The sequence below is a fragment of the Betta splendens genome, chromosome 5 (assembly GCF_900634795.4).
Source record: "Betta splendens chromosome 5, fBetSpl5.4, whole genome shotgun sequence".
Taxonomy (NCBI): domain Eukaryota; kingdom Metazoa; phylum Chordata; class Actinopteri; order Anabantiformes; family Osphronemidae; genus Betta; species Betta splendens.
This window is the reverse complement of record NC_040885.2, coordinates 2,166,068-2,310,246: the sequence shown is the minus strand read 5'-3', so window position 1 is coordinate 2,310,246 and position 144,179 is coordinate 2,166,068. Positions and strand designations below refer to the sequence as shown.

General features: G+C 42.4%; 6 protein-coding genes across 21 annotated transcripts in view; all 6 read left to right on the top strand.

Moving 5' to 3' along the window:
* lrrn1 (leucine rich repeat neuronal 1) overlaps nt 1-8,533 on the top strand; it is an 8,672-nt gene extending 139 nt beyond the window's left edge. Inside the window, exons 1-2 of the mRNA XM_029151564.3 lie at nt 1-366; nt 5,450-8,533. The exon at nt 1-366 is cut by the window's left edge and continues 139 nt beyond it. Coding sequence (XP_029007397.1) covers nt 5,544-7,739 — 2,196 coding nt within the window. The 5' untranslated portion in view covers nt 1-366; nt 5,450-5,543 and the 3' untranslated portion in view covers nt 7,740-8,533. The remainder of the gene's footprint in view (nt 367-5,449) is intronic.
* An 8,538-nt stretch (nt 8,534-17,071) lies between these two features.
* setmar (SET domain and mariner transposase fusion gene) lies at nt 17,072-21,192 on the top strand. The gene is made up of 2 exons (XM_029151740.3): nt 17,072-17,277; nt 18,302-21,192. The coding sequence occupies exons 1-2, from the start codon at nt 17,179-17,181 to the stop codon at nt 19,097-19,099; spliced, it is 897 nt and encodes a 298-aa protein (XP_029007573.1). The 5' UTR covers nt 17,072-17,178; the 3' UTR covers nt 19,100-21,192.
* A 4,646-nt stretch (nt 21,193-25,838) lies between these two features.
* itpr1b (inositol 1,4,5-trisphosphate receptor, type 1b) lies at nt 25,839-81,233 on the top strand. 15 transcript variants are annotated; one of them, XM_055509270.1, is made up of 64 exons: nt 25,839-26,065; nt 26,955-27,071; nt 30,010-30,080; nt 32,881-32,996; nt 33,124-33,210; nt 33,730-33,888; nt 34,954-35,052; nt 35,339-35,422; nt 35,563-35,709; nt 36,323-36,427; nt 36,563-36,607; nt 36,705-36,734; nt 36,962-37,116; nt 38,554-38,653; nt 38,728-38,888; nt 39,024-39,165; nt 39,251-39,409; nt 39,498-39,670; nt 39,904-40,023; nt 40,120-40,311; nt 40,395-40,646; nt 40,739-40,880; nt 40,977-41,130; nt 41,506-41,699; nt 41,790-41,928; nt 42,041-42,095; nt 42,183-42,348; nt 42,458-42,622; nt 42,718-42,786; nt 42,870-43,007; nt 43,117-43,242; nt 43,361-43,561; nt 43,743-43,994; nt 44,194-44,319; nt 44,481-44,609; nt 44,777-44,794; nt 45,285-45,311; nt 45,623-45,743; nt 45,841-46,025; nt 47,256-47,404; nt 47,717-47,828; nt 48,797-48,832; nt 53,809-53,844; nt 54,728-54,775; nt 55,908-56,037; nt 56,963-57,147; nt 61,937-62,120; nt 62,248-62,510; nt 63,080-63,280; nt 64,261-64,371; nt 64,777-64,872; nt 64,945-65,079; nt 65,350-65,457; nt 65,976-66,168; nt 67,323-67,445; nt 70,364-70,539; nt 70,777-70,941; nt 71,209-71,398; nt 71,602-71,694; nt 72,521-72,669; nt 73,445-73,610; nt 74,295-74,455; nt 78,791-78,952; nt 80,065-81,233. In XM_055509270.1, exons 2-64 carry the CDS (start codon nt 26,980-26,982, stop codon nt 80,149-80,151), a joined length of 8,355 nt encoding a protein of 2,784 aa, XP_055365245.1. In that variant the 5' UTR covers nt 25,839-26,065; nt 26,955-26,979; the 3' UTR covers nt 80,152-81,233. The 15 variants fall into 15 exon arrangements, with proteins under 15 accessions (XP_055365245.1, XP_055365248.1, XP_055365250.1 ...); XM_029149851.3 differs by having other exon boundaries at nt 25,840-26,065; nt 26,958-27,071; nt 65,976-66,207; XM_029149850.3 differs by having other exon boundaries at nt 25,840-26,065; nt 65,976-66,207.
* Nucleotides 81,234-83,231: 1,998 nt separating this feature from the next.
* Nucleotides 83,232-86,440, top strand: bhlhe40 (basic helix-loop-helix family, member e40). The gene is made up of 5 exons (XM_029150847.3): nt 83,232-83,650; nt 83,770-83,833; nt 83,929-84,036; nt 84,331-84,454; nt 84,533-86,440. The coding sequence occupies exons 2-5, from the start codon at nt 83,771-83,773 to the stop codon at nt 85,390-85,392; spliced, it is 1,155 nt and encodes a 384-aa protein (XP_029006680.1). The 5' UTR covers nt 83,232-83,650; nt 83,770; the 3' UTR covers nt 85,393-86,440.
* Nucleotides 86,441-88,477: 2,037 nt separating this feature from the next.
* LOC114855579 (N-acylethanolamine-hydrolyzing acid amidase-like) lies at nt 88,478-91,387 on the top strand. Of its 2 annotated transcripts, none has more exons than XM_055509276.1 (11): nt 88,478-88,730; nt 89,378-89,560; nt 89,647-89,770; nt 89,852-89,942; nt 90,017-90,102; nt 90,199-90,371; nt 90,463-90,525; nt 90,615-90,681; nt 90,774-90,802; nt 91,059-91,128; nt 91,258-91,387. In XM_055509276.1, the coding sequence occupies exons 1-11, from the start codon at nt 88,561-88,563 to the stop codon at nt 91,276-91,278; spliced, it is 1,077 nt and encodes a 358-aa protein (XP_055365251.1). In that variant the 5' UTR covers nt 88,478-88,560; the 3' UTR covers nt 91,279-91,387. The 2 variants fall into 2 exon arrangements, with proteins under 2 accessions (XP_055365251.1, XP_029006681.1); XM_029150848.3 differs by having other exon boundaries at nt 88,481-88,730; nt 89,396-89,560.
* A 1,433-nt stretch (nt 91,388-92,820) lies between these two features.
* Nucleotides 92,821-97,534, top strand: arl8bb (ADP-ribosylation factor-like 8Bb). The gene is made up of 7 exons (XM_029150849.3): nt 92,821-93,030; nt 94,146-94,226; nt 94,433-94,506; nt 94,610-94,703; nt 94,988-95,055; nt 95,171-95,241; nt 95,899-97,534. The coding sequence occupies exons 1-7, from the start codon at nt 92,908-92,910 to the stop codon at nt 95,946-95,948; spliced, it is 561 nt and encodes a 186-aa protein (XP_029006682.1). The 5' UTR covers nt 92,821-92,907; the 3' UTR covers nt 95,949-97,534.
* The last annotated feature ends 46,645 nt before the right edge of the window (nt 97,535-144,179 follow it).

Sequence of the window (144,179 nt, the reverse complement as noted above, 5' to 3'; positions counted from 1 at the left end):
GGCGGCAGCGGCAGCGGCAGCGGCAGCGGCAGCGGCAGCGGCAGCGGCGGCGGCGCCCGAGCGGAAGACGAACGCGGCGACACAGCGGTCGGCGGAGGCTCGGAGAAGGTCGGAGAGCGAGCTACAGGCAGCGCCATGCGTCTCTCTGAGACGCCCTGGGACTGATCGGACGCGCAGGCGACAGATCGCCGTAAACAGGAGTCAGGCGAAGTCAGTAGGATACAAAAACTAGCTGTTCCGTTATTTGAAGGGAGCCTGATCACTTTGCACGACAAGATTCCTCCCAACCTCCCGCTGCGTCTTTTGATGCGTTTACTGGATAGAGGACGCGTGCGCGTGGGACCGTTGGACTGGAATGCCAACAAGGTGAGACCCTGAGGAAAAAGACACCGGGTTCCCTCCGCTGTAGCGCTTCCTTCACGGAAACAGCGTGTTTGGATGCTGTGGCTGGCTGCTACAGCATCCAAACCCGCAATTAAGCTTCACGCATCAGCGCTGATTTAGGTACAAAATCGTGGATACACTTTGTCAACATGTTTCCACTCGTAGCACATTTGCATTCGAGGGAGGTGGAGGCGAGTTGAGGTATATTTGGGATGCAGACACACTCAAGGGCATCATCGTTTTTTTAAAGCAAATGTGTTCTGGTTTGAGGCTCAGGATGTGTTTTAAACTGCCGCCGTGATAGTTCGCAGTTTAGCGTATTTGTCGTTAATAGCCACCAACCTTCCACTGCGTCAAACGCTTTTCCACGGAAAACAAACTTTGATCTCGTTGCGGTACTTGCTGTGCCAGCAGGAGATGCAATAAAGGCCGTGCGCAGCGTTTGCCTAAATGTGATTTGCATGTTAATGTTAAAGTATGTCGGCAGATGTCTGGATGTCTCCGCTCCAAGCAAAAAAAAAATCCTCGGGGATAAAGACGAGGCCGCGTGTGAGGGATGCTGTGGGGAGGATGGGGATGCGTCGGCAGGGGGTCCATTGTGGTTCACCAACGCTGCTTCTGTCGCTGCAGCTGTTGCGCTTTTGTCATGGAGCTGCTGACTTGCATCACTTTAACTTTAAGCATGGGGACTGAGCACAGGTCGAGGTGTGTGACTTTAATGTTATAGTGCTTCTAAATGAATCCCCGCCAGTCTGGTTTAAAGACATAAAGCTTTTTGATTTAACTTGGACGTCTCACGCTGGGACACGAGGTTGACTTTTTTACAAACTTTATTGTCACTGCTCTGTTACGGCACAGTTGTCGTATCATTTTTCAAAACGCAATGAACAGGATAGGTCAGAGCCACAAGGAGATGGGGGGTGGGGGTCGTCCTGCCGCTCATGGTCACACACACGTACTGTATAGACAGCTCATGAAAGCAGGATTTGATGAATGTGTGTTTGTGCGTTGGGGGTGGAGGGGGTTATTGAGCTTGTGGGAGGGGATCAAACACCCACCACCACCACCTACAACGGCATCCCAAGGGTATAAGGCAGATGAGGGGGTTGTTCTGGGGGGGGGGGGGGGGGGTTGAGCTGAGTCCTTTATGAGAACGACTAAGGCATCATCAGCTCTTTGTCCTAGATTCTCAGAGACAACACACACAATTAAAGTTCAGTGCTCAGTGATCTCCTTGGACACCATGTTCCCTGGCGAGGCGACCGGCCCGCTTTGATGCCCAGGTGGGGTGGGGGGTGGGGGGTGAGCAAGGAGAGAGCGATGGACCCCAGCTGGGTGATAACTTGCCCAGAATGGGCGTTTGCTGCTAATATGCAGTATGATTATGTCATTGGGGCGCTGCAACATGCACTTTATGATCATGACTCTACAGACACAGTGAGCAGTCTAGTTAAAAGCAGTGCGAGAACAGGCATATTTATACTAAAACGTAGTTGTGATGTTGTGCGTTACTTTATTTGGATCCTCTGTTTATCAAAGCTCAGAACAGTCGGTCTGTGAAACAGCTGAGTGTCTGTGGAGGCTTTGTCCTTCCTGCTCTATGAGGAGCCAGTCAGTGGGCGTCAAGCTGTAAAGTCTCTACTGTACCACCACTATTCCTGTTGACACAGTGATCCGACCGTCTCCAGGTGGCGACCAGTCATCGATCGCAAAACGTCTGTTGCAAGCCAAGCGTGTCCTACTGTACAGGCGTGTGGGCACCAGAACGTGTGCGAGCTCACGCTTTGAAACCGGTGTTCTGTTGTAACGCGACCCACTTTACCTCCTGTAATTACACTAATCGAACCACTGTCGCTTCTCTGTGCAGCAAATTTGCAGCAACAAATAAAATGGCTTGGAAATTATTTAAAAAGTTATGGGCCCGCTCCTCAACTGCTGCTTATCTGACACTTCTGTGAGTGAGGAGTGGGGGGAGATTAAAGGAGCTCGTCAGGGGGAGGCGATGGGGGATCAGGTTTGTAGGAATAAAGACACATAGTGAACACAGTGGAGGTGCTGCCTGTCTCATCAGCTGAGGAAGCTGGCGTGACGTGATGCTCTCTAAGGATGACACGCCTGCATGTTCAAAGTTAACAAAAAATGTAATATATCATATGATTTTATATGAGAATTAGATAATAATTTGGGGATGTTACTTCCCATTTCATATGTTCTTTTCATTTACCTAAATAATCTGTCTGTCTCTTGTTCTGGCACTTAATTCACCTCAACTCTGTTTATAATCACATAATTTTTTATTTATTGTTGTGTGCACAGCAACTTAAAGCTTAGAAAGGGGTTATACTGTACTGTATGTTCATTTTCCAAGAGAGTTCTGGGGCGAGACTGGTTTTATCCCGTTGAAATTGTTTTCATTTTCTCATGTCACTCACAATTCTTATCGTATCCAAGGAAAGATTTTCTTTTCTTTTCTTTCTGTTTAACAGAGATTTCCAGGTCATAATTCCTCTTCTCTGGGTTTGGTTTGAATTGCTATTGGGGCTCAACCAGTGCTGCATGTTTGTACTGTAGGACATTTTAGATGGTGACTTTCACATGTCCCATCTTTGAGCTTGATGCAAACGCTCCATGTCAAGATGCCAATTAAGTTGATTTTTGGTATGACTCTGCAGATGACAGCTGCTCCCATGGAAATGACAGGGGTCTACTTTCATGGCGTGACATGAAACTGAGCCTTTTTCATGGTTGTCAAATACAGTCACAGCTGAAATAGCAGCTAAGAGTACTGTACATATGCATGTGTGACCTGTAGCCGTCCATGAAGTGAGTAAGGTTTTCACAGCTATGCATATGTGGTTAGCTGGCTTCTTTACTTGGTATCAGTGTAGTAGAATTCTGTAGTATATCTTTGTTATTATATATTATATATATTATAAATATTATATTGATTTCCAGCTGTTGGTTTATAGGGTTTGTTTCTGTGGTAGACTCCAGGAAACAGACTGTTCCTACTCAGTAAACATGTAAACTTTTCTTTTACTTTCTGGACTTTGGACTTCTTTAACGCATGCGGATAGCTGTGGTGAAGGTTTAAAACAGAGGCCCACAGACGCTGAGAGTCAGAGTCTATGCTGCTGTCTGCTTTTAGGCTGCATCTGCTTGAATTCTATTAAAAGCAGTAGTTGATATTCTGAAACATCTACATCAGTAAATTCACCAACGATGGTGTCCCTTTAGGTTTATTGTGATTTCAGGAGGGAATAAAGACCTGGTAGGAAACTAGATTGGATGAATATTTTTCTTTTAGAGGTTTTGGTTTATTTATATCATTTTTAATATTGTGCATTAAAACAAAAGACAGAAGACACTTTAAAGCACACGTAAAACGCAAGAAATGTCACAGATAAAATATGAAATGATTCTGTTTGTGAGGGCCAATGCATTAGCAGTCCTGTACATTGGGTCTGCGCTGCCTGTGTGGTCAATTCCACTGATATGCGGCTTTTAATTAAAGCACTAAGTGACCCGTTTCTCTCCTGTGGGTACACGTCCAGTCGTCTACCCCCAGTTAATCTCCACTGGAGCACCCCCATCCACTAATCCTGGCTGGTGCAGCACTCATCGTAATATACTGTACAGTGCTTTAGCTTAAAGGCAAGATGGAGCGGTGGCCGCGTTGTGCCCACGCTCCACCCCGTCCCACAGGGAAGCCCCGGCGTGGCGAGAGCAGAGGTGTGTTTGTGTGTCCCTGGTGCTGTTGCCAGGCAGTTTGCAATAGATGAATTAGTCAGCTCTCTTGTTTGAAAGCCTCTTAAGTGCTATCTCCTTAAGCGCGTGTTGACGAGGAAGCTGTATGGTGAGCGGGTAGAGGGCTGTGATACCTTATGGCAATGTTGGGTGGGATGCCCCCTTTAGTAAACAGATCTAATAGAGTGTCGTTGTAGGACACCTGTTAACAAAGTTCATACAACCTAATTCAGCTGTAATAAGTAAGTCAGTCAAGTTATAATAAGTTGTGTCAGGAAGGGCATCTGGTTGAAAAACTTGCCAAACAACTATGGACATCATTTGCTTTGGCAAACCCTGGTATGCTCTTAAACAAAATGTCTGTCATAAACTGTAAACGCAAATGTTTATTGTTTTTAAGAAGTGGCATAGACTCTGTCATTTGGCCAGTATTAGATTAAAATGACTGAACCATAAATATAAGCTGGCGGATGCCCACTGTATGATCCTCCCTCTCATGTCTTCTCGCTGTTCATTCTGAAAACCTCATTTCTCGTCGCGATTGTTCTCAGAATCCTGCTCGAAGTTTTGAAGTCTTTCCCCTGTTCCAATCACTGAGGCACAAAATTCAAAGCCTGCTGAAAACTTTTTTTCATGTTTGCCCTCAATTCAAGATGCTGAAGCATGAAAAAATACGCAGTGCATGTTTTTTTGGGGGGGGGCTTTTTTTGAGGAATGGCACATACTAGTGTCTCATACTGTTTAATGATGTTCAGGAGAAACTAATGATCAAGTCCTTAAAGGCCTGTTGGATAGATGAAAGCCCTCAGCGGAATTTGGTCTGTTTCCAAGTAGTTCAGAGCAGTGGTTTGTACGTGCGTTGTAATGAGCTGAACTTGCATTTTCACAAAACTGTTTATGCTGCACATCACTTGCTGTCTCACAAGGAGAACAGAGAAACAGTTGTTGTTCTTAGTCACTCTCTTGTCTTAAGTAATTGCTTCATATATTACAAACATGAGCATGAAATATTGAGCACTAACGCAGAAACTGTTAGCTGCTTCACAATTCAGAATCGAGTCTCTGAGCATCACCATCATGTCGAGCTCCACTCCTCAAGGGCCACTGTCTCCGCTGGTTTTCTCTCTGCTGATCACCTTGATCAGGTCATTACACAAGTAAATAGGTGAATTTAACCAGCTGATGATGCAGATTTCATCATCCCAGTCAAAAAGTGCCTTTAATCTTCATAGCGATTCAATTCCTCTAAGTATTTTTTATTGTAAACATGACGTAAACATATCTTGTGTATTGAAATATATTTGTTTTTTTCCCCTAGATTGTCCTGTGGCTTTAAAGACCTGACTTGTCCTGACTATTTGACTGGACTGAAAGACCGAATCAGCGGAAAGTCTGGTTGATGACCATAGCACATGTCCCAAAATCACTGGACTCTTCTCCTGTCCTTTCCCAACATGGCTAGACGGACGTTAGAATGCTTTCCTCTGGGTCAGGCGTTCGCTGGCCTAATCCTGGTATTGACAGGACTTTCCTTTGTCCAGACCAACGAGTGCCCCCAGCTTTGTGTTTGTGAGATTCGACCCTGGTTCACCCCACAGTCCACCTACAGAGAAGCCATCACTGTGGACTGCAATGACCTTCGCTTAACACGCATTCCAGGGAACCTCTCCAGTGACACTCAGGTGCTCCTTCTACAGAGCAACTACATTGCTAGGACCAGTGAAGAGCTGGAGCAGCTCTTCAATCTCACTGAACTGGACTTATCCCAAAACAACTTCAGCAGCATTCGGGATGTTGGCCTTACTAACATGTCCCAGCTCACCACGCTTCATCTGGAGGAAAATCAGATCACAGAAATGCCTGATTACTGTCTGCAGGATCTCAGCAACCTGCAGGAGCTCTATATAAACCACAATCAGATCAACACCATCTCTGCATATGCCTTTTCTGGGCTCCACAATTTGCTCAGGCTTCACCTCAACTCCAACAAGCTCAAGACCATCAAGAGCCAATGGTTTGAATCTACTCCAAATCTGGAAATTCTCATGATAGGAGAGAATCCTATTGTTGGAATAATGGACTTTAATTTTAAGCCTCTGGGCAATTTAAGAAGTCTGGTTTTGGCTGGAATGGTTTTGTCAGACGTCCCTGGAAATGCCTTTGTGGGACTTGACAACCTTGAAAGTCTTTCCTTCTATGATAATAAGCTGGGCAGGGTTCCCCAAAAAGCCCTTCAAAAGCTACCAAATCTAAAGTTTTTGGATTTGAACAAAAACCCAGTTCACAAAATTGAGGAGGGAGACTTCAAGAACATGCTGAGGCTAAAGGAGCTTGGCATAAACAACATGGCCGAGCTAGTTTCTATTGATCGTTTTGCTTTGGATAACCTTCCTGAGCTCACAAAGCTGGAGGCTACAAACAATCCGAAATTCTCCTACATCAACCGTCAAGCCTTTCGTGACGTGCCAGCTTTGGAGAGTCTCATGCTCAACAGCAATGCCTTGAATGCTCTGTATCAGTCCACTGTGGATTCCCTCCCCAATCTGCGTGAGATCAGCATCCACAGCAACCCCCTTCGCTGTGACTGCGTCATTCAGTGGATGAATTCAAACAAAACCACAGTTCGCTTTATGGAACCTTTGTCCATGTTTTGCGCCACGCCAGCAGAACTCAGGGGTCTGCAGGTGCAAGAGGTGCTGCAGAAGAATTTAGCAAAGCAGTGCTTGCCCATGATTTCTCACGATACTTTCCCCAGCCACCTCAATTTGGACATTGGCATGAGTGTAGACTTGGACTGCAGAGCGGTTTCCCAACCTGAGCCTGAGATATACTGGGTCACACCAATGGGAAACAAGATAATGATGGATTCCCTATCCGATAAGTACAGCCTCAACAGCGAAGGGACGTTGAGGATTTCACATGTCCAAGTAGGCGACTCTGGTAGATATACCTGCGTGGCTCAGAACTCCGAGGGCGCTGACACGAGAGTGACGGCCCTGCAAGTGAACGGCACCTTGTTAGACAGCGCACAGCTTATGAAAATCTACGTCAAACAGACGGAGTCTCACTCAATCCTGGTATCGTGGAAGATAAACTCAAATGTAATGACGTCCAACCTCAAGTGGTCCTCTGCCACAATGAAAATAGACAACCCACATATTACTTACACTGCCAGAGTCCCTGTGGACGTCCACGAGTACAACCTCACCCATTTACAACCAGCAACCGAGTACGAGGTGTGCCTCACCGTCTCCAACATCCACCAACAGACACAGAAGTCGTGTGTGAACGTGACGACAAAGCAGACCACCTTCACTGTGGAAATATCCGACCAAGGAACCAACACTGCTCTCGCAGCAGTCATGGGAACGATGTTTGCAATCATCAGCCTCACCTCCTTGGGTGTATACATTGCTAAAAGGTGGAAGAGGAAAAACTATCACCACTCTCTGAAGAAGTACATGCAGAAAACGTCGTCTATCCCGCTAAATGAGCTGTACCCTCCCCTTATCAACTTGTGGGAAGCAGACAGTGACAAGGAGAAGGAGGGTTCCTCCGAGGCCAAACCCAGTCAGGTGGATACCACACGCAGTTACTACATGTGGTGAAAGCTACTAACAATCCAGTGGGAGACAGAGAGACTTGTTTCTTTTAGGAGCACAAACACACCTATTTGCTTCTTTACTTTTTTTCGTCACCCCTTTGTTTAATTCTGTTCGTTCAGACTTCGCTCTCAGGAGCAAACAAACATTTTCAGCATATTTCCTTCTCACGTCTCGCCTGTTCTGACACACTATGGCAGCTTTGTTTGGCTTCCTGGACTTTCGTAGTCACTGTGCTTTATTTTTAGTACTTGTTTTGATGAACACAGCATGAGCATTGTCACGGATTCAGTGTGCAGAAAAGCTGAAATCCAACCAGTTTTTGACATGTTTACTCTGGCAGAACTATCACAGACTGCAATCCTTCTTTTCTATGTAAAACAGTTTCACTGTTGACTGTTGTGCACTGAAATATATATATAAATATATATATATATCAATTAGTCTACCATCTCAAATATAAGCTGACAAAGTACATTGAGACTTGATATACTGTCTACTGAGTAATGTTAACAATTCTTCTGTAATGTTGTATCAGCTATGACTTAATTTCCTTTTTTGTACATGAATAAACTGTATGATTGATTTAGATGTTAAGTTTGCAGAACTACTGTAAACCAGCAATAGAAATATGAATGTTATAACCTAGGTAAATAGATGTAAGGCTTTCTAAATTTCTTAAATATTTTTTCTTTATTTTGCTAGATAATGTCTACAATCACTGGTTTTGTTGTGGCTTCCACACACAAACACGTTTATTGAGGGGACAATTCAATAAAATCTTTCTTTCTTTCGTCCTATTTTTAAAGCATGATTTTAAATGTGGGGTTTTTTTTATATAGTAAATTTGTTACATATTGTATGCTTTTGAGAAGACACATGCTTTTCTATAAGGGGAAGAAAAAGGTCATCTAACATAAATTAGAATTTCATTGCATGTAATAACGCAGTTATGCAGGCCTCATCAAGGAATACTTTCAATCTGGGGTCCAACAGAATACGATTGCAGCTCAAAATGTCACAAAGTAAATACAGTAACTTCAAAAACACATAGTCACCCATAAGGGGACAGTCAATATATTTGTATTTGTTTGTTCCCTGTTCCCTGTACAATTATCTGCATGTATTTAAGGCAATGCAGGGAGTGAGAGGCTGCTGAGACTAGATCAAAGAAAACGGTGGATATGGAAATGGACAGTTACAAATACAGACAATGACGCATAATCCACCTGCAACATCCGACTTTTTGTGCTGTATTAAATTTCGTATTAAAATTCCCAGACACGTTTACAGGTCCACAACTCCGGTACAAAGCGGAAATCTAGAATAGAACAGAGTAGTGCATCTCCAGTGGGAGACCAGAAGCTCTGTTTATTTCCAGTGTTGACTGACAGCTTTGAGCTTTGTGGTGCAATCAAACCATTTCCAGTCTAGTCTCCCTGACAACATGGCCGGTCCCCGGCGTGCTCCTTGGGCCCCTCGTCCAACAATTATTGCTAGAATGAAAACACGCATGGGCAGTTCATCAAACATTTTAAACTTCTGCCCTGTTTGTGTGTGAAGAACATGTTTTAATAGCATGCCTCATTATTGTCAGTGAGTTTTGAATTTTGAATTATTGGATCTAGGCTAAAGTACAGTAGGTGGGCCTACAAGTATAAAAATATTAGTTTACCAATAGCAAAATAACAATTTATGCAAATTGGCTCATTTAACACAAAACAGTGTGATATTGCTAGAAAATTACTAATGGAAGTATGTACTGGAATTTATTTTAATGTCTTAATCTGCTTTAATGATTATAAGTTATAATATAATAGTAATACCAGATATACATGTTGAGTATTCCAAAATTGAATAAGAGGATCTTGTGATTATTTAGTATAATTAATCAGATTCTATAAAGTAAGTATTACATACCGCTAAACAATGCAATGTAGGGAAATAATATAAAAAAAGTTTACACACCAACTATAAAAGTGACTTTTATATGTGCTTATTGCACGAAGAAGAAAGCAAAGGATGAAATGGATAAAACATTCTCCTCTCTGCTACTGTGTAGCTTTTCCTCATGTATACAGATGTTAGAAGACACGGCAAGATAAATGTCAGTGAATGTCACTGACCCTTTAGGGAGACCAGTGTCCTGCACAGAAAATGATTGACAGAGGGCAAAGCAGCAGAGGCGCGGCCTTTGTGAAACCTACACATCGAAACTGCCACTTTGAAAACTCTGCTAGCGTCTTTTCATCTGCACAGAGGCGCCGAGCCTTTATACCGAATCAGCGGGCAGCCTAGTAACCGACCGGAAATCAGCTTACTGGGACGGCTATCAATGAAAGCTTTTCAAAGCCTTGCACTGGAGCCTGCGCCGTGTCCCATGGCAGTGGCCTGTTTCCATGGCAACCCCTCCCTCCATCCACCTGCGGATGCTGGCAGCCAAGTGAGAGAAGTCCCCAGAGCCTGAAATACCACTGACAAGGTCAACACCCTGCAGGTGGGAAACCACTAAAACATCATGTACACCTTCAAAGCTGAGGAGCGAGAAGAGCTCCATCACTGCACTAAAGGTGAAGTATAATAACGTGGAGCGCTGGTCTGCTGAGCTTCACACTTCCTCTGTCATTTAAGATGAAACTATATAAAACTTCATCTGGACATGATCACCTGATTACTAATGTGGAAACCTAAGTGTTATTTATAATAAGAATAGTACTGAAAATATATATATAAATATGTTTTATTATATTGAATTATAACTGTATGAGTCTTCATCACACTGTAATATGACACATATTGGTTTTATCAGATCATTGCCAATACTTAGCCCTAAAGGCTATAATGATGTCTTATGTCTTTTCTCCCAGGACATCAACTGCAGTCTCAATATTTGAGTCTGTCGCTCCAAGTTCTAGTATTTACTTTGGGTACATCAGCAAAAGTATGAAATTATTTTGCATTAGGTTACTAAAACAGGTAGCGATTGGTAACAATCAGATTGAAGGAAAACTCTGAACTGTGAATCAGTTTAAGTTAAATTTATTTAGCGAATAGGTCCTTGAAGTTAAAATAGCTCCAGTTACTGTAAGTTGTTCTAGGTTGTTGACAATAGAGATGAGTATAAAGTCAGATTTAACAGTATGTTATATTGTACATTGGTCCTGCTCTTACACAAAATATACATAAAACAACATTCCATGGTCTCAATCGTTACAAAATGAGGCGTTCACAAAATGGTGGACCAATGTTTTGGTTCCTTGGCTCTTGAGCAAAAACAAGACTGCAGTCACTGAGAGAAATAATCAAACTTTAATCTCTGTTCAGTGAAGAAGCTGAAACTCAAGCTCCACAACAATCTAACACCATTAATAATTCCTGTTGGAGATAGGAACGAGGACAAAGGTTCTTCCATTTAGATTATTTTAGATGTATAGCAGATGTTGATGATTATATTTTTGACAATTTAATATTCGAAGCTTAGATTTAAATAAAAGACCTAAAAAATTATTAGTAGAAGACTAATTAGTATGAATTACTAAAGATACTAAAGAATCAGTATGGAATTCTATCTTTAAGATTAATTTTAGTGAATTAATGAAGTATAGACACTGTGAAAATTAGAACGGATCAAATATTTTCAGACTGATTTCTTGCAACTAAAGTGAAATAGTTTCAGGTACAGCAGCTCATTGTGTGTCTTGTTTCCAGTTTCTTCCTAAACATAGTTAGTTAGATGGCAGCATTGTACGGTACAGTACCTGCAACTGCAGTGAGAAGAGCAGAGAACCTTTTCTGCCGTTTGATGGCCATGAGCACCACTCGAAGCAAAAAGACCGTGACCCTGTGTAATCACAATTATCATTGTTCTGTATTAGATTCAGCTAACACTCTTTCCCCTTCATGTTCTGGTGAGAGTGCTGGTGACTTCACACCCCTTGCTCAGAAGGAACAGATGATAGATTCAACAACTCACAAAGTACTTAAAACCCAGAGAGCCGTTGATGAAAGGTTCACTACAGAATGTGGTGAAGCTGAAGATCTTTGAAAAGTTTTTACCAGTCACATCGAATTTAGATAAAATTGTTTCAGATCCAAATTAACTTTTGGAAAATGGCGTATTGCAGCTATCTGAATAACGTACTGTAGGCCTGTGTGTGTGTGTGTGTGTGTGTGTGTGTGTGTGTGTGTGTGTGTGTGTGTGTGTGTGTGTGTGTGTGTGTGTGTGTGTGTGTGTGTGTGTGAAGAGAAGTGTGAAATTACAGTGCATTTCAGTAATGTTACTCATCTGTTAAAGGCATAATGAATTGTTGGATGGATTGTTCTGGTGTTTTCTCTCAGGGCCCAATTAAAGAGCTTTGCTTATTGTCTGCAGTGTACTGTGAGTGTGAATGTGTGTCAAGTCTCACTTGCTGACACAAAGGCTTAAAGCTCATTTCTGACTAGTTGTGTCTTTATTCAGACAGAAATAATAATGATCTGCAGTAGTGAAAGCAGAGGTCCATGTAAACAAGTGTATATTTAGACTATTTTTGTGAGGCCATAATGTCATGAAGGGGCAACAATAAGGGACAATTGACTTTTTGATCATAAAAACCACTATGTCAATTCAATCCAATTGATGTCCTTTAATTGTGTGATGCGAGTGGACACACATGCCAAGTGCTCATTTGAAAGCTGGTACACTACAGTCTTGGATTACAAAATGTTTTGGCTGACATTTTACTGCTCCTAACTTCTCATCTGACACGTGGTTGACATTAGAAAGCAGGTTAGAAAAGGTCGACCATCTGTTGATGGCTAACATCCATTTGGGGCTTTTGTATGATGATGTTTTTCCAAATTCTTAACTTTGGAAGAGCTGATTAAAAGGATATTGGCTGAATTGATGTTTATACTAGATTCAATGACAGAGTGACATTGGTTTTATAACATCTATTTTTGACCAATTCCATTTGTGCTCAAAGAATCAAATTAAATACTCTGCATTGCTGGAGGAGCAAACATTACTTGTGTCCCATTGCTGAAAAGCTTTTTCTATCTTCCAGTAGATGACACAACATTAAGAATTGTCCATTGCCATGTGTTGCAGTCATTCTCCGCTGGGATTGGTGCAAATTGACTTCTTACAGACAGCTAATTTCACGGCTGTGTGCGTCCCCAAAACACAATGTAGAGACAGCTATGAACGCAACTCGACTGGTTGCGTGATCGTTACTGATGGGCAAAAAAGAGCAGTGCCACTATTTCCTGTTAGCGCTGTTCTCTAGTTAGAGACAGTATAAGGTGGGAAGTGAAGACTCTGTCCTACTGTACAGTACATCTGTTTTGGCAAATGACTTCCCTATTTTTGTGCCACTTTTTATCCAGTACAAAACTAACAACAGATGCAATTAACAAAAACTGATGGTTACTAGTGTTCAGTGTCCAGTGGACTTACAGTATGTGTAACTAAATAATTACCATTGGTGTAATAATAAAATGTCAAACAATGCAAATATTTGAGTCTGTCGCTCCAAGTTCTAGTATTTACTTTGGGTACATCAGCAAAAGTATGAAATTATTTTGCATTAGGTTACTAAAACAGGTAGCGATTGGTAACAATCAGATTGAAGGAAAACTCTGAACTGTGAATCAGTTTAAGTTAAATTTATTTAGCGAATAGGTCCTTGAAGTTAAAATAGCTCCAGTTACTGTAAGTTGTTCTAGGTTGTTGACAATAGAGATGAGTATAAAGTCAGATTTAACAGTATGTTATATTGTACATTGGTCCTGCTCTCAAAATATGACACGGAACGACAGGGAGAGGACTCAAATGCACAGAGCCAGGACACGATGAGGATGATAAAAAGGGATTTATTCCGGAATCGAAGTCATCATCCACCTTATTAGTTTTGGTTCTGCTGCCTGAACACAACACCATCTGCATTAAATACAAATATTGTTCAGCACTGGCCTAATGTGAGCTGAACAAGACACAAACGAGTCTGTTTTGTCTCGCCGCAGCACCAGAGGCCCTGCTGAGCTGGTTCCCACTGGTTATTACAGCCCATTTAAAAGACAGACAGTGAACCATAGTCAGCTAAGTGGCAACAGACGTGGGCTATCGACCGGATCGGACACCGAAGCCTCTGGGGAGACGCGACATCTTTACACAGCCTGTACCTGGGTGACTCCATTTGTAAAAGCTGTGTATTGATTGTGGTTATTCTCCATTACTCTTAACCCAACGTGTGTTTAATGTTATGTAAAACATTATAAATCTTGCATTGCTGCATGTAACACTGGGAAAACATAACATACAGTAGGTGGGAATCTGGAGATTGTGAAGCTTGACATAAACAATCATCCCTGAATAATATCCCGAAATTCTGAAAATGATACATGCAGTATTTCTGATATTCCACAGGTGCAGTAAGTGCTTCATAGGTGATAAAGAACACATCTACAGGCAAACATGGGACAAAACACCTCAACCCCAACAGAGTTCATCTCCGCCAACTTTTACTGGAAAATCAGACTGTTCCGATGAAGTTCTTGTGTTATTTTTTTATTTGTTTATGCGCAGACTTGGCTAAACTTGTGGTTGGAGCTTCAATCATTCAAGCTCCAAGTGAAGAGCTAAATATATTGCCTGCCCGGGGAGGCGGATGAACCGCCTTGACTCCACACTTAATTGCTTTGCAAAATCTTGTCATGTGAGCGAATCACGCTGTCACTGCAGTTGCCTGGCAGCAGAGGAAGGCACCCAGGGATCCCATGGGACCACTGCTGCAGGGTGCATCAACGCAAGAATGAGAAGTGCTATCGCCCCAAAAAGTTTGAATAGAAATGTTCTTTCTTTCTTTCTTTCTTTCTTTCTTTCTTTCTTTCTTTCTTTCTTTCTTTCTTTCTTTCTTTCTTTCTTTCTTTCTTTCTTTCTTTCTTTCTTTCTTTCTTTTTTTCTTTCTTTCTTTCTTTCTTTCTTTCTTTCTTTCTTTCTTTCTTTCTTTCTTTCTCTTCTCTTCTCTTCTCTTCTCTTCTCTTCTCTTCTCTTCTCTTCTCTTCTCTTCTCTTCTCTTCTCTTCTCTTCTCTTCTCTTCTCTTCTCGTCTTTCTTAATAATGAAACTTTCTCTAGTCCTTATTGTGACTAATTTGTTTCATTGCATTTGATGGCCTTTGATGAAATCAGCTGTGTACTTTATTAAAGGGCCCTTTGAAACCACTGGGGTCAACTTATTGAAATCAGCCTACTTGAGCTGACAAAGCCAGATGAGGAGAACCCTTTGAAAGTTCCTTTGTTCTTCCCTGGCAGACAAGCGAGCATCCAGTAGGCCACAGTGCAGCTTTTCTCACAAGCTGTGAGAAGCATCACAGCCAATTTGGGGCTAAGTCAATCAGCACAGTAGCTGAGGGAGCACTGGACTGTTGTTGGTAATCTCTCTGCAGAACGTGCTCCACCAGGCCTTTGGTTCATTAACTTTTCAGCCGGATGGAGTCTTGGAGCCGTGTGTGTGTGTGTGTGTGTGTGTGTGTGTGTGTGTGCAAAGGATCCCACCTGCCCCTTAACGACTCTCAACAGCAAAAACAACAGTGTCAAGCGATACAGTGATACAGTAATATAGTCAGTATGTTTATCATATTATACATATTCAAATTTTTGTGGATGTATCCTCTGAAATATATAATTTAGGAGAAATACAGTAGTATTCTACATACTGTAAATATATACTGTACAGTTTATTCCACATATATGTGAGGGCATTAGCTGCTTCAGACAGTTTAGATGTGTTTAAAACTTTTAAACTGATCATAGATGCATCCATGGAACGTGGTTCTGAATAATTCATGCAGAGATATACATGATGTACATGTGAATCACACTGTCCGATGCCTTTTTATCTTCATCTTGACAGGTACCCCTTGTAGTTTGCGTTATTTTCAGCATGCTAGCAGCCTGGCTGTGGGGATGTTAGTCTGTCAGTCTCTCCTACTTTTTTCCCCAGAGAATGAATCCTGATGCCTTTGTTGTTTACCTGAAATGAGTGACATCGGCAGGTCTAAGAGGACGAACTGGAGTTTGTGGTTCCCAGACAGGGTTCCCTGCTGATTCTGAAACCCTTAACACCACCAGGAAATTTATGTTTTGTGTTTGAGTGAAATCACTGGAGGGAATGCAAACCAACTAGGCTCATGTCCCCTTGGGATAAAAACCAAGAATCAAGAGACTCCCTTCTCAGCAAAAATATATCACATCGCATCCTACCATGAGGTCAGAATGTTTGTGCAATACTTGAATCGTAACCAGACATCTGCAAAACTAGTCAAGTTACTAATAAGCAGAAGTATGTATGCAAATGCATACAACTACCACACTAACAAATCAAACAAAAACAACCAAACATCATTACTTACGGTATGGTAAACATTGTTGCCTGGTGACAGCAATGCAGAGCTTTTTGTTGAAACCTCAGTTTATTTACACGGATCTTCTCCAACAGATTCTACTTACAGTATTTTTTCCATCAAACTGTCAACAACTTGACATAATAATTGTATCACCTTTTCTTGCAGCTTGTGATTGAGAACTCAAAATGAAAACAATCTGCAGGAATGACAACTGAAACAAAGGTCACTTTTCAAAAGGATAAGTCTTGGTCACTTGAGTGCAACTCGGAAATGTCAGATAATGTGACCATGCGCTCGTCTGTTGCAGACGGCCACTAGAGAATCCACCACTGCATGTCAATTCCACACGGCAACATGAGACAATCAGAAACCTCACACAACCTCAGGGAGAAATTGACTCCATTCTGACCTTGACTGTTACCACAGGTTCACGTGGTAACGCTGAATTTAGTCTGTGGAGTGTAAATGCATCCCACTGGCTGCATTGTATATTCAGATGTACTGTAACAAGCAATCAAAATATTTAAGCAATCATAGAACTAGCATCCAGTATGTGGTGCTTTTACTGACTTTCCAGGTTTTAGTTTTTCTTTGTTTGTGTCCCTCACTCCCTAGCTTGTCCTGCCATCTGCAGGCAATTTCATAATACTGCAGTTGCCTCAACCTACAGTTACTGCTCAGAGCTGAGAATGATCAAAAGGGAGAGGAGTCTAGGCACAAAAGCAAAAATGCTTAAAACGTTAAATTATTGGGGAGTCTGTAAATAAACACAAGAAATAAATAAATAAAATAATATGTTTGTCTGTGATGTATATGTTTATTAAAGTTTTTACTTCTCTGTATAGTTTAGGTAAAAATTTCGTTCTATGCTGTGCTACGCTTGTTCCCGAATAAAGCCAGGTCGTGTAACGCTCCAATAGGATTTGATGACAGTGGTGTAGTATAGCACGTGCGTCGCCAGGGGGAGCTAGTTTTCACCCACACCACCGGAAGCTGTAGATCGAAGTTTGTTTATGCCTTAGCTTTTCTGCTTCCCGTCAGAAAGTTATAGAAATAAATATGCTCAACAATGAAAAGCACTATGAGGATTTAAGTAAAGGGTTAGAGAGTGTTCCCGTTATTATCGAGAGGAGCTCCGCCGAGTTTCATACATTTCAGGTAACTCCACGCAGCGGAAAGCGCTATAATGTAACGTTAAATTAGCCACACGTTTCATATAAGCACAAAATGTATCTGCATGTAGCATACATAGTTTTTTTATATAATTTGTATGCTGTCCTAATGATACGTGGCAGCGTACGCACATTAACTTGCTAAATACGTTCGATCAGCGCGTTATCGTTCATACTGTGCAGTAGCTTTTCCTCCTGTAATGTGTCACATTGTCTCGCCGAGTTGTGAAAAATCAGCGCAGCATCTGTTCTAGTTGACGGTTCATCCATTCAGAGCTGAATGTGTTCTGAGAAATGATGGACTGTACATTAGAGGCGTCCACAATGGTTTTAATACTGGTCCTTTGCATCATGAGTTTATATCACAAAACTGTAATCATGAAAACAAGTTTAAAAATGAATGACCACCATGAGTAAAACGTACCCTGATTCTTTAAGGGTTTAATTTGTCTTTTAGCTACACACATATTACGTATGCACTAGCCTAATATTGTTGTAAATAGGTAATAGAATTGATTTGCGACATGATCGAACAGCAACACATACAAACACATGGCGAATACTGTTGGTAATAGTATGTGCTTTCATACATTTTTAGCACTCCTCTTAAATGTATTTCATATCATGTTGAAAACACGTATGCAAACATATGATGCACAATTCTCCTATTAATGTGTGTCGAAGAAAGTTGGTGCTACATTACCATCAATACCGTTATCCTGAATCAGATTGATGGAGTCATTTCCCCAGCAGTTGGCATCAAATAACTGAAGGGCACAGACATCATCAGACCCAGCAGAAACCACAAAAATAAATCTAGACCCAAAATAGGTTGTCCTACTTCACATTCTTTGCTCTAGATGCCCTAAAAGACCAACTTCATAGAATTGTAATGTAACTGTTAAAATAATTAACAGAAGTAAAGTATATTTTCAATACTAGATAATAAAGGTTCTGTAATGTCTTAATTTACAAATTCTTCATTTTTACGTTTCTTTGATTTCCTCCAGTATACTCCAGATAATATTCAGGGACCAGGATGCATCGTTGACCCCAGTGAAGTCACACTTCCTGGGTGCCCCTGTCTTGCCCACTCCTGCTTGACGCAGAGCTGCTGCTGCCTGCAAGCTCATGGGCAGGTGTACGACTGCACCGGCACCCTGCAAGACATCAACAGAGCAGACACCGGGTACAGCTCGCCCGTGTTTGAGTGCAATGCCCTTTGCACCTGCAGTGACAATTGCGCTAACCGTGTCGTCCAGATGGGGTTACGGCTCAGACTGGAGGTTTACAGAACCAGAAACAGAGGCTGGGCAGTACGGGCCCTGGACACCATCACAAGAGGGACATTCGTGTGCGAGTATGCAGGAGAAGTTGTCAGCTTCGAAGAGGCCCGACGCAGACAGCTTGCTCAGAGATCAGAGGAAAATAATTATATCATTGCCATAAGGGAGCATTCAGGTGTGGACTCCATCACTGAGACTTTTGTGGACCCAACCATGGTGGGAAACGTGGGCCGCTTTCTCAACCACTCTTGTCTGCCAAACCTGTTGATGCTGCCGGTCCGCGTGCATTCTGTGATTCCCAGACTGGCGCTGTTTGCTGCAAGGGACATCAATGCACTGGAGGAGCTGACGTTTGACTACTCAGGAGGATACAGTAATCAGCCTCCAGTGGAGCTGCTGTCCTCACAAAGTGACGCCGCCATTCAGGCCAGTAGGACAGATGGACTCCAGAGGAAACTGTGCCATTGTGGTGCAAAAACCTGCACCCAGTTCCTTCCATTGGATTTATCTGTTCTCAACTAAACAATGACTGAATGACAAGAGAGGTTTTTGATTGTCAGTGATATGGGTCCTTAACAAATATGTTATTTCCTTCTGGCTCTATTATCAGCTTTGAGAGAGTTTTATTCAATTTCTCATCAGAATAAGACAACATATGGTGGATCCATAAACAGTCAGCTGGATGAGTAATGTCTCTGCCTGTTATTGTTTCCTGTTTAGTCTCCTGATATGTCACGGTCTTAATGCTCTCTCCCACTCAGACAAGCTTTGCTTTTCTGCAAGAGTAGACTTGTGTTTTCATCTCTTTTTTCCACTTTTCTTCAAAATTTGTTTCATCAGTCAGGGGAGACTGTTCGTCCTGTATAGGATGTGTCCCACTGGGACCGGATAGTTTTGAAGCTGTCATCTTGCCCTACAGCATATACAGTGAATCCAGTTTGTCAAATAATGCATGAATTCTGAAGTGGCAAGAGATTACATGAAGGAAATACATATAGGTTATAGACTTACATCTTTGCATATGCCAGAGCTACTGTATATGTGTAGGAGTATATCATGTTGAATCAACTTCATATTTAAGGGAAAAAAACATCACGTCTCCATCAACTTGACATTTCTTTTGTGTTCATGTGACGCAGTCTCCATCGTAGATATTCTCAGTTTCTCATCACATTCAAACCTTGAGAGAGAAGGGACCAATTAAAAAGAGCCAGAGGGTATTTTTATATAGAAACCGGCTTTATTCCCCCGTCAAAGGAGGGGGGCAAAGGTGTCCCACTTTAGTGTGACCATTCTGAAATCAGGGCCGTCTCTCAGTGTGATCCATTTCTAGTCTAGACCTGCTTTCATCTTATTAATATCCACATCTGGGTTAATTAGGATGGAGATTGTAATTCACCCGGAATTGGGACATGGAAGCCCTCTGCTGATCGGAGGCTGCCTTCGAGTTGATTGGTTTTTGTATGGTGTTGCAAGTGGCACAGGATGTTGTTGTGTCAACCTATATTTCTCCTCTGTATGGGCTACATACTGTGTGAGTCTTACCTGTCATATTGGTCAACGCAGCCTGGTTCTGTTTAAAGAGAACATTCTCCACCCGCTGTCAAGGGGCACAGGCATATTTTCAAATTGTCAAAGCCTTTAAGCTCCTCCAAGTGATGATCTGACACAGTAGTAGTCATAGTAGAATGACATCTGAGGGCATATAGTGTCCAGTAGATTTTATAAAATATGTTAAGCCACAGCTTATGACAAGGAAGGCTTTAAAGCCATGTGGGGGAATGTGGATGGATGCTGCAGTGGATGTATTCATGGCCATGAAGAAAACTAGGACAGGCATTATAGGAAAACCTATACTCAGGCATTTCTTAAACCGAAGAACAGAACTCTATAGAATGTTCTAGGTCAAGGTTTTTCCCCCACTATCAGCTGAAGAAGGTGCCATTCTCTGGATTTCTCCTCATTCTGCTACAGTACAGTAGAATTTTGCATTTTATTTGAAGATGAGAAACCTCCCATGTAACCTGTGGCCCTGTTTGGTGCGTCTGTTCAGTACTTAAGACGCTATTTTAAAAAACAATAAAAAGCACTCTCTCTTCAGATGCGTGACTCATGTCATTCTCAAGTCCCCGTGTTCTTGGAGTCGCCATGGCGACCGGCTGTGTGTACAGGAGGTGATTTGGTTGGTTCGGAGGTGCACGAAAGCTGTTCTCAAATCCTGACTGTTATAGAGCCGGGCTGCGAATCCTTTCCACGACGGTCACCTAGCAACAACTAGTTAATCATAGGAGGTGAACCTCCCCACCGAACCCTGTCCACAGAAAACCAAACATGCCAAGGATGGATTACAATACAGAAGCCTGTTAGTGTGAGAGTGGCAGAAGACGCTTTTCCCCATTGTGTGGTGGTAATTACTTACTGGTTTTGCACTGTGGCAGAGCAAAGAAGCTATTGTGTCATGTTTCAGATTCAACTGTTCGCCTAATATATTAGTCAAGTTGGCCTTGCTTTTTTTAGTGAGTTGCCTAATATGATGTGTTTATAGTCATACATGTACTTTGACATTTTGGAAAATTAATTTGCAGCTCGTCATTAAAAATATGAATGTCACCAATTATCTTTTACCACCATTTGTTGATTTTTAGAGAAGATGAGGGGTTGACCTGGATTAACATGGATTCTGCTGTGAAGCAAAGCATGTAAATCTTGAAAGTGACATAGTCAGCTTTGACTTTGGATATTTAGTCTTTTATGTGCAGGTCTTGCCTATTGCAGTTTGAAAGCACAAAGAAGACGTGACTTTTAACATAAGACGGATGCACTTCAATACGGGGTTGAGAAACTATTTCAGTCTGAATGACCAGTGGAGAAATCACAACTGGCAGTCCATTTGTTGCAAAAATGGAGCACCCCTCTGATGAGGGAGCAGATGTCCTTGCCTTGAATCCTGCAGCCAAATGGAAACACACACACACACACCAACACACTCAGTGGCATCATGGCTCAGGGTCTCAGCTGGCAAAGACACTTGAAAGTTCAATTTCTAACATTTTTCTCAGCCTTTGACAGACATTTAAACAAACTGAAATTAATTACACTACATGTCGGTGTCCTAATATGAAAGGAATTGTCAAACCGCAAATAGAAAACGTATGTCTTAACGCCACATGTTGTGTTGCCAGGTTTGAAGCTTTAGATCAATTAGTTGCCAGAACATACTTTGACTGTGTCATCATGAAGTAACAGAACCTGTGACTCTGTAATATGACTCTTTTTCATCATCTTCCTCTATTTGCTTCACTTCACAGTTAGAAGGAAGCCAATGTCTGTTGGGATTTTCACATCGACTCGTCACAGATGTTAAGTTAAATTTGGCCAAGGACACCTGCAGTGGGTCGAGGAGGAACTTATGGCGCCCAGAAAGCACCAGCCTTCACATCTGCTCTCACCACTGATCAAACCAACTGAATCTCTATTTACTGTATATCTAAAGAGCAGCATATTTACTGACCTTATTATTGGGTTGAAAATTTAGAAACAATCGTTTTAGGATGCAATTAAAGAGGAAACCCTTCTCTAAGCTGTATATTACAAAGGCTTCGATAATAATGGACTTCAGCGTGACCAGAGACATTCCCACGATTTGCCTGATTTAATCACTGCCATTACTTCCCACTTCAATGGGTGCGTAACACAATGCCTGCCAGTGAAAAACTCCTGATACGGCCCTTCCAACGGAGTAAGGGCATCTCAGCCTGACACTAATCACTTGTGAACTATTGCGCCTCATAATTTTTAACCTTGTGCAACAAATAGTGACAAGTAGTGAACCCTCTGCGTTTTTGATGCAGGCTAAGCTGTGACAATCCCATTACTGTTCCTGTGTCACCTTTGCAGCATCCAGCACAGGCTTTACTGTGTGTTCATTCTGCAAATACTGCACACAGAAATCTACTGAAACTATGACATGATGTGCACCATCTACGTCCTGTCCGCATATTGTTGAAATGGGACACAGAAGCTGACGCATGACCTTTTAGTGAAAGTGAGAGCCACAGTCTTCCCACACTACTGATGGCTACATAAAGGATTATCTGCAGCGAAAGCAGCTTACAGAGCATGTTCTGCGGGCTTATTAGACGCCTCCTTGAAGACCTGTTTGAACAGCAGCGCTAGGGGTGTGCAGAACTCTTCTCGTATCACGGCCACAAATCAAAAGGCCTAGCAGAACGTTTCCACTGCCAAATCAGTATGAGCTGGCAAATCGATGATGGCGTAACCGAGCGTGATGCGATCCTTGCTGACAGCAAAGTCATGAATAAATACAGGATATAATATTAAAGCTATTTTCCCTACATTGATGACAAGTATACCACAAAATTCACAAGGCCTAATTAGACTACCTCTGCAGCTGGTCTAATCAGACTATTCCCACTGGGCGTATTCAAGTCATTATACCACCATAATTGTCTTTTATTTTTAGTGAGGTAGCTCTTTACCATATATACTAGGGTACCACCCCAATACCAAGGAATCAAAGTGATTATCAACATTAGTATGAGCAAAACAGTCACCTGCATGTTGGTGAAAATTCTCAGTCATCACGTGAGTTTGTCTGGAAGTTGAGTCATGACAACTGGACTAGAGACAGTGATGTCATTCACAGTCTGCTCATGTCAACTTAAGCTTTGATTGCTTGGGTTGAATCATTTATCCCAGGTCTTTAGCACATTGATTGTAGAGAAAGACATTGCTCATGTGAACAAGACTAGACTTAAGAACTTAATCTCTGATATGAAATCAAGATGGAGTATGGCCTCCAACAGGAATAACAGGAAACAGTTGCTCTTTGTTTTCAATATATTTAGCTTGACTCTGACATTTCTGATGAGTGTGGGGGATTTAGTTTGTAGTAATGGTCCCCACAGTGCAGGATCTGAAATCACAAGAAACCTACCGACCACTGTGCTCACAGATCACTGTTAAGGGAAGGCCTGGATGCAGTGGCATGCGGTTTTTAAAACTTTAAATTCTGATTTAATCAGTTTTCAGGTTTGCTATTTATTAGTAATAGAATACTTCACTCAAGCTTCACATTGACTTCTCAAGCACTTGAATTGTTTTACTTTGTGTCATTCAGTAAGTTTTTTTTTAGAAAAGTGAAACCCATTTGTGGGTATACCCTGCGTTAAAGGGTGGTAGCAGCGCCCCCTTCTGGATGAGGCACAGACCTGTCCAGCCTCACTTCCATTTTTTACGATTTTTACTCAGGAAAATGTTAAGATAATTAAAATTATAGACGTATAACACAGAACAATGGACATAAATTAATTATTTTACGTTTTTTTTAGTCACCTTATGGTATTGTCAGGCGAGGTGACGCCCTGCCTACCCTGACCACACGTCACTGCCTGGATGAGAATACTGAGACTCACACACAATGATCAATCCCACAACCTTTGTTTGTTCACAGATGGTCGCTGTCCTTCGTCATCTGTGTAATGGTAATGCATCTCAAGCATGCAGATGCTGTATCCATTAATTGTTAGTCATTCTGTGTTTGGTGGCTTCACAGCTGTTAAATCAGCTTATAAGTCAGGCTCCCAATCGGCATGAATCACCTCAAGATAGCAATCTGTCTTCACATCCATCCCGTCTTAGCTACTGTGCTGTATATACAGTAATAGTGGTTAAACTGCTGCCTTGTACCTAGGAAAGTGTTGTGGTTATCAGGCTATTTCTGAAGTACAACCACATCAGTACCTGTGTTCAGTTTGATACCTACAGTACATATTGAATGAAACCATCCTTGCTCTGTGGCAGAATTATAGCCACTTGTCTGTACACTGTATCCATGACAACTGCATAGTCAGTGATCTGTATTCAATTTCACTTAATATTGCTTTGAAATGCTTTAGTGAAAAGGCAGATTTCAGATATTGCAATGTCATAGATTTCCTCATGCTTGCATCCAGCAGTTACGGATGCTGAGACAAAAAAAAGTTTTGTGTCCGTTGTAATGCAGACCCTTATAATGATGCCTTTGAATGTGACTTTTATACCATTTGCATTTCATAACAATGAAAGAAAATGACCAAGAACCTCAGTTTCGTATTTGCAGGTCCCATGCTACAACACTCATTTACATGTTTGAGTCCTTACTGTGTTTATGCGTGATAAATAAATGTGGAATGTATTGTACAGTAGAAAGAGAAGGAGCACTCTCATGGTAATAGACCCTCTTAACATGTGTACCCCCACTTGGTATGTTTATTATTTTACTAGATTCTGTAGCTAAGTAGGAAACCAAATAAAGCAAAGGGGGTTGGTTAGGGCCACTGGGCCCGTGTTAGAAATAATAGTGCTCTTCTGTTTTCTTCTTGTGTCTCTCTGCCTTTCATTCATATTGAAATAAGTAGTAAACATGAACAATATGCATATTTAGAAATACAGTATAATGCAGCTTTTAAAGGGACTGGAAATTGGACCTTTTTATGTTTTCGAACAATCACTGTAATAATTGCAACAATGATCTGGTTCATTCATATGCTTAGTTAATTTATTTGTGACATGGTTGTGCAATTCCTCTGAATGTTTTCTGAGTCCCTGTTCCAGGTGCAGTCTAATACGTCATGCAAACAAACCAAATAACTGATGTATTTCAAAGTTAGAATCCACAAGGTGCGATCTGCCTGTAGGTGCACTGAATTTGTTAAATAAAAATAAAAAAAAATAAAACACACAGACTGGGAGCCAAACAGACTGCAAATGTATGACCTCGATGCCAACCTGAGAGTCTTAGTGCCCAAGGCTGAATCGATGTTTCTGACAGCAGACTGCAGGCACAACTGAAGTCTTTATCTAGTGCCTTTTCACACGTTGACGTGCTCAGCATGGCACCGCCTTTGTAAGGCGTTATGTGTGCTGCTGTTTTTGACATTATATATGTGAAATAATGTAAATAGATGTACAGCCAACACATACATAAAACACCTCCTTAACATAAAAGACTTAAAATAAGATGTCAATTAATAGCAACTCAAGTTGAAATGCTTATTTATTTATTTATTTATGTATGTATGTATGTATGTATGTATGTATGTATGTATGTATGTATGTATGTACGTACGTACGTACGTACGTACGTACGTACGTACTTACTTACTTACTTACTTACTTTCAGTTCATTTGGACCTGAAAAGCAGGGGACGACCCAAAGAAACTCCACTACCCAGAGTGCTGTGCTGCGGTATAAATAGCAACTCAAGGGGCGTTCCCTCGGTGACATGTGGAGGAGGTAAGAAGAGGATTGTTAGCGAGGACGCGTTCAGCTGTCAGAGATAACGCCGCTCAGGCTGCTCTTACCTGGAGTTTCGCTGCCATGGACTTAACCCGCGGATAGCGCTGTGGAAATTATCCTGTGTTGACCCACTTCTTCGCGCACTGGTTGCTTTCCCCGCCTTTGACGCCTTCCTCCCCCTGTGTCAGGTGAAGTGTGTGTCCGTCCGTAGTTTAGCAGCCGGAGCGTTGCTCATTTTGTCACTGAGCATCCTTGTCTAGGAAGTAGCCCACGCGCTCATTTGTTGCTGATTTTTTTTTTTTTTGCCGCAGCTCGTGAGTTGAATCGTCCACAAGTCAACATTCCGCCTAGCACTAATGTTTGTTTCCTAGCCGGCACATATGTGGAATATTTGTCGAGACGGATAAATAACGTAATATATTTTGACTCGGAGTCGCACGGAGCGAGATGTAAACTTTATTACGTTATGTCACGGCAGCACGGAGTAGTGTTGGACTTCTGAATCTGGATAATTATGACCTATTTAAATTACAACCGTAGAAAAGATTTAACGGATGTTTAATATGTGTGTACTACTTCAGTAACCCTTTTCTTTGGTGCAAATATAAGCACACAATTATAGCGAAGGTGAGTTTAAGTAGCTTTAAAAATGCTAATAGTAAACATGTATAATACTAGCCAAGTTAACCAGTAGTTAACCATCAGTTAATGAACTTTCAATCACCTGGCGTAACTTGTTCTGAACCGTAATTCAACCTTACATTTTTTTATATATAGGCAAATTGCAGAAATTGTTAGAAGAATTGTATTATATTCCTCCACAATTGTCACTTATGGTTTAACAGTAGGTTGTGCTCTGAGAGGAAGGGACCAAAAATAATCTAATGCTAAAAACCCATCTAACCACAAACATCAGCACATTGCAAAGTTGACATCACAACTGTAATGATGAAGCCGTTTACTGTGTGCATCTGCACACAACAAAGCACTGACCGCTCATGTGTGCAGGACAATGAAGCTGTAGCAAACTAGTGGGTTTATTGTAACTTCTAAAATAACTACACTTCTCTTCTACAGTAGCTGTTGTCAAGCCCGAGGAACCATGTCGGACAAGATGTCTAGTTTCCTCCATATTGGGGACATTTGTTCCCTGTATGCAGAAGGAACCACCTGTGGGTTTATCAGCACCTTAGGGTAAGTCTGTTTATATACATATATATGGGAGTTTTAACGCTTTTCATCCTGTTTATGTGCCCAAATTCATCTCATGTGGCTGTTTTCTCAGCGAGAATGTGCGACAGAATCAGTTTGCTACTTCAGAATACATAACTAACACAGTACATGTAATAGAATATAATCATAATACCTCACAAAGTACTGTAGGCATTTACATGAATGCTGGTGGGGCTTTGGAATGGATGGATTCTTAATAGCTGGCTGCACTCACAGTGTAAGCATATCCATGACCCACATTTTAAGGTGGGAAATAAATTATCTGTATATTTCCCTGGGACAGAAAAAACTGGGTTTCAGAAAATAGAAAAAAAAAACTTCCGTCCTCAAAGTTCTCGTTCACCAATTCACACACAAAATTACCTACTGCTGTCGGCACTGCACTGAATACAACTGTATACTTGAAATACCATGTCCATTGCAGCAAACACGTCATCATGCATATATATGTGGGAAGCACTGTGATAAGATATTTTATCCACTACATAAATGTAAAGCAGCTATGATAATCTGCCCTCAGGCCTCAGTTTTCCTCTATGGTTCCTTCTTCTGCTGAGTACCATTGTTTGGGTGCTTGACATCTCCCCTCCTCACTAATTGTATGCTAGACACCAAGTTAAGAAGAAGACTAAAAAAAGAAAAGAGTGCGATCATTGTACGTCCCCTCTCAGCATATCTGTCGTGTACAGTAGACTCTGGTACTGCAGACTTCTGCTTCTATTCTATTTTCTATTTATATTTTCTATTCTATTTTTTTACTGCACAACATTTGGTTTTCTTCTTCCAAGGTGAAAATGAACACAGCACCCGTTTTGGCTTTTAAGTGCTGCAGTCCTCCTATTTCCATGTTGTTTTTTTTGTCATTCCCCAGAGATTTTGGTCTCTTGTAGTTTTATTGTGTGTTTTACCCCAGACCTGTCATTAAACTGTCTGGGGTGGAATAGCTTAAAACGTTATTCATGTTTGCTTCGTCGCGTGTGTGTTAATTTATTGGGAGCTTTTGACACTTATTAGGTTCCAGACGACCCAAATAACTGTAATAATAACTGATGAAGACTGAAATGCCTTAACAGACAAGTAACAGCACATACACATGCTGTTTACCACCTACTGTATTAACACAAATATAAAGCAATGCTGTGTCACTGCTCTGCAACACTTTATAGCTATCATACATCACCATCAGCCTCAATAGTAGGTGGGGTCCAAGTATGGGCCAAATTGAAACTAATTTAAAGTTTTTAAAAAGCCAGTGGCAGCCAGTTCAGTCAAGGCTCAAGTTCTGATACTTGTGGTTAGTCTATGCTTGCCAGTTACATTAGCTGCGGTAAGTAGAACACTGAAGGCAGGCAGGCCTCCATTGGCTCGTTTCAGAAAACTGCACGTGACTCAGTTACTGTACACACACTTGCAAAAAGCCTGTTTTAATGTCACTGTACGTGTTCTTGTTTGTGTTTCTTCATGCTAGCCCAGCTCAGGTTAATGACCCATTGACCAGGACATATCAGTTGCTTTGCTCACTAATTGTCACTAATATCTACAGTACAGTACTGTACTGTAGGTAGGGAACATACTGCCATGACATTGTTGTCTTTGCCACTTGCCAGGGTCTGTGCCATGTCCTTCTTCCTGCCAGCTCTCCAATACCATGCTCTTTCACAGTTTAGCAATATGCGTCACCCACCATGGCAACAAATGTGTGCACAGCTTTGAAGGCTGCAACCGTGGCAGAGCTCATTTGTCAAATTTTCCATCTCATGTTTTTATGCCTTCAGTAGTAATACTTCCCCCATACTGTTGTAGCGAATGCTTTGTTAACTCAGAGGATGTCACTATTAATATCATTATTGGGTTAGTAGTTACTTTGCTGTGTGCATATTGAAAGTGACCCCTGAGACACGGCTGCAGCCGCTGGCACGCGCAGGACGGCAGCCGCCATATTGATGCCGGGAGACGACGATGTAGCATTGATGCAGTGTCCCAGCATCCAAGAGCAAGTTAATTTGCGACCTTGGATAAAAATGCCCTTCACGTTATTGGATGCTGGCCATTTTCACACCACAAGATGACTGTGCTCCTGCGTTGCAGTGTATACTGCATAAGCTATAAAAAGATACTGCCTGGATGAACCAGAGCCTACTGAAGTGTTGTATTTGTGCTGATCTATTATCTCATAGAATTCCCAGGGGTTTCCCCAGAATCGTTGATGTGTGTGTGATGGTGCTGTCAAGTGTTTTACCAGCACTGTGGTTCAAAACCTGTGAAGCCTTTAGAAATTACAAAAGCCCTGAAACCAGATGAAACACACAAGCAACATCTTTTCCTTAACAATAAACGTTTATTTATTTGTCACGAAAAATTGTCCTGTGTTTAAAAAAAAAAAAAAAGACTGGAGAATATACAGTACAGTATGTGAATTAGTGTTAGCTGCTTTAGCCAAACATTTGAATGCACCACCAGTATGTAGTCACTAAACACAGTAGTGGTGTCCTCCCTCTAACTCCATTGTTGTTTATTATCCTACGGGTGAGAAACAAGAGCCCTTGGTGTACCCTGGGGTGGTGTGACCTGCAAACACCCTTGTTTTTATCATTGTTGGATAACTGTTTCTATCATAGTGGTGTTAATTGTCTGTTTGTACACACCTCCTCTTCTTACATACTGTAGTGCATGTCCTACAGATCTGTCGGGTCATGATCTGAAATCAGATTTTCACCTGATTTCCATCCCTTTTAATTAAAATGCCTGAGTCAATTTTTATTTTCTTTACAAGGGGGCTTCCCCATAAATACGTACTAATATTTGAGATATTGTCTTTTCTTCATAAATTACTATTCAAGCCATGGGCCTTGTATTGAGGTAACTGAATGACTCATCATACTGATGGTTGTGTCCCCAGGCTTGTGGATGATCGCTGTGTGGTACAGCCAGACACAGGTGACCTCAACAACCCACCCAAGAAATTCAGAGGTGAGGCTACAAATTTTATTAAAATATAATTATATCTTCAAACTATTGGTTGAATAATGTCAATGTTAGCAGTGTTTGTCTTAATGTTTTTGTTTGATGTTTGTTTGATGAGGTTATTATTAACAATACTTAATCAGTCTGTGATAATACAGATTTAGTGAGTGGCAGCTGTCCTGTAACCTGCTGTAAGACAAACCTGTTGTACAACAGGATTTAATGGAATTAAAACCATCCAATCATTCGTAATAGGCACTGGCTGGTACCAGTCTTCAGTATGCCATACTACTGTTAGATATTTAATGAAGTCATTTTGAAAGACGAATGACTATATTTCACTGATTGTGTGCCACAGTATTGGTTTAATATTTCTTGCAGGTTGTCGAGCATGTATTCTTTACAGGCGAGTTGAAATGTCCAATTATGACACAAAGGCCACAAACGTAAAACTGTGTTGACTAAATGATGATGATGATAATAATGTTTGCCCGTATTTCTTGCTCTTTGAGTCTTTGATGTAGAATGCCATTAAGAGTTAAAAATCAGGCCCTTGACAGCTGCCTGCCACTACGGCTTAACATCTAACCAGACTCTTCATCGTCAACATGTGCACAGATTGGCTCCCAGGTTCCTGGCTAAAATTATAATGGATTTGTTATTTTTGTTAGTTTTTTTTTTTGAAGACAAGATTGCAGTTCTGCTTCAGCTTCATTTTGTATTCCATGTACAAAAGTACTATTTTATGGAAGCTTGTTTAAAAATTCCTGTTGGAAGTTATGGTGTAGGGTTAGCTGGTTATAACTGAAAACTCAGGACCTGACATCCTTGTTTGGAGTAAATGTGTCCCGTCGTAGACTTGTGACACTGATAAAGTTGGGGTTAAGGCAAAGCCCTTGTTGTTTTTCATCAACATCATCTTTTTTTTTTCTTCTTCTTCTTCTTCTTCTTCCCTCCCATAAGTTTTTTTTTGTACTTTGGATGGACAGCTGCACCATGTACACACTACCTATTAAACGGTTTCTTATTTCATTAAGTTTTTTTTATTCAATCTAATACTGAATCTTTTGTTCCATATACTCAATGACCAAAATAAAATACCCCCTTACTGCATGACACAAAACAAAGTCAATACTGAAAAAACGTATGCATGAACAATATCTGAGCACTGATGCAGTGTTTTGTTTTTCACAGGTCAGTTGTTTAGAAATGGTAATGTGCCATTTGCTTCATGGGTTGCTCTGAATCTGAACACTGCCGTTACTGGAGCATATGCGCTGTGCAGACCCAGTCATTATGTATTCCCAGGTCTTTGACAACAGGTGCATCACCCGGGTGAATGTTAATCACAAATGGATTTTTAAAAGAACTGAAACCACATTGATACACATGCAACACCAAAACACAACTTCAACATTAGATGCAATAGATTTATATGCTGCCTTTGCATTTAAAGGCCTGTGTGTAACTGTTGTGTCTAAATTAATTGAGTGAACAACTAATATAGTTGGTACAGTAAGACTTGAACGAGGCACAGCCTTTTTAGTTAAAGATGCAAAACGCAACTTTGTATGTCGCTTTCTAACTGATGTATTCAAATTCTATTCAAAGTTGTGGTCGAACACCACAGACGTGCAGCAAAAGCAGAGTGGTGAGGTTTGAACAAAATGTTTTAGTGGCTAGGATCCAGCTGTGGTCCAACTTTTAGTCATCGCATACAAAACCGTTAAAAGCAGAGGCCAAACGATACACACAAAGCTAAATAGTGTCACACTTGCATGACAATGTACTGTAAAGGCGGCATGAACACATTTGCTGTAAAAGGAATAATCTACCCTACTGTACATGTATAGGAATATACTGTAAGAAAGAATCTACAGTAAGCTTGGTTTGGCTTAGGACGCACTTTACAAAATTTAGCAAGTTTGTATAGAAGTTTACAATTTATCATTGTCGGAGACCAGCTGTTTACACAAAAATCACAGCCACGCTGCGTGGCCGCTCAGGTGCATATGCTGTTTGTGAGTGGTGTCGCACCCAGCTCCACCTGCAGTTCTCCCCCTGCTGTTCTCTTCTCTGAAACCCCATTAGCTCAATTCTCAGACAGATGTTCTCCCAGTGCCCCACTTTCATCTTCGCTCCTTGGCCTCCTCTCTTCCTGTCCCTGTTTTTCCATCCCATGCTCCGTGATGGATAATCCCTAAACACTTTTGTGTTGGCCGCATTTCCAACGGTTATTTTTAAACTGGTTACAGGTTATCAGATCATTGCGTGCATGTACTTGTACTTGCATCAAAAGAAGACTCGCACATTTTCCTACCAAAGTGAGGACAATTTGGCCGGTCTTCACTTCTTTAAAAGCCTGTTTTGAAGGTTACGATGTGATTTTAGGGCTGATGTTAGAATTGAGTTTTGGTTCAGATGAGAGCAAAGGTTAGACGTCTGCCTTTAGTTGTGATGGTTAGAGTAAGGGGCTAGGGAAGACATTATGTCAATGGAGGTCCTCACTTAGATGGAAGTACGGGTACCAATTCCAATTATTAAACTTTTGTTCACATGATAAATTCTTCCCTTGATTTTTTTTTAAGCAACGTTCTCCATGTTTCATAAATAATTTGTTTTATGATCAACATTTGCTTAAACATGCATGTTTTGAATGTGTGTCAATTTGGTTTTAGACTAAAAGCATTAACTGTACACATTAGCTTTAACATGTCTTAAATGTCTTTGTTTTTTTTCTTGTTATATTTGTTCTTGCTTTATACCTGCATTGACTAGATTATAACCTCACCTTTTCTTTCCCCAGACTGCCTTTTCAAACTGTGTCCTATGAACAGATATTCAGCACAGAAACAGTTCTGGAAGGCAGCAAAGCCTGGGGGCAACAGCACCACTGACACAGTCCTCCTCAACAAACTCCATGTGAGACTGCTTTTGCTTAGCTTTATTCTGCAGATGAATGTATTGAGCACTTTCGTGTTGTTTATACAGATTACGCTGTGGAAAGACTCTTTCGCTTGTTGACTTTTGGCCTCTCCCTCTCTCTTAGCATGCCGCTGACCTGGAGAAGAAGCAGAATGAGTCTGAAAACCGCAAACTGCTGGGAACAGTCATCCAGTATGGAAATGTCATTCAGGTGTGCTAAGGAAGCCATGAGATAAAGCTCCTTAGTTAACTGTGTGTTTGATAATATTGCCAGTTTTATCAGAGAGGAGCTTTAAATAATTCCTACAGCATGAAGGGATGCTGTGAGGTTGGTCTGTTTATTCATGGCTCAGGATGGTTTTTGCACTCAGGTACAGTATGAGCTCATCAGAAAGTTAAAAAAATAAAAAACTGCACAGATGCCAAATAATGTGGCATCTGTAAAAAGGGACAGTACATGCAGTGTATGAAGCTCTTATTGCAATGAACTGACACTGGAGTAAGACTTTTAATACATATTGGCTCTTGTTGTAAGTGTGAAAATGTGAAAAGCTTGAAAAGCATTTTTGATAGTGTGTTCCAGTGTTTCAATTTTAGTCAAACCGGTTTGAGTTTTTGTGCCAAAGACATATTTAGTTTCTGTGTTATTGTTTCCATTGTCAACATGATGTCATTAATGGTAATCATGTAGTGTCTAAACATTCATCTACCTTCTTTGTTTTGCTGATAGTTGCTTCACTTAAAAAGCAATAAATACCTGACTGTGAACAAGCGCCTACCTGCACTTTTGGAGAAGAACGCCATGAGAGTGACTCTGGACTCAGCGGGAAACGAGGGATCCTGGTTCTATATCCAGCCTTTCTACAAGCTACGATCCCTGGGAGACAGTGTGGGTAGAGCAGGGTGTGGGATTCAACTTGATTATGCCCAGTAGGAGAGATTATGGTGGTATTTTTAGACTTTTCTCAGGATTAAAATTGAAGTTACATGTGCTGGAATGTCTGTTTCTAATTGTAAAGGTGAATTAACTAATTTAAACTGCAGTTAACCTGCATTTATGCCCGACTAAATATAAGACTTGTTTTCAAGATTTAAGATTAACTACTAATGCATTTAAGTCAATGCTTCTATACTGCAGTATTTATGGAAAGCTTGCCAGAAGCTTAAAATTATCACCAGAATTGGTGAAATATGTAATTCAGGTTAAATAATGTCAGATTACAAGAAAAAAACTATTGCCAGATGTGGAAATGGAGAAGATGCCATTCCACTACTATCCTCCCCTCATTTACTATAGACAAACACCTCCTACAATAACGCAGACAAATATTTGACACAGTTGTTGACCATAAAGTTGCATTGCGGCTCATAGAAGTTGATAGGGAAACCATTGTGTTGTTTCTGTGGTGGGACTAAGCAGAGATAGCAAGTTACTCAGGTAACTTCTGAAATGGCCTGATATTTAATAGTTGAAAACGGCAATTGAATAATAAACATCCCAAATATTTTAATATTTTTTGTCAGTTGACAAGTCATCTTCCTAGAAGAGACCTAAATGTCCCCTATTTTTGTTTACCAAGCTAAGGCAAATTGTAATATAACTACTACCTTGGATAGAGTGAATACATGTAGTATTGCTACTCAACTCTGGTCAGGATACCCTTCACTGCTCTTTCTGACTCATGCGGGTCCAGTACTCCCCCTGGTGTTGATGTGGTTGTCAACGTAATACAGACACCTTGTGTTAACTTTGTAGGCAGGAAATCACAATTGTGACATATTTAAGGTTCCCACAGAGTGACTCACTCTCGCCAGTTGCCTTTTCTTGAATAAGTCTGTGTAAAATATTTCAGTAGTAGAAAGTCCTATTAAAAGGGACCCTTGAAATCTAGTTAATTATTGGATTACAGAGTAATATTTTAATGCAGTGTTTGTATTGTACATGTACCTGCAGGTGGTGATTGGTGATAAAGTGGTCCTTAATCCTGTGAATGCTGGACAGCCTCTACATGCCAGCAGCCACCAGCTGGTTGACAACCCAGGATGCAATGAGGTAAATGAATATGCACAAGCCACAACGTGTGTGTGTGTGTGTGTGTGTGTGTGTGTGTGTGTGTGTGTGTGTGTGTGTGTGTGTGTGTGTGTGTGTGTGTGTGTGTGTGTGTGTGTGTGTGTGTGTGTGTGTGTGTGTGTGTGTGTGTGTGTGTGTGTGTGTGTGTGTGTGTGTGTGTGAGATAGAAGTAGAATATGAAACTTTATTGAGATCTTGGTGGTTAGAACAGTAGATACAATTACTTGCCCTGAACCTAACAATTCTTTTTCTGTTATTTTTGCTTCAGGTTAATTCTGTAAACTGCAACACAAGCTGGAAAGTTGTTCTTTTCATGAAGTGGAGTGACAATAAGGAAACGATTCTCAAAGGGGTAGGTTCTCATGTTCATCAATTACATCTGTTTATAGTAGCTTGTAACTTGTGCCACTGCTAACTACTTTATCAACATTTTAAAAGATATGAAAAACATTGAATGTCTTTTATTTTGTTGTTCCATCGGTTTAATTGCAGGGTGATGTGGTGCGGTTGTTCCATGCAGAGCAGGAAAAGTTTCTCACGTGTGACGACTACAGGAAGAAGCAGTATGTTTTTCTTCGAACCACTGGCCGACAGTCTGCCACTTCTGCCACCAGCAGCAAAGCACTGTGGGAAGTAGAGGTACAACACGAGCAATACCAAGTAATACCTTGTAACTTTTAGGGGTTCTGACAGATACAGTTTTTTTAAGCTGGTCAAGTTTCAGGATTATAAAGGTGCTGTCGGACGTTGACAGATTGGTTGTTACCAAAACAACAGTGATAATAAAAATTAATCTGTCATGCTCTCAATTGTTGTTCTTCAGCATGCATCAATCATATGAGAAAGTGCCCTAGACAGAAATAAAGGTCCCCAACCTGTTACTACTCAGATTACCAATTGTTGATTTGGCCAACTGTTCAACAGCTCCAGCTCTCATGTGTACAGGGGGCCTTTATATACAGGTTGGATGTTTCTGCTCTTGTTTTTTTCAGGTTAGTGCCATGTTTAGCTTTTACAGTAGCTTTTCTTGGTGCCTTAGTGATTATTCTAGATTATTCTAGTGATCAGGCCTTGTTACCTGCGAGTTACTGTTACACAGAGCTGTACAGTTTGTCTCACTTCATATTAGCACCCAGTGCTCTTTCCTTTAACGTCCTTGTCTGTTTTTTCTTTCCCTGTGACAAACTGATGACAGTCAACAGAACGAACCTCTGAACTATGGCTTTGGTCTCCTTGTATTTTGCATTACTAGGTGGTCCATCATGACCCATGTAGGGGAGGTGCAGGATATTGGAACAGCTTGTTCCGATTTAAACACTTGGCCACTGGATGTTATTTGGCTGCTGAAGTTGGTGAGGTAAGCATCTCCTTCACCTCTACCATCTGTCTATAACCCTGTAGTAAATTGTTTACTACTTTAATCTCACATCACCTATATAAATGAAATGAGTGACACTGAGGAGAATGTTTGACATGTGGGTGTGTTTCCTAGGTGAACCCAGACTTTGAGGAAGAGAGTGTTGAGCAGCGGTCCTCTGTAAGTCTACTTTTTTCAGTGCTTGGCAACATCGTGCTCGCTATCCAACTGCATTAACCTGCTCAATTGTGTGCTGGGCCTTCGCTTTCTGCTGTAGGTGGCGGACTTTGCGCCCTTTAATTTTCAGGTACTCTTTGTTATTAGTGTCTGTCTGGCCGTCTTTCTTGTTGTGCATTTTTTTCTACGTGTTTCTTTAGCATCAATAGCTCTTGTGCGTCTTGGTAACACTACATTACCACTGGGTGTCAGTGTGTCTCATTGTAAATTACCATTAGGTGGCACTCTTGTACAAACCTATACATACTTTTCAAAAGCCCAGTTGTGTTCACTTCACTGCAGTTTGTTCTCTTCCAGCTTGATGCAGATAATGATGCTTTGCGAGGTCGTCTAAGAGCTCCACAAGAAAAAATCATGTACACACTGGTGCCAGTTCCTGACGGCATGGACATCTCCTCCATCTTTGAGCTGGACCCTACAACTCTGAGAGGAGGGGACTCCATGGTGCCCAGGTACTGTATAATATATTATATGTGAACAGAAGCACACATACACATTAATTTAGGATAATAATCAGTCCTTTACATACAAGTTTATCTGCGTAAACGGCAATAAGATAAGCAATAAAATGTTAAATAAAATGTTTCCTTATGTGGAAACATGATTCATTTTGCTATGAAATGACAAATAGCTCAACACATTTTCTACACAACCACAATGATATCAAGATTAAAAAAAATTATACGGTAGCAATAGTAAACGTTTGACTCAGAAGTAGAGAAGGAGGGGAATTTGGCACATCAACAGGTCAGAAGTGATGAAAGTGCGTTTGCTGTAGCAACAAAACATATGCCTTGGTTAGAGCTGACTGCTTTGTTAGCATATTTATGTCACTTATGCTGTTATCAAGTTTTGTTAAAGCCATCTATTCATTTTATTGATTGTGAAGGAGAGTTCCTGCGTAGCTGGAAATAAACCAACATAGGCAGTATGAATCCAGTAGATAGTGTCACAGTTTGTTTGACATCATGGCTGTTTAAACAAAATCATCATGAACCGTCATAACTTTAGTTTGAGTTACAATTAACAAGCACTAATATTACATTGGTACTGTAATGCACTCGTATCCATTAGGAACAGAGCTGCTCCAGCTTGAATCAAAGGTGTTGTAGTGTCACATCGTCCGATACGTGTCTGCATGCTGCAGCTTACTACTGCTAGCACCTCCCTCCCTACCTGAAATAACCCAGTCACTCAAACCTTAGCCAAGGGATTCATTATCGGGAGCAGTGCACAAAGGTGAGTCTGTGAGTGGAGTGGGCAGTTACATAACGCCTGCCAAGAATACGAGCACTGTCTGCACAGACGCACCTATGCCTTCTCGTACACGTGGAGCCCTCTGTAGCAGTCTGAGGATAGATTTATTTTCTCATTGGAGACATGATACTGCACCAGTCCCTGCAGGTTAATCTACTGTATAATCATACCACACACTGGGATAAGTCATTGTAAGCAGCCTCTTCCCTTCACAGGCAGGTTGCTTCTATAGAGTACAGTACCTTTGTTACTTCTGAGGAACCAACTAATATAGTAATATACACTGATTTATCTGTATTGGTACAACATGCAATAAAGTCTAATTCTGTATTACAGGCACTGTATCGTAGATATCTTTGAAGGCCTAAGATGTTGGTGCATTGTGTTACGACATTTCTTCCCCTTGTGTAACCAGATACAGTGCCAGTACAGTAGATGTTATGATAACATTTGTAACTGTAATGACCTTTGTGACAGATACTGTATTTGCAAACAAACGGTAATCTCGATATTACTTATTGATTGAAGCATGAATTCTTATTTTCTTGGCGTACTGTCTTAATGTTTCTCGACAAGTGGATCGTCCTGTGCTGTAATGTTTTTCCTAATCTTAGACAATTTCTGTTTTTTAGGAGCTCCTATGTGAGGCTAAGACACTTGTGCACCAACACATGGGTCCATAGTACCAACAACCCCATCGACAAAGAAGAGGAGAAGCCTGTTATGTTACAGGTGAGTAGTACTGGTGGATGGTGGTGGATCATGGTGGATGTTTTGAGTTTTATTATTACAACACTGTTTTCCAGATTGGAACATCAGCAGTAAAAGAAGATAAAGAAGCTTTTGCAATTGTACCAGTGCCTCCAGCAGAAGTGCGTGATTTAGACTTCGCTAATGATGCAAGTAAAGTGTTAGCATCCATTGCTGGCAAGCTGGAAAAGGGAACTATTACACAAAATGAAAGGAGGTATGTAGAAGCATACACACTAGGTCATACTGTACCTTAGTATATAATACGTTAATTATAAAATAAATCATGAAATCTGTCTGTAATGGCTTTCGGCCTATGCTTGCCTGATGGTCTTGTGTTTTAACTTTCCAGGTTTGTGACCAAGCTTCTTGAAGATCTGATCTTCTTTGTGGTAGATATTCCCAACAGCGGACAGGATGTGTTGGAGATCATGGTTAACAAACCCAGCAGGGAAAGACAGAAGCTCATGAGAGAGCAGAACATACTGAAACAGGTTGACCTTCACCCTTAACAGCTGTCACTGTGCTGCATGTTCCTCTACATTTTGGGTTTTGCCAAATTGTCTGTTTTCATTGCAGATTTTCAAACTTCTCCAAGCCCCTTTCACAGACAGTGGTGATGGTCCCATGCTGCGGCTGGAGGAGCTTGGAGACCAGCGTCATGCTCCATTCAGACATATTTGCAGGCTTTGTTACAGAGTGCTTCGTCATTCCCAGCAGGATTACAGAAAGAACCAGGTGAGCACATGCTGTAGTACACTTTCCCTTTGACCCCATATATGATGATGATTGACAAAAAGCCTATTCTTTCTTCATCTCTCTACAGGAATACATAGCCAAACAATTCCGCTTCATGCAAAAACAGATAGGATATGATGTGCTGGCAGAAGACACAATTACAGCGCTGCTTCACAACAACCGCAAGCTGCTGGAGAAACACATCACTGCTGCTGAGATAGACACATTTGTCACACTGGTGAGGAAGAATCGAGAGCCAAGGTGAGCCTCACAGTGAGACAGCAGGTGACATATTTAAGCCAGTGTGGCTTGATCCCAAGGAATGTAAACATACGTAAACAGATTTTGGATGTAATTTGCAAATGCTGATAATTTGGTAGGATCCAGTTCTAATTGAGTTACAGTATATGGTACAGTATAATTGCTGTAGTTTTCTTATTACAGTACATGTTCAGTGGGGGTGAAGCATTTCTTGTCTTGTCTTCTCTATCCAGGTTTCTGGACTACCTCTCAGATCTCTGCGTTTCCATGAACAAGTCCATCCCTGTGACACAGGAGCTCATCTGTAATGCAGTGCTGGATCCCACCAATGCGGACATCCTCATTGAAACCAAGTTCGATGCTAATCTGACTCCTTTTTTAAAGATAGTTAATGGACTGAAACAAGCACAGATTTGAACTTATAATTATGTTTGGTGCTTTTTATACAGATTAGTCCTTTCCAGGTTTGAGATTGAGACCACAGCAAATGGTGAGAATCCAGTGGAGGCTGAGGATGAAGAGGAGGTCTGGTTGTTCTGGAAAGACAACTGTAAGGACATCCGAAGTAAGAGCATCAGGGAGTTGGCCCTGGATGCAAAAGAGGGCCAGAAGGAGGACCTGGAGGTGGTCAGCTACTACAGGTGACATGTCTTTGAATATAGAAACATCAAGATAATGATGATTCCTATAAAATAAATCCTTTTAATGATTCAATTTTTTTCAGATGCCAGCTAAACCTCTTTGCACGGATGTGTCTGGACCGTCAGTATCTGGCAATCAACAAAATCTCTGGGCAGCTGGATGTGGATTTGATCCTGCGCTGCATGTCTGATGAGGAACTTCCCTATGACCTGCGAGCGTCTTTCTGCCGCCTCATGTTGCACATGCATGTGGACCGTGACCCACAAGAGCCAGTCACACCTGTCAAATATGCTCGACTTTGGTCTGAAATCCCATCAAAGATTGCTATTGATGAGTGAGTTCTTGAATCCTTTTAAGTGATTGTATGTCCTCGGAGATGTACTGTAGCTGTATATCTCAGGTGTCTTGTCTTCTCAAATTATCCAGCTACGATAATGATGGAACCACCAGAGATGAGATTAAAGAGCGTTTCTGCCTCACAATGGATTTTGTGGAGAATTACCTGAGAGAGGTGGTATCGCAGAACATTCCCTTCTCTGACAAGGAGAAAAACAAGCTTACCTTTGAGGTACCATCAGTTTATTGATGGGTATGAGATGCTAAATTGACAGGATATAAGTGTTATGAAGCTATAAATGATCATTTTTAATGTTCCTGTCTTTAGGTAGTGAACCTTGCGAGGAACCTCATATACTTTGGTTTCTACAACTTTAGTGACCTGCTTCGACTGACAAAGATTTTACTGAACATTTTAGACTGTGTACATGTCAGTACCATTTATCCCATTAACAAGATGGAGAAGGGAGACGAAAACAAAAGTAAGTTGTTTACTCTTAACACGCTTTACTGTACATTAGGAAGTACATTATGTTTCTTAATTACCAATTTACAGTATGTTAGTCAAGTCTGTGATGCTATAATATGTACCCCTTGGTGTTGGACATTTCTTGCTGAAACACTTTTGACATTTATAATATCTAATTGAGTTAACTATGTGACAAATGTGCATGTAATTTAAGAAAGCAACAAATTCAAAAGTAAAAAAAAAAAACAAGAAAACAAAATTTGTCACTGAAATACCCACAATGACCTATTTTTTTTTGTATATCCATAACAAACAGTTTTCACTAGCAATTCTGTAGATTTCAGCACCCGAATTTGATTTGAATGTTTCTACTGTATTTGTACTGCAGCTGGTAGTAATGTGATGAAGTCCATCCATGGAGTCGGGGAGCTAATGACCCAAGTTGTGCTGCGAGGAGGTGGCCTGTTGCCCACCACACCAGCTAATCAGCCAGAGGGAGATGTGGCCAAGACACAGACTGAGCCAGAGAGAGAAGATATAATGGTCATGGACACAAAGCTTAAAATCATTGAGATTCTGCAGGTAGAGTAGGGGAACAGAAAATAGTTTTTTAATCTTAATCTTTTATTATTTTTTTAATTTATTTTTTAACTTGTTTTCTTTTTGCTTCAGTTTATTCTAAATGTCCGACTGGACTACAGGATCTCATGTCTTCTCTGTATTTTCAAACGTGAGTTTGATGAGAACAACCCTCAAGGAGACAACAGTGCCAATCAGAATGGATCCAATAATGTCACAGGTGCAATACCAGGTACAAAACGTTGCTTAATGATAACAATTCACAGTTGCTTCGTATATTTTCATTATTTAAATTGGAATTAAGCCGCTAAAGCATTTTCTCCGGAATATCTTTACCTAACTAGGTAATCTTGATTTTGAGAACATTGAAGAACAGGCAGAGGGGATCTTCGGAGGAAGGTAAATGTTTTAACAGAAGTGGGAGCAACTTCCTGTAAGGCAAAGAAACAACATGTTGTTGTTGTTTCTGTTTGGCTGTGTTTTCAGTGAGGAAAATACTCCACTGGACCTAGATGACCACGGTGGTCGCACCTTCCTAAGGGTTCTACTACACCTGACCATGCATGACTACCCTCCTCTTGTGTCTGGAGCACTACACCTGCTCTTTAGACACTTCAGTCAGAGGCAGGAGGTCCTCATGGCCTTCAAACAAGTAAGTTCTGCGTCACCACTCGCTATGCACGCATCTGGACTTGTGTTTTGATTTCAGCCAAATGACATTTGTTTGGAGTTTATGCATATTTCTCATCACTCTTATTTAGGTCCAGCTGCTGGTCACAAGTCAGGATGTTGATAACTACAAACAGATCAAGGCCGACCTGGACCAGCTGCGTTCTATTGTGGAAAAGTCTGAACTGTGGGTTTATAAGAGGCAAGGAGAAGATGGGATGGATGGAGATGGTATGGAGACTGATAGCAAGAAGAAGGTACAATGAATAAGAGGGGAATGGTTCATGTCTGCAGCATGACCCGATTAGAGTTTAAAGGGCTTTTCTTCCTTCCATTGTTTGTTGTTTTTCAGGGGGATTCCCTCGGTTCGGACAAAACGTCAGAAAGCACCAGTTGTTATAACTACAGGGTTGTAAAAGAGGTATTATAATCTTAATGCTATCCATATCCACAGTATGGCCAGTTGATTGTAATTAAATTACTCTGCCATGTGCATGTGTTTAGATTCTACTGCGCCTCAGTAAGCTGTGTGTCCAGGAAGGAAGCTCAGGGAAGAAGAATAAGAAACAGCAGCAGAGGCTGCTGAGGAACATGGGAGCTCACAGTGTGGTGCTGGAGCTCCTACAGATCCCCTATGAGAAGGTGCAACATGGAGACTTAGTATTATGTCACACACTGTACCATTAAAATTATGACATACAGTAAAGGATTTGCACTGTAGTTCCCAGCAAATGAATTTTATCTGCACCAGGGTGAAGATATACTGATGCAAGAGATCATGAAACTGGCTCATGAGTTTCTGCAGAATTTCTGTGCAGGGAACCAGCAGAACCAGGCTCTTCTCCACAAACATATCAACTTGTTTCTTAACCCAGGGGTGAGTTCCAAAGACATCTCCAGGGGATGCTTCCAGGAACCTCGACAACTAGCTAAAGTAGTGAAATGTCCTTCTCCTGCAGCGGTCACACTTTTGACATTTTCTACTTCTCTCTCAGATCCTAGAGGCTGTCACCATGCAGCACATCTTCATGAATAACTTCCAGCTGTGCAGTGAGATCAACGAGCGTGTTGTTCAGCACTTTGTCCACTGCACCGAGTCCCACGGTCGACATGTCCAGTACCTCAAGTTCCTGCAGACCATTGTGAAAGCCGAGAACAAGTTCATCAAGAAGTGTCAAGACATTGTGATGGCTGAGGTCTGTTTTATTGAAATAACATTCTTTACAGTTGGAGCAAAAACTTATGCCATCAAGTAATACAAGGCAGGAAGAAGGCATCATTTATTTACAGTAAAGCTGGAGGATGTAGAAGGGAAAAAAAATGAAGTTACATGAAGTTGTGTTCTAATGCATCACTGTCCCATTTTCCTCCATTCAGCTGGTGAACTCAGGGGAGGATGTTCTGGTTTTCTACAATGATCGCGCCTCCTTCCAGACCTTGGTCCAGATGATGCGTTCAGAACGGGACCGCATGGATGAGAACAGCCCACTAATGTACCACATTCACCTGGTTGAACTGCTGGCTGTCTGCACGGAGGGCAAGAATGTCTATACTGAAATCAAGTGTAACTCACTGCTGCCTCTGGATGATATTGTGCGTGTTGTCACCCATGAAGACTGTATCCCTGAGGTATGAGTGTTGAGTTCTACTGTAGATACTCTTCTTTCCTCAGCTGGTAGATCACATTTCTGAACTAAACAAGAAAATTACATGTTAATTAAAAACTAAAATCACGTTTTCTTTCCTAGGGATCTTTGCAGGATATATATATGTAATCTGTATTGGCCCGGAGTTGATTATAATCTACTGTATCTTTGCATCCTAACAGGTTAAGATTGCCTATATCAACTTCCTTAACCACTGCTACGTTGACACAGAGGTAGAAATGAAGGAGATCTATACATCCAACCATATGTGGAAGCTGTTTGAGAACTTCCTGGTAGACATTTGTAGGGTAAGCCAAAATGTATTCGACCCTGTGATCACTAAATGGAGAATACAGGCCTATGTACAGATGTGGACACTGTGCAATGAAAATGTGTTGTTGCCCACATGGAGGAAGTGCAATCCAGTGCTTGTGGATCACGGCAAGTCTTTTTTTTTATGCCTGCATAGGTGTGCAACAACACCAGCGACAGGAAGCATGCAGATACCGTACTGGAGCGTTATGTAACCGAGACGGTCATGAGCATTGTCACGTGTTTCTTCAGCTCTCCTTTCTCTGACCAGAGCACTAGCCTGCAGGTAATTGGGACTTTGGATGTACTGTAGCTTAATTTTCACAAACAGCCTCATACTTGCATTGTTTCAAATGCCATAACTCATGTCCTTTATACTGTGTGCTTGAGACTCTACAGATGCATTGTCTCTCTCATTTTGTGCTGCACATACATTTTTTTTCCTCCGCACAGCTTGCTCATCGCGTGTATGTAAGTAACAGTGACCCTCCTCCAGGTTTAGTTTCCCAACTTTTAGGGTGTGTAACCTATCGACAGACACTGACTCCTCACTGTGTGGGTTTCCTACTGCAGCTTAGTCAGCACCCAGACTCTGTTGTTCCCAGATCTGTGGGTGTGTTTCACAAGGTTTTTGTTGGGACATGGTGCAGACAATGTTATGTTTGAGCGTGGTCACACTGTTCCTTAGACGTTTGGTGTCCAGTCACCCACAACTGTGCTAATAAATTTTTCTCTACCCTGAATTGATTGCGAAATCCCTTGTGCAGAAGCTTTGTGGTGTATCTTTTATAGACATCTCTTCCATTCACCCACATTTTCTATCATAGACTGGTTTTGATTAATGCTGACTCCAGTAGATATGGTAAAGTAATTTTAATGTGCATCTCTCAGTCTGAGAACTGTGCCTGCTGAGCTTTTACCCATGCATGATGACATCGTGATCATCTTTCTCTTGCAACAGGCTGCCATTCTTGGAAAGATAACTGAGGTATTTATTGTACTATAGAGCTATGGTCAGCTGATACATGACTGCTTTATCATGTTGGTAGAAATTCCCTGTACTCTGTATAGGTATGAGAGTGCACATGGTTATAAATGGGTCATCTACAGGACATGAAGCTGTACAGTAGCTCATTTTACCATACTGTAGGTGCTGTAGTATCCTCACACTAACATATTGTATCAGGTGCAAATGGATCAGCAGAGTAATTCTTGCTGGTAAAGTTGTCCTCTGTCAATTTAAACTAGGTGTTGTCCCTTTTGTTCTCTCTTTTAAACTTTTATTTCCTTGACTTACAGACTCGTCAGCCAGTATTTGTACAACTGCTTCAGGGAGTGTTCAGGGTTTACCACTGTAACTGGCTTAACCCTGTTCAGAAGGCCTCAGTGGAGGCTTGCATTAAAGTACTGTCAGACGTTGGTAAGATATTAAGCCGACAGACATCCAGTCAGTTTTTTTATTAGTATTAGAAAGGCACATATTAAATGTTTAATATCTTAATTTTACCTTCACACAGCTAAAAGCAGAGCTATTGCTATACCAGTGGACTTGGACAGTCAGGTAAACAACCTGTTTGTTAAGTCCAATAATGTTGTGCAGAAGAGCATCCTCAACTGGAGACTATCAGCCAAGAACACTTCCAGACGAGACTCTGGCCTGACTACGTCAAAAGATTACAGAAACATCATTGAGAGACTACAGGTCAGTAGAAAGTATAAAAACTAAGTAAAGCATTTTTATTGCTAGGTAAAACAGGTAGGTTTTGATATTGATTAATTAGATAAATGTACCAATTTAGCATTTTTGACCATAATAATAAAAAAAGGATTTAAAACCTATAGTATAATTTTAATACTGAGAAGTTGCACCATATTTTCGTGTAAGACATGAGTCAGTATTTACTAGATCTGCTTTTTCTGGTTCAGTTTAACTGTTGTCTCAGCCTATGTGGAAAATCCAGTAGCAGGGGGAAATGTTAATACTAATTTGTAATTAAATAAACATAATAGTCATAATACTGTCACACAATCTCCTGTTGTTGCTTTGGGTTATCCCCTAAACCATTCCCAGACAGAGGGTGTTGTGATTTCCTCTTTTTTTTTTCACTCCTGTCTCCGTCTCCCTATTCTCCTGCTACTAGCTGAACATCCCACACAGTACAGTACCTTTAATCACGACCAGACCTGCATGCCTCATGATGCACTTACGACAGTTGCATGCATATTTTCACACTAATCATCACCAGGCGTGACGGGAACGGGAACAGACAAATGGGATGTGGTAGTGCGTCACACTGGAAACACTGTATATTTTATTTGTACAGTGAATACGTACCTGTTTTTTTCCTTTTCAACTATAAAACATCTGTGTGACTGTTGAGTGAACTGAAAAGGGGAAAATGCAATGGATAAAATACGTTTAATACATGTGCAATACATATTAGGACCCAGGCAAAAGTGATGTGTTGTGTGTACGTAGAAGCAAATCTATTTATTTTAAAGAAATTATTATAGTATAATAATAATAATAATACAGACTCTAATAAGCTTAATGTCACATCGTCGTTTGTTTTGACACCTTATTTTCGCTTAGGTTTAGTCTTTAATGTATATTGATCAAAGATTGTACATGTACATAATGCATTATATTTGGTCAAGGTGCCAAAATGTGTTCTAATCTAGTTTTTATATTGGTTACAGCGGTTGTTACAGTGGATACAGGGTTAATTTTACATTATCATAATAACGATAATATAATTTAGTATATACATACATTCTAACATAAATATGATTTAACCAAAGCAAAGTATTATTACCTTAGTTGATATTCCTATTTTAAAATAAGAGAGGGAGATTATCCCAGAACAGGAGTGTCTGTTTTGGGGTAAAGCTCCAGTTTCTTGTCTTTCCTCGTCTAAACTTGGCCGTATAGGATATAGTGTCGGCGTTGGAGGACCGCCTTAGGCCGCTGGTCCAGGCTGAACTCTCAGTCCTGGTGGACGTCCTGCACCGTCCAGAGCTGCTCTTCCCCGAGAACACAGAAGCTCGAAAGAAATGTGAGAGCGGAGGATTCATATCAAAGTAAGTCTGAGCCTTAGTGTGGGGCCAAAGGAGCGTTTGAGCAGATGATGCAAAGTACAGTCACAATTCACGCCACTGCCATTAAAGGTCTGAGGGTTCACGGGCGCTTGCATTTGTTTGTTGAATGTTATTTAGCGACATTATAGAAATCTGCCAAAAGGTGAGATCATTGAGATCATTATACTGCATGCACAGTACAGTATGTGGAGGTGTGAAGGTGTGGATCTACACTAGCTTGCAAAACCAGGGTCTTGATTATTTTAGATCTACATGCATGTATATGCCCACTTTTCTTTTACTTCTCTTAATCAGACTAATAAAACACACCAAACAGTTGCTGGAGGAGAATGAAGAGCGTCTGTGCATCAAAGTACTTCAGACCCTTAGAGAAATGATGACTAAGGATCGCGGATATGGGGAGAAGGTATGTACAGTCTGTGCTCCTGTCGCTGTCACGTGGTGTACGGTGCCTGTTGTTGGGTAAAAACTGAAAAAATATGTTGACTCTGGAGTTTGAAAAGCAAGGTGTTCCATATCGCCTCTTTTTGATTCACTGTACTGTAGCAAGGACACTTTGTGAATATTAATAAATTCAATACGTACTCTCGGTACAAACTGTGGGAAACAAGGGAAACAATAGCATTTGTCATTGGTTTTCTCAAATGTTTCCACACAAAAAACCCAAAATGACCAGAATAATTGATGTCAACATTATTAATACTATTAACGGCATGTCTGAACATTCACTGTACCATTTTTACGCAGTCGCTGCCTACTAACGACTTTTGCTAATTGGTTGGCTCTGTGTCAGCTTGGTCTCCAGTATAAAATGTAATATGCACGTATGATTTCACAGCAATATAATACTACATCACTACATCAGCATCTTTGGGAACTACCCAAAGTTTTTCTTAAACATATGTACAATTATACAAATTTTGAAACACTAAGCCTATTTGATGCAGTTCCTCTATTCTTTGAGTTAGTTATGTTTATCTAGGTCCTGTCCCCAATGTCTTAATGTAGATTAAGTCCAAAAAATGTTATAAATGTTTCTTAGCTTTTTTTATGCTTTAACTAAACTGTTTGAAGATTATTCATTTCTATAATAGATACAGTATGTAACCGCCGTTTTATGGCAAACCGAGACTAAAAACTGTCAGAATTTTTCAGTTAGAAGGAGGGGGTGGAATTTTTCCAAAGATTTTACATTGTTATACTGTTGCATTAATGTTTAACATCATGGCATTTCAGTCTGTTAACTAAAAAGGGAGCTTGTTTTCACTTTTACTTAACAAACTATCCTCTCACCATCTTCACTAACCATGCCCTGCTTCACTACACTAATCTAGCTTCACTAACTCTCTGCTCCTTATACTTTTTCTCTTGCAGCTTATTGCCTTTGATGATGAAATGGATGTTGCTGAGGTTGATCACTTTACTTACTACTGTGACGTGCATTCGCTTTGTGTCCCACTAACAACATAGACGCGCTTGTGCTGCGAGCAGACGTTCTAGCATTGCCATCTGTGACACCCATTCGTAGCAACCCATCCCTCCCTGTTGCGTGCTTGTTAGAGGTATCTGTACGAAACGTTTTAGTGCTCGCATGTCACGCTCTTGCGCTTCTTTGTCTTGCTTTATAGGTAATCATGCACGGTAGTTACGAGAACTTCTAGTTTGTGGAAATACAAGTGTTCAGCATTACTATATAGTCAAATCTTTTGAAAAATCTTGGTGTTTAAACACTGCTTATACAGCTTATATCAGGGTGCATAGCAACTGCACACGTGTAGCTCAGAGTCCTGTCGAAAGGTACCTCCACCATCCATCTTTCCACACGAGGAAAGATTCTTCTTCTAACTTTGGTGAACACGACCTCCTTTCTTGCTTTCAGTACCTCTGCTTGAAGCTGCAGCTTTCTGAACTTTTCAGTTTAGGTGGTAAACCAACTAACGTCTCAGTATTCATATGAAATTCCATATAAATATTATGAATGTAGTATTTATTATCATGGTATACCCGATTATGTAGGGGCTGTTTTTATATATATATATATATATATATAGATATATATATATATATATATATATATAGATATATATATATATATATATATATATATATAATATATATATATAATATATATATATATATATATATATATAATTTTTGCCACACCATCTATAACCGCTTATGATGAATGTTGGTGAGAGCCTATTATTCTTCTGAGCCGTTGTCGTTGTGACAACAGGTGTGCATTGTGTGTGTTTAAAAAAAAAAAAAAAAAAAAAAAAAAACTGGGATAGTCCGTCTCATCTTTATAACTCGGGGTCAGTGTCTCTGCAATGGCATCCATGTCATACGCACATTCCAAACATACTGTATGTGCACGATCATGACCTTTTATAGGAAGTCTAGTGAAAAACAGTTTCCCATTTGAGTGACAGTGATGGCTTGGTGGAGATTAGAGGATGGGTGTGACAGATCCCACACCCCACATGGCACGCCTGACTAATATCCTTGAATGAGATCTGTTCTAATCTGCTTTTACTGTTGTTGGTAGTGTAGTGGGAAGATATTTGACATAGAGTTGTAACTGTAAATAAAAATGAACGAAGATTAGTTGTTAAAGTTTTTCGCAATCGCAGGCCCTCTGCATGTCTGGTCTGCTGTGCTGTAGCTGTGTTTTTTTAGACCAGAACCCAGTTCATCCATTTTAGGCTGACTCAAGTTCACTCATTTTCTCAATTCAGTCATTGGCTGCTTCGACACCTTTGAGTCAAATTGAAACTGATACATTTGAGGGCTTGCACATATGTACAGTAGTCCCTCATTTTTCAGACAGCATGAGATCATTTTCAGAGGGTTTTTATTGTTGTACTTTTTTTATTATTTACTTTTATTGTGTCGTTTTTAATTATTTGGCATGTTTCATGACTTGATCAGTTTATTTAGATGTGTACTAATCAATCCGTTTCAACTTAAGGTGAATTTCCTTTTTACTTACTTACTGCTGTACATGTGTCACATTACAGGATGTATTTCTTTTGCACTTAAGGACCTTCTACCCTTAAAATTCCATGTTCAATTTTCTTTAAATGACCTAAATTAAAGCCTGTGCTATGAACGTTAACATAACTTCCCCTAAGATAACAGCGGGGAGGCGTGGTTGAAAGATCTTAGCTAGTAAGTGACTTTGTATGGTACAACATACCTTGATATTTACTGTACAGCTCATGGACCTGTACAGCCTGTGTACAGTAGTTGTCTTGAAATCAATACATTTGTCAAAACTGAGAGCACACATTGTCAAAGCAGGAGAATCAGTGCCAGCAGAACGGTAATACTGAAGAATCAGAAACAGGCTGTGTCGACTAGTCATTCAATAAAAGTGTGGTGAGCACAAGGGAAGTGAACAATGATGTTATTTGGAAAATGGAGAAATTGTCAGAAAGGGTCTTTCCAGAGTTACTGGGAAGCGGCATAGTCTACGTTTGTCTGAGAGCAGTGAAGTCTGCCTCATTTCGCTGCCTCCTTGTCTTCTTTTACTTTCCTCTCGCTACTGTAGGAATGGAAATCCCCCAGCTTCCATTAAACAGCGCTGTTCTTCACAGAGCAGCGGGTTGTGTTGTGAGCTCCTTCACAAGAATGTGCACACTTTCCCTAACCCCAGCACCCGCCGTATGTCGCTCATGCACGCGTTCCTCTTAACAACAGGGCACTGTGCCCCTGTGGACGGCTGGCAGCGCGTGTGTGGATTCCATTCAGATGAAAGACGGGCAGGGCCTAAACCCCAACTTCCCTCTAGCAGCAGCAGCAGAACTAACTGCCTGGATGGCCGTTACGTAACCCGTGTCAAGCGCCCACCGCGTGAGGAGTAGAGCGGCGCTCAGTCTGCTGCTGTTTGACATGTAGCTGCATTGCAGCCTGCCCAGTGGCTTTGCATACGGGGTGAGAGGTGAGCAGGGTAATGCAGAGCAACTAGACACTCATTTACATGTACAGAGGTTTATCACTCACCAAGGAATTGAAAAGTTGGTGAAATGCGACGCGCTCATAAACAAGCAGTGATGCGCATGACGCCCTCGTTAGGCCGAAGCAGAGATGGCCCTGACTTTTGAGGATAGAGCTGCACGTGCAATGCGTGCATGAAACCAGGTTTACAGGCTGTTTTTATGCAGGCGGAATGTGGTGGTCTATACTGTATGTGCGGGTGTATAAACCTGTTTGTCAAGTCCTGCGTTTGTTCCAGTTGGTTGCAGTTTCCTGGTAAGACAATTGCAGTAATTATGTCCCCATCTATTGTTTGTTCTGGTTAGGATCTTTGCATTGCTGATTGATGTTTTGTTCTTCATGCGTATCATCATGTCCCTGTTGCTCATGCTACAAATATTGGTTTTGTCAACCTCACTCACGCTTTCTCAGCCGTGCTCATGCTGTCGTGCACTGTCTGCTCGGCCAGCGTGCTACCGCCACTGCACTCGCTCCGTCTGCCAGCCTGCCTCCCACAGACTGGTCTTGTCCTCATTTATCCCGCTCTGCTGCTGCTGCGGGTGAAGTCAGGCGAGGCCGTCCTGCCGTTTGTTTTTCCAGTCAACAGGGGGCGCTGCAGGCGTTCACCAACAACACAGCCATGTCCCAGTTTCCCTTCGTTAAAGTTGCATGATTGTTGGGCCCCTGACAGCTCTAAGCGGTTATATAAGAGTCAACAGTCTTCTTTTTTTTTTCTTTCACTTTTTCCTGGAATTTTAAACTTTCCTTTGATGTGTGACACTGTGCGATAATTAACAATAAAGGTGCAGCATACTGTACGGATCCTCTATTAGGCAGAGGTAGTTCAACCTAAGGAGAGCTGGAGAGGCTCAATAAGGGTCTGGGAAAGTTAGGGTTGTTCTTTAGGTGGTGAGGGTGCATTTCCCACAATTACACCTGCAGCAGTAATAGTCAGGGATCTTCCTCCATTCCAAAGTTCAGTTTTAGAGGGTAAAACCTTCCTTCTAGCTGTTTCCCAGAAGACTTGCTGTGGTTTGACAACTATAATCCGTCAGTTTACTCAACCTTAATTTAGAGTTGTGCTCGCTGTGTCTAGAGGTTTAGGATAGAGATATCAGTCAGTAAGGCATTCTAAGAAAATGTTAAGCGTTTTCACAGTCAGTGACATCATTATCATCATCATTATCATCAGATGCTATCGCAGGCCCAACAACACGGAGTTGTTAGCCAAGTAGGTAGGTTTGTGCATATGGCAGTTGTTAATGTTCCACCACCTGAAGCGACGTTTAGGTTCCAAATCAGCCTCAGTCGTTAGAGCTGGATGTTGTGCTGTGTACAGCTTCAGTGGCATGTGATGTATCACCATGCTTCTGTGGAAATCAATGTGGTGACATAAAAGGAGGCTTCATGTAGGGAAATTCCTGTCCAGTTGCACAATTAATCAGCGTGACTGAGTTGCATTTGGCCATGTTATAATAGAGTGTTTGTGTTTGTCGTTGCACAGACTGTATGTCACTGTTGCTGCGGTGACAGTTTTATGAGATCGTGTGCACATGTGGTGTTTGAGTTGAGCTTTGTGAGTTTGCCTTTTTCAGGGTTTGTTTCTTAATATTTTTTTTAAATTGTTTTAGGTTGTCGTCACATTTTACCTTTGTTGTTGTTTTTAAAATATTTATCTACTTATCACTATAATAGATGATCAGGTGTTGGTTGTTGCTTGTAGTTTAGTCAACAAGTTGCCTTGACAATCCATTGCATTTATGGTTTCAAAATTAGTTGAGCCTCTTGGTGGAAATAGTACAAACTGTACAAACGATATTTTTATTATAATGTAAACACCTTGTCTTTTAGGGGACTTGTACAAACACTTTGCAGTTGGAGGTTAAAAAGCAACCACAGAATATTAAGGTGGCTGCAGAGTAACAGTGTAGCCAGTGATCTATGTGGTGAAGATTTCTGTGCAAAGACATTTTGCTTTGTTGCTTTCTATAGATTAATGCTGCTTATCATCCATGCTGCATCACTGGGCCAACTCCATTAACACTACACACACACACACACACACACACACACACACACACACATACATACATACATACATACATACTGTACTGTGCATAACTATCCAACTTACTGCATCAGGGAGCAACGTGTTTTTGGTTTGCTTCCTCTCTGGCCCTGCTTCTTTAACAATCAGGTGTAGATAGGTTCACTTGTGACTGGCTGTTGTAGCGAATGGAATAGAATAGCATTAGAAAGCTGGGTATGTATGTGTAGTAAAGAGCAAGCAAGAGGATAAGTTAACTAGATAGAGCTTTATTTATGCTCTTTGGGTGCAGAAGCGGCATACAGTAACTAACTCTACATCTTCTAACCTGGACTAACATCATCCTTTTACTTCCAATCAGCTGGCACCTCCAGTCGAGCCTGACGTCCCCGCTGAGGTGTGTTTCAGACCCATATTAGCCCACATCCCACTAATATGGGTTAGGGTTATATCTGCTGATCAGAGATCACATTTATATACTAATATCATCCATCATTTGTCTCATTAGAAAAATTTTAGGTATCCATTTGAAGAGTTGTAAAATAAATTTACAACACTTTTCAACCATTACTCCCATTTGTCAGGTCTGTTCAGACATTGTGCTTTTTACTTTATCTGAGATACGTTGACCCCTATTCATACTGCACCTCACTTCACACACTCACTCACTCCTTCTGCCCTTCATTATTTTCCTTTCACTTCCTGTTTTGTAAAGTCCAATTTTCTGACCTTTTTATTAAGGGGTTGGGGATTTGGGTTATGTCATGTGTGAGGTGTTTTTTTTGCGTGTGTGTGTTTTGGTGGCTCTATCATTATGTAACCTGCACAGTATTTTTTCCCGTCGTTGTTTCCCTTCGTTTGGCAAAGTCATTTTTAAATAATTGAAACACTTTTGCCATGTAAACTGTAAATGAATTCACTATATAAAAAAAAGTGTCCGCTTGAGTCTGAGTTTTTATAAGTGTGAGAAAAATTGTGATGTGTGTGACATTTTTCGATGTTTCAGTTGTTTGTGTAGGTATGTGGTGTCTTAGAATGAATCGGTCTCTTCTGCGTGAAGTCTTGCATGACTCTGACTCGACCTCACATCTTCCTGACATTACCACTTCCCCCCGAGCCGCATGATTTAACTTGACACCAGTTTTTTAGCATGCTCTTAAAGTAACTAATTTGCACTATATTAACACCCCATTTCTCTTTCATTTGATTTTTTCCGACCTTTTGTTGTGTATTTGTTTTCCTATTTTGTTGCTTTCTGCTAACTCACCTCACCTTTTAAGGAGCTTGATCCAAACCAGCCACAGAAGCAACTGGAGGATCAAAGGAGGGTAGGTACAGAGTTTGATTTGCTGTGCTCTGGTCATGGCCTCCATCTTATTGATGGAGACAACTGGCTGACTGTTGTGATGCCCCCACAGTCACACTGCTTCCCCAGCATGGCACTCCTTCACCTCCCTGTCAATTATATGATTTCTAACATGTGTGACCCATTGACGGATGGAAATATAACTATTTTTTTAAAGTCCTGTGAAGTGTTTGACCCACAGGGGAGATGTAGCTGACAGCATCTGATTTACTATACGCTGAATATCTGTATGTTGAGATGGGTTAAAGCTCAGTGCGGCCTTTGAACATCAGTGATTGGTGGTCAGAGGACAAAAGGTTAAAGAGTAGATGCTGGTTTAAGGGTACTTTCACACCTACAGAATTTAGTTTGATTAAATCAAACTAAATCATTTTCCCTCTTGGTGAAGTTGGTTTTATCTGGTGTGAAAAGTGCGCACCAAAACAGACGAGGTGGTCTCGATGCGTATCAACTAGCAAACTCTGGTGCAGTCCTCTTGGTGAGTAACCATACAGTACAAAACCAAAACGGGACCAAAGGCCTTGAATCGCATGATTTGATGGCTTGAATATATTGTTTTCCAGCTGCACCCTCTTCATTTTCAAACTGTAGGATTTGCTTGATGTGCCAAATGCAAGCAAAGGAATATTAAATCAGCAGGGTGAGGATCGACCTGCGTACAGTACTGTAGGTCGACCTCCATCGTGAAACTGTCTTTCTCTGCGTGCAGCATTCCACAACACAGGACCACCTTCCTATACTTACTGTTCTGTTCCCGCGGCAGACACGACTGACCAATAAGTGGAGGGAACGTTCTAGTGTAATTAAAAAGTGACGTGTTTCGGTACCGCAGCTTGGAGTGAAACGGAACAAACCAAGGAGAAATTGCTACAACTTTACAAACTCATCAACTGATTCGCACCAAACCAAACGAATTAAGGTGTGAAAGCACCCTTAGGTTCAGCATTCTTGAACAGTGTTTTTCTTTTCACTTTTATCTGTACACTTTCAGTCATTTTAAAATCTTTTTGATACACTTTGGTCATAACCGTTTTTTTAGAACGGAGGAACACAGCTCTTGTATGTTATTTCCTAATGTTTTGTTCCACTGACAGGGAGAGGTTCTGCGGCAGATCCTTGTCAATCGGTACTATGGCAATGTCAAACCCGGTCAGAGGAGAGAGAGCCTCACAACCTTCAGCAACGGTCCGCTCACTGCTGGAGCACAGGGAAAAGCACCTACAGGTGACTTTACACGGCCTTTATTAAGATACTTTTGTGTTTTATAGTGACAAACCTCTTCTCCAGATTCATTGAACCTGGTTGCTGGTTAAATATTTGATCAAAAGTGATTCATGTTTAATACCCTCAAATCTTGGTAGATGTCTCACATGAAGCTGTATTAATATACTGTAGGAAGCACTTCTTTTATTGGTTAGTTCTTCTTATGCTGAGTTTGTTTTATTTACAGACATTACAATGTCTGTAATGAGTTTCCCCTAAGATGATGCTTCAGTATAGCATTTTGAGCCAGTGTTTACTGTGTTCACAATATACAGAACGCCACACTAAAACTAAAACAATCCCTCCATCCATCTGCTAATCAACCTCTGTTTAATCAAGGCTGCTCTTCACAAATTCAAAAAATTGTTCCAAATAGACATTTATTCATTCCAGTCAGTCGCTCCATGCTTCTAACCACAGAAATGACTTCGTTCCTCCTCAAGTCATTAGACTAGAGGAGAAAAATGAATGAAAGATGTACTGGTTTAAGTCCACAAATCTCAGACTGCCACCGAGAAAACAGGTTTTCTCCTCAACAATAACGCGAGCCGTGTTGTTGCCAGGCGACTACAGAGCCAAGTTCCGTCTAGAATGGGATGTGTTGTTAATTCAGAGGCTCACCCTGCTAGAGACGGCTCTGATGGGTGCTGTTATCTCACTGCTGCTTCCCTGGCTGGCTATAGTCCACAGCAGCAGCAATAACACAGCTAACGTCATGCTGTGAGCCATGGCTGAACGGACACCCAGACTTCACTCTTCCTTGAGTCTTTGCATTCAAATATAATTTAACCTCTTGTTCATGTTTCAGTCTGTGCTTTGGTGTAATGGTTCATAACCTCTCTACATAAATAATTATTATAAAAGTATTACATTTCTGTTACCCTAGTTGTCAGCTCCGGGGTCGGGGGTCGAGGTGAGCTGAGTTTGGCCGAGGTCCAGTGCCACCTGGACAAAGAAGGCGCCTCAGACCTGGTCATTGACCTCATCATGAACGCTACCAGCGACCGGATTTTCCAGGAGAGTATATTGTTGGCCATTGCGCTGCTGGAAGGCGGAAACACAGTCATCCAGGTAAGGAGGGGTCACTGGGTCCAAGACACACCGTACACAGCATGATTAATTCAGAGGGGAATCACTGTTATGTGTTAACAAGGTCCAACTTTCACAAGCCTTGCCTGCAATTAAACCGGATGACTAAAAGCTTTCTGCATGAGCAGGAATATCAACAAGTAGATGTTATTTGAGGAATTCAAAGCTGGGGTGTCAAGAATTTAAGCTACTACCCTGCGGCGTCACTGCTGTCAACAGAAGATAATAAAGACACCAAAAGTAGAATTAGGTCAGAATGCGTTCTGGCCTGTCTAAATTTCCACACGTTTTGACTCCGTTGGAAGGGCGCGTTTGTTGCGGCACCGGATACAGAGGAAGAGGCGAAAGGGGGTCGGAAACGGAGCAGTGGTTTGCTGGGAGAGGTTCAAGCTGCGCAGGCAAACGTCACCATGTGCTAAGGGTTGCTATGGCAGTGCGAACCTTTGTGGAGAGGTTGAGATAGCACACGTCTGCAGACCGTGCGCTCGTGTATGTGTGGACCTCCGTGTGAAGTGTGTCTGTGCATGTCGCAGGCTGCCTATTGCCGTCGTCTTGTTTAGTGGTTTGCGAACATGTTGTTTTGCACAAACGGCCCTGTTGTATAATCGCCCCCTTATTTGCATATTGTCATTACCTGACGAGGCCTGACTTCCCAGCGTGTACACAAAAGCGCTCACATGCTTCCTGTTATGTAAGCTCCTGCGTGGCTCCCTGCCAGGGCGAATGACACCCTGAGCCTGAGGGCTTCTCACATTCCAACCAGGCTTTTAATTGGGTCATGCTTTTGGTGGTGGAAAAAGGGGCAATAAAGAAAAGCACAATCCCAAGAGGAGAGTTTGCAAAGATTTGAGTAGCTCCAATGTTGTATCCAAGCAAAGCTGCTGCAGTATGTCATGTGCTGATTGCCCTTACAGAGGTCGGCGCATGATGAAGTGTGTGTCCTCTGCTGATCTTTTTGTGTTTGTCTGTTGTTTTACATATTCTATCAGAAATTCAGATGGGTGCTTAGGTTGTGCACTACAACCATTAGTCATGGATACTGTACTGTACGTTTCAGTCTTTCAAACGGCCTTTGATGAGTGAAAAGAACACATACACAAGAATGCGGAGACTATTAACAAGGATGCTTTTGGTTTTAGTGCTTTGGCAGTGAACAGGAACAAGTGAGCTTTTTTTTTTTTTCTTTCTTGAAGTCTCATGAATGACCCAGAGTGTCTTTACAACATATCAGCAGATGCATCACATTTCCTTGTCTTACATAAGTATGGGTTGACTGTCCTGTTTTAGGACAAAAGGGTTTGTGTTGTTTAAATGAAAAGCAAGACAAAAACATGCCCACAGATTTCTCCGCACAGTCTGCTTGTTTTGAGTTCATCCCGGGCCGTTGTCTAGTCAACGCAACGTCTATGAATATGAGAGCTGGAGTGGTGGGCTGCTACACAGTGGCTTAGAACTGGACTGGAAAAATGTCAGGTCACAGCTTTTTTTCCTGACTTTCCACCATCTGCCAATTATCTATTGACAAAACATTTAGATGCTTCATCATGGATGCACATGTAATTAAATGCACCAGCCAGTAAAATAGACTGCTACTTACTGCATTTCTTTTTACAATTGCTCTATGTTGGCGCAGCTGAAAATATGCATGATCTTCAAAAGATGAGACATCATAATTAGAACAGTAGTAACAAAGTAGCCAACATGAATAAAGCTAGTGGCCGTTAAAGATGATACGCTGACCTTTTTGATAAAACACTAGTAAGAACATTCATTTGTTTCTTATATAATGTACATGCCACGCCCATCTTTACTTTTTGACCTACATGCAGTAACTTACCAGAATTCTGCAGCACGTACTGTGTGCTCCACCCTGCAGGTTGTTGTTGATAAGCAGCGATACTGTGACAACTCAAGCAGACACGTAGCACGATTATTGTATGATGGCATGAAACCACACTCACCCTCACATGCCATCACCGCACACACACACACACACACACACACACACACACACACACACACACACACACACACACACAAGCACGCACATACCCATCCTATGATATAATTAGAGACTAGAAAGCGTGTGTGTGTGTGTGTGTGTGTGTGTGTGTGTGTGTGTGTGTGTGTGTGTGTGTGTGTGTGTGTGTGTGTGTGTGTGTGTGTGTGTGTGTGTGTGTGTGTGTGTGTGTGTGATTATGTAACCTGCACAGTATTTTTTCCTGTCATTTCCTGGCAAAGTCATTTTTAAATAATTGAAACACTTTTCACTACCTAAAAAAAAATAGTGTCCCTCTGAGTCGTCTGACTTGTTTTTTTTTATTTGTTTTTATTATTAGAGTAGTAAGAATAGCAGCTCCGCTCCCTGAGCCCACCATCCATCTACTCATCACCGTCTTCACATCCTCTGATCCCCAACTGTCACACGAGCAAACAGGTGCCGCCACTCTTAAGACTTGTTGTGGCACGCCGCTCCCCTCAGCCCCTTCCAAGCGTGATTTACCCCCCCCCCCCCCCCCCCCCCCCCCCCCCCCCCCCTCCTCCACCTCCGCTTGGTTCATGTTCACTTTATTGCTACCTCTTGGAAAGCTTTAAAAAGACTCTGCTAAGTGAGTTTCCAGGTATTAAGGCCATAAATATATCAGCTCGCTTTAAACCTAGAAACAACTATTTTATAGTTTAATATTTCACTCCTGCTTTTCTGCAGCCTTTCAGTCAGACTATCCTCATTGTTGTCGTTAAAGTCCCTGAATATATTTAGACGTTGCTGGACTTGCTGTCATGTTTATTTCAACGTCATTTTGGCCCAAAGTGACCGTTTTGTCTTAAATTCAAAGGACAGATTGCTGCGGTCACCAGCTGGGCAGTGGCAGAGTGTGCCGCCGAAGCCCTCCAATGAGCACAGAGACGGCTTTGTCGCTCGCTAAGGTGTCAGGCTGGAGAGGCGGAGACGGATAAAGAGAAAGAGAGCGAGCTGGTGGTATAAACAGGACTTACATAACCGGCCCGTGTTGATGCCAGGAGCCAGGGTGGCAGCTGACGGGGAAGGAAGAGAAAAGTAGCAGCACGAAATAAGAAGAGAAGAAAAGAGGCCCTGCTGTGCAACCTTGTTAAATCTGTAGAAAAGAGAGAATTATGAGTCAGCCTCCACCTTCTGTGCTGAACATGACGAGCAGCAGCAGGATAAGCAGAGCTCCCACGAGATTTAATAGCACGGTAGTGAGTGTCTTGCACAGAAGGCAAAGCCACCTCAGGCCACAACATTGCAGCTGATTCCCTATATTATGTTGCTTGATTCAGGTCTGGTTTCCAATCACATTGCGTAAACTACCTATAAACCATGTTTTATAGGTAGTTTAAGTCATTACCAGTTTTTTGGGGGTTTTCCCTGTTCCAATCAAACCGTTATTTTGTTAAAATGAGAAATACACACGAGGAATACCTCTGCTCACGTGATGCAAAAGTAATCTAGTAGTAGAAGCAAAAGGTCTTGATGTTTGCACTTGAACCTGATGAAAGCTGGGTACCAAAGCACAGTGCAGCCACTGTTGCATGCAGCTTCCAGCATGTTTAGGGATTTTTAATGAAGTAAAGTTTTTAATGGCCATAGTCATGAGGGCTGTTTAATTTACTAATGTTGCTAAGCTGTTCTGAGAGCGTAGCCTGTGTGGGGAAGTCGGCCCGCTTGCATAAGTCTCCTAATCTGATTGCTATCAGTGAATGACCTTATCCCGTCAACATGATGTTACCGGCTGAAAACAAGCAAGAAGAAATTGTTGCATAAAGAAAAAAGGGAAAAAACTCAGGTTTCATTAATGTGATAAGTCATGTGAGTCTCCAGACATTCTGGCTGAGCAAACTTTTACTGAGCAACGCGCCCGCATTTTATTTCACTCTTGAAAACTTTACCAAACCTGGAAAGAATCTTATGTAACAGACTTTCAAAACTGCCCCACAATCTACTGTATGTACACGATAACCACCGCTTGCTGGCTTCAAAGCGGCTTCGCCCACACCTTTTTTCCCACTTTCGGAGCCTCCCTCCTGCTTCTCGCACTGCGTGTCGGTCTGGCAATGAGAAGTAGGGCAGGGTTTTCCTCTCTCACCCCACCCCCCCAACCCCCCCCCGTCATTGCTCACCCTTTATGGGCTGATGTAACAGTGTTAGTTGAGGCGCCGTGTGCCCTCACTGTAACCACTCAGCTGATTACAGGTCTTATGTAAGGAGGGATTGTCGACGGGGAAATGGGACAAAACATATAAGCTTGTTGCAGGAAAAACAAGCAGCATCCTAACTGCGCTTGTCCTGTACAGTGCTGTATGTGCTTGTCTTCAGGAGCAGGTCGCTGTAATCGCGCACCTTTTTGCATGCATGCTGTATTGCATGTAAATTCTAAAATGCTGCGTGTAGCCCTCAGGGTGCTAGCGCCACGTTATGCCCGGTGGGCAGAGAGCAGATGGTGAGGCCTAACAGCATGTTTTCCTGCCACTGTATAATGAGGCTTATGTAACGGCTTCTGTCCGAACCTGTGGCTCCGAACGCTGTGTAAACAGTAAAAAACTGCAAGTCAATGATTATAAGTGACTGAGCGGTTACTAAATAACAGTGGTCTTCTGACTTCAATCTGTGATTAAGGTCAGTCCTGAAAAGAAAGTCGGGCACCTTCACTCAGCGTTCAGCACCAGGATATGGGTTCATTAAAAACATATAGAGCTATAATTACTGTTACCTGATTATAGTTGAAACGTGAATGAATGTGTTTCTCTCCAGAGATCATTCTACCATCGCTTGACGGGAGACAACAAGTCTGAGAAATTCTTCAAGGTATTTTATGAACGCATGAAGCTGGCCCAGCAGGAGATTAAAGCGACTGTGACTGTAAACACTAGCGACCTGGGCAGCAAGAAGAAGGACGAGGAGCCCCCAGACAAAGAAACACCGGCGCGCAAAAAAGGTTAGAGGACATACAGAAAACATCTCTGTGCAGACGTAGGAATAATTACATGAATATTAGAAGTTGTGAAATGAGCATTCTTGATGGGACCGTGTTGTCTGTATTTGACTCCTGCTCCTGTGGTTAGTCAAAGACTTGCCGGTGGTGGCCGTGGTGACGGAGGAGGTGAAGGAGCAGCTAATGGAGGCCTCCGCCGTCACCAAGAAGGCGTTCACAACCTACCGCCGCGAGGTCGACGCCGAGGAGCACCAAGCGGCCGCCGATGGCTCTCCGGCGCCGACGAGCGATAAGGGTCAGGAGGAAGGCGAGATGAGCGTCATCATCACCATCATGCAGCCCATCCTACGCCTCATGCAGCTCCTCTGTGAGAACCACAACAGGGACCTGCAGGTCAGCCCTTAGAGGATCGCTTTCGCCTGAGCCCCCTACTTCTCTGACCTGTGTCCTGACTGGGTTATACAGAACCGAAACTACAGTGTGTTGAAAATAGGCACCATTTGCAGAACTTCCTGATGCAGCTGTTTCCATATCTGGTTTGTCTTGTTCTAGTTTCACTATGAGGAGCGTGATGGTGTTTAGTAATGGCTGGGCTTTGGCAGCCCAGACAGAAAACATCCTTCCTGCACTGATTCTGTTTACACCCCAAACCAGGGCCCACCATTGGGTTTTAGTCGGCCTGGTGTTGAATCACTCTCCTGAACCTTAGTGGGTGGAAGATTCTGGTTCATACATATTGTATTCTATCCTCTTGGTTAATTTTGAGAGAAACAAAGAACATGTTGTACTTTATATTGAGGTTACGTGTTCTCCCTAACCTGAGGCTTTAATTATTGAGCTTGTATTATTGCTGTTGGACATGGCTCCTCAAACTTCTTGCTCACTTGTTGAAAGTAATGTTTAACGATGCCCAAAAACAAGCATATGTGCATAACATGTATTTTATCTCCATCCTTTCACAGAATTTTCTGCGCAACCAGAATAACAAGAACAACTACAATCTGGTTTGCGAGACTCTCCAGTTCCTGGACTGCATTTGTGGCAGTACGACAGGAGGTCTGGGCCTTCTGGGACTTTATATCAATGAGAAAAATGTAGGGCTCATTAACCAGACTGTGGAGAGCCTGACCGAGTACTGCCAGGGTCCCTGTCATGAGAACCAGGTGATACATGCACGCGCAGACCGTGACTGTTCTAGCTTTGCATGGAGTTTGTCTTTCATCTTGATGATTAAATCAACTTGACTTCTGTTCCATCGAAGTCACGTGTTTATTTTAGTAGTCATACGGTTTGTTTTGTCAGGGTGGTGCCCAAGCGCAGCCAGTCTTGTGTGGGCAGTGTTTGGCCTGGTTTAGCCCTGCTTGCTCTTTCCACATGATGGTGGCATCCTCTGCTCAGTGCTGCTGTGAGCTCGTTCCGTGACCCCGCAGTGCGAGAATATTACCAGCAAACCGGCAACTGGCCAAAAGCGGCTGCTATTTGAACTGATTCCTGTTCCTTCAAGCAGGAACTAAACAAGGTCTTTGTTCTTATCCACCGGGAGAAAAAAGACAGGAACATGCACAGACATTTTTGTTGTTGTGTGGTTTTAACTTCTATCTCTTATGTGTATCTTCAAGAGACTTGCTTCAAAGCATTCGAAGAATTTTGAGGTGTTCAGTAGCAAATACTGTTTGGTAAAATAAACCGTATTTGGTGAGAACAAAGACAGTATTCATGGCCACAACTTGCCAGTCATTAATCAATCACTAAACACTCAATAGTTCTTGCTAGGAATTTCTATGTGTTGTGTTTTAAAATGGAGTTTTGGCAGCAAACAGCAGAACATCCTAATCTGTAATCAATCAGTTTTGACTTTGGTTTGTTTAACCTGATTACATACAGTGGTAAAATGTGTCTCTGTTGCATACTGTATAAATCACAGGTGAATGTGACTCGTGTAGTAGCTACTGTATAATGGTTTGCTGTTTGGTTTGGTCTTATCTGAAAACAGCTGTGTTTATAGAGGTGATCAACAAAACTCCAGCAGCATCAGAAAACAGTACAGTTTGAATTCAATTACTGTCTGGAGTCAGTTTGTTCTTAGCTGTGGCTGAAGTGAATCTCCTGCCCACTTGTGACTTCCATTAAATTTGTTATTCAGAACTGCATCGCCACTCATGAGTGCAACGGCATTGATATAATCATCGCACTCATCCTCAATGACATCAACCCCCTTGGCAGGAAGAGAATGGATCTGGTGCTAGAACTCAAAGTGAGTGATTATTGTTTGTTTACTAACGCTGACAAAAACCTTTTGTTACCCAGCCTTGTTTTGCCTTTTCATATTAATACAACACTGTTGTACTGGTAAATGCTGGAGATTTAGCTGGGAACGAGCAGGAGCTCTACGACTCCTCTATACAAGGTAAAGGGAATCATGGGTTTAATCAGGTACTTTACACAGTATATCACTAAGAGTAGCACAAACCATGTGGCAGAGCAGGTAATGTTTGAGTCACCTGTCTGTTGGAGTGAAGGAATTCTGACTCTTGGCAGCGAACATACTGTATGTGTACAGTATTTAAACGAAAGACTTCTTCCTTAATGACTTGTTATTTATTGCTTTGTTCAGTCTGGAATGTAGTACATCAGGTCAACCATTCTTTTCTTTTCATAGAACAATGCTTCCAAGCTGCTTCTTGCAATTATGGAGAGTCGGCATGACAGCGAGAATGCTGAGAGAATACTGTACAACATGAGGCCTAAGGAGCTGGTGCGTGAGGCGTTGTATTGATCGTCCAATGGCTGCAAAGGGCACGATGTGTGACGCCTCACATTCTTGCAGGTGGAAGTGATCAAAAAGGCCTATATGCAGGGGGAGATAGAGGTGGAGGAGCCGCATGAAGGGGAGGACGGGGAGGAGGAGCACTCGGCATCACCACGCAACGTTGGTCATAACATTTACATCCTGGCACATCAAGTAAGCCGCCAACTAGTCGAGCTACTGTAGGACTGACACGCCTGTGAGACATTCTACATACAATGAATGACACCTGTAATTGTTTTTTCAGTTGTCGGTCTGTACTTGTCATCATGTTTTGCAGCCCTTACACTGATACATACCTTTAACCACAACCATGCTTTCAATCAAATGCCAGTTCACGCCCTTCTGTATGTGGTTGCATTGAAAGGAATTTGGCAAAGTATAACAGCATCTACTGTAATTTAACGGTGTTTGTTGCCATTTCAGTTGGCCCGTCACAACAAGGAGCTCCAGGCTATGTTGAAGCCAGGGGGGGTGTATGGAGAGGGCGACGAGGCGCTGGAGTTTTATGCCAAACACACGGCTCAGATCGAGGTGAGTCGTTAGATTTGTGACTCCATCCTCTGTCATTCTGTATCTACTTTAGATTTCGCTTTTGATAAGTTGCTGTAATTTGCCTCTTGTTTACCCACCTGACATCTGTGTTTGCCGACGGCACCACGTTTTGGCACAGCAGATGACATGAGGCATGTAATGGCGTCTTTGCTGGTTCATTGCACATCTTAAGAGAATGACAAGAGCCTTTGGCATGTGTGCACGTGTTTTCCTGGTGCGTGCGGGAAGAATGTTGGTTGGCTTCTGAGCGACAGGTGTTGGTCCAGTTTATCAGTCACCTAACATCCAGACTAATAAATAAAAAAAGACGGAGCTTTTGATGGTCTTTGCCACAGTGACAGAATGTGACTGGTGGCCGCTGGTGTGTGTGTGTGTGTGTGTGTGTGTGTGTGTGTGTGTGTGTGTGTGTGTGTGTGTGTGTGTGTGTGTGTGTGTGTGTGTGTGTGTGTGTGTGTGTGTGTGTGTGTGTGTGTGTGTGTGTGTGTGTGTGTGTCTAGATCATACGACTCGATCGCACCATGGAGCAGATAGTCTTTCCTGTGCCCAACATCTGCGAGTTCCTCACCCAAGAATCCAAGTTGCGGGTCTATTACACCACAGAGCGCGACGAGCAGGGCAGCAAGATCAATGACTTTTTCCTTCGCTCTGAAGACCTCTTCAATGAGATGAACTGGCAGAAGAAGCTGCGAGGTACTCAAGAGGCTACTGGTACCACAAACACCGTTCCCTGTGCGTCCTTCTCCTTCTTATTTCTTACTGCCTGCTTTACTTTGTCACTCCAGGGTTCCCTCCCAAAGTGATGCACATGCTAAAACCCCTCTCACACACAGTACCTGGATTATAGTACGTGTGAGCTGGAGATAAAACATAGACACATACTCCCATCAGCGCTCTCGCTGTCTAGTACAAAGAAATACATGTATGTGTTAAAATGACTAAAGCCCGAAAGTGCTGCAGGTTTTGACTGTGAAGGGGGCTGCACACTGCTTTTAACCCTGGAGGGATGCAAGTGCATGTAAATCTTTATAAGCAACATATCAACCTAGTTCATTGACTATGTTATGTGACATTGTGTTAATATTAAGGTTGTTGTGAAACTAATAATGTATTTCAGCAGCTTTATGAGTATGATAATGATTTATACGAATGCGAGCAAATGATGTAGAACTGTGAAACTCCTGGAGTGAATAATTGATGAGCTAAGTGTGGACACTCGTCACGATTAAAAAATATATATATATACTTTTTGTTATGATGCAAAAACCAGAGAGTGAACAGGAAATGTGATGAAGGTCCTTGCCTGGCTTCACATTTTGGATCTAGATTAGGCTTGTGTTTTGCCAGCGACGTCAACTGGATCCTCCAAGCCTGTCCCATCTTAATAAGCTTAATGGGTTGACCCGATTCACCAACCTGCCAGTTTGAGGTCATGTCCGGTCACATGTTTTCTGCTTTTGATGTGACATAGCTTTACATCAAAGACGGGCAGTGGCCACACAGAGAAAGAAATGCACTAATTATGAACACCATCCTCACTGAGGCCAGGTCTGTGGCTGGCGCTGTCCAGCTGCAGTAGTAAAGTGACCAGTCTCGTTTGCCTTAGTGTGTTGAGGAAAAGGATTTTCCTTAACGTGCATTTATAGTATAGCACAGCAACTACAGCTGCCTATGCACAGTTCTTCTGTATTGCGTTACACTTGAATTGAGGAAAAAAAATATTTGAAAAAAGAAACACTGGTTCTTTTTTGTTTTGCACTGTGAAATTCTTTTGTTTGGTGTATATACAGTCAATGTAGCTCCTGCTGCAGCTCTCTGTACTAACATGCCTCAACGCTGTCCTCCAGCCCAGCCCATCCTGTACTGGTGCTCGAGGAACATGTCCTTCTGGAGCAGCATCTCTTTCAACCTGGCTGTGCTCATGAACCTGCTCGTGGCCTTCTTCTACCCTCTGGAAGGCGTCCGCGGAGGTCAGTCACCGTCAGTCTGTCAACTGAAGCCTTGTTACCTGGAAGTTGAATGCCATTGTGCATGTCAGGTGTGCTGTGGTTAACATGATGAATTAAAAAATGTTTGCAATGTCAAAACACATTTGTGACTATTCAGACTATGCCTGAGGGAGAATGACAGCCCTTTGAAATGTTGATGAAGGTGCTGCAATTAAGTTGGATTTGTTTTTAACACAATTGATATTCACTAAGTTTTGGAGCGCTGTGCTAATGGAAAACCAGTTTCATAAAGAGAAGAAGCATCACTGAGGTGTAAAGTCCATATTTAAATTTAAGAGTTCATAACATTTGAAGTTTGGAGTTTCTCAAACAATTGTAATCTACTTTTCATATTAAAGTAGCTTCAGGCCATAACCGCCAAAAACATAAGCGAGCGTTTGTTTTCCCAGCAGACACATGAACAGCTCCTGATGTGCCTCGCGATTTGCAGTCACACACGTGCAGTATTCACAGCATCTGCCATGTGATCACATTACCTACAGTAACATTAATAATAGAGCATGCACAGGACAACAGAGCAATGTGTGTGTGACCGTGCCTGTGGTTTTGGGTGCAGCTTCACACCTCCCTAACTAAAGTGGATGTGAATCCAATCCTACTGTAGCTGAAAACCTACAAGTAGAACTGCAGTGTGTGGAGTCTTGGTTATTACTGTGGGTACTAAACAGATTTTACTTTTGTAATAGTTATATATTTGTTGTCCTTTTGTTCTTATATTTGTAATATTCCTACAATGGTTTTGGTTTGAATAGTCTTCCTCTCTAAATCAATCTCTTCCTATAATAGGGTGTAATTGGTCTGTTTTTTTATCCGTGGGCTTAAGTACGTACTGTCAGGCCTCTGCTGAACAGTATAACACTGAAAGTTATACCTACTTGAAAAGAGTTTGAAAAGAGTTGAAGCTTTTACATCAATAAATCTAATAAAACTTGTATTATATTATAACCTAAACAACAAAAACTATAAACGTTCAATGGATTAATTTACAAGATTAATAAAAACCTTTGCTTCTTTCAGTGCGACTTTGGTTTGTGCATATTCTAACTGGCTAAAGCTAGAGCTAATGACCCAGAAGATAGTGTTATTTTTGCAGCTCCCACACACGAACCCCCGATCGCCCTAATACCACCTTCCTAAATAGTCTCTTTGATTCATTTCATTACTGCAACTTTAGATACTTTCATTGCTTCAGCATCCAGGATCTCATTCTCCTCTCAGATTCCTACATGTGCAGGCCTGCTAGTGTTCACCACTGTTGGTCACTGCAAGTACGTACTGTACAAAAAACTTGAATTCATTTAATATACACCAATAAAACCAAATAAGTGCTAACTGTAGTAAATTCCCCCCTTTTATTGAGAATTATCCCTCTTTTCTATTTGAACCTGCTTTTAAATTTGACTCCCTGGAAATAAACAGGAACAGGAAGTTGATGTCTGTTATGATATTAATTTGGACATGCACCTCATGCTATGACAGTGGTTCTGAATCCCTGACCGTCAGTTTATGGTCCAGTACATGTCTGGAAGCCGATTTGGTGGCCTTTGGTGATTCAGTTCCTCTATCCACTGTTTCTTTTTAACTTATGAAAATCACTTTTACTTCTCTGTGCACATTTTGATTTAAGATCTAAATAATGTAAATCATAAAACCTTTTTTGTATTACTGTAAAGGTTCAGTTTAAAAGCAGTTAGAAAATATCATTTATATTCCCTTTTGAGGGCAGTATTTGAGGAGATGTGAGCAGCCGCCGCCATTAAGGCTTCTATTGTTCTAGTGCAGAGTAGCACGGGGGAGACGCACATTGTGATCCACATAAACTTTCAATTGTTCTGCGTGGGGGCAAATGGTGCGCTCCCTTTTGTTTGAACTTCCTCACAGTGGTATTGAAGAAACAAAAAAGAGGCTGTGGGCTTAGTTTTAGAAACTCCATGTGGTTTTCTGTGTCAGAGGTCTCCCAAAAGCTGGGCAGTTCATCCCGGGACAAAACAATCAGAGGACAATGGCTAAAGGGATGCTGGCTTCAAACCAAGTGTGGGATCTTGACCGTTATTATTTTTATTGGATACACAAATGCACACAAACGCTCACATAGAACCTTTCGAATACTTTAACCTTCTTGTAAAATAATTTTTTTGTTAGTTTTTACTGACTGTCTAAACACCATGAAGTCCCCTTAAACATTATATGAGCAACTCGCATCACTTGCTTGTCTGTCAATGGATGTTTCCACTCTGTGGTTTGCTGAGAAACTGTGGTTGGAAACCTTTCCCAGCAGCTTGCAGATGTGGAGAAGTCCCAGAAAAAGCACCTTGACTAACTAGGTTAATGCTGCAGTTTAATTTCACTTCATAGACAAGTGTTTGCATAAGCATTTTTATCAAGCCGTTCGCAGAATGTGAAAAGTGGTTTTAGAGTAAAGCGGTGTGTCTCTCTCTCTTCATAGTGAAAGTTAGATAATGATCATAGCAAAGTACAAGCACCTGCGTGGCCTGTTGCATCGCAGACTCCTGGATTATCAGTGATGAATTTACAGTAGAGTAGCTTGAGCTTGAGGCTCAAGGAGGACCCACAAGGGAGACGTTCACGGTTGTGTCTTTGTTGCCTTGGAGAAAAGAAAACCCTACTGGCTTGATAGATGCACGCGTGTTACAGCAATTAGCATAACAGAGCCTTTCTTAAGCTTCTGAACTAGTGCATAGTGAGTTCTTGTTATACATATTATTCACACACACACAAACAGCTATATAAATATACTGTATACTGTGTGTAATGTACTGTTAGAATATGCTAGTCAAGATGACTGCAAAGGTAGGGGAACAAGGGAACATAATGAACTCCTTGTGTCTTTTCTTTGGAATGCGTTCTCCTCCATCCAGGTACCCTGGAGCCACATCTGTCTGCCCTGCTGTGGGTGGCCATGCTCGTGTCTCTGGCTATTGTCATCGTCTTGCCTCAGCCCCACGGCATCCGGGCACTCATTGCCTCCACCATCCTACGCCTGATCTTCTCTGTGGGACTGGAGCCCACCTTGCTGCTGCTGGGGGGTTTCAATGTGAGTGTGCCTCGGGCGCGTAAAGACCACGTACTGTGTCAGAGGTCGATGAGATGAGAGCGACTGCAATTGCTTGCAATAACCGGCTAAATGTAAAGCATTCAACCATGATTAAGCCTTAAAGGGGACAGATACACTTGTTTGGTATAACAGTCTATCTGTATGTTGATGTGTGCACCACTGTGGCAGCCAGACACCTCTAATTTAAAACACCAAGTTTTCTCTGTTGCTCCTCAGTTATGTAATAAGGTCATCTTTCTGATGAGCTTCGTTGGGAATCGAGGAACCTTCACTCGAGGCTACAAGGCCATGATCATGGATGTGGAGTTTCTGTACCACTTGCTCTACCTGATCATCTGCAGCCTGGGGGTTTTTGTACACGTCTTCTTCTACAGCTTACTGGTATGTAAATACATGCGCTAAATATGGAATAGGAAAGAAGATACTATTTTGTTTTATCAAACACACATGACAAACACAGGATTTTTAGGACATTTTATGGCCTATTATCAATCAATACAGTTAACCTTAGCCTGAAAATTTAAATAATGAAGATTTAAACCAACAATAGAAACCATTGTCCACTGTGGCCTTTATTATCCCACATACTCACATTTACACACTTCTCTTCTGTTCATGTTTAATACTCTGAATCTGTTCTCTTTCCAGCTCTTTGATCTGGTTTATCGAGAGGAGACCCTGCTGAACGTAATAAAGAGTGTGACCCGCAATGGCCGCTCCATTGTCCTCACAGCCGTGCTGGCCCTCATCCTTGTCTACCTCTTCTCCATTGTGGGCTATATCTTTTTCAAAGACGATTTCATTTTGACTGTTGACAGGATCCCCAACAAAACACTAGGTATGTTAAAGTGTATTGTTTTGCCCCCTTTACTCATATAGAGACACTATAAAATTTATTTGCTCTCAAAACCCCAGGCCATCAAGAATTCTTTTTACTTTTAATTACCTTCTAGCATTACCTGAAATTAATAATATTATATTATATTAATAATAATATGTATGAAAACACATAAAACATCTTTTGTGTTCAAAATTGAAAAGAGCATGGAGCCAGTATGGTGGGAGAGTTCTTCTCTGGGGGAGTTTGTCAGAAAGAAAATGGAGAGAACTGTTCAGCAGAGGCCATGATCGATGGTAGGTAGTGCTAAAGTAAAGGATGACTGTGTGCGTGTCGGACTGGGAGTCTGTGAGAAATGTGATCGGAAGATTAGTGCGTTTGTATGACTGCATGTCTGTCTGCATGGGTGCATGCTCCGGAGTGTGATCATGTGTGTTAAGGTCTTTATGTCCTCACAGACGTCTGACTCAGCCAGAGGAGTTTCATCCCACTGAGCTGTAAATCTCTGTAGTCATGGGGTTGAACAGTCTAGTCCAGCTGGACTTTTAGAGAGCTGGGTGTCAAAGGAAATATCCCTTGTGCATTTTAGATGACTAAGCTGGTCTCAAGGTTTAAAGGTCGTGGATAAATCACCCTCTGTTCCAACCAGGTCAATGGGTCTACTCAGTGATGGTGCAGCGAGATCAGACCTTGATGGGAAAATTGTTCGACACAGATGGCTGACGTTAAAGCACGTGCTCACCATTGAATTCCCAAACTGCCCGGGGCCTGACCTCGTCCAGGCTTCTCTATTCATCACCACTAGGCTGGCAAATTATTGTAGTCTGGTGACTTGTTTTAGTGTGGATGCTTTAAGAAGATTCCCTGTTTGCCATTCCCTCACAGTCCCTCGATGGGGCCGATTTAATAAACCTGTAATCGAAAATTATAAGCATATCAAATGAGAGCTGAGGTGCTGATGACCTTGGTAGTATAGTTCTTCTATTTTTATTCTCAGCTGCCTTTTTAATTCATTCATGGCGTCTTGAACTAGCAAAAGCCATGCAGGCTGTAGAGTTTCACATTCAGCCTACAGGAACATTCAGGAACTGACTATGTAAACGTATCTCTATTTTTCCATAGCGTCCCTCGCCATCCAGCCATCAGCAGTGGTGATCGAGGACAAAGAGCGAACGTGTGACTCCCTGCTCATGTGCATTGTCACAGTACTGAGTCATGGCCTCAGGAGTGGAGGAGGTGTTGGAGACGTCCTGCGGAAGCCATCCAAAGAGGTAAAAACAACAAGAACATACCAACAAGGAGGAAATCACACCCACAGTAAATCAAGTTCAGTGGGAAGACTGTGAAAAGTAATATTCTAAGTAAATCATGGTAGTGAATACTACAATAGTTATATAATAACTTAATAATTCTTATGCAACAAAGAACAAGCAAGTCCCTTTCCTATTCAAACACACATACAGACTGAAATGAAAGTAAACACATGCGATCTAATAAGTGCTCATTTTACAACGAAGCCATGACAGGAATAATGTCATATATATTATTTTTTTAAAACATATACAGCATAGCTTGACCTGTAGTAGAGGAGCACGGCTCATCCAGACGCAGGTTCCTCCGTTACGTGAACTCGTGTGTGAGCGCTCTGCTACTCGGTCGGGCTGTGTCATACACCTGGCCTTTGAGCAAAGAGGGCATCGTGAGTCATTCCAACGTGTTGCCACGATGACTTACAACCTAAAAATAAAATCTGTGTATGTGCTTTTGGCCTTTAGGAAAAAAAGACACATCGTTTTAAACAATAAAATAAAATTTCATATTTAAATGTGCTCAGTAAAAAATCTGTCTGCATATATTAATTGTTACTGACTTTAGTAATTGGCAAACAGGTTTTGGAAAATTACATTTTGCAAGTGATTCTAAGGAAAACCAGTAACTTGTGAGCAACTTACTCGTGTTTTTTTACGGCTGGAGATTATGACACCAGATCATTATAGTTTCATATAATTTTTAACAGGTTTTCTCTCATTTGATCCATTTCAACAGGAGCCCCTTTTCGCAGCCAGGGTGATCTACGACCTGCTGTTCTTCTTCATGGTTATCATCATTGTCCTCAACCTCATCTTTGGTGTCATCATCGATACGTTCGCTGACCTGAGGAGCGAGAAACAGAAGAAGGAGGAGATCCTGAAGACGACATGTTTTATTTGTGGTGAGAGATTGAAGCTGCTGCACGGCCTTAGAAACATGGAAACATTTAAAAGCTGCTGTAGCTGCTCCTCTTTTTTCCACCATAAGAGACATTGTTCCTCCTCTGCTGTTCAACTCAGACAGTATGGTTTGTCAGCATTATGGGATAATGAGTCAAAACCTCATTGTCGTACTGTCGCTTTACTCCTTTTTAAAAAAAAAAAAAAAAAAAAAGCGGAAACATCTGCAATCGATACTCGATGCGCTGCTGTTGATCATTACTGGTAAAGCATCAGCAGGTGTGAATGCCTAAGTGAAATCAAACCAGTGGTCTGCCGCTGTTCCTGCGCTTATTCGAACCCGCGACTGCGATGATGCAGCTTCACATCAGGGCGACATGGGGGCTGTTTTTCTGGGTAGTGTAAACAACGAAACGCCTCCTCTTCCCAGAATGAATGCTTAGTCATGGCAGGTGCTGCTGTGGAGGAGGAGTGTTTCTTCCTGTTGCCATACGGGTCTTGACCATATTAGAGAGTACACTCACGCATCAGTCTAGCAGTCATCAACTGACCAGCTGAGCTATTTCCTAAAAACTTGTGTTGGGCAACACTGTTAAAAGTTCTTTATTTGACAGTAAAATGAAATGTCTGTACACCCATTTTTTTCACTTAATCCATGTAAAACCTATACATTTACTCACTCTTAGGTTTGGAGAGAGATAAGTTTGACAATAAGACGGTTACCTTTGAAGAGCACATCAAAGTGGAGCACAACATGTGGCACTACCTGTTCTTCATCGTCCTGGTGAAGGTCAAGGACTCGACGGAGTACACGGGTCCGGAGAGCTACGTGGCGGAAATGATCAGAGTAAGGATGGGGTCGTGCATTTTACATTTTAATTTTCTTAAAATGTTACAATTAAACATATGGACATTTTCTTTCTTCAAACCGTCATTGTACAATCTATCTACATTTTTAAAAATGAAGCTTTTCCTCTCTTTATATGTAGCTGTGTGCAAACACAGCTAAAGTGCACATGCAGAAAAAACGTGCTAATTAGTATGAGCCTCCACTGTGGTGTTTAGTGAGGTTAACCGTCGCTCGTGAACAGAACCGTAGACGCGATCTCTAGACTGTGTGGGACAGAATTGATTACGACAGCTTTTTTGTTTCTGCATCAGTAATTAGTTTTGCCCCTACACAAAGAAATGTTCTTTAAAGCTTTTATTAAAGGTTCATTTTGAAACCCTAGCGAACAAGGCAAGTGACTTTACGGCTATGAAACAAGAGCAAAGCGTCCGAAATGTCCCTACGCGCCGCTAACGGCGCCTTTTACAGCGTGATGCAATCAACTCAAAGCGACCACCTCTGAGGAAGTTTGTCGTTAACAATGTAAACCTGAAAGTAAGTTGATTATTTTGATTGTTGCATCATACTCGGAGCCTGTGAGCAATTAGGAAGCATTTGTAACTGTCAAAGGAAAGCCCCTTCCTCTGAAGTGGCTGCTTCTTTGACGCACTTGCGCGGCTGCCGGCTTCTGAAATCATTCCTCATTAGGCACCATTTAGCCCACTCCACTGCACTTCTGCCTCCATGTGCTGCGCGGAGTCTTGTGAGGAACCACCTGATGTGAGATTAACCCCTTCGCGCTCTCTCTTATTAACCTTTCACCCAGTCTGGCCTCGTCGAGGATGAGTTCTGACCGGTGGGTTTCGGGGGCCGTCCGAGGAGACCTTACACATGGTGCAGAATCTCCCCAACCAGCTGACATTAGCATTAACTGTCACATTTTACACGGCACTTCCTCCTTTGTCGTCTATGACTTTAGAATTCTTCGAGTTTGAGAGAGAAGAGAAAATACTGAGGAAAGGCAACATGGAACAGAATTAGTAAAGCACCATCAGGGAAAAGGATTACATTGAAAACGACACGTGGCTGCACAAGCACATTAATAAACATTAACATGCAAATGATTTCATTTTTAAATGTTATTTCACTATTTGTCAGCAGAATTATATTAAAATCATCAGACCTATTTGCTTGTAAAAAGGTTTTTCACCTTAACCAGTCATAGTAATTAGAAAAATAGCTTAATAATTGCGTAGTAGACTTAATTAATTCATTATTCAACGTTTTGTATGCTTCGATTTGTTTCCCCACAGTATTTTTAGTAATGATTTGCATTCGAGCTGTGATGTCACAGTCCGGTGTGTTCGATCTGCACCTGCCTGCCACTGCGTTTCGATTTATTTGATACTGCTATAATGTGGAAGAAGGAACAGAAGGGGGTGTAGACGCCAGACTACTCTGACAATGACTGGGATTGACGTCAATGGTGGAGGGCTCTGTGTGAAGTGTCACGTCTGAGATGTGTACAGAGGAGGCTTTGCTCAGAGCAGAGCGCTGAGATGCGCATTGTTGCTCTTCTTTATCTGGAGCAAGACGTGCTCCAGATGCTCCAGCCATACGTGCCTTTTGGGGTGTGCTGAGCTTTTTTGGCGTTTATTTGCATATCTGAGGACTGAGTGGGCCGTCAGTCGTCAGGTGGCTTGTGGTGTGACTGTGACGTTTTCTGTTGCTGTTTTAACCACACAGCATCCTGTTTCTCTGTCACGGCCCGTGCGGTTTTAATAATGAAAAATGTTACTTCCGTCATTTCCAATGAACCAGCATGATGTGGAGCCTTAAATCGTGCCCGTACTTCTCGGTTTACTGGAAGGGCTTTCGTTTGTAAACAGTGGGGATGGAAAGAGGGCTGGGCCACTGGTGTCGTCCGACCAACTCACACACACGCGGTTTGGGACAAATTTAGAAAGGGGAAATTACCTCCGCCGTGTTTAGATCGTGTTTTTTGACAACATGTGCAGAACTGGGCATGAGAAACTAACAACAGAAAAAAGGAAAATATTAATGGTGAAGTTAATAGTATTGTTTAATAAACTGTCACTCAAACTTAGTGAAGATTAAATCAGCCCAGTTAAAGTAACATTTATGGTAACAAAACACAGATACATTTATTAAAATGAGCAGTTTATTGAATAAAGCCGTGTTTTATAGAGCTACGTGCGCAGTAGCTGGGGGAGGGGCGGGTGAACTAGGTAAACACAGCGTCTGTCTCTTTCAGGAAGTGGAACTTGCTCAACAGACTTCTCCTCCTTTCGGAATGAGTTTGCGCTGCTCATTATCTTAGTGTCGTGTGATTCCCCTCGGGCTGTCGTCTGACCCGGGCCTGGTTTGCGGTTTGGACGGCCACCTCACTCACCCCTGCGTCTCCAAATCAACCACTGAAACCCGGGGACTTTTCCAGCTCGGTTCTTCGGCGGTGTTTTTTCAACCCAGTGACCTCAGCAGCTACGCAGCATCCTGCCTTTTCATTCATGCTACATGGGGACTAACATGGTCTCTGCATGCGTTCGTGTGCGTTTGACGTCTTTGAGAGTAGCTTGCGACAGGTACTTTGTGGTGGGAAAGTGCCACAGGAGGTGTGAAAAGATTTGGCTGATTGAGCTCTGAGCCATGAACTGATCAGGAGGTCTTTAACAAATTCATACGTCTAAAGTTTCAAAATGTTACTTTCAGCTCAAAGTCCAGATTTATGAATAAATAACCTTTGTGGCAACAGTAATAGTGCACAAAATGCTCCCCTGACGGATCTTGACAGATGTGAAGCGTTGAGGTTAAAAACAGCTAAAAGCTCATTTTCAATGTGATTCTCTCAAGGGAGAAAAGGGGAAATGTAGCAGATGTTAAATCAGGCATGATGGACCAAAACCACACGAACAAAAAATGACCAAAGTTAGATTTAGCCTTTTGCAAAGGACAAAGAAGGACACGAAGTGACACTAAACTCTTTAATGATGCCTGTAATCCTTTAGTTTTCACTAGATTTGCTGACTCCACATGACCGACAGATCACAAGCTTAATGTGTTTAATCTGTTGTGACTGTGACGACACAAATAGAGTTCATGTTAAGTTTCACCAGTTTGATATAAGTTTGAATCCACAATTTGACACAATAGAAAATCAATGGCAGAAATATGTCCATTAAAAAATATCCATTATATAATATGTTAGTTTAGTTTCTCATGATGGCTTTTGCATGAATCTAATAACAAAGTGTGTCCTGTTTATTCCGTTTTTTAAAGATATTTATTGACAGTCTGACAGTCAGTCAGTTTTATGTAGTTTGGTTAATGAAGGTGCACAGCTGTGGATAAAATGTTTCACAGTTTCAGGTCAAAAACCGAAACACAAATGAAATCTGAACATGTTTTGCTTTCTCTAGATGAGTTGAGTGTAGTTTGGCAAATGTGCAGCGTGAGGTTGACTCAATCCCAAACAACTGTCTTGCTTAAACTGCCAGACTGCAGGTTTACACCATCAGCTGCATTTTAAACACCCTTTTCCCACAGTCTCCCAGAAATCCATTGATTTGAACCTCAACGCTTTTTGCGTGTGAACGTGATGTGTTCAAGGTTTCATTTGCAATTTGCATAGTAATGTCTCAGGTCAATATTTCAAACACCTCGATCCAGCTACTGAGGCTCAATCACATGATTTTAGCTTGTTGTTAATTACCTTGTTTATTCTCTTTTCTGTCAGATGTGTAGATAAAAGTGCGAGAGTTTTTGTCAAGTTTTTCTTGTGTGCATGACAAAACACATCAGCAATACATTACAAGGGACTGTAGAGAATCCATTGATATCTCATAGCACTGTTGCCTCACAGCAGGAAAGACCTGAGTTTGATTCCTAAGTTTTCATGTTCTCCTCCTTCTGTGTGGGTCTTCTCTGGGTTCTCCAATTTCCTTTCACAGTCCCGACATGCCATCATTTAAGTGGAGCAGTTGCAGTTGTTAGTCTGTGTATGTGGTCCTGTGATGCACATCAACCCTTTCAGCATAAACTCTGCGTTTCGCTTGATTGACAGCCAGCATGGGCTCCAGCTACCTTCGTGACCCTTGAATGGATAAAGCCGTTAAGAACATGAGTAAAAAATCTCGTGATTGTAATAAGGAAAGTCCCCTGAGCTGAGCTCGATTCCGCCTTTTAGACAAATCACTGCACATGACCATAGGAACAGAATGTGTTGGACTTGGTGGTTGTATAAGTTTTAATGATTAATCTGCAATGAAAGTAAATCGCTAACTGACAGAAACCATGAACCTGCCGCCTCTAACCGTCCAGGCCTCTGTTTGCCAGGAACACAACCTGGATTGGTTCCCACGCATGCGGGCCATGTCGCTGGTCAGCAGCGACGCGGACGGGGAGCAGAACGAGATCCGGAGCCTGCAGGAGAAGCTGGAGTCCACCATGAAGCTGGTGTCCAATCTGTCGGGCCAGTTGACCGAGCTCAAAGAACAGGTCGGTTCCATTTCCGGCAAACGCTGAGACGCAAAGCCTTTGACGCGTCTTCATCGTGGGGAAAACATTCCTTTGTACTGTAGCTTTGTTTGATCGCTGCTTTCTGCTCTTCACATGCAGCGCTTACTAAAAGCAGAAGGTGATGAGTCATAGTCCACAACACGCCGCGATGCTTTCACTGAGCCATGAGCATATTACAGTATTTTAGCTTTTCATTAACCTGGTTATGGTGCTAAAGCGTCTGATTTAAGTGCTACTTGAATGGTGGTGAAGGGGGAAGATCTCTGCAGCACTTTCTGCTGATACTGCAAATAATGTCAATTTTAGGCAATGGAGAAATTGCGCAATTACTGCAATCGAGTGTTTCTACTGAAGCGAATTGTAAAACACTCTTTACCGCTGAAATGAGAACTACGTGTGAGGAAGCGAGCGTTATCGAGACATTTTGACCCAGACAGGGGAAATGATTGTTGTGTTGCTGAACGCTGTAAAAGGCAACAGACACATGTCGCCCGCTATTTACGACCTGCAAACTTGTGGCTGCTTTCTTTTTCAGATTATGGCAGCAGCAGAGACTTAAAGGTTATTAAAGCTTTTAGTGCAAGAAGTGTTGTGTTGCTAATTGTTCAAATACGCTCCTACACAAAATAATTTTTTCTGTAACACTCATTACAGGACCACTCTGTCTTCTTAGTTTTTATATTGCTGTGTTTGAGTGTGCGAGGTGCACATGATTGTTATGTTCGGTTTCTAATTAGCAAAAAAAAGTGGTTTTGTTTCTGACGGCTTAAAGGTGAACATCTGTGTTCTTACTCACCCGCTTTGCTTGATCTTTGAAATTTCTTTTGATTGGGTTTCAGTATTAGTGGATTGTGTTGTGCTGCTTTCGTCAGGCAGTGGGGATGACAGGGCTGGAAGGATTTCAGAGGAAGCCGGTTCATTTGAGCAGTGGGCAGAGTTTGTGGAGCATTTGCTCGTTTTTCAAAGTGACGTGAGCGACTGAGGCGACGCGGATCGGCGGCGGCGACAGCAGTCGCAGCGGCAGATGAGGACCGCGTTTCAGTGGAGGTACAGGAGGTTTTAGTGAAGGCTTTCTTCTTTGTGACCTTCAGATGACGGAGCAGAGGAAGCAGAAGCAGCGGATTGGCCTCCTGGGACACCCTCAGCACATGAATGTCAACCCCCAGCAGCCTGCATAAGGTCAACTGACTCAGCCCTGTGTGTAGGGAGCACGCACCTCGCTCCGAGGCTGCACTTACTGCATATGTACTGCACTTAGAGTAAGTGTGACTTCCACGGTAGGGGACCTGTAACATAGGTAGTCATAAGACGATGTGTAGCTCTACCCCACACACACACACGTTACTCCAAACCGTAACACTCACCCACCTCGTCCCGGCTCGGTTCCACTCTGTCCAGTTAGAATTTGTGCCAAAATGTTTTATACGCAGGAAAAATGGGATTTCTCAACACATGGCCTTGAAAAGTGGTGAAGCTGCCTGGACAGGAGGAACTGGCCCCATTTAGATTTTCATTTTTTATTTATTTATTTATTTGTTTTCTATTTATACTTCTTGCATAATGGGCAGTATTAAATGTCTTATTTTTGTATGTTGTGCAATATATTATCTTAAATATGCAACCCCATCGTTGTGTGGATTTAAGTTTCATGAATCATGACTAATTTAAAAGTGTGGGCCAATATTTTTGTTTGTAACTTATCGTCACTGGTTTAAAATAGGATGTATTTACTTATGCAGATATATAGAGGTACTGTTACATTTAAGAAGCTGGCCCCCTGCATTTGACTTTTTTTGTCATGGAAATGTGTGACCTTTTTAAGTGTCCGCTGCCCTCAGTAGAAATAGTATATTGTGACAGCAATATATACAGATCATTTTCTTTCCCTTATGTAAATCAAACGGTGTCATATCTCATTTTATAATAATTCTGCTTTCCTATTTATTTTGGTTCTAAATAAACATTTAGACATTTTAACTTGTCAGATATACTGTATTATTTCACCTGTGCTGTTACAATTTCCACACCAATTAACTTCATTAAGCATTAGCCCAATGTCTCCTGTTTTGCAGTAGACCTGTTCCATTTGTGCCTGGTACATCCCCATTTAAAGTCTAATAATGCTGCTTGTGCAGAGTCAATACCTTTTACAATCTTGCTCACTAAAATGTATTAGTTCGTTTATGAATTCAAAAATTTAAGCTGTCAATTTGTATATTAAAGTAGAATTATTTATTAAAATTGATGTAATCATCCTTTACTTCATGTGCGTGTGTTTGTTTATTGCGTAGTTGATCAAATTATCCATATAAGTTAGAGTATTATGTATTTCAAAAAAAAGGTTCGCTTCAGTATATTTATTCACTGACTATTTACTCACTCATTGTTCTGGACACTGTTTTAGGTAAAACGTTACAACATATAAATATTCAGCATGCAACTATTAAATCTAAAATAGAAATATTCCCCAGATTGTGGCACAAATTGATGGTTAGAGCTAAAATCAATACAACATTAATTATTTTTCACTTTAATCTATAAATGCTACTTTTAGAAGGTATTCCATGATACAAATACATGAATATGTGTGTTTTCATTTCATAACTGAAACTGGGCCACATGCTAAATAAATTTTGTCTCTTTCAGAGAAACCAGCTAACGTATATGGTATGAATGGAATATGTGCACAATTCTTCCACTTAAAATTGCACATTTGACTGAATGATTCTTTACCTGTTAAGTGGCCACATAATCCTTTAGATAGGGTGATGAGCTGCCTGGTGTATTTACACATCAGTACTAACATTTGTACACCACTACCCGTCTCTGTCAAATGCAACTCATCGTTTTGCACATGATACAGGTTATTATGCAATCAATTATGCAGCATTATTATAGAACAGGTTATAGAATAGGTATAAACTAAAAAAACAGCAATATATTTATTCCAGAAACCTATTTTTGGTGGTGGGGCTTAAATATAAGTAAATATAGTTATTTGTCTACACGCAGCGTCTTTAAAAGTGACACCAACATCGGGTCATCACGTTGCACTCACGTTCACAAAGACAACAATGAACCAGTATCCTGAGGACTGAAGTGATAAAAGCGTGGGAACGGGCGCCATTGCTATTGTTTTACTTCGTGACCTTTTCCAGAGCAAAATCAAAGCTGAAGTTTGTTTCGCTTTCCACCGGTTCTTAGCGGTACCTTCGCCGAGGTGACGACTGAGACCCCTTTTCTGCTCTGTAGTTGCGAACCTGTTTCTATCTTTAGTCTCGGCTGGATCCGACAGAGCACTCGGGAAGTCTCGGCTGCGGCGTGCGTGACGTCAGCGGCTGGGACGTGTTCCCGGTATTTCGCCCAGCCATGAGGACCTCAACGTGACAGGCAGGTTTAATAGTATCAGTGCGGCAGCCGCTATTAGAAACGCAACGCAACACACCGCTACTGCGACTGTGTCATACCGCCGCAGCTGCACGTGCCACACAACGAAGGGTACAGTATGAAATTACACCGTGTCCATACAACGCGCGTGACACGTGCACGAGGCTATATAACATGGGACGTAGAATATGGGACTTAAATTAATCTTCATTATAAAGCTCCCCATTGTATATATATAAAATATATATGTATATATATTATATGTATATAATTTTAAGTCCTGTCAAATAATGCACATAATAACAAGTCGTAAACAAAGTGATTAGCCTATTTATACTATTAAAAATATTTGTAAATAAATTGCCCACTTAGCTCGACAACAAAAGATCTGACGTAATATCTTCATTTTATTAGTACACAAATAAAGAAGTCCTTACTCGTGGTGTCATTAGTCTTATCACTCTTTTTCAATAATCGAACAGATTTGTTGTTACAAGGAAAGGGTCGTTTGTGTGCATGTTTCATTGTAGCACATCAGACCAGATGTTTTTATGTATCGTATTTTGTCAAATACTGTCTGACACAATAAAAGCAGCATGTTTCATGGCTTCATGATCGACCACGGAGCCGCTGCTCTACTTTGTCTGAGTAAACACGCTCGGCTGTGGCGCGGGAGCCGGAGCATGGTGGTACACGGGACCGCGGTGGAGGCGTACGACACATATGGGTTGTACTCGAGCGGCGGGGGGAAGAGGGAGGGCGGCCGCGCGTGTCCCGTGTGTGTGTGTGCGGGGTGCGTGCGTGCGTGCGCGCGCGCGCGGGGGAGGGGTGAGGAGTTGAAAGCGCCGTCCAACACGTGAGGCTCATGTGAGTCGACTCCGTCTCTCCGGCCGAGAGACGTGCCTGCAGTCACAGGGTTTATTTAACACGTAGTCGAAACCCACCCAGCTCTCACACACTGCGCGTGGAGCCTCCCCAGACACACAAGCGAACGCGGATCTCAGGGTGACAACAGCGCGCCGTGCCCAACTTCAGTTCACAGCGGGAAATAATACGCGGTGGATAAGAGGAGATACTATTTTCTTTTTATCTCCAATTGTATTTATTTTTGTGTGCTTTTTTTTCCTCTTTTCATTTTTGCGGCTGAAGAGACTCATCGTGAACGAAGCTTTTAAAGTCATTTTCTTTTATCGGTTTCGCATTTAAACAGCATGGAGAGGATTACCCGTGCGTAAACAGCTGTCCTTACGCAAAAATACCAATCACTGGATATTCATTGAAGCCAGCAGGGTAAATAAAGATTTCTAAAATGTTTTTTTTAAATTGTGTTTTTTTTTCTCTACTCTGTAAAACCTTTTCTGAACTTTCATCTAACTAAACACTTAACTAATTTCATCTTCTCTCCAAAGGATGGATTATCCTATTTACATGTACAAACAAAGAAGGGGCTTAAAGAACAGGGACGACAGCAAGGTATAATGAAACAACAACAACAACAACATAATAATCATTGATTAGTTTGAGCCGAGCAGCCTGGATTTCACTGACAACGATTCAATGCTCCACAGGAGACGTACAAGCTGCCTCACCGCCTCATCGAGAAGAAGCGACGGGACAGAATCAACGAGTGCATCGCCCAGCTGAAGGAGCTGCTGCCAGAACACCTTAAGCTCACAGTGAGTATGATAACGTGATACGCTGCATGCTTCCGCTGGGTCGTGCTATAAAATAAAAGTAGAGGAAAAGTATATGTGAATAAGACTTTATACTGCAGTTCTGTTTATTTGTTTGTGTATTCTTTAAATTAGCTCTATAATTTAGGCTTTTTCATTGTGATTTGGTACAAAGGCTTCCTTTTGTGTGCGTGGATTGCATGACTTCCCGGCTGCTCGTGGCTTGTCCTCCATTCAGCTGCAGAATGTGTTACATAAGAAAGATCAACATGCTTATCGAAGGCCTTCCTGTTTTAGACGCTGGGTCATTTGGAGAAGGCTGTGGTGCTGGAGCTCACTCTCAAGCATGTCAAAGCCCTGAGTGGGATCCTGGAGCAGCAGCAGCAGAAGATTATCGCGCTGCAGAAGGACCTGCAAATAGGTATGATCCCATTCACGCCGAGCGGCCTGAGATCCTTGACCCACGTGCATTCCTGACCCTTTGTTCCCACGCGACCAGGTGATCACGCAGGCGGCAACGAGAACGGCGAGGAGATGTTCCGCTCCGGCTTTCACCTGTGCGCAAAAGAGGTCCTCCACTATCTGGCCAGCCAGGAAAGCAGCAGCGGCAGCAGGGACTTGAACCCTTCCCACATGATCAGCCACATCCAAAAAGTAGCCGCTAAAGTCCTGCAGCACCAGAGCAGCACGCACCCGGACGAGTCCGTCCCCGTGCAGTTCGAGAGGCCCAAGAAAGCTGCCGCTCAGCCCCCCAGGTCCTCCGAGGGCTCCGCCAAGAACTGCGTTCCCGTCATTCAGAGGACTTACACCCATGGCACGGGCGAGCAGAGCGGCAGCGACACGGACACAGACAGCGGCTACGGCGGCGAGCACGACAAGCGCGACCCCAAAACCCAGTGGTCGGAGCGGCACGCCAAGGAGGGCGGCCTCAAGCGCGCCGTGCCGGCCGAGCGCTTCGCCGGCGCCATCAAGGAGGAGGGCGACGGGCCGCGAGCCAAGCGGTCCAGGCCCGACTGCGAGGAGGACGAGGCCGCGTCCGGCCCCGCCACCGAAGACCTCGGCGGCTACATGAGCTTCTCCCCCAACCAGCCTCCCTTTTGCCTCCCCTTCTACCTCATCCCCCCCGCGGCGGCGGCAGCGGCAGCCTACCTGCCCATGCTGGAGAAGTACTGGTACCCCGGGGGCATGCCGGTCATGTACCCCGGCATGGGCGGCATGCCCCCAGAGACACTTCCCTCATCCATGGTGATGTCCCCGAGGGCAGGCTCTCCCGTTCCCCACCAGGACCCCCGGGACTCTCCTGCTCTTCACAAAGCTTTAAAGCATGGCCCCCCTTTGAACTTGGAAACCAAAGACTAAATAGAGGTGTTGCTGTTGAAGTGGACCCCTCTGGTTGTTAAACGGGGTTCAACTGCTCACTAGCTCACCCTAAACTGCAGCGGCACACTGAAGCGGGACTTCATGGAGGGCGCCCTGGGCGGTGCCCACGTGAAGGCTGGTGGTTGCCCCGAGACACCGTCCGCGGTAGAGAGGAGGAGTGCGAAAGGGATCGCGATAGCATCTGGTTTAACTTTAAGATCGCCCTCCTAAGAAAAAAGTGATTTGGACCTACTTTTGCACAAACACCAGTTTCCAATGAATGTACAAATTGGACAGAAACTCCCCTGTAGATGCTGCTTGAAGTACGACCTGCTGTAGATCTGCGACTGGAGGATCTACCTTCAATGTTTGTCGCTCATGTAACTGCAACAAACCTTTTAATTTTGTATTAGAATGTTACCAAAAAATAAACGTCTGCAGGCTTTCACCCAATCGTTAACGAACATCGGCGTTCACAGAAGTCAGGGCGTCGTCGGCGTACGAGGTGTGTCATTCACGTCTCCGGAAGAGTGATGTGGCCATATGTGCTTTTACGATTTAACTGTCCGTGCATCTAGATAGAGTTCCTGTGAAGTAACGTCTTGTAATTATTTTTGTTTATACTGCCCGCACATCTCTATTTTTGATACGTGACCTGGCTTTATGTGTGACAGGAAGGCTGAGCTCATCTTTTTGAGGTCTGCCAACAGGACGTGTACAGTCTATAGCACCGCGCTCAAACCAGATTTGCATCGTGTTCACAAATTCCTGGTCGGGTTAAAGCCTGATCTTAGCTCATGCTGTTGCCTTTACTCGCTGAACGCAGACACAACAGCAGCAGGTGTTTGAAATGTATTTGCTTTACATGTTGTGTCTGTACAGAGTGAATGTAAAGTTCAAACAAAAATAATAGTTTTGTATAGAGAGAGGTACTTGGAAATTTTATTTTGAAATGTAACAAAATGTTTTTTGTTGTATGTATTTTGTAAATAAACTATTATTGATATATATTAAAATTATAATAAAGCTTCTTTTTCCCACTGTGGAATTTGGGTTTCACTGCCTGGTGGCTTAAACGTGTTGAAGCCAGCCAACCTGACAGTTTCTCATAACAACACATACTTACATAACACTTACATAACCCATAAAGCAGCACGGCCTCTGTAAATCAATAGCACATCTTAGATTACAGACTGGACACATTTTAACATGGAACCATGTGATGTTACAGTATATTTATAAAATAATTTCTTTAACATTCTGTAATGGTCACAAATGCAGTTTTGTTTACACTGTTACTTGTATTGCACACACATGCAACTAGGTCGCAAGTGACAAATGAAGTTCAGAAACTAGTGATACTAACTCTCAGCTTTTCAGAATAAAATGGAACTATTTGACGAGTTTTACGTCTGTGGTTTAGTCATTTCTCTCCCAGTTGGTAGGATCTGTATACTGTATGCTGACAATATTGAAAGTGCGCCGGGTACAAGCACAGAATGTGTCTGGCATCTTGAGAACACCACAGTGGATGGAAATGGTATTTGAGGTTGTGGGGGCAAGAACTTTTAAGTCTTTGATTTACTTTCACATTTAATGTTATGGAAGATCGCTCTCCACCAACCGTGTGCTGATTTGTTGCCTGAGCAGCGAAGCTGCAGCAGTTGTAGTAATAGTGAGAATAAAAACGGCCTAAGTCATGAGCTGCTCACCACCCACCTTGCTTCCCTGAGAAAGATCAAAATAACAGATTAGCCTTTTCTTGTAATCACAACAGTGTTGGTTTTGTTTGGTCAGCAGATATCAACATGTTGAAGCTGCTGGGGAATTTAGTGTTTGGCACTGGCGCCACCTTGTGGAACTGTAATGAGTACTGATAAAATAGAGTTTAATATGTCGACTGTTTTTGCAGCACTATAGAAAAACTATAACACACACAGTAAACTATACTGTTTCATGTCAAGAAATCAGCATAATCAGCATAATCAGCAGAACCCCGGCTCCTCCCCTGGTTAAGTTAAGTTTGAATAGATGTCTATACTCGTGTTGTTGTTGTTTGACTTGGTTCTTTGCCTTATCTGAATTGATTCAGGGAGTTTCTCGCTGTCTGAAGTGACAAACACTGACACTGGCGTAAAAGAGGAGAATTACATTATCAAGAGATAAAGATGCGTTTCTGGAGTTAAAGGAGTTTCTTAACAACAAGCCCCTTTGTTTTGACGCTGGCTGATAATTGGACACTCGTGATTCGAAGGGTTTTGCAGTAGATTTTAAATAGCTGTTTACGACAACACATTCTTATACTCATCCTGAAAGCTCAATAATTTAAAAACTTAACATTTTTGTATATTTTTAAAAAATTCGTATGAGGGTCCCTGTGGATTAAATGAATTCTTTTAGACGTTTGATGTGAACATGACATTTCGCTTCACATAAGGATCCAAGTTTAAAATTTGAGGTTCCAAAACAGTCCCTTGATAATTCAATATTTGTGAAAGATAAAATTAAATCAGTTGCTGACGAAACCTCAGCAACTGTGACATGTGATATTAACCACACAACAGACAGTAGTGTCTCCAACACCACTTCCTTTTCTTGTGCATACAAAGAAAACAGCACACTTAACTGTTTGTTTGCTTTAACGGTATTAATAAAAATAAAATATTCTTCTTTTTATACTAAAATGTGAACAAACTATATTTGAGAAACAACCAGCCGAGAACCTAAAAGCACAGATTGTGTATCTGATTTTAAATTCATCAGATCTAACTTGAGGGTTGGCAACAAAGTCATTAGAACTGACAGCAGTTCTATTCTACAAGATCCATGAATGTAAACACTATAATAACATAAAAGTCACACGTCCTTGCTCTTCTTATGGTTCCATACACAAAAAGACTAATGGTACGAATTACAGTCTATCACATTGGTACATACTTGTACAGTTTACCTGATGATGCGTAATGGACACACCTTCATGCAAAACTACTCTTTGTCTGGCGACTCTATTCGGGCTTTTACTTAGACCGGAAGCTACGCGTGTGTGGCCGCTGAGCCTCTATTTTGAAAAGCTCGGAGCGGAAGTCCCGCCGAGGCGCTCGCTCGGGGCAGGGAGTTTCGCAGCCGTCAGCGTCGGGCCGCGGCTCCGCGGGGTTAGAGACGGTCGCGATGGTGCGGGCTGCGGTGCTGCTGCTCGGACTGGCCGCGCTGTGCCGAGCGCAGGTGGCGCCACCCACACTGAACATCAGCCTGGACGACGAGCCGGAGGTGCGCTGGGAGCCGCTGCTCAAGGTCTTTGACGTAGAGTATCTGAAGAAAGCCGGCGCAGAGGTGATCGAGTAAGTTTTGATGGCGATGCCTCCTCATGACGTCACTTTACTAAGTACGTTGGGGTTTGTTTACCTACTGTACTGGTGCTTTATGGAATATGCATGGATGGATATGTATGGAATATGGATACATAATATGCTTTTTGCAATGCTACGTTTATCCAGTGGAGACTGAGTGTAACTAGATGAGACTTAAGAAGTTATAGGGCCACAAACGGCATAGTTCCCCTTATTAAATTATTGTTGATTATAAAAAAGGAAGTATAAAAGTACAGTAAAAGTCTTAATACTTAGTTATACTCTGTCAGTAGTGAATATAGTAGTGTTTGAATAAATACGCGCTCATTGGTAAGTTTTCATTAGGCTTTTTTCACATCAGTGAAGTAAGTACCTCTATTTTGTGTAACTAATCTGGATCTGTGAAAATTTAGTTCCTCTAAGATGTAGTCAACTTAGAGCATGAATTATCGAGCCTCAAGTCCTTTTAGTTGACTAATTTGACGCCCAAGTTCAGTATTGAATATTTCACACTTGATCTGAGGTACGACCCATTCCCAGCACGTGTCCTTGTTCTAGATGAGCCACTACATAATTAACGTGTTACTGTTTATCCTGACCTTAGTGGGCGAAATAACTCCTGTGTGTAACACTCACAGCTCTTCTCATTCTGCCAGCTCCACTGTGCCGAAGTGGGTGCACCATGCGGTGAAACCAATAGTGAAGTCCCTGGAGAGGTTCGTTCCTCAGCCGTATGCGGGCGAGATCCGCGGCATGGCCTCACACTTTGGCGGAAGCCTGTCAGACGTCATCATACTCAACTTCGCGTACGAAATATCCGCGTACGTACGACTCCTAATCTACTTTCAGGGAGGCAGAGTTTGCAGGATTCAGGTCAACGACCTCAACAAACCTTTTGTATTCGTAGATTTTGCACTAGCATTGTAGCTCAGGACACCAACGGACACGTGTACCACGGCAGAAACCTCGATTACCCACATCCTGTGCTGAGGAATCTCACCATCAATGTAGTTTTCCTGAAGAAGGGAAAGGTACAAGGCAATAAAAACTCTATGTTTGTTTCCCCTTCATGATTGAATGTGAATGACATTGTGTGTGACGCCATGCTTCAGGTGGCGTACCGTGGCACTACCTTCGCCGGCTATGTTGGCCTGTGGACGGGGCAGAGTCCCCACAAGTTCACCGTCTCTGGTGACCAGCGAGGTGACGCACATTCCCAGTAGCGATCGCGTTCTTCCAGCTGTGGCGCTGGGACTTTATACTGTGTTTATGATCAGGCAACGAGAAGTGGTGGAACTGGTGGAAGAATCTGGTGTCGGCGTTTCTCTACCGGCGATCCCCGGTCAGCTGGTTGGTGCGGGAGGTCAGTATGTTCAAATGATGATGATGATGATGAAAATGAGGTTTTTAGATGTGGCAGGAAATGATGCTATGGGGCAACTGGGCTTCACCCACGCAGACGCTGGAGGAGGCGGAGGACTTTGAGGACGCAGTGATGCGCCTTTCCAAAATCCCCATCATCACCGGGGTTTACTACATAGTGGGCGGCGTGCGGGCGGGGGAGGGCGCCGTCATCACCAGAGACCGACAGGGCCCTGCTGATATCTGGCCCCTGGACCCGCTGCACGGAGGGTAGGCCCAGCGCAACGACGAGTCAGCATCCTGGTGTCGAGCGTAGATGCAGAACTGAGCCCGGCAGTGACGCCGCATGTTCCTGTTTCAGATGGTTCCGGGTGGAGACCAACTTTGACCACTGGCTTCCTCCTCCGGCTCAGGACCATCGCCGGTGAGTCACGTCACATGACCAACGCATCCACAGCAGCAGCGTTCCTGTTTTTACGCGCTCTCGTCGCTTGTTGTTTTTTTTTTTTTTAGAGACGTAGCCAACAAAGCACTAAACGCTACCGGCCAAGGTCACATAAACATGGAGACGCTTTATCAGGCAAGCAAAGACCAAAGTCCCGAAAATCCACGCTTGCACGTTCAAGTCAGAGGTTTGACATGAGTTCGTAACCAGCGCGTTGTCTCCTCCAGGTTTTGTCGCAGTACCCGGTCTGTAACGGGTAAGCAGGACGATGTCCCTTCACCTTTGTCTCACTAAATCACATGACTGTTCGTATTGCTGAGATGTGGCTTCAGATGCACACACCAGCTTCAGTGTCCCTCAGATGTCAATAGGCCTTTGTTTGAGACCATACACCAGCACACAGCATATAGAACAGTACCCAGGTTACAAGCAAGGTATTGTGTGTAGCGACCTGCAGACTGAAGGCATCGTGTCTGTTGAATCACGTTTGACATTTCTTGACGATTTCCCAGAATCACAGTTTACACCACGACGATGAGCTCAGCAGAACCTGACAAGTACAATACCCTCGTTAGGCCGCAGGTATTTTACTGCTCGTGTGTTTTATTTGAAATCCCTGTTTCATTCTGAGCTAACTGACCTACGACAATGAAGAGTTCTGTGGGAAAACACCACCTCCTCCCTGACGCCTCTGGTCTTGTGTCACTGCAGGGCTGTCCTTACACTGACTGACTCCGGCACCAAGCTGTCAGAAACACAGGCTTTGGATGCAGCCACACAGTGTGCTGATATACTGGTTCATGGCGATGATGTGAGGTGAATAAAGAAAAAGAAACATTGACTGTTGTTTTAATTGGATGGATTTCTATTTAACTATTTGAGTCACCAGCTATAATAACCCATAAGATATAGTTATTATCTTCTAAAAAGTAAATACAACACTAATGCAACAAGACTAGTATATTATTTATACCACAGCATATTGTGTAATATATATTTCATATATTAGAGTACATATTGTTTATTGTACATAAGTCAATTAATGAAAATCATGAAAGTTGTATAACCTAAACCAAAATGTTTCAATCGATGCACAGTTAACAAACTAACAGGCATTAGGTCTAAGCAACAGCTGAGGAAGTCAAGCCACACTTTATCACACATCTTTCAAGTGAGTTAGCACCATGCGCTCTTGATTCTGTAATCAAAGGTGGAATGTGTTAAAATTAGTTTACAGCTGTCAAAAGCAGAAGAGAGACAACAAGCCACGAAAGCCAATTAAGGGCGTCTCCAAAACGGCTCTGACCAAGTTGTGAAGAGCTGTTCAGCAACATTTGCACCTTCCCCGCCTCAAATGTGCAGTTTCTAAGATGAAAATACACAATAAAGTAAAATGTCAATTTTATGTTAAAACTACTGAAACAAAATTCTTTGTTTAATGTGCCAAGACTTTTGCCCTCAGCTTTAATGAAATCCTTTAGACAGTGTTAACTGTTTGTTATTTTGATTAGTGTGAATTCTGTTGCTGGATTACTGTCTGAGACTGTCTGTCATTTTGGCCAGATTTCCCTTGAAAATACCTCAACATGATCTAAACATGTAGTTGCTGTGGTACATCCACAAATATGCACAGCGGCATTTCACCTCCTGCCTCCAGCAATCCTACAAAAAGCAGAAGTAGTTCTAAGGACACTATATTCAGTCTGATCAGACATATTTGAGCACCAACATTGCATTAACTAAACTGTGGCCTCTGAAATGAGCCATTGTGGTCTTTAAACCTACAATCCAGCATATTAATAAATTCATTGTAAAGACCTTGTTCTTATCACCATGTTTTGTCCTGAGTAGCGCCAGCGCGCCATCTACTGATCAAAGTGTGCAACAACGTATTTACTACAAGGACTGTGGGAGCGTTGGCAGCCTGTGGCTTTGCTTGAAGAATTTTAAATCTGAGCTTCAGTTTCATAAGCTCCTTTGGATCAGGCACCATGGAATCCAGGAATTCTTCTTCAGAATTAGTAATAATACGGAACCACGAATGATTTGATAATGAAGTGCAAACGAGTGCAATAAGTGATTATTAATTTGCACATTCCTACTTGTACTTTGCCAGAACTCTGATGCCTTTTATAATCAATCAGTTTACGTTTACACCAACGTTAACCTTCCTGCCTCTATCCTGCGCGCACGCTCTCGTGAGGTTCACGCACTGTATTACGCACTTCTGCGCAGGCACGCGCGTCGGCGTCGCTCACGAGATCACATGATATGACAAAGCAGCTAGCCACTTCCTGTGCAGACTGTTAGCCAATTCACGCCCCGACGGCCGCAGCGACTGCGACTACCGTGTCATCCAAGATGCTGGCGCTCATAAACAGGCTTTTGGACTGGTTCAGGTCCCTCTTCTGGAAAGAGGAGATGGAGCTTACGTTGGTGGGACTTCAGTACTCCGGGAAAACCACATTCGTCAACGTGATTGCAGTGAGTAGCTAGCAAACAAGCCGCCAGTGCGGCCCAGACGAGCACCTGGGTGAGATTGTGGACGGAGGCTGCTTCAGGGTCGCAACATTTATCTTGTCCTGCACGTTCGGACAGAACGGCACGAGCGCAAGGTCGCGGAGCCTTAAATAGCTCGTCTCGTTGCAGAGCGATTTCACTGAGTTACGCTCGGCTCTCTGACGAAGTTCTAAGTATGACTGGGCGCTTACTGGGGAGAGGAGTCATGTGAACGGACTAGTCGGTGTTTCGCAATAGCTGCCGGTGTGTCAACATCACTGTTGACAACAATGTCGTAAGCGGGTTGCCGTCCTCATCCAGTTGGTCGTAAAGGTGCTAACGATGTGTGCAGGCCACTTGAATATTATTATTATTATAATAATCATAATGTATAAACATTCCCCAGCGCTAGGCTGCTAATGTTTGCTAACTAATCCCATGACGTTGGCTTCCTCCGCTGTTTAATCCAGAACTTAAAAACGAAGAATTCTCCCATTACTGGCTGCTTTGTCTTTGTCGGACCCGTTTGTTGCGGTGCTTGGTTCGTCCAGATTAAAACGGCGTCAACTTGCTCTGGAACGAGGACAAGAAATAAACCCAGTCCTGTTCATATCTCTGCTTCTATGTGGTCGAGTGAACTTTAATCAAGTCAAGAACAAGTCAAGTTGGAGGCCTCGGTGCTTTCACGCCTCCCTGAGCTGGAATCATCACAATCAGGAACTTTTTTTTCCCAGCTCAGCTGTGGTGATGTCAGGTGATCTGTAATTGGGTTGGAACAAAGCTGCCTTCTGCCTTTGTCACTGGCCAGTTGTTCAACAAGTACCTAGCAAGACTAATGGAAAATACAGCTTATTTTTTAATTATTATTATATCATTTATGCAGTTTAGTTTTGTGCGACTCGGGTTATAATCTGTATTTGTTTATAAATAATCAAGAAAGTAATCCAAAGGTGACATTTTCAGTAGAGTGGCTGCATATTAATAGAAACATTAAATGAGAGCTTTGCTTGATCAATCATCTCTTGTTGTATCTAGTGATCATGTAACATGTGGTATTCAACAACCCTCCTCCATTTGTTACTGCTTTTGTTTTGTTACAGTCGGGTCAGTTTAGTGAAGACATGATTCCCACAGTTGGTTTCAACATGCGGAAGGTAACCAAAGGCAATGTGACAATAAAGGTAAGCCAGCAAGCAATTGTCCAGCCACACGCTCTCGCTATTCTTTGAAATTGATTTTCTCCTGGCCCAGCGCCTGCTCAGAGCAGTATATTCTGAGGCTGTGGACAGTAATGATACAGCGATGGGATAGATTGGATTCTTATGTGCTACAGAGGTTCTTTCACCCCTAATAATGATAATATTGCTCCTGTGCTTTCACACTTTAGATATGGGACATAGGTGGACAACCCCGTTTCAGAAGCATGTGGGAGCGTTACTGTAGAGGAGTCAATGCTATTGTGTAAGTTTGTGGGATCTGCAGTACAACATGTTACATAAGTGAACAGACTGACATCAAACGTTCTATTTGAACAACATTCTAAGGCTTTTATTTCCTCTTGCAGTTACATGGTGGATGCGGCAGACAGAGAGAAGGTTGAAGCCTCCAGAAATGAACTGCACAACCTTTTAGAAAAACCTCAACTACAGGGGATACCTGTAAGCGGCCACTTGTTTGTCTTGCTTAATCTCGTGACTGTGTTCATGACCAGTGAATTACCTGGTAATTATTAGTAGTCACTGCATTTAAAGACCAGCTGTGACTCATGCATGGTGACGTTACAATGAGTGGTTCCAACCAAGACTGTTTTTAATGATGTAGTGTCATGAAATGCTAAATCAATAGGCTTCCTCTCGCCTGATGTCGGACTGTTAGGATACTGTAATGGGTGGAGCAGGGGGTCGTCTAATCACATGCTGCTATTTTTTCTCTGTTTTTTCAGGTTCTAGTACTGGGCAACAAACGAGATCTACCCAACGCACTCGATGAGAAGCAGCTTATTGAAAAAATGTGAGTTACTCAGAGGTTGATGATCATTATTATTATTATTATTATTATTATTATTATTATTATTTATCTACAGTATTCTATTAGATGTGAACTAAGCATCCCATGTTTCCTACAGGAACCTATCAGCCATTCAGGATCGAGAGATCTGCTGCTACTCTGTCTCCTGCAAAGAGAAGGACAACATAGGTAAGAATCTGAGGGTCAAAGAAAGATTATCTTACTTCCAAAAGACTCATTTAAAGGACAGTTGCTCAAATATTCTGGGTTCCCTCTTTATAAGTCTGTGTTGCACAGTATCTGTATGAGGAATGGTAAACCTGTTCTGTTGTTAAATAGCTCGGTGCTTTAAACTGAAAGTCAGGTGATGTTAAGTAAAGATGTTTTTCAGGTCATCTGGTGGCTTCTGGAGCAGCAGGTTTAACCAGACTGCAGCCTCTGAAATACAGTGATCAACCTTGTGACAACCTCAAAGTCTCCTTTAGGAGTTTGCCATATTTTTATGGAAGTCTAGAAGCAAACTAATATTTAATCGTAGTGATGGCAGAGGGAGGTTGAATACATTTAATCCAAATCTAATCTTCTTTATTCTTAAACAACTCAAGTAACACAAACCAACCATCATAGGTTTACTCTACACAACAGTAAGAGTACAAATGTTTTGAATGCTCTAAAACAGTAAAGGTTATGATAAAATAACTAGATAAAAACACCTGTGGATCAAAACACGGTAAACAAGACTACAGGAAAATAAATAAGGATCCTACAGAGAAGAATGAAACGTCGACTGATTCTGCATTCAGGTAGAGTTTCTGCTGAGGCCTCACGTGTTCTCTTCCCCTGCAGACATCACACTGCAGTGGCTCATCCAGCATTCGAAGTCACGGAGAAGCTGAGAGTGAAGCCCTCCCCAGTCGCAGCTCTGGCCTCAGCCCCCTAACGGTCACGGGTCCTCGACAGTCATCCCTTCCACTGCCTCTGTGAAGTAATCCAGCTGTCTCTCTCTCTGCTCACTACTGTCACCATGTGCACCACCCAGTACACTACCATAGATGTGTAGACCCTGTACAGCACTACCGCCACCCCAGCTACTGTATGTGGAGTACTGTGCTAGAAGGTGGATCGTCCATACCCATCATGCCTTATCGCCTGCCACTACAGACATGCTTAGTTTATGTGTACATCATGGACTTTTCTTCTTCTTTTTTTTTAATGGCTTCTAATGATGTTGGCTCAGATATACTAGGATGGAGCTCCTCTATTCCCACAATCAAAAGTCTGTTCTGTTGCCTGGCCTTTACATGACACCATGCGATTGTACCTTGTCTATTTCCAAAACGAATGACAGTTGCTTGCGCTTATGCCTTCGACTCCTGATAAACTCTTTGCTATGTAGCCTGCGTTTCATTTGCTGGTGTATGGTACTAGCTACTTTATAAAGTGACCTAAGTGAATGTTTATTCAGATGAGTAGAAGCTGAGTGGTGCGACTTGAAGCAGATAGTCTTGCAGAGATTTAAGTGCCTTTTGGCTAAGTGAGTTGTCCAATCAGTCATTGCCCATTGACTTCTAACCCATTGTTCTAAACAACACTCAGCATGAATCTCTTAATCAGACCCAGCTCCACCTGCTGACAATCTCGTGCGTTTTGTAATCATATAAACACATTATGAATTATGCTTGAAAGGAAAACAAATCGAAGCAATGAAGTAACGAATCACAGGGATTCAAGTGGAAGGAGAAATTGTTACATGTGCTTTGGTTGGTGGGTGATGTGAGTCACAAATGTCTGTTTCATAATCCTCTGTCTGTTTTGAGTGAAATGACAGAGAAGCAGTGTTAGTAATGTTTAACAGGGAGCGAAAGGCAGCCAGACGCTTGATGTCACGCCTGCCTCCCGAACCCCTGTCTGCATCTGGATGTCTTTTGGTAGAAGCCTTAGCAGTCCAAGAACGGTGCTGACACATCCTTTCCTTTCAGCAGCAAGACTGTTTCCCCACAGTTCCACACCTTTATATTAATCTGCTTGGCCTACGCACCTTCATCTATTCATGTTTTATGTCTATTAACCCTCACGTTCAGGATGAGCTTTGCCCTTGGCTGCGAACACTGTTTGTCACTTCAGCGATTTTACTGCAATGTTCTCTACAAGTCTCACACACACTGTTCTCTCACACGTTGTTCTGTGTCTGTCAGTGATCGTTGTTATCCTATTTGCTGATTGTTGGGACCACAGCAGGAGTGAGGGGCTGTATACTTTGGGTGACTGTGTGGGTAGTCTGGAAAAAGCTTTGTTTCCTGTGTAATAATATAGCCTATATTTGCAATTTGTATGTGCATGTGCTGAACTTATTCACATCCAATTGCAGACTTTGTAAATAAGAAATTAGCATTTTTATTCCAACAAATGCTCCTGTAGATGTCATGCATTCTTCTCCCCTGTGATTCCTAATAAACTTGTTTTTATTTTTAAGGATTTAAAATGTGGTGAGTGAGTTTGTTGTTAGTGTGGTTTTTACCACTAGGTGGCAGCAGAGGACCTTAGTAGGAGTATAGTAAAGGGAATGAATTTTAAAACTTCTGTTGTGAAAAGCTCCCAGTCTGGAGCGGACGTGGCCTTTTTGCTGCATCACAGACCTGCTTTCCCATAAAGTGCAGCCTACATCAGCTGCACCTGGATCTCGTGAAGTCAGTCAAAGTTTTATCAGTTCTAAATGGACATGTTGCTGTTGCTGATTCCTGCAGACCCTTCAACACATAATTGACACCTCTCGGTTTTCACTGACAGAGAATGGTTATGATGCATAAAAATGCAACACCGAGCTGAACAGGATGTTAAGATACAGTGTGTGTCACAGACGAGGGCGCAATAAAGTTAGCGAGTGTTGCTGCAGGTGCTGAGGCTAAGACGTCGGAGAGCAGGCCTGTGCTGTTAAAGCAGGAACACCTAAATTAATCGAATTACTTAAACATAGTGTTTAATGAGCAGCTGCTGGGTTTATTGTATGCCAGGGACCCAGTTAGAACACATGGACAGATGCAGGTGTTACCTGACGAATGCCATGGGTGAATAGAGAGCGGTGTGTGTGTGTGTGTATATGTGGGTCCTCAACTGTGTGGTTCACAGATGACTTCAGGATTAGGTGGTGGTTACAAAGCAGCCTTGCGTATTTACGCAGGGGGGACGATCGAAGCTTGATCCACCCACTGCACGCTTTGCAGTTACCACCTGTTGCACCTGCACCTCATGTCTTTACTCTATTCAACTGTCATGAACTTTGTGAATCCACCTGAAAACCCTGATGGATATCTTCAATAATAGAGATGTCACTTAATCCCAGATCATCAAATTTACTCTCAGATTATTTTGTGGCCTTATTCCTTTGTATGTTAATGGATTGTAAATCTTATTGTCAATGAGTATTGAATTATGGCAATGTAAACCATCTTAAGGTGCCTTCACGTGCACAGACTGCTTCACTCCTGTCTTTGTAGCAAACAGCCTTGGACAGTCTGGCTCGACGCCCTGTGGAGGAGGAGGTCTGTGCTTCACTTCAGTGATGTAACAAGCAAACACATCAGGTCTACTCTATGCAGCCATCCTTATCTTCAGCCAAGGCCGTCATCTCTCAGACACAAGGTCTCAGGAGAATGTTCATGCTTTAGGTACAGTATATTAGCACTGGAAGCATCAATACATTTCCCTATTTGCTACTTTTTTAAAATTCTCCATACTTTTTAACAGTATACTTTTCATACCTTTCAGACAGACCTGCAATAATCCCCAGTCCACTTCCAGCACTTAGACTTGGAAGTCATAATGTTTACGGCATTCTGCATTTGCAGTGCAGCCACAGAGCAGCTCACTAAATCCTCCAGCTGCTAACATGTGGCTTGTGAAGGTGAAGGTCATTTAGTGTCTGATTTACAGCACTTCTACTAAATGGTAAATCTAAACTTCAGCAGCTCACAGTAGATGGAACCTGACTGAAAACCAAAACGCTCTGTTTATTATGCAGTTTAATGTGAGTCTGTGAGAAAACCCAGATCTTCCTGAGTAGACAAACACATAAACAGTCATTTGTGTATAAGACATGATTTTACAACTGTTTATTTACTGACAGTTGCCAATAGGTTGTCTTTGTTCTTGACACCAGATCGGCCCGTCCTCAGCTGAGCTTGTTTGTCTGTGGCTCCTAAAGCCTCCGTCTTATTAGACTTAAGTTGTTAAACCATCATTTGGGGATGAGAGTTTAGAAGCTTCTGCAAACACTTGATTCATGCCTGTGTGTGGACCGTAATTGGGCGCCAATCACTGTGTGTGGAATGTTATGTTAATATATGGAGCTGCATGGAACACATCACCATGTTTTACTGCGCTGCACCCTGTTAAAGACAGATGTTAACAGGCAAACACACCCTGTAATTGCCAGACTTAATAAATCTCTGTAGGAAAATACATTCCTCAACCCATTTATTGAAATTGCACCTTTTTGTCAACAGATCATTCTTGCTTCTGACGGCTGATGGCAATGGACAGCTGTTGGGTTTTTTCACTTCAATTATAATATCTCTGATATTAAAATTTATTAAAGATGTTCAAGAAAATCATTATTGGATGAATCCTGCCAAACCTTCGTCTTTTCCTCAACCATTACGTGTTACGTCATTATGTGAGTTCACCTTTGGACTTTTGGATAAATTCAAGGAAAAGTCTCAGCAAAACCTTCAAAAGTTAAAAATCACCTCCTTATTTACAACCTTATTCACTTGAGAAGCTTGACCTTTGATTTTTAGAACAATGACTTGATCGGAAATAAAGTGCCGGTTGCTTCCGAGATTCAAAAGTTGACCATGACAGAAGCTGACTAAGCAAAAAGTTTATAAAAAAAAACAATAGAGAAATAAACCAACCCATTAAAAAAGAAACAAATAATGAAACTGACAAGTTATAAAATGGGGCCAGTTCACTATACACGCATATATATATTATACTATATGCTAATTTGACCTATGACCTGGTATGTATTTTTTCTAGACATCGTGTGTTTCTGCTTTTTCTTTTTGCTTTTTATATCGTTTGTATTTATTTCAAATCTGTCGTTAGCGCCTTCACTTTGCAGCGAGCTTCAGTTCGTAGTAGTTGTTGTTGTGATTGTTTTTATACATGTAGATGAGGACTTATGTTGAATCATAACTTTATTGCGTTTGGGTCTTTCTTCCTTCCTGGTTGGTTTTCTTGTCAGTCTGACGTTTTGTGCAAGGCTTGATTTTGAAACGGACCTTGTTAGTTAGCTTTGTGTCTCACTCACCAATCAGAACCTCAGTGTGAGATGATGAGAACGTGACTGATGAGGACTAGACCCACTGTCTGCATGCTTTAGCTAAATCAGATTTGGTGAATTTTTAGTCTCCACTCATCAGAAAGTTGTTTTCAGATTTCCAGTTGGCTTCTCTTCAGTTTCACTGATTTCGAACCACAAATGAAAGCCGCCAACGGCTTGAAAAAGTTAGTTTTTATTCTATTTTTTCTCTCCTATGAATGTAGGAGTGCTCAAAACCTGCTGAGACCTCAGAATGCAATAATTCCATTTCCACTCAGTGAGCGTAATCTTTCAGGTCCGTTCCGTTATCCGGTGTCCTCTCAGATAGCCAGGTCCCCTGTGAACGCTTTCACACCCTCACCTCCCTGCCTCTGCTCTGACACCCTCTCCTCCTCAGATTCCATTAAAAATCATAACTTCAGCTCCTGGGGCTCTGATCAAATAGTCCAGCTAATGCATTTTCCTGCATTTTGATTTTTTTCCCCAATGTACCTCATATTTACATATAGATTGAGTATTTATCAGCTTGCATTTTAAGGCAGATTCACTGTAGTCCACTTTATTAAACCATGTTGGATTTGTGTCTGTTTAATGAAAACTTGATGTAGGGAGTGTAATTCTTTGAACAAGGAGGTATACTCAAAGTGTGGGATGAATTGTAATGCAACAGAAATATTTGGGGTGTGGTTTGGCCATTTTTAACGGTATCATAGCTACACATTGTTCCACCAATATGCTGTGATTTTAATATCAATTCACCAGTCACACAACTAAATAATATGATACGCAAATATAAGAGGACCAACTGTACCTTCATATTCAGCAGGGTGTGATTAACTCATGCTCAACATCTGCTAAACATGTGTGACTACCATAATGTTTTTGCTTTTGCTGGTAAAAATCCACCAAATGTGGACTCACACACACACACACACACACACACACACACACACACACACACACACACACACACACACACACACACACACACACACACACACACACACACGGTTGTTATAGGCATTATTGTTTTTGCACCGGACGCCCTTCCTGGTTTCTACAGTACATCTTCATTTATTCGGGCTAAAAACATTACGTTGACAGAGTTGCTGTTGTTAAAGGATGTATACTGCACATAAATCCATTACAACATTTACCAAACTGCACCATGGTCCTTTATTTCAGATTTAAATAGACAGGGTTATTCATTAACATACGTTCTGGAGCCAAGGGGCTCTTTAACCTGCACCACACAATTGTAGAGACAGAAAAAAACCCAACATGCCACTAAAATGCGTCCTCAGTGATAAATGTCCGAATCCTCACAAAGGATGTCCTGGCTGTGCGGTTGCAGTCTTCCTGCGGCTCTTTGTGTGTGTGCAGCATCAGGTACGAGTGCTGAGAGGACTTCACAGGAGCCGTGTGAGGCCTTTATCCTCCAGTCAGCCTGGCTTCAGGTCCACAATGGTCGAGGACTCTGTGGGCTGTGAATAAAGGAGCTGATGGGACAAATGGCGCGCTGCAAGCTGGAATGTCGGGGGCGAGAAGAAGAGCAACAATGGAGGCACGCTAATACAAACAGAGCAACAAGCTATAGGATTTTAGATGCTGTTCTATAAGAAGGCATCAATTAGATTTGGATCCTGCCAAGGGAGTCTGATATTCTGGACTCGGACCAGTTACCTGCCTTTGAAGTCAGCAGACGCTTCCTGTGCAGGTAGCCGGCCTTGACAACCAGTACGAGGCCAGTATGAGCCCGCTCTTTACTGGTCGCTGTGATCCGCTGCCAGCGCGACTCCTGCTTCTTTCCCAGAGTTCACCACGGTGCATGAAGCCACGAGCTGCGATCCGCTTCTCTCTCCTCTCGGCCCTGATCTTCCCAGATGATTTACTCCCGCTCGTACAGCACAACTCCAGTTTTTCCCAGTGGCTCCGAGCTTCTATAAATTAGAAGAAGGCTGGTAGTTGTGCGGATGAGAAACAGGTCTGAGTGCCTCAAAGTTTGGCAACTTTCAACCACCTGCGTGAACATTTGCCCTTATCAAGAGTGGAGCCTCATTAATATGCACTAGATTCATACTGTGGCAGGTAGACTTTCATTATGACGTCCTTTTCTGCTGCCGAGCGTCCGACGCAGCAGCGCTCTGTGCAGAGTGTCCTTCCACGCGCAAGCACCATGAAGCAGGACGGGACTGCTATTTTTAATACATCAATGCTGTTTCCTTGCTGTTGGCGATTGACTCCGAAGCGAGGACAAGCTGCTATTTACGGTGAACAACGGCTGCAAGTCACGTTCCAGGCCACAGTGAGGGCAAAGTCCTCTGAAGGTGAGGTGGTGCCGAACGGGAACTTTGACGTTTTGGGGAATGAACAATTCTGACAGTAGCAAAGTGTAACGACTCAGTGACACACAAATCAGCGTGACAGAGAGAAAGTCCTGCTAATACAATAATTACCCATAACACCACACCACGTTATTAAACAGGATGTAAATAATGATTAATAATGAGCTGCGTTAACACAGGGGGAGCAGATGGTTTTGATCTTTGTATTAAGTCCAGTTAAAAAGCTCCTTCCACCGTCCTTAGCATTAAAAGCTTTAGATCTAAGCAAATATTTTAGGATACTTATAATAAACCAGATTCATAAAACATGAACTGAAGAGATTATGTCCCTCACAAACCAAATCTTGTGTCTTTCGTTTGTCTTTTCTGAGGTGGTTGTTTGTATTTTCACCTATGGACACATACATTAAACATTAGCCAGTCACTGAATAGAATTACAACAGTTCATTTCCGAGTAAATAAAATGTACACATTCCTTTTTTAAACATTTATTTAATGCATGCAAACTGGTTCAGCTCTGTTAAATACATCCGCTATAGAGTTCAGTCAAACTTCCTGCTTCCTGTCCGACACCGAGCTGCTAATTCTGAGTCAACGCTGGAGGGAAGCGATTGTTAGTCCTCGCTGAAGTGCTTGTGTTTTACTTGGAGCTCGGCGCAGACACGTTCCTGGCCGGCACCGGAGGAGCAGGACAAACAGAGAGCCGGTCCGCAGAGGAGGCGGCGAAGCCAGCGTGTTTGCGCTCAGTAATTACATTTACATGACGGAACGTTTGCAGATTTGATCCGAATCAGCATCTTCGCCGGGCGTGATTCTCACCCATGCGTGTTTCATACAAAAGCATTGGGGGATGCATTCAATGCGTCAATTTCCATTTGACGCTGGCTTTGTCTGCGTGTGCGGAGGCTTGACGTGAGGAATGCATGTGCGTGACGTGTGCTCCTCTTCATAGCTGAGCGCTTTCACATCATGGCGTCATGGCGGTGGTCTCCTCCACTGGAGATGTGGCGCGTCCCCATTGTTGGCCCCTTTGTGCCCGGTCTGCTCCTCTACGCGTCACGCACTCCCTCCCATTTGTAGGCGTGAGGAGGCTTCACAGCCACCTTTGTTCCTCCCACCGCCGCCTCTCCACAGCGAGGGCCTGGTTCCCGGTCAGCGGTGCAGGAGGCCACGGGTCCGGCTCCGTCTCCCCACTGATGGATGGCCTGTCGGACTTTATCGGGGCAGGACGAGCGCTGCGCTGGCTGGCTCCCAGAGATTGTCACTTCTGACTGCTTTATCAGGGCCTGACTTATAGAGCTGTCATCCTCTGGGAGCCCGGTTCCCATGCCCCCTCCTGCATGTCACTCTGCCACGCAGGGACCGCGGCTGGCCTGACGCCTGCCTCCCACTCACCCGGGGACGGGGACTTTAACCAACTCGTCTCGCTCCACCCAAGTGATATTAACTCCAGATGAGGTGTGGATGTTCCTATTTTAGACCTCCGTAGGGTTTAAGTGTCAGCAAATGACGTGATTTCACTTGTCCTGCATCTCCCGCGTCTTGTTCGTACTCCAAAGGCGTTTTAATCACTCTCCTGATGCGTCTCCCTGTCTGCCGTTCACCTCGCAAACCCTGCACGGAGGTAGAAAAAAAGCGTGGCGCGCTCTCAAACGTCTCCTCACAGGCTGAGCCCATGTTTGAGCCTGCCATGAAACCACAGTGAAGTTCCTTCCTCATTCTGGCTTTGATGAGCCACTGGAGAGTTCCCAGGCAGAGCCAAGTGCAATCTGGGGCCTCTGCACATTCTGATGTTTTGTTTCAAACAGAGCAGCTTTTGTTCAAGTGTCAGAGAGGGAGAGACTCACGGCGTGTCAGAGTGTGTTTAATGTCCACCAGCACGAGGCAAGTGTTTGTTTTTCTTATTTAATTCCTGCTAAGGTTAGACGGACGCGGCCGGACGCGGCCGGACGCGTGCTTCATGCTGTTTCTGTGGATATTATCAGGCAAATAGTTACAGGACTGTTTGCGTACGAGCATCAGCTCGCAATTATCGCTGACATTTGAACGCCTCACCTTTGGCTTAACAAATCACAACAGTCTGTGACTCGCCGTTAGTCTAAAGATAACTGGGAAATTAAATGGTCTGTTGTCAGATTAGTTTGTCTCAGAGTTGGATCAGATTCAGAAATGGAATTAAATCGATTTGACTTTAACTACATGTTTTTCTCCTGCTGCTGTTGCTACAACTCCCCCCCAACGGTTCTCACTGAGCGGAGGGTCACTTGCATCCAGGTTAAACTAAATCTCTAGAAACAGAGGACATTTCACAGTACAGACCTCAGGGACATAAGACAGGACTTCAAATGAAACCAAAACTCTACTCCTTCAAAACTCTGTTTAACGTGCGATGTAACAGTCGTGCTCACGACTTACGACACACCAGCCGGGAAGTGAACAAAGACCAAAGCTTAAATACACGTACACACAGGTGATTTAAATCATTAAAGCAGACCTGCAGCACACAGGAAATGAGGTCGACAGAAGGGACGTGAGGCGGAGCGAAGGCTGATTGCCACAGATATCAGGGCGGTCATGGTTTGGATATACAGTCTTGACTCTCATGAAAAATGGTAAATAACTTTTTGTTTGTCCATTACATTTTTAAACAAATTCCATAAAAACATAGTGATATTCTCACTAACTATGTATAAGATTTAATTATGTATAACAAATATATTGTCATCAAATTTCACAAATGTGTTATGATTGGGTCACATGTCCACCATCCAGTCTGTCCTCTGCACCTCCATCACTGTGTGGTTTGGTTCAACCACCAAGCAGGACAGACACAGACTGCAGCAGGTGGTGGAGAAGTGGAGAAGATCATCGGGACTGAGCTTCCTTCCCTCGAACATCTGTACCGGGCCAGACTCAAAAACGGGCTGCCAGCATCACTGCTGACTCGACACGCCCTGCACACAAGCTGTTTAAGCTCCTCCCCTCTGGCAGGCGTCACAGAGCCATAGCCACCAGAACCAGCAGAACCAGCAGACACAGAGCCAGCTTCTTCCCCCAGCTGTGTCTGAGCTGAACTCTCCAATTACACAGAACAATGAGTCAGTGCAAAAACCCCATGTGATAAAGTGTGCTGTATATTATGTAAATAATTGTAATTAAATATGTAAATAATAATGTTAATAATGTTTCATGCCACCAAAGATTACAAAATGACGGAGTCAGACCGTGTCTAAATCCTTGTTTGTCCTGTAAACTTGGCCAATAAAGCTGATTCTGATTCTGAGAACAGAATTTTTTTTTTAGCTGCGTCCACTATTTCTACAGTGGCCCCCTTTTCTTGTTATTAGGCTGTGTCTGAGCTGAATTCTCCAATTACAGAATAATGAGTCATTGCAATAACCATAAATGTGCAATAACTTGATAAAAACAAAATTGTGAATGTAAAATAGTGTAAATAATTAAAAATACATATGCTAATAAGAGTACGAACAGACAAGTAGGACAGTAAGACCGAATTAAATTCCTTACTTGTCCTGAACAAACTTAGCACTAAAGCAGATTCAGATATAAAAAAAATTAAGTACTGCATATAGTCGTCATTATGGTTTCCACATGTATCCATGATTTAATAAATTCTGATTGTTTTAAACGATTCCGCACACGAGGCTCAGCTGATGAAAGGTTGTTGTTTAGTATGTTGAGTTTTAAAGCTTGTGCATGAGTTGTGACTGTGGGAGGTTCAGTCATAGAGTTCCCAGTGCCTGCTCCCCTGCAGATTAGACGCTGAGCTGAGTGAGTTAAGTGAGCCTGTCCCTTAATGTGTTCATGAATCAAGTAAGCTGCACCCATCAAGGCTTCATCATCATTTAAGTGGACAATTTACCCACCAACAGATGCAACAAATGGCTCCAGGTGAAGTTTCGTCGCTCACAGCAGCTCTGTGATCACCAGACATTTGCATACATGCCAGTTGTGATGACAACAGCGTTGCGTTTGGACCACTCAGCCTTTTTCATGTCAGCTCATTAACATCCATTCAGAATAATTTCCCCCAAGAGGCTTCCGCGATGAATGAGATCACTTGAGATCACGAAGCCCCTGTTCTGCTCCAGCGTTCATCCCGTTGTTCCATCCTGCAGTCTGTTTTCATAGTCATGGTTACAGGGTTGTTCATTTGTCTGAGTGTTGCTGCATTATTCTATCTAACTTGAGCGTCTGACGGCAGTGATATAACATCAGTAATCAAACACATGAGCAGGCATCCAGCCATAAACCTCCTTGCTGGGCTACGAATGAGGCTCAGAATGGGGCCAGCGTGTCAGCCGGAGTCATTCCAGGCAACCGGAGTCCTTCCTGTAGCCCCCTCCACAGCTCTGCTTTCCATCCAACCTGGGTCTTATGCCTTTAATAGTGTGTAATCTGTTCAGGGGTGAGATTTATGCCCCCTCCTCCTCCTCTAGAGTCTGGCCCAGGAATATTTGGGGAGAATGAGCAAATGCTCCTGTGGGAAGACGTGATTGGCCGCGAGTCTGAGTGTGAACTGCCATAAACAAGACACCTGCATGTCTTCATGTGTACGGTATTTGGATGTTTAAATGAAATAAAACAAACAGTCCCGCCTCATGCCTTCAGATGTGGAAATCAGAGCCACCAGCCTGTGCTATGCAAACGTACTGATTCTATGCTGATGATGCTAAGCGCTAATCTCTGAGTCTGCATGCTGTAGCTGCTCTAGACTGTCTGTACTGCAAATACACTGGCTGCTCATGCATCACGTTGGACTGTTTACTCTGATAACACTGTTTATGATACATGGTTACAAATAACCGGTTGGAAAGAATTCATGTTCGATCATGCTTCATTTCCTGCCGTTTAAATATATCATTTGTTGTTGTGTAGAACGTGTGCATGGAGGATTTCAGTACCTTATGAAACTACAGTTGCTGTTCATGCAAATGCACATCTGTGGAACCCATGACTCTGACCTCAATGTTTAATATTGTCTGTATATTAAATATGTCCATTCGTTTGGTAACTGAAAGACAAATATTAAGTTTAACTCTTCCAATGCTTCATTTCAATCCAGCTGGAACGACTGACCTTTACTGTACTGTACAAACTATAGAGTCACATCATGAATGATTAAAATGGTTGAAATAACATACAAATGTCATATTTGCCTGCAGTGTTCTACACGGTGGGAGAATGTGTTCTATTATCAAGGCCTTCCCGTTAATTTGCCCACAGTTGGAGCCACGGGCCGACAGCCTCTCTTTATCGTGCCGACACAATAGCTCACCTGCACACTCAAGTGTCCTCCTTTCATCAAGCTCGGCTCAGTAGAACAAATGAAGCACTTAAAGCACTAATCTGAGCCAACCTCTTGAGCTTAGTCAGGGGAATGTGACTGACAGCTCATATACATCACATAAAGGCTGATGTTTGGACCTGTAACATACCATCAACTTGGCCGTAAGTGTGTTTGCTGAGAACCTCCAACCATCATCAAAGATGGTTTGATCTTGTGAAAGCAGTACAGGCCAGATGGGCTAAAGCGTTGCTGGATCATACTGTACCTGACCTCCATCACCTGAGGCAGATCACTGCATTTGGCTGAAATACCGAAGCCACACGAAGGTAAATATACTGACGTTCATATGATTAATTTAAAATATAATCACTATGGTCCCTAATGTAAAACATAAAATCATTCACTACTATTTATAACAGTAATCCCGTCACACTCGATTATTAGTCTAAGGGGACATGAATACATCAAAATACATCATAAACCATAAGATATGATATAACATTGGGTAATTTATGATTTTTGAATTAACACGTGTATGAGTTCACTCAGATAACTTCATCTACAGCCATGTTTACAACATAAACTCCCACTGTGGAATTTAAAACATGCACTTTAAGTATATGTTAGCCCTTAAACTAAGACTAGACGTAGCCGCTACGAAGAACAATCTCCAACACCGTTTGTGCACAGAAATAGTCCTTCTTCATGTACAGAATATCTGAACTCATCCCCTGTTTGCTGATTCCGCTCCAGCGGCCTCCTGTTGCTGAGCCACTGCCTACAGTTTTAAGCCATGTGACTTGCTGCATCGCCCGTGCAGACAGTGCCACCTTCTGCCAAGGTGACCTGTCACCACAAGCTTTTACTCAGGTCTGATGTGGGGCTTACTTCACCCGGGGGAGCTGTAAAAGTGTTAACATCATGCTCTCTCAACACACTGGCATTAGAGGCAGGCCTGGTTACAGGAACAGCCACCTGTTCCCTTCTGCTCTGGGATGATTGCCCTCACTCTCCCCAAGGACAACCACTCCAGCCACAGCCAACAAACACATGGATGTGGTCTACACTTCACTTCAGTTGGTTGATTGTCTCTTGAAATTTATATTTTCTGTTAATGTTCCCGTTTAGCAAATTAACAAACTGGGTTTCTGTGATAACTACTTACTAACAGGCAGGTTTGTGATTCTGCACAACAGTAAAACTAAGTGCAGAGAACATAATGTGAGTTAACATGTTGAAAAAAAAGCCAAAATAAAACACTGCAGGTCAAAAGAGCTCAAACTGCTGCTAAGGAGCAAACAAGACCAAACAACGTGCAAACACACTAAACGAGGAGAGGCATTAATGACCTTAAAATCACTGCAGGGGAGTTTAAACAAGTTCAGTGAACATAAAATTCACCACTGAAAAACAAATTGTGTTATGAATATTTTACATTTTATCAGCAAAAATGTGCAACAGCATTTAACATTGATGGTCTGTTTTCCCTGAGAGAAAACAGAGATATGTCTTCTGGCTGAAAACGGTCAGATCCTACAACACCCACAATGCAGTGCGCTCTGACGAGTCACCTGAGCTGCTGTTTAGCTCCGCCCCCTCTCAGCCTGACTGATACAGAGAAAAACCAGGAAGCAGTAGTTGTGTCTGTGAGCAGTCGATCAATCAGTCCCCTGAGATGTCTCAGGGGACTTTTGCAGAGAAAAACTCAAACCTAAACAAGATACACAAACCAACAAATGAACAAATCCACTAAAACTAAAAGTCCATGACTACTGTGAGTGGATTTCTTTTAGTAAAAGTCCAAAGACCAGGTGTAAGTGATTATTTCTCATTAGGACAAACAGGAAATGAGTGAAATAAAACGTTTACAGGCCGGAGGGTCAAATCGTAACAGTTAACTAATTAGCTGACAGCAAATCATTTGCATAATGTGTAAAGGCTTATTATTATTTTGTATATTTTAATTAAATTTTAAAGCATTTATGTTAAACTGGAATTAACCTGTTTAAATTGAAATCCCTTTGGCATCATTGTTGTTATTGGTCTTTGACCTCATCTCTGTCCCCTCACCTCTATTGGTTGAAGCAGATGGCCGTCCACCCTGAGTCTGCTTCTGCAGGAGGTTTTTGTATGCATTTTTATGTTGTCTGAGGTCTTAAACCTTACTTTGTGCTGTCAAGAGCCTTGAGATGACTTCTATTGTGAAATGGGACTAAATAACATTACTGAATTGAATTGATCCTAATTATTGTCTCCTCTTGTGCTGACATGTCACCCCGACTCAAAAACAAATCCAGTACTGCAAATTGTGTGTTTAAATGCTTTTATCTTTTTTGTGTGGAAAATCTGCCAACCATTACTTTTGCGAACTTCACACGTTAAAGAATAAAAGGCTTGACAGGCCTAGCAACAGTAACTAAGGGGCTGATCTCCACAAACGATTAAAGAAGCAATTAAAATCATTTTCTGTTTTGCTTCCAACCACAGCTGTCATTTTATTTCTTTTACCACACACCTGACAGCACATTCCATTTTAGCCTCAAGAGAAACAACAGGTCTGACAAATACCTGAGCGGCTGGTGTCTCCACGCTCCCTCCTCCCTCCGCTCCTCTGCCTCCAACACACAAACACTTGCCTTTCAAAATCATGTTCGTGAGCCATATTTATTTTATGCATGGCGGCTGATTATGAGGTCGCTGGTGAGTGATGCATGTTTAGATGACTGCCTGGAGACTAATGCAGGATTTCCTGAGAGTTCTTATTTGTTATCTTAGTCCTTTAACCGTGTCATTAGGCTCCTTGTCAAATTCAATTACAGGCACATTATTGGCTAATTGTTCCAGCTGTTTTTTTATTTCAAAGTCACTTACAACTTCAATAAATAATTAATCTATGTATTTTTCATGCATAGCAAAGTATTTAATCTTCCTGTCGCCAGTGTAGATTTATATGCATCAGTCTTTCTGGACAATATCACTAAAACAAAGGTATTAAAAACAGCCTTTTTTATGATTCTGTTCAACACCTCAGACTGATGACAGATACTGTGCTGTATTTTTTTGTGTGTAAAACGCCTTCAAATCATCTGAGTGTCACCTTTTTTTTCATTCTGTTCTTGTAGTTTATAAAGTGGATTTCCAGGTTGTAGTAGCTGTGAGACAAGGGAACAGTCCCATTCAGCTTTCAGGGATCTGGGGTCAGTGCCATCGTCGCTGCAGCTGTTGGTGGAGGCTTTCCTTTATAGCCTCTTACCTCACCATAACCGGGTTATCAAAATATCATCACTTTTTATATATGTGTGTAAGTGCAGAGGGTGGGGCTTCGCTCAGCGCTAAATCGAGAGCACTGATGGATCCTCGAGTCGGCGCCGGCTCAGCTTGTCACTTACTGTACGAGAAATAAAGCGTATAAAGACACAGCAGTGCTCCTTGTGTGTTGGATCATATACATTTTAGAGTTTTATAGGTGTGAGGGACCAAGCTGGTCAAGTCTAAGAAAACAAACAATCACTGATTAAGACTAAACAAAACAAAAAAACATGTCAGTTTGCATCAAGCAGGGTCTTAATGTCAACAGAAGTTATCACTTCCATGCGTATTTTTAACAACTCGGAAAACCAGGACCCTCCCATCTTGTCAGGGATACTGGGGAATTAAATATAATATTATATTAATTAATATAATTAAATATAATGTGACAATGTGGAACTAAATGTGTGCAGTGAATGTGCAGAACTGGCTGTACCATCACTCGTAGTTTTACTGATTTCATATTTAAAGGTTATTTTGCATTTTTCAGTTCCCACATAAGGTGCAGAAGGTGTCAGACGGGTCCGAGTCGCTCTGTGCTGAGGTACTGTAATTAATTAAAAACAGAAATAATATTTTCAAGGAAAAGTTGCTTTCTAAAAAAACGAATGAGAGAAAAGGGAAGAGAGCGCAAAGGGCACTGGAAGGAAGAGTGTGACAGTTATAAGCTCCTCATGGAAAAACAGCACCCATTAGTTGCAGTGGAGTCTGTGTGTCTCCATGCTTTTCTCCAGACCTCTTCTTATCATCTGGTTTTCTCTCTGGAACGAGTCTTTAAAGCCTTTTTCCTCTCTTACTAATTAGTGTCAGTCACATCAACTCAGGTTTTCTTGTAGTAAAACATACAGTGCACCACTACAACCCTACCTAACCTCAACTTTAAATATTGTCATTGTATATTCTGATACACTTCAGAGGTAGAGGTTAAAGTTCGATGTCAAACCATTAATGCCATTTCTACAGCCTCTACATAAACAGCACGATCAGGCGCGTGGCCTTTCAGTAGAGCTGGGCATAAATTAGACAGAGGTTGTGATCTGGGGCCCTGAGGCCTGTCAGATGCGGGAGTTAATGTGTGGTGGTGCAAAGGTGAGCAGTAGATTGTCCAGAGGGGTCAAAGTGGGCCGGGGGTACGGGGAGGATCTCTGCAGGAAGGATCGGTAACCAGAGCAGCAGAGCAGTGAGGGAAGTGGACCCGGGAGGCTGCCGGAGCTGATCCAAAGTGTGTGTGTGTGTGTGTGTGTGTGTGTGTTCGGGGAGTTACTGAAGTTGCACTTTTACTATGCTTTCGTGAAGTAGGTGTTTTCTCATGTTGACAGGGTTGTAAAACTATTTCACTGTCTGGGCCTGAGTTAACATGTGACTGTAGAACGGGCATTTTAACGCTCCTGGTGTGTTTTATTAACATACACATCCTTGTGAAATCATTTGCTGTACATGTAAATACATGGTTTTGTTCCATCCATCCATTTTCTTAACCGCTTACTCCCTAGTGCGGGGTCACGGGGGTGCTGGAGCCTATCCCAGCTGGCTACGGGCGAGAGGCAGGGTACACCCTGGACAGGTCGCCAGTCCATCGCAGGGCAACACATAGACAGACAACCATCCACTCACACACTCACACCTACGGGCAATGGAGAGAAGCCAATCAACCTAACTGTGGGAGGAAGCCGGAGAACCCGGAGAGAACCCACGCAAACACGGGGAGAACGTGCAAACTCCACACAGAAAGGCACCAGGGCCGCCCCCGGGAATCGAACCCAGAACCTTCTTGCTGTGAGGCGACAGTGCTACCCACCGCACCACCGTGCCGCCGTTACATGGTTTTGTTGTCCCATCAAATACCTTTAATGTGGATGTGGAAGGTTCGTAACCGTGCCGTGGCTCCGTTCCAATGATGAGCATAGTGACAGTCACCATGGAAGGAAAAAGAACGTTTTAGATAGAAAAAGGATTCTCTACATGCTTTCTATTGTCCCCTGACATCCCACACTCTGCCCATCATCATAGCCTTTGGTTAAATTAGGCAGAAACGTGTGTGTATAGAACATTTACCACAATATGTGGCAGAAATAACAAAGGCTGTTGGTGCAAAACAATTTAATACATTGTTTGAGTAATACAAGTTTTTCACGTCAAAGCTGAAGTATTGGAGATGTTATAATTAAGAGAATTTACTGTTAAATGTTTAAATAATGTTTAAATAATGTTAAAATTGCATAATAACTCTATTTGAACCACTTTGGATTTTAAACATATTTTTAGATTTGGAATCTTCATAAACAGCAGCTGGCAATGATTTCGTAGGTAGTACGTCACAAATAAAACATGTTAGGCAACTATAACACATTATTTTCATTTACTTCCTGTTGAATAATGGTTGAATCAACATTTCCAGGCTCTAGAATCATAGTCAGACTGAAATGAATAGTCCTGCACCCGTGATTGACCAACATGGACCAACAGATGTCTTTATGAATCACCTCCAACTAACCACGCTGAAACACTACCACATACATTTCAGTTCCTGGACCCAGATTTATCTTGCAAACCATACAGCTGATGAAATATATTGCTGCAGACCTCTGTGAAATATGAACCCATGACTGAGGTTTCAGCTAGTTCAGCCGTGAGTGGGTGATCTGACCTTAAAGAACTGTTTTACTTACAGTGACTAAACCAACTTCCTGCCATGTGATCATTGTTAATACTTAAGTTGTGCACACTTGGGCCTCCTTTATGGTCTTCTATTGTGCCTTTTCACACTAAAGAACACATAAAAATGTAGGCTATTTTGCAAAGAGTGGGGGAAAATGAGGAAGTGCACTTTTATACTGTGTGTAAACATGCACATTGTGTGTGTCATATATAAGTGGGTGTGTATAATAGACCCCTTTAACCTTCATGCACCTATCTGAAGCTTTCTTCTTTTCTTTATGTTTGTATTGTTTGCTTCTGCCTGACAATCAGGGGGTCACCTGTGGAATAAAGCAGGCAGAACTACTCACTTCACCGCTTTATCAAAATATGACTGTGTTTAAGCAATGGACTCTCAGGAATTTTTTAGCTCTTAGCTGCAATCAGATTATGTTTGTAGATACAGTTCCTTTTCTATGTCCCTCCACAATGTGACATGTCATACACATGATGTCACTGACCACATGAAAGCCAAATGTACTGTAATGTCATTATGGTGATGTCTACAGTGTTGCTTGTGTATGAATTATGTGAACACAAGAATCTCCTACCTCTGTTTTGAAACCACTTATTGTAATACTTCTAAGTCATGCTGGCAGGACAATGAGAACCTAAAGTGTCTCTCGCTGCCATAGTGAAAAGCAGAAACTACTTTAATTGGATCCAGCATCTCACAAACTCGTCCATCCAACATGTCTGATGTCTCCTAAAATCTAAATTTTCATCAAAACAAACATGTGTATCTCTCTTTGCTGATGATCTCATCGCGCTTCCAACTGATTACACCCCTGTGCTGGTTTCACATTTTAAGTCTTTGTGCGTATCTTGATTGCAAAGGGGGCGAAACCGTCTTTTCATCTGAATGATAGCGTACGGAGGGGGCACCGTCGCCTGTTGACAGACTACAAGCTGAAATCAGCAGCGTCTCTGTTACTGGTGTCATCCTGCTGTCTGAGTGTGTTTCGTGTGTCCGTTTATCTGCAACTTCATCGTTTGGTCTCCCTCATCCTTTCAGTTGAGTGTAATTCACTACAAAGCTAGATCTTAGGGATCTGAGGTCCACACATCAGGCATTCAAATGTGTTACTACTTAAGCATATATACAGAATTACTCCCAAAAAAGGCCTATGAATAAACATACATGTGATAAATGGGCTAATAATGAACAAATAAATACATAATACAACATAACAAACTAAGCTAAGTGGCTTTGTGAGAAAATATATATTAAGCAGGTGTTCCCCATAATAATGTGGTAATAATTTGCACTAATTATACTATACTGTAGTTAAATACACTGAGCTGTGACCACAAAAATAAACATAGCATGATTTGGTTAAAAGGCTGCTTTTTAAAGCCACAAGGAATGGATCGATGTGGAAGTTTGGAAGTTGTGCATAACAGTTTGCTATTAGTTTAAATTAACAGATAATTTTTTCTGCCTAAATATAATTGTGAAAGCTGCTATGTATTGTAAACACATATTCTGTTATATTTATCAACTAATTAAATCAGTAAAATTAGTAGACGACCCACTCTACTGCCTGAGTTACAGACACTGATCATGTAAACTGTAAAGTTATTCCAGATGTTCCATATTAGTTTGGTAATCAACCAGTCCAGGAAAAATTCAGATTTATAGTAATGGTGACTAAATTAAGAGCCAATAAAATCCTTTAGTTCATCCTGTGTGGGGCTTTCTTCACAGTAAGTGAAAATAACAACCTCTAAACCAATGAAATCAACCTAGAAAGCGCTAGAAAAGAAGCCAGGGGTTTGGTTTATCATCTGGAAACCATGGAAGTCTGCAACACAATGTCCTACCAGGATGTTACATTTGATAAACTGAAGCCACTGACAAGTAAATCATTCAATAAGACCAGTAGGGTTCTTCCTCTGTGTAACAAAATACAAAATAAGAATTTTCACAGAGAAACTTGAGGAACCCTCTTAAAGTTCTGCAATTTTCCCATTTTGAGAGTCAACAGTCAGGAATATGGTTTATAATCAACATTACTAACCTTTGTTGTTACAGGCCCTGCTTCATCAGGTTGCATTTAATTTTATTTCACGCTGATGTGTAATGACGACTATAAACCTCAGACCGAAGTATTCAAATTTCCCTTCATCCACTATGACGTGAGTTTATCCATGCAGCACAGAGTGCATAAAAAACCATAGTGCTCATGGGCACAAATCTGGACCTGGTGGTGTATGAAGTACTGTGTTGTTTATCCGCTGTAACCTGTGATTACAACCTCCAGCGTGAAGCACTGAACAGAGCCCGTTTTCATACAGACCTTTCCTTATGGATACAGCAATTTTCCTTTATTAAGCTTTAAAGTTAGAGAAGATGACAGCTTGTATTTCCTTCATATTGGGGGACCTTTGCCAGGCATGACTAACCCTGAAAACGTGTTCTGTTTCTGTGTGGGTACGTACAGTACACTCATGCATATAATGTACATGCATGTGGTACTGACATGCATACGCACAAGGGGAAGCCTTTATTTCTTGCTCACACACATTGCTTGCACTCCCAGAAACTCTTGTGCTCTAAAGGTTAGGGTTGTCTACAAACCAAAGTCAATGTAAAGTACTGACAAGCGAAAAAACGATCTGTGATACAAAGATCACCTTGGCCTTTTTCTATTCTGACATTTTGGGAGCAAAGCTAACTCATGCTAATGTTTTTGGTATTAAAAGTGTCATAATGGGAACAAAGGAGAGGTTGGAAAGAAGCCTGGGCTTAACCCTTGGATTGGACCTTTTTAGATTGGAGATTTTCCCATTTCAAAGCTACTTAATGGAATATTTGCAAGCAAAGGAATTCCACTTTCCAGAAATTTAAACCAGCAAACGCAATGATACGCTTTCCATGGTTCCTAGCTTCCTGCTGGCAAGCAAATAGACTAGGAGTGATTGACAGCTCAGAGTCACGCCTCTGACTTTCTCTTCTCTGAAAGCATGGATTTGCACGTTTTGCTTTGAAATACGTTCATCAAGATGTTTTTTGCAGTTTTATTTAGGTTCTGCCTGTTAGTTGATCCTAAACAGATCTGACCTCAAGATGCCCAGTTTTCTTCGTGACCTTTTGCTATTTATTTGTGTCAAACAGTGAAAACTCTTCACGTTTGTCACTTCAGTTGGACGATGTTAAATGAGTCGCAGGAGGTGTCAGGCACCACACTCTGTTACTGTATCTGCTGAGAGAAATCTTCAATGGAGGCTTCCAGCTGGTACACAACCCAACAGCATATCTGCGAAAGGCTTTTCAGGTTCCTGTGCACATCCCTTTCATTTCATCTTCTATTTCTCCTGTAATGGACCTTATATGTCTGCAAAAAGTCTGAAGTAAATGCCTCACTATGTACATGAAAGCTTTTTATGGTTCAGTTAAATGTTGTTTGTTGTGTAAAATTAAATGTTTGCTTTTGAGCGTTAGGATGTAACAGAATAATGCAATCTTCAATTAACAACTTACTTATTTAAATGTATTCCTGAATTTAATAAGGTAATAAAGTTTCCCAAAACACAACAGCACTTTTAAATACCATTGCATAACTGCTGTGCTAAAGGTCAAATAGCAAATGTATGTTTTGTCTTCCCAATAGGGGTCCCATGACGAATCCCACCTTGTCCCAAAAACCCCTGTTTCAAATATCCAAGAACATTTTAAAAACATACAAACATGCCAAAGCAAGCAGCAGGGAGGGAGACAACGCTGATTAGAAATGACAGAATCCTGAGAAAATGGGAGAACCCGTGTAATAAACGTATGCAATGTGATTATTTTAAAGCTCTGTCAATAAACAGCAACATATTATTGTGCAGCTTGTAGAGGTTGGCTTGAAAATATCTTCTGTGTCATCATTATAAAATGTATCATGGGTAAAGTCATTCTGATTTCATCCATAGTGAGTCACAGGACCATTAAGAGTACACCCAAAACCCTTTTAGTTCCTGTTTGGGGTGAATCTCTGGGACGTCAACAAAACTTGCCAAAAAACGAGTTGGTCACAGGATGTTACAGTAACTGGTTGGGGTTCAGCAGCGATTCTTTGTTTCAAATGAAAAAGGCAGTTTTTAGGAGTGCGTCCTTCTGAAGCGCCTGTAGACAGCCTGATGTACTGGGATGAGGGGCCTTAATACCTTCAGCCTAATATGAGGAAGTTCCATCTTCTTCGTGCAGCCCAAATTGTTTGATTCTGACTAGGAAAAGATGGATAAGTAAAAAGAAACCACATCATACACACTGACCTGGTAATTAAAAGTGATTGACCAGCCAGGTTAATCCAGCAATCTCAGCCAAGCATAATGTGTCCCCCTGTTCTGCTTTGTCCCTTTGGCTGCTGTCCACACTGCCCTAAACACACATGGCTTCCAGATGTGGCTCATAGGATGGATGCAATCGGGCAATTGAATGCCTTTGTAAAGACAAGCACTCAGCATGAAGCCCATTGTGTAGATGGTCTACATCCACTCCAGACAATCATAAACTGTAACAGCATAAATATGCCCAATATTGTAGGTAGGTACTGATTATAAATGATTCAGTAATGTCTGTGGCCATCACTCATTCTTAAAAGTTAATTCTATAGCTTGGATAAGTCGATACTAAAACCTCACTAAAAGGAAAATGCAGATGGTATTTTTATGTGTTTGTGAGTGTTTTGCTTAAAGTGTGTAATATCTGTGTTCATGGGTGAGGGGTTGAGTGTTCAGCATCCAAACTCTTCACAGATTAACAGCAAAACGTCCAAAGTGAGTTAATACACCTGGAGCCAAAACCTCTGGATTGGAAAAGTATTAAGCCTCAAACTGTCAGCATTTGTACATTACAGTACATGACAAATGACGTGTTTAAAAAAAAAACAGGAGAAGAAAGAAGAATTTAGGAATCTAAAAGGTAGACGCTATAACATCTCGCTGAGCGTCTTTTTAAACATTTCTTACTGTTCCTATTCTTTTTGGCCCAACATGAAGCGATCTTCGTGCAAAGAAGACTCTGTTGTCATTTGTCCCTGGGGTCAGAACATAAAATCCAAGGTTTTTTCCTCCCCTTCAGGAGTTTGGACAACTGGACATCACTCTCCACTAAGAGTCTGCAACTCTGTTTTATCATTTCAAGCCCAGAAACAGACATTCTCGCAACACGGGTCTCGTTGTTTGAGAGAGAAAGACTGCACATACCTCTGATCTCGACAGCGTTCCCCAGAGAAGAGGTTTTCATCTTTATTCCCGATAAATCTCTGAACAAAAACAAGAGATTCGGATATTCTTCAAAGGAGGCTGTGAAAATCTATAAGCCGTCTGGGCGGAGCCTTTCATCAATATCACATGAGGCTCTCACAGTGTTCTCATGTGAAGCCGGTGAGGGAGTTTTGTTTTTCTACTGCAGCTCTGACCACAGAAGACTGGGTGTTTGTGCGGCGCTGTGGGAATGTGGCATTACAAGATGTGGTGTGGACACTGAAAACAGAGTAGGTCTTGACAGGTTGAAGGTCCTTCACAACGATGGGATTGTCAAGGTTTGCTCGCAGTTGAAGTTTCTGTAATTGGTTGAAGCTGGACGGTGGCCGGGGTCTAGTCTAGTTGCCACATGTTCTCCATCAAAAGCAGAAGACCCAGGTTTTTAACAGCTCCTGGATGGATGGACATGAAAGTGATCCAGCAGGATTGCGTTCTGCTTCACTGGTTACAGAGGTGGAGCAGGACAGCACTGCAATCAAGATACATCTTAATTAGTAGAGAGAGATGCGTATCCAGCTACAGCATGTGTATACATGAATATATACAGTAAATAATATTATTAAAATACTATATCTGTTACAAATACAAGGTAAACAAACTAACAAACTAAAAGGTTGAAGCAGACAAACAAGCTTACTGACCAGCGGTCGGTCAAACTCAAAAGTACTTGAGAGAACTCACTAGAAACTGGACCCAATCGCACTCACACTACATAACAGTAGTAACTTGCAACGTAACAATTTGAAAAACTAGAAATCACTAGTCATAGGGCCACGAACGACCCAATAAAACAATAGCAAACTAAGATTAAACTTAGAATACAAAAGACAAACCAATCAACGGAGTTGCATTGAAAACCCAATACTTGTGCCTTTTCCGCCTTGCTTGGGCTGAAACGCAGCGTGAGGCTTACGGCCTCCGTGTTGAATTGTCCGCTTAGGTTTCGGTTTCAAATTTAGCAAGGTGTGGAGGAAAAATATTTTTTGCTCAGAAGTTGGAGCGGAACATTGACCATTGTGGATGTACCGTGTGTTCTGAGCCGAAATGCTTTATTGGATTACATTCGCTGGATCGTAAGAGAAAGAATGAGACCACACACGATGGGAATCAACAATGTATGGGCTTCAGACAGTCATCAAAAGTAAGTGAGGGAAAATATATGGATTAATGGTTATTGTTATTTGAGCGTTTGGTGACTGCGCTGTGATTCTTGTTGCTTGAAATAGTTTATATGGTCGGAAAGATGAGAGTCTAAGCTTTCAAATGGTGCAAAGCTTGTGTGGCTGGTGTACACAGCTGGACTGTACACATCTCTATAACCCATGGCGCAGGGGGTAAGGGGGTTCATGAAAACATAAACCAACCAGTTCAGTCCTTACATACTGGATATGGCAGCAGGGGTTGGTGATTGACAATGATCATTCCAGACAAGAGCAGGAAGTGAAGGCACCTCCATCTGGCTGGAGGGCTGAACTCAGATCAGATGCTATCATTTTTGCTCTGTGTGTAACTAATAACTTGCACTCCCATTGTCACCAGTGATTAGGATTTGTAATTATAATTCATTTATTATGCTTGATAACTAATAAAATCTAATTGTATTAACTTAGGTAGTGTCCGTGTCAGAAAGTCACAATCTAATGATTAATACCAGATCTGGAGTTGAAACCATTCCACGTGTTCACTGTCCTGCTTTGCTTTACCAATATTTGCCCAGTTATTTAATTATCGCGTCTCTTGTGTAATTATAATTGAAAGTAAAACAGACTAATCAGGGAGGAGAGTTCTCTAAAAAATAAAAAAAGGCTAAAAGGTTTGTAAGTCTTAATTAAAAAGTGAACTAAAAGCATGTTATTTCACATGAATACTTAGTAGTACATCTTTTTTCTGTGTTGCCAACTTGTTCACATAGAACTACTTCATATTTGCGTGTGCATACATCAACACTAAATTGTCTGACTGAGCTTCCCTTTCATTAGTCGGTAGCATCATTACGCTGTCTCTGCACTCTTTTTATTCTGTTTCGTCCCTCCAGAGGTCAAGTATCTTCCTTTTCATCTTTTATCTCTCTCTTGGCAGCACGGCTCATCAACAGCGGCCACACCTGTGTGTCCGTCAGCGACCTGACCTCTCTGCAGCCCCTCAGCTGTACACAAAGCCTCGCGCTGTATGACGGCCGCCCGGAGAACAAATAGTCTGATTCAGCTCCGTTCGGTCCCCCTGTCTTTTTGTTCTTCTTCTGCACCTTCAGTCACTTCACAGGAGACAGACACCAAAGGGAGGTCATTATCTTGTGGAGGGCTAAATGAGCCATCGCTGACAATGATGAAAATCACAACAAATCTCTCATTACAGGAAGCGGCAGCCTGCTGGACGGGTTCGGGTCCGTGTTGTGGTACATTCTGGTTGGCTGAGCTGGAACTGATACTCTTCAGGGGCAGCAGAGAGGGAGCTCAGCGAGCCTTAGAGAAACAAAGTAAGGGGAAGTATTAAAGCCTCCCGTGCTTGATTGGCGCTGTGGTGGGGAGCGTTCACACTGGAAGGGATCCTTGAGCCTTTATTGCTTCGGAACACTTCCTGGCATAATCTCTGCGCTCTGGCACGCACATTGTCATCTTGCAGATTAAGCATATAAAGAATAACAGCACCTGGCCCCACATCACAGACTGTATAAGTCCTTTGTCATAGTCTATTGCTTCCTTACTGTTGTGTTTCATGAGAGAGAGGAACATAGTGCCATGATGCTGTTATGAACAAAATGAATCGGTATGTGCAGAATCCTTAGAGCTCTGAGTTGTGTATTAAGACTTATCTGCATTTCTCCAGGCATCTTTTAGCCTGAGACGAGGAGGTCGGGGGGCAACTTTTCCATCACCCTGAAGGGAAACAAAGAGGCAAACGTACTGATGTCCCCACTGACCTCTGTCTTCTTAAACCGCCACTCAACCTATAACCTCAGAGAACCTTAAGATCCTCTTTGCATGATTCAAATGCTTAACAGGCCCTCATTTGAGAATGGGTACAGCACACCGTGGTGCCTTCAGGTGCTTGGGCCTGGGGAGCCGAGCCTGCTGTTCATCAAAATGAACATTTCCTCTCTCGGTTCGACACATGTCAGAGTGACACCTGTGTGACACAAGGCAGACCACGAGGCCCTTTTAAACCATCGAGTGTTAAAGTTGTTGCATTTACAAGTCAAACACTCCTATGATATATATTCACGGCCCACATGTGAACAAGCCATTATCAATGAATCATCAGGGTAAGAGACCAATGAGTTGTCACTTTGTTGGCAGCGGAGTTTTACTTACTGGTGACTGACTGTGCTGTGAGCCCAGCTGCAACCCTGCAGTGCTTGCATTGGTTCTACAGTAAGCTGACTTTAACCTCACAGCATCAACTACTTAAGAAGTCTAAACATGCTGATCACAATTCTGTGATTCGTTTACTTACCTGTGTACAGTGAAGCTCATTTTAACAGCACCTCAGAAGACAGCTCTCTGTATTCTATTTTAACTAGTGCTATACCAAACAACACCCAACAAAAATATTATATATATTATTATATATATATCATACACAAATGCAATCAGTAAGTACTGCTACACTGGTTATAGAACATGATTTCACTTTTTGTTTGGAAGAGATTCAAAAAATTCTAGCCTGCAAATGATTGTGAAGAGCTTTTAAATTCATGAGCCTGCATACAGTCCCCGTGTCAACATTAAGTAAAGACCTGAAACTATTCCTAGTTTAGGCCGTCAGCATCATTAAACCACGCACGAGTAACATAGTGAGTCAGGTTAAGCGGATATAAATGGCTCCAGTTCAGTACCATGGGGTTGGGGTGGAGCACAGAGGCCGTGCTGAGTAAACGTGAGGTCATTAGCCACTTCCTCATTTGTCTCCTTTGCACAACCGTGACCACTTGACCCTCATAAAAGTGATGAACAGTGGCTCTATGCTTACTCATGTTAACAGTCTAAAACTTAAGGAAGGGGACCCTTTCACCTTGTGGAGCACTTATACAAAAACATCTCAAACTCACATGACCTGTGTCTCAGTGGCTCCTTGAATCGGCATTTAAAAGGTCTCCTGCTGTATTAGAAGCGTGAAGCTTTAAGACGTCCCAGGTCAGAATAGCCTAGTGTCGGTAAACACGCGGCACTGGTTAATGCGCAGCCAGGCTGGTTTCATGGGTTTTCAGTAATGCTACACCACATGTTGGGGGGCTTTAATGGAAAAAAGGAGGGTGGCGTCTTCACCTTTGAGCTAAATAGGTCGCCATAAACATTTCCCTTTGGGCAGCTGTGACATTAATAGTTGAGCTGGTCACTGGTTCAAATTTCCCACTTTAAAGTCCTACGTAGATATCCACAACAATACATCACTACACTTTATATTCTGTGTTCCTTGGAAACTGACCTGATTCTCTGCTAGGTTCTGCAGCCAAAGTTCAAGTAAGTGTAACTAGATTGAACTTTGACCTAAACGATGTGAACTTTACATATGTTTACACATGTTTATACATTTGAGGTAAAAGATTAATCCTGAAACAGAAAATGAAACCATCACTTAGTCACCAGCAGTAGCTCACGCTGCACCGTCCAGACCTTAATTGCCATCTACCTCTTTATTGGTGGAGTAACTCAACACTAAGCAGTCTGCCCAATAAAGACAAAGTGTTCCCACTCTTACCTGATCCCGTGCGCAGGCGGCGGTACGAGGGCTCATTACGGCTCAATTGGGGCACGGTGTCACGCCGCAACTCATAAAAAAGCAGGGCCGCGGCAGCTGCGGGGCCACACAGCTCACTTACACGGGCCGTTATTTACGCCGGGCCTGTGCAGGGAAGCCAGAGCGGGCTGGTGCCTTGTCTGTCAGATCCAACCTTTTTATAAGCGTTTGGTGCCAGAGGCCCCCCGGCTCGTAGCGGCGTGGGAACGAAGGTTAACCATCGGGTTGCGTGGAGGGTTTTATGGTACATTGTTGAGAGGACGTGGAGGTGGATGCATGACCTCTGGAAACTCTATGCACACATCCACAAATTAGTCACAACCACTAAGTTGCACCATGAAGTAAAGGCAACACTGTCATGGAATTGTTTGTAAGCCACAGCATTGTTGGCTCATCTGTTGTATGGATGTTGTCAGGAAACATGTGTGCTAGTACCGTGAGCAATGAAGGGCTGATACAGAGACTACAGAGACAGTTATCTCCTGAATTCAGTGCATTTGAAAAAAATCATCATCAATGTAATTTCTGGAGGTGAGGGATGAAAAGTATAGTGGACTAATAGCTACCAAGACTGAACACGTTTATTGCATAATAAGTGCTAGTAAGCCGCAGGCGGTGAATGTGCTGGTGTGTGGAAGAAGAGGAAGAAGATTTGTGACATCTGGGATGTTTTGGAGCCCCCCCCCCCCCAACCCCCAGAAAGTGTAATTTGCTGCTGGTATCAAACAGATGGATCGCTCCTTCCTGTTCCCTTTCACACACGCTCAAAGCGAGTGCCGAGCTCCGTGAAACGAATGAGGTTCACAGTGTGACCCGCAGTGTGGCTCCTTGCCTGTGTGGGCTCGGAAAAGTTGTACATATTGTGAAAGTGCAGCCTCGAGTGTTCCGCTGCGGGGGCCCAGAGGTCTTGTCATAACACAATCCCACAGATTTATACCAAGACCCACAAACGTGCTATAAACACCAGCGCTGTGATTTCATTATTCTGCAAAATGGTGCGAAAGTTACAGCTGATTTCTCTACAGCTGAAAGAATGGTCAGGAAAGTCAAACCTATTTCGTAGCAGATGTCTCCTCCTCCAGCGGCTGCGTTTGTGCCGTTTGTTCACGCCTTCAAAGCTTAATATTTGATCGAGCTTATCTGTGTTCGCGGAAACGGTTTGATTCGCAGAGAGGCGCGTGGCGAAGCCTTTGCTGTGAGACCAGTGTGTGCACCTGTCAGAGTGATTGTGTGTGTATGAGTTCATTTATACAGTCTGCTGAGCCTACAGAGTGCAAATCAGTGTTGGGAGACATTTTTAATAACTGCTTTAATCTCCTACAAAAGATAACGGCTGCATGTTCTTATTTTAATTGATCTGCATAAAGCTCAGTTACAGAATAGAGGCAGATAGAACTGATCTCATGTGGGACGAGCCTCCTCTGCTGCTCTGTACGTCACTAGGACACTTTTCTGGTTCTTACATCATACTGAAGAATCAACCTCTGCCTCTGCTTGGTTCGTGATGGACTCGGCCTCAGCTGATTGGTCCACGTCGCATCTGGACCCAGTCGTTTGCGGCGTTCGTGGCGTCACCAATGAGCTGACGGAACCTGGGACTGCGCATGTTCTCATGAGTTGTGTTTCACCTTCTGAGCTCCACCTGCACAAACCGCAGCAGATGTTACTGAGCAGAACGTTGGTAAATATTTACGCTGGTGCGGAGACTATGACGCTGATGGAGGCGCATGGTTGGATTCTACGGGCTCAGAGGCTGTAGTTACGCAGCACATTCCCTGTCGGAGAAAAGATATGGAGGAAGTTTAAAGTAAAACTACTAAAACCAGTTGGCAATTATCTTTGCTTTTACAATAGGGATTAATGATTCTATGCTTTAAGTGCTCGCATTCCAATGTGCTGATTTCACATTAGAGTGCCCTTAAGTAGTTGAGGCCTTCTGATATATAGTCGATCATGTTAACCTTCCAACCTAATAATTAAAGTTGGTTTACGACTGTCGGTTTAAATAAATGGAAGGAAGTGCTGAGGAGAGTTAAAGAATAAAAAAAAACACGTGTTCCAACAAGAGGAAGGACCAAAGGAATGACTTTCAGTCTGATACTGCTGCAAAGTGATGGGTCCCAGGAGAGAGAGGCCAGAATAAGCCCCCTGCTTTCTAATGAGGACAAACAGGCCTGTCTGCATGCAAACCATTAGCACAACTAATTGCTAATTACTAGATTAATCAGGAACAGCAGCAGGTTTTCCAACAAGTCCACGTTAAATATTAAATAATTTCTCATCATTGCTTGTTGCCGTGTGTGAGCGCTCAAATATGCAAATCATGCTAATTCCACGAAGCATGCTCAGCGCGCCTGTGGAATGTTCCGAGCGCCTGCACGGTGTCAGACATGATCTCACATGTTGCGTCCTTGTACTCGTAGCTGACAGAAATTCCTTTGGTTTTCCAGCCCCGCCAGGGAATAAAAGCATCAATTATGTATTATTGGGATGATTCTACAAGCATACGAGATTAGGGGGCGCGGTGATCTCCCGTGTTGCGGTAACCGCCCGTCCGTGTTGGTACAGTACAGTACATCTCATTAGCGCCATTCCCGCAGCTGGAAGTGGGCTAACGTTGGCTCTCTAATTAGCTCCTCTGGCACCCTGCTTTCCCATCTCAAAGCCCAGCACCAGGCTTCGCTACCAGTGCCCGGCCTTCCTTCGCCACGCGGGGGGCGAAAGATATCGATTGTGCGTCTTTAATGATAAATTCCCTTTGTGCTGCAGAAGCCAGTTAGTGAGGTCTGCACGCGGCCAGAGACCTTTTCTCTGCAAAACATAAGAAAAATATCTGGGAATGCAGTATATCCTTGGAGTAGTGGAGTAGGAGACTGTGACTCTGGGTCAACGGTCTGCGCGTGCACAGCAAACACTTAAGGAGAGAAGTATTGAAGGCTAAGTAATGTGTGATCAGCATCTAACTATGGTGCAACCTTGCTAATGACGGGCTGCCATGCCCTGGAAGTTAGCAAGTAATTAGTGGTAGGTCACACATGGCCAAGGGAGGGATGATAGGTCACTAAGAGAAAGGGGAATAAAGAGGATCAGGGGGCGTATGGAGGGTCAGGAATGAGTGCTGTGAATAACTCTGACTGAGCAGCCCTTTTATCCTCGGTGTAGGGTGTCTCCACACAACATGCCAGCATTTATTTAGCACCAGGCAACAAGTTGTAGGGAAACCCAATCTCCTTAAAGGCACTCAGCCGCTCCTCCTTCAGAAAGGGCCGCCCAGATCTCTGTGGCGTCTCCCTGCTCTCCTTCTGTTTCTTCCCTGCATGTCGGATATAGGCCGCCGCTCCGAGCTGTTCCACCGAAGCCAAGTGGTCTTCTCTCATGTTACATGGCACGGTGGCTGCTCTGCCAATGATGGCCCAAGGGCAGATGCGAAAGCCCTGGGTGAAGCTGCGAGGCTGTGGGGGAGCCGGTTCTGAGCGGTGAACCTCCCCGTTCTATGAGAGCCCTTCTGCACATGCGGCCAAGTCGTGTTCTTGTGACGGCAGAGCTATACTCAGAGGAACCTCTTGGCTGAGCAGACCCACTAATGATAGAAAGCAGTATAGTTTCCAAATGATGTCTGTCTCCTGTTTTAGAATGAGTATTTAGTATCAAAACTCCTCGCATAGCCAACATTGATGAGCAGTGACATAACAGATTCAAATGGTATTTTACTGATGTTACAGAGAACACGCTTCAGCAGTGCGATCCAGCCACCGCCCAGAATTTTTCCAGGAATGACCTCTCTGCCTCCTCATATCTCATTAGCAAGCTAACGCGATTAGAAATCTTCTGTGTTGCGTCCGAAGGCTTGACTGGTGCGTGCTGGTGTTCGGGGCGGCCTGTCAGACGCACGCAGGGCAGAGTCAGGCCTGGCCTGCTTGATTAATGATGGAAAAGGTCAACCAGACAAGCTCCGACGCTCAGTTCTAGACGACAACCGGAGGCGTTGGGTTCACTGTCTGTAGTCAGCACTAGATTTATCAGGACTGTTGTCATCACTGCACGCTGCGAAACCAGTGACACAGCAGTGAGAAGGATCCCTAACGGACTTTTAAATTGAAATCTGATTGGATTAAATATTATTTAACACGTATCAGGCCTTGATTGTTTGTGATACATCCTGCAGTGTTTTACGTGTTTTACTAATTACAGTAGTTTTAACTGCCACTTCTGGAATGTATTAACAATTAATTAATGTTTCATAAATTAAAGAGTAAAGGAAGCATGTATACATACATGTACATGGGTATGTTCTGCTATAAGAGCAAACAACAAGCAGACCACATTCTAACTCCCAGCACAATATTTTAGAAATCCCACTTGACACCTGATCAGCAGATTGTTATGAAGCACACATTTTCAGTCACAGCCCCTCATATGAATTCTATTTTCACCTGATCGTCTGCTGAGCCACACGCCATTTGCAGATTTTAAATAGAGACCTGATACAGTGGGCGTCTGTGAAGAATCGAGCGCAGGGACTTGTCTGATGAAAAGCACATGCACCAAAACAAAAAACGAGCAGGCCAGCTGTAAAAGACGGCTGCACAACACAACGCGCCGAACCCTCGTGGTCGTACGACACACGGTAATAGCCCTGAGGTTAGAACGGGCCCGAAGCCTGTGCGTGAGCACTTGGGTCAGACAGGCTCCATGTGCGAGTGATAAAACTGTAAAACCATCCAAACAAAAGGCGCATGAGATGAAATCTCTATCTGAGGGAACCGCAACATTCTCCCAGTAATGATAAGGCTGTTCCCTGTGTGCCTGCACCAGTCTGCCGCTGCCCTGAGTGCACAAATGAACCACAAGCAGCTAGAAAACAGTCACTGAAAATAATGGGTAGCTCAAATGTGATAAAGTATACCTAATTTTTCAGCATTAACATACTAAATGTCACAATCTTTTGATATGTAATCCACAACCTTCAAATGTTATACTCTTTGATTGTGGTGCATAGAAATTATTAATGCCCATGCTGAAAGCAGAGCCCTTGATTTTCCAGTGCAGGAAGCAAACAATCGCAGAGATCTAAGTCAAATACCCCTATTCCCCATCATGACACACAAAGGTTTTCCCAGCAGCCACTTGGTATTTCGTGCGGAGAACTTGCGTGAAGATCCCTCTACCCACAGCAGCGTTACTCCCCCCCTCCTTTTATTCCCCGCGTTGTTTTACATACGTCTGCCTTTTGTTTGGTTCAGAGATTAAGCCTCCCAAGGAACAAGACCGGTAATCCTCAGAGCGGTGCAGGCAATCAAGGCAATTAGAACAGAAGTATGGCCGTCTAATGCCGGCTATCGCTGGAGATGGAGCCCAAAGCTCTGGAGGCATGCAGGTAATTAACGGGGCATGATGGGTGTAAACAAGCAGTCACGCGGGACAGGACAAACACAAACGGAGCGATGTTTTCCTCATTTACTCACACAGACTGGTTGTGGGGGGTTTAACACAGTGACAATCATTTGCCCTAATCAAACACTGTAAAAGCATACGCAAAAGAGCACACAGTAATGCAGCCCAGAGGGGGACACATCACGATTTATATCTCACGACAACTATAGCAATCTGAGCCAAATACCTTTCTGTGTTTAAAAAAACAGACTCCAATAGATTTCCATGTGCATATAAAAGATAAGCTACATCTTTGTTTGTCATATGTCACAATTTGTCATTTTCATTAACAGTGTTAAAATGAAATTTGTTGTGTGCATTTGACCCATCCACTCAGTGTTAGTGTGAAGTGTCTTGCTCAAGGACTCACCTAGTGAGATTGAACCGCCAACCTTCTGTTTTCCATTAAGCTACTAGGCCACAAAAGTGAAATAAAATGCCTATAAGAGAAGTCCAGTGTCAATGTTAAACGATTTACCAATATAAATCAATACTGATCATAGATCAGACATCAATTCCTGTCTTGGACTAATCATTGGCAATTATCATTTACACTTGGACTCAGTTACTCAATATATAAGGACTCACCCTCACAGTTGGTTGGTTGTTGGTTCTGGAGGTCAACTTGTCTGTCTGTCAATAGAGTGAGAGACCCTTGTTTATAATTGTTTAAGTAACTTCATTTGTAAGTCCAGTTTTTGTGCAATTGGGTCGAGTAAATTTGTGTCTTGTTTGTTAGTTGGTCAATTGTGTATCAATGAGTTTGAGTTTATATATATTTTTAGTTTTTTTGTTAACTGGAAATTTAAATAACAAATCTGAACATAAAAATCTAGTTAGTTTTAGTTTCCCCAAAAATGTAACAGGTATAGTCACAGTTCTCTTTGTGCAAAATGCTTTAATTAAAGCTTTGAACTGTATTTTCAGTACCTCGGTCAGAAGTGAAAGCCAAATGCACTTATGAGACCCTGTTTCATGAGAGCAGCTGGTTCCGGAGGAGGCCAGATTATGTCAGCATGAGCTCAACAAGCTCTTATCCAGAGATTAGATTTTCTCACCGTGAATCATTACCATTTTTCAAAGTGATGCTCATAGAAATGACCTTTAGTTTATTTCTCGTACAGTTGTTTCTTGTGGTTCCTGATATAAAGATGCAGACAGATGCATAGATGCAAGCTGAAATACAAGTTTAAAATTCCGAAAGTAACATTTTGGTGATAGATCGGTCTTCCCTGTTCAATTTAAAATCATGTAGGACTTGTAAGACAAAGGTAATGCATCCAAGAAATCCCCTGCCGTGCGCTCAGCCAGAACTCTCTGCTCCAAACAGAGTTAGTGTGTCCCAATGCCAAACTTTAGTTTAGCTCTGATCATCAACAGCTTGTGAAAACGGATACTTCTACTTCATAGCATGTCACACTATCTGTAAAGGGCGAACCAAACTGGCCCACACTGTGGACTTCGCATGCAAAGCAGCATAAATAGCGTGACTTTGACTGAAGTCTGGTGTTGTTTTGCGTTCAGTCCACTGATCCAATGATAAGAAAGGACTTTTCCCAGTTTAGAGTTCAGCTGAGTTCATGGACATGCTGGGAGCATTTATGGACACCATCCACACAACCGTCACTATTCCTGCAACGTATTGTAATGTGCTTCATCATCTGACCTATGGTTCACGTTTCACAACTTTGTCGTCATTACTGCTTCATTTGCAACCAAACATACATGATGTCTTGGTCACTACATTAGCAACATTAGATTTCATTTTTTTAATAAAACAGTTTGTTTGGTGTTTAGTCAGAGTCAGTGATTTAACTAGACTCTTTACCCCAATATAAATGAAAATCAGCCAAGTTCTGCTCCACAACCACTACTCACCACTTCAGACTGCAATCAAAAGCCTACTTCTAACGTCTGATATCTGCTATTCTGCAATGCAATAAAATAAGCATTTATCCAGTCACCTCTTCTGTGAATGTAAACCACTGAGAGCTGCTCTGGCTCGTTATTCTAGTCCCACTGTGTGGGGTTCACGCTTCTTCCGTGATAAAAGTAGGATGTATTGGCGAACTCATCTAAATTCCAGGTCATGCCTCCGCCATCAGAGCTGTTTTCCACTGATCCCCTCATCATGACCTGGCACTTCCACAGAGTTCACTTCTTTAAAAAGCCCCATTGAGTCTCTGCTGGCACGAAGCAGCCGGACCTCTGCTTAACATCATACAATGTTGCCTGTCCTCCACCTTTTATTCCACTCATCAGTGACTCTAAATGCAAAGTGTCCATTTATAGGTTTTGAGGCCCCCTCGTGTTGTCGTCCACTCTCCTCCATCATGTTGTTTTGCCAGCGGTAGTATTTCCCTGCATCTGTTTCTGATTCTTCTTGGGGGGAACTTGTATAATATAAAACATCTCTATCAGTTAAGATTTAGAGGGTAAAGCTAATTGAGATATGAGGATTTAGATATCAGGTTACGTCTCTAAAAGCATTTATTCAAGAAAGAGGAAAGCCATGCATTTGCATGTTCCCCTAAACCTGATCTTAGTACAATCTGGTCTGTGTAAATGACTGTATAGTGTTTCCGTAGGTTTGTGTTACATATGTCGTTTAAGTGCATGTATTATTTATGCTATTATTATACATGGAGACATGTTACCATTTGTTTGGATGCATTTTTGAGCCCACAAGGCAAATCCAATCATTCACAAAAATTTGACACCATAGAATAATGTTGGGAATATAAAGTCTGAACAATAATGATGAATGAATAACAACAACAGTAACAACAAAGTAATTTCTTTCTGTTAAGTTCATCAAATTGATATTGAGTAAAGTTTGAATACAGTCTTAAAACGCACACTTCCCAACATCAGCATGTTACTTCAGGGATTAGTACAGTTCAAATGAGAAACTAACAATGAGCTTAAGATGCCATACGAGCTATTTTTACTTCTATTATTTCCTTCACAGTGCAGAGCAAACTACCTCTAACCTGATTATAAAGAGGAGTGGGACGTAATTTAGCAGGAGGACAAATGCTTAAGAGTGTGTAGAAACAAATACTGCACATGCTCTCAGCTTCATAAAACTGTGACTAAACACTGTTGGATCCTGGAATATTTGTTTTTGCGATGAATATTTTGCACTTTGTATAATAATCAGATGAAACATCAACAACAAGGATGTGGATACACAGACCGTTTCCATAACAAAAGTCAAATCGGAGACAAAAAGCCAGATAACCACAGCACCTCGGCCAGATGAGGCTGGAGGTCAAGGGTGTTGTATTCTAATCAGCAGGAGAGGGACTGGGAATAGAGCGAGCTGTGTGCGCTGCAGACCCTGTTGTGCATCAGCCAAAGTGATGGTGAAACGCCGTCACGTCCTGAGAGTAAGGCGGCGCTTTTCACCACCGCTGTTCGATCTCATTCCGCTGTCGCCGACCCTCAACTCGACACGAACGACAACTGCTTCTTTTTCTGGCCTCCGACTCATAGTGACCACTAGTAAATTATGAACCAGGACGCAGGTTTTGCGTGATTACAACAGCGACCTTTGCTTTGCAACTCTTACCTAGGAGGTTGTGTCCCTGCACCACATGCACATCTGTATTTGATGATGCTTTTAAGATGAGTTCGAGGTGGGGTCACTACAAATTACAGGAGAGGTCATTACATTTTATTGCTGAATGACAACTGGTATTTTGAAGAGTGGGACTTAGAGCTGAGGGAAACATTCCTGAGATGGGGTCCAGTATTTCTACTTCTTTTCAGCCAACCACTACCGTCACATCATTCGAGCAACTAGAGTCATTCACGGCGGCAGCATATGAGGTTCCCGCCGTGGAACCAGCGTGGCTTCCAGTTGCTCTGGCTAACGTGGCTGAATGAGAGGCCTCAATGGAGCAGTGTTAGCCGGTGCCCTCTGCCATACAAGTGAGTTTAGATGACATCAGCTTGTTCATTTTAATTACACCCTAATCCGCTCTGCTCTGAACACAGCTCACGCTAAGGCCGGCACTAATGGGCTCTGTTAGGTGAAAGTGGACAAAGTTTGGCCTTGTTGGAATAATTAATAGGCTGATGCAGCACGTTTTTCTTTCCAACTCCCGCTGAATAACCGGCAACTTGTTTTAAGTAAATGAGAAGAGGAAGAAAGGAGTTGATTCTTATGTGTTAGTGGTACAGTTAAAGGATGTGTTCTTCTATGCCATATATAATATTCAGGCCATAAATCAGTTTTTAATAAGGGACTGGTTTATACAGCGCAGACATTTTCGTTTAAAAAAATAAATACCCAGAAAAATTGATGAATCAAAACTATGCTTTGAGCAACTACAACTCATCACGTCACTGGGAACATGCTAATCTTTACAGGCTAACAATCCCTCAGACTGAGAGGATCACATGGCATGGTATTAATTAATAAGCTCACCTTACTTATAACTACTTACTAATAATCCTTCTGAGTTGCTTATTCATACAAACTCTCCACCCTCTACACATAACAGGAACTTCTGCACCATTGGCTTTCCTTGCCTGTTCACCTTGGCTCAGCTGACTCCTGGTGTGGTTCTGCCACAATTATTGAGGCCACTGTTCTCCTGGGAGCATGCCTCCCTAATTACGTTTCATTATTTTTATTACTGCTATTATTGTTCTACTATGCATTTGGGAACCATTAGTCTTGTGTGCCATCAGAAATGCCTCTGTGGGGGATCCATACGTTCTTATCAGTTATGAATACAGGCACAGTTGTGATGGGTCCTCTTCCATGTTTTCTACCTGCTGCTTTTATCTTGAGAAGGTTGCTGTACATCAGCAGGTCATACTTTTTCCTGCTGAGTTCATATTCGCATGTATGTTAATTATCTCTTTTTAAAAGCTTGCACAACCATGTAATTGGTCTAACTGCCGAGCGTGGGGTGATGCTGTTGCACAATCGGACAAACGTGCAAGATATGCTACACTGATGCTGATGAGAAAGCATCTCGTGCATCTTTGCTCATGTACACTGTATTGTGTTACTTTATACACCAAGACATTTGTCCGGGGGACTGTCGGTTCAACTTTGCCCAGTCTCGCAACACAACGCTGTTAAAAAGATAACAAAAATGGCAACTGACTGATAGGACTGGATGAGGAGCGAGGAAATAACAGTTCGACCTCTTGGAGACGTTCACCTCCGATGGTTTAGTAACAGCTGTATTCATGCTTAGAGTGAAGCTTTTGAAGCGTGAAGGCTAGAGTCAGTCGGCCTTTGCAGGTTAGAGTAATTACAGAGCGGCTTGAAGAGAGAGGCCACAGGGATCAGAATGAAGTGGCTGCTCTGGCCTCAGATTATTACCTGCTACAAAGTTTCCCTTTGATACCACAAAGAGCTCATTAATTGCTCGCACCCAACGGGTTCTTTAATGTAGAACATCTGGAGATTCTGTACAGTTTGTATCTAAGTTTACATTTTATCATCTATGATAAGCCATTGAACTTGAGGTCAGTGTGTGGGGGTGTGATAGGTCGTAGCCCATGTCTGGCCCAGATAGCTGTGAATAGACAAATAGCAAATGAGCACATCCATAAGTCATGGGTTGTCCTTCTTCAAACTCTATGTTACAGTAGGTCCTATGTGCATAGCACTGCAGAGGTTCTGTCTGAAAGCTATAATGTTATAAAACATCTTGTGCAGGCATTATGTGGTTAACCAGTGTGTTTAAGGTGATGGTGATCTCATTCCCTGACAGCCTGGTGACATGTATTGGTCTCTTGCTCCTTTGCTCTCTGTGTGAGGCTCAGGCCTGTAGAAGAAAGAACAGGTCTGGGCCTGAGATGAAGGGAGATGTCACTCAGCATCCGCAGAAGGGCTGCCCACCTGCCCCGAATACCACAAATGCAGACAGCTAATGAGATACCTGACTGGATTAGCAGAGGGCGATGCTGGAGTACAGTATTTCATTAAGGGTCACTGCTGCTTGGCTGACTCCAGTGAAGCTCTGCTACTGAGCTGTGGCAAGAGAGGGCTGCAGGACAATGAGGTGATTATCTGTCACTCACTGATACCGCCAAATACCAACGGTGCTATGTTGACTGAGACGTCAGAATCTGCCAGAATCTGCAGCTCTGGGGAACAGATGGGAGCTGAAGCCTCGTCCCAGGTTCCCCCAGTCTGCAGATGCTGATCTTGATTAAATTGCCTTGACTCTGTTTTACTCCATTGCTGACCTTTGCTTCATTGTCTGCATGCACATGTTCTGAAGAAGTCTGTTTACCTGATAAAGTGTTTGCAGCTTCATTAGATTTATTCATAGATAAATAACTGTACATTTATCTAAACTTTTGTTCTATTTAACTTCTTCTCAAGAGGTTTCATAGAATTTATCTAGAATTTAACTCTTATACTCTTATAACTTATTGGTTGTTTCATGTTTCATTCTGTCAGGTTTATTAGAAAAATACAATGTTTATGTTAATTTGTATTAAAAGCTCAAGGTTAAACAACTGTAACCAAAAAAGATTCACATTATAAAGTATATAATACACCTGAACTGGAGGGTAAAACATATTTAATTGTGCTGATGCAAATTTGTACAAGTTACACAAAATCAAACTTTTAGGTTTAATAGCTCTTTATGTTTAGAGACCAATTTATGAGAGCAATAAAGACAATTATATAATTTACTGTTATTCACAGCAGTGCATTGCAGTTAAATATTGTTGCAAAATATATTCATTATTAAGAAATCCCACAATGTTTGTATATTGTAGTGTTAATCGAAAAAAGTATGAAAATATTCATCATATTTCCTAATCGCACTAATAAGACAGCAGGATTAGTGATTAGGTTTTGCCGTTGCTCTTTGTAAACACATGAGAAGCCAGCAGGTTGATTCACAATCACCGGTTGCTATGGTCACCTGACAATTAAATGGAGGCTGAGCCGAGTGCCGCTGATGCAGTCCCTCCCCAAGTAGCATTAGCATGGCTCTGATCTAGACACATGAAAGCCAGTCGCGCCAGACTCGCTTTGGCTTCAGTAGTTGTACAGACGCTGACACGGTCTAGACAGACAATGCTGGCGGAGAATCCCTTCCTTTAACTATTGAGTGGTCACCATGGAGACCACATACACCGCGTTGATTTCTTTTGCTCTCCACATGGCACCGTGTGAAGGCCACAGCCCCTCAGAAATCCAGCTCAAAGCGCCAGGAATGAAAGGTGTGACTCTAAAATCAGATGATGGAGGTCATAATTGCATCGTTATTAATTTTACTTTGAGCCATGAGCAGAACTGAAGTCAAGGTGTTTTACTACTACAGTATCCTGCACATACAGTACGTTCATTCATGAGGCGCATGAATACAATCTTATCCTCACTGTAAACCTCAGCACGTCTCAATAATTCAAAACCCAAAGTCTCTGCTGGTTTCTTATCAGATATTCTTTTTGCTCGGTTGATCTGCTCGAAGCAACTGTGTAAGTTTGGAGAATTTCAATCTGGCTTGTTCACGTTCTTCCCCTCCTCCCGCCTCATACAACATCCCACCTCAAGTCTGACACAGATTGAGACGTGGATTCCACCTGAAAGTGCAGCTGAACCTGTTGTGCTTTCATTTTGCCATCACTTGAAGCAACCTGAGCAGAACCTTCAGTTGCACCCAGTCATTTGGATGCACTACTAAGCCCAATGAAAAGCCATCTGACCTGCAATACAAGGCAATTCATTTTACACAGACACACAGACACACAGACACACACACACACACACACACACACACACACACACACACACACACACACACACACACACACACACACACACACACACAAACAGAAAAGACACACCTACAATTAACCCAAACACGAGGGGGGGTCCAAGAACATCAGGCAACTCCAGGCTTTTCAAAGCCATGTCCTTGAATTCTTGAACGAGACGCAAAGATCCTGCAAGAAAGTTACATGCAGCTACAGTATTTAACAGTGCAATTATTAGCATCATCATTTATCAAGAGTTCAGCATTTGTATTTGTAGACACCTGCCACAGTAAGATAGAAGGAGATTAGACACAAACTAGACTGAGATTAAAGGCTGAGCACTGCTTTGTTGTGGGCTAAATTTTCCCTTCACTCTGTGATGCCTTCAAATAAAAACAAACTCTCCTTCGCTGCAGACGTCACGCAACATATATTATGTAAAAGTCTGCAAACAAGCCAAACACTAGAGGCAAGAGACCATTGCCAGCCGTTTTGCAAGTAAAAGAAACAAAGTCTCTGACTCCACAGTTAACAATTGTTCCTAAAAAGGCACTGATCTGCGTGTGTTGTTGTAAATATTACACCACTTCCTGACAAGACACATTTCCCTCTCAATGGACCAGCAATGTCCCCCAGCTGCTTGAGATGTAAATACCCACAGCAGGAGTTCTAAAAGATACAGGTGGCGGTCAAATGAATGTGTATATGCATGTTTGAGAGTGAGCGAATTTCATTAATGAATGAATTTAAGCTCTAACACCAAAGAAACTCAAAGTACTACTTGCTAGTACTACTGCTATATGCGGTAAACCCCTACTGCTAACATGGAGTTGAAACCTACACAAACATGCAGATTCCCGTCATAAAGCTAGTCATCTCCTGTTCTTGGTGATAAATAAAAGCCAAGCTACCAAATGCGCTCACCTCTCCCTCCTCCGTTGTTGTGGGCCATTGTTTGATTTCCTCGCTGCCTGTCTCCCGGCTTATCGCTGAGCCGTGTGTCGCTATCCAGACCTCCATCACAGAGGAGCTTGCTAATAGCCCCCCTCATAGGGGGGGGTTATCTGATCACCTGTTTCACGCTACATTCCCTCACTCTCTACCTGGGAGAGCTGCAGGGTTGCATCTCAGGTGGTGTTTTCCTCCTCAGCCCCTCCCTCTGTTTCAAATTCCCTTATTGCCTTTTCACGCCAGTCCTCCAATTATTCGCGTTTACTGCAGCTATTTCTCGCCAGAAAAGATGTGACGGCCTCTTTCTATGGCCAAAATGGTTACATCCTATTCATGGCAACAAAGGAGCCTTTCTTCTTTTCATATTCGAGACATTCAAGACAAGCAATTGGCTGCGTGGCCCAGAAACATCCTAATAGCTGGTTGTTTCCAGCTGCTTTCATTGTAATAAAGAGAGTCTGGTGGCATAAATATTTACAGATGAGAACTGTTGCATTAGTCCATTGACTTTAACCTGTGTTTCTGGGTCAGATATCTCAGACTGCAGTACTCACAGGAAACACCGATCCTCCTTCCATTAGAACCAGGCAATCGCTCAGACATCAGCTTCAGTCTACTCAGCAGTCACATCATAAGTTTAATGTAGGATCATGGTAGTTTGTCAACAGAGTGGATTTATTTATTTTTTGGTTTTATTTTAATAAAGCGTCCTCTACCTCTCATCGATGCAGTCAGGGATCCACCCATGGAAATAACACTTTACTGACATAGTGTCAGTTACAATGTGTGCAACGCCCGCATTGTCCTTAAACTCCCCTTCTTCACACCCAAGGCAGAAACCATGGTTTTCTTTATGCAACACCGAAACTGCATTATCATAAGTGTGTTTCAAGCATGAGTCATGCTAATGTACCAAGAGTCACTTGGATGCGTGGATGCCAGGGAACAGATTTGTGCTAGAAACCCCTTCCCCGGTCACAGCCAACAGGTCGAACAAGGAGGCCACAGAGGGTTGCTGGATGGACTCCTCTGGGGTCATTTTAAACAACCCGTCCCAGACAGGACTGCTGTGATGCTATGAAAGTGAGGGACTATTAAGGGACATGACAGATGGCGCTTAGAACAGTACAGGAGGTTTGCTTTACAGTGGGCTTTGTGGTGACACACTGTAGCACTCAACACTCCTCATTCAAAAATCATGCAAGAAATTTAATGACTTTGTCATCTGGAGCCCTGGATAAAACACATGTGGCTCATTTGGCTTTTCTCAGTGTACTCTGGTTTCCTCCCACAGTCTAAAGACCTGCAGTTTGGTCCATTGGAGAGTCTCATTTGCCCATTTTGTGCAAGAGTGAGTATATTTATGTGGCACTGGGATGGACTGGTGACCTGGCCAGGGTGGACCCCGCCCCACGGCTGATTGACAGCTAACTTAGGCTCCAATTAAAATGTGCCTACAGAAATGAAAGTGGTTGAGGGCTGTTGTAGCAACGTGTGCTATCTATCCCCACAGATGGGTTTATTTGAACAGGTTTGAGCTTCCTTTGCCAGTACAATAAAAGTAAAAGGAACTCATTTTGTTTTCATTGGGCATATCCCCGGGTTGAGGCTGCTCATGATGTGTTCCTCCCATAGATCTGGCCCAGGCTTTTACACCAGATGCCCTTCCTGACACACTCTACCTCAGTGTATCCTCGCCTCAGCTTGGGATCAGCATCCAGGGAGCAGTAGATTAGTACAGCATCCGCAACTGGATTCAAAAAGCAGAAGTAAAAGTCGAAGCAAAGTCACCCCTGTTTGACTGTTTATTTTAAAATGATTTATTTCCCTAATTTCTCTTCTGTTTATAGCCAGCCACACTATTGTTTAATAAAAAGTGTATTCTGTATGTTTATATTGTATAGTAAAATTCAACTACATTTTTTCATTAAATACAGACGTGTGTATGTATAATGATTACTTAATAGCATGGTGCAATATTAGGGTATTACTGTTCCACAGTGATGTGGTGACACCATATACACATCATTATAGCTATTACTAGTATTTGGAGGTCCTGATTAGTGTACACACACATGTCACACATCGCCGTGTGCGAGCTCAGCAGCCACTCCCATGACATCATTCACCACAAGTGGGATCAGTTCACACTAAAACACAATTGGAGATTAATGTATTAAAAAGGCTTCATGGTGTTTGCATGAAGTCTATCACAGTGATTAGGAGTAAATCCTAACTCGAAGCCTTTAAAGTTTGTGTATCATGTAGCGATGTTGACAGTGTTACTCAGTTCCCAAAGACAATAATTCGATCCAGGCTTTGGCCTTTAGTGCTTGTGGCGCTGTGCAGTCTACGAACCGAGGAGCAGAGCGGCCCAGACATGCAGAGAGCGAGAGAGTTGAAAGCACCTTAAGCACAATGCTGCTAAGTCTCCTGTCGCCCTCAGAATCCACACGCTGGCATGTATCTAGATGCGTGGTACTCTTCAGGCAATGTGGGGCTATTATGCTCAAAGTGAGGACATCAAAGGTTGCATTCACCCCTCAAACGCTACACTTGGCGAGATGGTTTTTAGAGATAATTTTGCTGATCGCTCTTGCCTGTGATCTCTTTAGAAGTCGAGGTTAGTGCCGATGCTAATATGTTTGCTTTTCCTCCTTCCGCAGCCTCAGGCCCGACTGTACTGTATCTCAATCGCAGCAGCGTATCCCCCTGTGAGTTTCCATCATTACTGGGTGGTGTGCCTGTGAGTGGAGTCGCCAGCTAACGTACAGCGAGGCAACGCCCTTGGATATTGGAACTGTAACCATGGCAGTGGTGTCTGGCGAGGTGGTGGAGAGGGGAAAAGCCGACATCAACAGGAAGGAGGGAACAAACACGGAGATTCAACATCCTTCCCTCATGATTACTTTGAGTGACGGGAAAAACCTCAGCTGTCACAAATAAAGTACATTTCCATTCAACATTTTCCATTTCACAAATGTGATGAGTCAGTCAAAGTGCTATGGGAAAGAATATATGTTAAAGTTTAACTGAAGTTATAGTGAGTTTTGGTTTTGATTGACCTGAGAAACACACATTTTCGGCACCATTCACCTTTGTCTAAACTGTTACTACAAAGGCACATTTGCAACTACAGTAGGAGCCAGATAGACTTGCTTGTTAGGTTCCACTGGAGTACGATACAAACAATAGAATAAAAGTGCTTTTATAATGCAGACTAGTTAGTTCCTTGTACTGTGCACGGAGGACGTTGAAGGATGTTGCCTTACTCTGGTGCTCATTTGTTATTTGTTGTTTGCTGCTAAGCAACGCAAACGCTCTTTATTCCTACAGGCATGTTAGCTAAAGGTTTCATTCTCTGTTGAAATGCAGACAAAGCAAAGAAAACCCTCAAAAAACATCTTTAAAGTTGAATCTAACATGCTGCACAGTGAGATGAAATGCAAAATATATGATTTATTTTGCCGTACCCACTAAATAAACTGTTATGTTTACCTTTTTTTATTATAGTGAGGCCTTTCATCAACACCTCAGGACCTGGATGACCTTTCCTCTGGCTGGATTTAGGTTTTTCATTCAGCTGGAGATGCGTTTGATGAGACTGAGAGCGAAAGAGCAAGATGTTTGCCTGGTGAGAAAAGTCAAGCCTCTCATTTAAGATTATATTTAAACAGGCGGTGGGTGGAGAAGTGGGTAAACGTGGATGGTATAAAATGGCATCAGCTAAACAAGGTACAAAAAAGGCCCATAAAATTGGGCTCATATCAAACCATGGTAAGGTTCTAAGTGTGTTCCTGACTCCCTGGGTGGGATGGGTGAGGGTGAGGGAGACAAAGGAGGAGTATCCTGTCTCTGCAGAAACAATGGTTGTGCAGGCCAGTCGTAAGCGTCCACAGCTTTGGTTCCCATAGAGAACCAATCATATGTGATAACCTATTAGATCACACCCAACAGCTCAACCAGGAGCGTTCACATGGTTGGAATAGAACTTTCGACACAGACAAGCATCAGCTCAGCTCACAGATGTATTAGTGTTTAGTTTAACTATTCAATAGAAAAAATTTAATTTTATCTTTACCACTATATTTTTCTCTATTGTCAACAATAAATAGATTTGAAATAAAAAATACAAACATGTATAAATACAAGGCAAGACCTCAGGCACAGTGATTATGTTTTATTAGTTGTACCATATTCTGACCTTTGACCTTTTCAATCCTGCTGCCATGTTTGCAAACAAAGTTGGCATTGCTTCGAGCTCATCCGTCGTAGCTACTGTATGATGTTCACAAACCAATCTTGACGTGCAGCTAAGGTGCAACTGGCAAAGCAGGTTTGTACAGTTATTACAGTATTTTCTCTTGTGCAAACATGAAAAGGAAGATTAGTCACAATAGAACATTAATATGCATTTGACTGAAGGGGTCATGGCCTCTGTGCCCTATCAAAAGACAGGAAGCCCAGAGGAAGTATTGCACTCTTTCCGTCCCATCACATCCTCAGGAAGCATCCGCGAAGTGCAGTGGTGCCAAGTCAACAACACGAAAGATAACAAGCAGCTGGGAGAGGGTCCATGAATTGTTCTTTAAATCGCTGGTGTCCACTCGCTATCTGTGTTCCAACGCCACTGCATCGCTCTGAAGCACAGAGCGGTTTCTGTAGTTAGCTTACTGTACAGTATGAACCTGACTGTCAACCTGCAGAGGAGGCATTGTACAGTATCACCGGCAGAAGCAGAAAGACTGGTTGTCATTATTAGCGCTGTTTAAGTGTGTGACAGCTGTTGAAGACGTTTGTGCATCAGTGGAAAATGAAGTGGGTGTTGTGTGGTCTGTTTCATATGATCAGCACAAGAGGATCAAAAACTACAACAAGTTAGTACAACATATAATATTTGTTGCCGCAGTATTTCTGCTCATCTGTTTTTATGCCTAAAGATCAGGCATTAGTAGCATATAGGAGAAAATGGATGGAATGGATGGTTTTTAAGCATTTTAGTTGATCACAGCATCACACCCACATGTGAACAAGCTGCTGGCTCCCGCTCCATATTCATGAAAATATGGCTTCCTACCTTACTATCAATAAAGCAAAGACATAAAGAGGCAACAAACGATTCTATTAGTAACTGAATAATAAGAAAAGCCCTGATGGTTGCGTAGCGTTCCAGGCCGGCGGAATGGAAGCCAACAGTATCAAGCTGGAAACTGCAGCTAATCTCCATTGGAAACGGGCCCTCGTTAGAGCCCTTCCTACTTTCCTGTGAATTTTATGGCCATGTTGTCCTGGGATGGTAGCAGGACCTCCCAGATAACTAGTTTTACAGATTCTGATACTTAATCAGCATACGTGTGAAAATGATTTCTGCTACATGCGTATCTAAATGCTCCAGCGTTTCGGTGATGTCATCCAGTTTTTACCTCCCTCTGGGGTCCTTTCAGCACAACGTAAAGCCTGTCCCAGTTCAGTACCTCCCAGAAAGTTGGTGTGAAGAGGAAATATGACACATACTAAGTATGAATCACGTATGACCCAACTAGAACGCTTGGTTGTGGTTCCTTTTTTTATATATAATCAGTCCCAATCCTCCCCTGAATAAACTACCTTTCAGACGTTGGTAGATAGATTATTTCGTCACGTTTTGCCACTCACCCTAAAAAGAGTGGCCAGATGTCCAGCCTGGGAGAACAGTGCCGTATTGTGAATCTCTAAGTGGGTCGACTACTTCTCCTTTGGCCAGTGTCTCCGCTTGGGATTTTATTCAATTACGCTGTGTTTATCCTTCACGTAATGTCAACATTGACGCAGAGCGGTGGCAGGTAGAAATTAACTCACCTGTTCCCCAACACACATCACATTGTTCCCAACACACACGCAGAATCTAGGCAATGCAGAACTATACATGCACTGGTGCACACGTGCTCGTATTGAGGTGCGGGTTTGTTTATCCAGCCAGGTCGACACCAAGCGTGCGGTCCTGGCTGATTTTCCCCACTGATGTGTGAAAGGTGGAAGG

Excerpts from the sequence above, each read along its gene's own strand:
- setmar (XM_029151740.3), top strand. The coding sequence starts at position 17,179 with ATGCTCAACAATGAAAAGCACTATGAGGATTTAAGTAAAGGGTTAGAG. Across the intron at positions 17,278-18,301 it reads CCGAGTTTCATACATTTCAG|TATACTCCAGATAATATTCA; the intron begins GTAACTCCACGC and ends GATTTCCTCCAG.
- itpr1b (XM_029149851.3), top strand. The coding sequence starts at position 26,980 with ATGTCGGACAAGATGTCTAGTTTCCTCCATATTGGGGACATTTGTTCC. Across the intron at positions 33,889-34,953 it reads TACGATCCCTGGGAGACAGT|GTGGTGATTGGTGATAAAGT; the intron begins GTGGGTAGAGCA and ends ATGTACCTGCAG. Across the intron at positions 45,744-45,840 it reads TAAAGTACTGTCAGACGTTG|CTAAAAGCAGAGCTATTGCT; the intron begins GTAAGATATTAA and ends ACCTTCACACAG.
- bhlhe40 (XM_029150847.3), top strand. The coding sequence starts at position 83,771 with ATGGATTATCCTATTTACATGTACAAACAAAGAAGGGGCTTAAAGAAC. Across the intron at positions 83,834-83,928 it reads AGAACAGGGACGACAGCAAG|GAGACGTACAAGCTGCCTCA; the intron begins GTATAATGAAAC and ends AATGCTCCACAG. Across the intron at positions 84,037-84,330 it reads CAGAACACCTTAAGCTCACA|ACGCTGGGTCATTTGGAGAA; the intron begins GTGAGTATGATA and ends TTCCTGTTTTAG.
- LOC114855579 (XM_055509276.1), top strand. The coding sequence starts at position 88,561 with ATGGTGCGGGCTGCGGTGCTGCTGCTCGGACTGGCCGCGCTGTGCCGA. Across the intron at positions 89,771-89,851 it reads TTTTCCTGAAGAAGGGAAAG|GTGGCGTACCGTGGCACTAC; the intron begins GTACAAGGCAAT and ends GCCATGCTTCAG. Across the intron at positions 90,103-90,198 it reads TCAGCTGGTTGGTGCGGGAG|ACGCTGGAGGAGGCGGAGGA; the intron begins GTCAGTATGTTC and ends TCACCCACGCAG.
- arl8bb (XM_029150849.3), top strand. The coding sequence starts at position 92,908 with ATGCTGGCGCTCATAAACAGGCTTTTGGACTGGTTCAGGTCCCTCTTC. Across the intron at positions 94,227-94,432 it reads AAGGCAATGTGACAATAAAG|ATATGGGACATAGGTGGACA; the intron begins GTAAGCCAGCAA and ends TTCACACTTTAG. Across the intron at positions 95,242-95,898 it reads CAAAGAGAAGGACAACATAG|ACATCACACTGCAGTGGCTC; the intron begins GTAAGAATCTGA and ends CTTCCCCTGCAG.